At 42.5% G+C, this 143,675-nt stretch overlaps 4 protein-coding genes across 6 annotated transcripts; 2 read left to right on the top strand and 2 right to left on the bottom strand.

The window, feature by feature from the left end:
* Positions 1-4,295: 4,295 nt before the first annotated feature.
* SOX30 (SRY-box transcription factor 30) lies at positions 4,296-11,597 on the bottom strand. Its single transcript, XM_058815510.1, has 5 exons — positions 10,991-11,597; positions 9,598-9,837; positions 8,163-8,336; positions 6,552-7,029; positions 4,296-4,665 (listed from the first exon to the last, which is right to left on the bottom strand). The coding sequence occupies exons 1-5, from the start codon at positions 11,595-11,597 to the stop codon at positions 4,296-4,298; spliced, it is 1,869 nt and encodes a 622-aa protein (XP_058671493.1).
* Positions 11,598-11,989: 392 nt separating this feature from the next.
* On the top strand, positions 11,990-18,331 carry THG1L (tRNA-histidine guanylyltransferase 1 like). Of its 3 annotated transcripts, XM_058815357.1 has the most exons (6): positions 11,990-12,165; positions 12,977-13,153; positions 13,613-13,782; positions 14,475-14,563; positions 15,138-15,245; positions 15,817-18,331. In XM_058815357.1, the coding sequence occupies exons 1-6, from the start codon at positions 11,990-11,992 to the stop codon at positions 15,976-15,978; spliced, it is 882 nt and encodes a 293-aa protein (XP_058671340.1). In that variant the 3' UTR covers positions 15,979-18,331. The 3 variants fall into 3 exon arrangements, with proteins under 3 accessions (XP_058671340.1, XP_058671341.1, XP_058671342.1); XM_058815358.1 differs by lacking the exon at positions 11,990-12,165 and having other exon boundaries at positions 13,008-13,153; positions 13,617-13,782; XM_058815359.1 differs by lacking the exon at positions 11,990-12,165 and having other exon boundaries at positions 13,087-13,153; positions 13,708-13,782.
* Positions 18,332-19,123: 792 nt separating this feature from the next.
* LSM11 (LSM11, U7 small nuclear RNA associated) lies at positions 19,124-31,849 on the top strand. Its single transcript, XM_058815308.1, has 4 exons — positions 19,124-19,529; positions 23,456-23,595; positions 24,337-24,420; positions 25,920-31,849. The coding sequence occupies exons 1-4, from the start codon at positions 19,124-19,126 to the stop codon at positions 26,289-26,291; spliced, it is 1,002 nt and encodes a 333-aa protein (XP_058671291.1). The 3' UTR covers positions 26,292-31,849.
* An 11,758-nt stretch (positions 31,850-43,607) lies between these two features.
* On the bottom strand, positions 43,608-89,829 carry CLINT1 (clathrin interactor 1). The gene is made up of 12 exons (XM_058815060.1): positions 89,702-89,829; positions 64,857-64,961; positions 64,092-64,188; positions 62,543-62,651; positions 61,519-61,683; positions 58,850-59,024; positions 53,720-53,963; positions 53,143-53,224; positions 49,771-49,848; positions 46,875-47,170; positions 46,059-46,263; positions 43,608-45,324 (listed from the first exon to the last, which is right to left on the bottom strand). Exons 1-12 carry the CDS (start codon positions 89,740-89,742, stop codon positions 44,984-44,986), a joined length of 1,938 nt encoding a protein of 645 aa, XP_058671043.1. The 5' UTR covers positions 89,743-89,829; the 3' UTR covers positions 43,608-44,983.
* Between the last annotated feature and the right edge of the window lie 53,846 nt (positions 89,830-143,675).

The raw sequence follows: 143,675 nt of genomic DNA on the forward strand, positions 1-143,675 counted from the left end.
TGTGCCTCTATAAAAGGCACACAAAAGGATGTTCTCTGACTCTCTCCCTTAGGGTCGATGGGAGGGCCAGGCTTGAGGAAGGACTTGGGAACATCCAGAGCTCGTATTCCCGGTGCTGCCCTTCAGGGATACCCAGCCACTGCCATGAGGCTCCCGAAAGAGCATCCCTGTCTTCTCCTGCATCCTTCAGGACTGAGCCAAGGCTTGAAGCCCACACACCATCTCTTTGCTGAGCACCTGGGGGGCTGCACGGCTGCTGAATTGGCCCGTGGGGTGGGGGTCACAGCAGGACAGGAGAGCCCAGGTTGGTGGGGCCACGCTGAGGTTACCAGCTGCAAACACTGGGGACTCCGTGGTGCTGTAGGAGCTCCTTGCACACACACGGAGCCCACAGAGAGGAACGGCCTCGCCTGTGTCAGTGTGTGACTCCCAGCCCCACTCGAGACAGCCAGGGTTGGCTGACACGGATTTTTATGGGGTCAGGAAGAGCCATTACCTCTCAGCCACTCTCTTCAGACAGACATTGATCTGCATCTTCCATTCAACCCTTTCCATTCATCTCTATGCTTCAAGTGTCTGTGTGAGTGAACCACCAGGGAAATGAGAAATGGGGAGAAATTTGCATGTGGAGAGGTTTTAAGTGTAGGGTGTATAAGTAAATCAGGCTGGTAGGAAGTGAATACTCCCTTCAAAATCAAGGTTTGCCAGATAACAGTAGATTTTGTCTCTTGTCCAGAGCATTATTTATGCTATTGAAAACTCTATTATCTTTTACACTGAAGGTTTTTGCAGGCTCCTGCCAGGGCTGCCCAAAGGAAAGGTGACTGTTCCCTTTTGCAGATACAGTTTTGGTTTATATCTCACAGATGTCCCCTTTGTCCCCCAGCACTTCACAAACTGAATCTCTCTGATCTTGTGAAGGTCAATTTATTCCTGATATCACCCTGGCAGAGGAAAGTCAGGCACTGTAGGGACACCGAGAGGGAATAATCAGGGTGAGAGGCTCTAAGTCACATTTTAGCTGACCCATAGAGAGGTCATGAATTTTCATGCCACAACTAAATCCTCTTGTTTCGAAGGGCAAAAATACAGGGGTAAAATTTCAGCTCTTTTCTAATCATATGGAATATCCTGAAGGGAAATCTTCATGGATTTTTTCCCTGTGAATTCCCCTACTTATTTATAGCTGCATGTAATATAGAAGAAAACAATGGCACTATTGTGCATGTCTATATTATAAATAAGTAAAAATGCAAGCCAAATTTAGACACAAGTTTAGCTACCCTGCTTTCATCCCTGCATAAAATTTCTGCCTTCCCAAAGGGAAAAAACCCACTTTGATGAGGAGATTGTCACAAATCTTCTCAGTACAACAAATCTTCACAGGGACTGCTCCATATATTTCTCTAAAAGAAGATCAGCTCAAAAAAGCATAAAATGAAATAAAATGAGCCTTATGTTAAGATTATTATAATATTTAAGCCAACAACTATCTGCTTGTGATTGTTTCCAGCGTTCAAGTACCATAAAAATAAAATATGTGTAATATTTGCATTTGTTATATAGTGATATTTTTACCTTTGGATCTTGGTAATATGAGAATGGATATGTCACTTGAAAACCACCAGAAACTCCCCGTATAAAAATATAACCACAGGCTGTGCAGTGGTTATATATAGGTTTATACATATATATATATATATATATATATATATGTGTGTGTGTGTGTGTGTGTGTGTGTGTGTGTATGTATATGTATATGAAATAAATCATTTACATTACTGAGACATTGCTGCATGGAAAAATTCAGGGTATTTTAGCTTTATTAACAGTGCTCAGGTGCGGTAATGCTGTTTCTGGCACAGGGTGAGTCAGATCCTGCCTGTGCCCACCTCTTCAAAAGCTCTTCCCCAAAGTCAGTGGGACGTTTGCTGGATTTCACAGAACAAGATCAGACTTCTGGTTATCTAAGAATTACACAGGCTCAGACTCATTTCCTCCAGGATCCAAACTGTCTGATAAAGAGCATCAGCTGGGAATTTCAGATCTGCTTTGTTCTCTCATCTGTTACATCCCCGTGGCCAAGGCATGGAGCAGCAGCCCCCGTGCAGCACCCAGAGCAAGGGTGAGGTGTTTCAGCCTCCCCAGGGCAAAGCTGATGACAGAGCTTTTGCAGAGGGGGTTCTGCACTTGCTTGACAATTTTCAAGATGATTTAACGCTGTTGTTGTTAGCTGGAGTGCAAAAGATGAGGATTCTCCCTTTGTGTTCATAGGAATTACCTAGAAAGAAATGGACCCAGGGAGAGGAAAATGCCTGCTCAAGAACCAGACTTGAGCAGAGAATCACTGATGTGTACCACAGCTCAGTAATATTTCATGTTCTTAGGAAAGGCTGTGGAATAAAGTGCTCTGAGGAGATTCCTGCTGACACTGAAGGAAACTTTACCCAGAATCAAAGTCTTAGCAGGAGAAGGGAGAAGGGAAGGACTGTCCTGCCTAACCTCTGCATTAGACACTCTCACTGATGAGAGAAATGTTACAGCTTTGGCTGACTCGAGTGGAATGTGAAATCTCCCATTTTACAGAACATTCTTCTGCTTCAGATCATTTGAAATGATCAAAGGAAGCGGGGCTGTGAATCTGTGAAGGAAACTGGAGATTCAAGAACTAACTCCTTTATCCAGTGTCTTGACAGTTGAGAGCAGGTTCAGCTGACCCAGAATATTCTGTTCAGCTCTGCTTTTCCACCACCCATGTAGGACAGCAGGAATATTTGGAAGGGCCCTGGAGCAGCTGTCCTGCCAAAGAGGGAGAAGTGCTGTAAGATGATCAGGAGCTAGACAAGGGCTTGTCCTGATGTGCTGATAGCAAAAGGGTATCAAAGCACTCCCTGCGCTTCTTTTAAAGGGTGGGTCACTGCTACCACTTTCTGCTATGACTTTTGCTTCATTCTACAGGCAAGTGAATTTGAAGATGATTATATTTGCAGACACATCTCTTAACTCTATTTCCACATGTGAAACAATTATAATCCTCTCTGTGCTGCCTGCAACCTTCTCCAACACATCAGTAATTATACTGAAATAGTTAATTCCAATAAGTAAAGGGAAACAGGCATAACAGCACAAGGGTTTTTAATAACATCCACTCCATAAAACTGTGCAGTAACTTTGGAGAAGAAAGTTGTCTCTGTAAATGGATAGCAGTGATGCACTGGGAACCATCAAGTGTCTTTAGACTTTTACAGTGGCAGGAGGAAAACAAACTTTGTGCAGAAAATCATCATCTGTTTTTCAAGAGCACAAGGTGGTTTTTTGTTTAGATTAAGGTAAACAATAAGGAGGAAAATAATTATCAGAGAGTAGAACATGTCCCTCTTATGTCCCAGTTACCCTCTGCACTGCCATGAAGGCCTGCAGGAGGGCACACAGCCTCCAAGGCACTGGCCCTGCCAACACTGGCCACTTCCCACATTTCAGGAGGAGAAGTAGCAGCACAGATACTTGGCACTTCAGGAAACTACATTATGGGAAAATTTGTGGGTGAGCTGAAAATCACCTAGAAATGGGAACTAAAAACCTCTTCTGCCACATTTTCCAGGCTGCAGGGCTGCTAGACATGCTGAGGGATGATGCAGAGGAAGCAGGTTTGAGTGGGTTGTTTGTGTAACTTTCACTTCTGTTACAGACAGGAGAGCCTTCAAGAGAGCTCAGCTGAGGGCTGGCTGCAGTGACAGAGCTGCAGACACAGATCCCAAACAACCACAACAGGACATCAGCTCTAGCTGGGAGGGAAGAGGGGATCACCCTCACATGTAGTTTTCCATTAGTATATCCAGGATATGTTAAACCACTCTTCCCTTTCTCTGGGCTTGGTAGAATAAATCACAACAGTTGTGAACCATTCTAGATTCTGGTGCATTGAAATATGTCTGATATCCTACTCCACAGGGTATAAAAAGGTAGATGGGAGAAGAGGGAAGTTAGATCTAGAGAATAATCTCACAAACAGCTGTTTTATACCCTGAAATGTATTTGATGAGGAATTTGTGCATTTGGCCACATGCAGGCGAGATCAGCTTTCAGTGAGAATTTAGAAATGAACAGGCATTTTCTGCTATTTATAAGACTTTCCTCTTATACAAACAGCTCATCAGACTCTTCAAAATGATCTGTACAACTTACTAAAGCCACCTGGGTTTCCCATTGAACACACTGACTGAAAAGGTGGTGTTGAGGAAAACATTTATTTCCCATTGTATAGTATTTCTCTGTATTATAATAAGTTTTAAAAATTACAATACTTGAAAAAACTTGACTTCCTCTTCCTCATCACTATCAGTTACATTGACAATGTAAGTGCTGGAGGGAGTAGAGGGGGGGGATGGCAAAACCTCCTCCACCACTTCCACGTCCAGCTGTGGCAGGGGGCTCAGGACGCGCTCCTCGCTGCAGGTGCTCTGACAGGACACGACCTCAGGGCTCCCACAGACACGCTGGTTCTCACAGAGCCTCTCCTCTGAGTATGCCCTGAAACGATAGTCTTCATCCACAGTGGAAAATATCACCTCCTGCCTCTGGTTCCTCTCCTCATAAAAGCCAAAGCACTGAGGCACCGAGCTGGAGAAATTCCCGTAGCCAAACGGAGCTCTGAGTGGGAATGTGCTGCGAGGGAAGAGATGCAAGGTTGGCTTTCAGAAATGCAGGGCTGCACAATGACACTGATGTTCTGTGCTGCCCAGCTTATCCCATTTTTTAAAACACACAAATTTAAAACCATGCCTAATTTCAGCACTAGGGCCATAACAAGAGTACTTCAGTAGTTCAGCACACACAAGGTTACTGTGAGAACATAAACCCCACACTGTATTTATCAATCAAATAATACCACAGATAAACCAGCACACAGTGAGTTAACCAACATATTCAGATTAATTTTAAAAAGCATCAAAACTCATTTTGTGTAATTTCTGTATGCCAAAATTTGTGACAGACCTGGCGTAAAGCACTCTTATTTGTAATTTTCAAATTATAAATATTACACTGTTGCCAAACAGGACAGGGAGTCCTTGTGCCCAATATGTGGTTGTCAATGTTAATATTTAAAGAATGCACAGTATTAAATTTTTAAAAAGTAACCACATAACCATTGCAGGAAGTTATGATATCAAATGGAACTGTATTCCTCCAGTGGCAGATGCCTGAATTTTTATTCTGATGCAGAAAGACACAGGGATTGTAATTTACAGTGTTGTAGAGAAATTCACTACATTGTGAAGAAAACAAAAATATGTAAAGAAGTAATAGAGCTCCACAGTGCAGGCATTGTAAACACATTGATACAATACCTATTGAGGTTTCAAGGGGACTAATCATCATTCCAATCTAATATTTAAATTTTTAGTGCATACGTCTGCACTTTCAGTTCAGAAATCATGACTCTTGTATGCAAGAAATGAGTTTATAGGACAGAGAACTCATAAATAACTGTATTAGAAAGACCCTGGCATTAGCAAAGCTGCCATTCAGCTGGCATTAATGGACTTCAGAAGTCCATTAATGTGTGAAATCAGAACAATCTTTTATGCTACAAGAACTCTTCTCAGAGGCCTCACAAAACTGTCTCATTTCAGACACCAAGGGTTGAGCAAAAATAATTTTTAGCAATTTTGGGAATACGTGTTCTGTGTTTCCTTAAAGGACCTCAAAAATAGAAATGTCTTGTATTGCACTTGTCAGCTCATGAAGTCCTTCTGAGTTTGATGGGTCATCATTAGCCCTAATTAAAGACCAGGTGGTCTCACTGCCACAGGAACATATTGGTTGCTGCTACTAGTGGGAATAACAGTGCATAAACAGACAAAATTTAAGTCTAATAATCGTAATAATTTGTGAGGTTTGCTACTTCACAGTCATGAAAGCAAAATGATGCCCTGTAAAGAATAAGCATCAGCTGCCTGGTGTTTGAGCTGCCACCTGCACCAGGGCACTGGTGCTTTCTGTGCATGCTCAGCCCACAAACACCCACGGGACACCACATGTGTTAGCCTGGTAATTCTTTGATTAGGGGACCTCTGACTGACTGAAAAAGAAGAACTAGGAATTACTACTTACACAGGAATTCTGCAGACACTTCCCACCAGGCTGGGTTTCAGAAATATCAACAGTTATGGCAATCACAGTGTACCCAGGAGACACCTCCAGGACACACCCACTTCAATTCTATCTGACCACTTTCAAAATATTTTTACATTATCTCTACCTAATGCTCTTCTGCTGAAATCAACTGCACTTAGACCCATAAAGTGGAAAGAAGATACCTCTGTTTTCCATGGCCTTGGGAGTGCCAATTACAACTGCAATAATTCTGTGGAGCTTTCAGTAACTGGGCACGTATTACGAGCAGGCTGAGGCCAGGGGTTCCAGCACACAGCAGCTACAGGAAGGTAAGAGCTCCTTTCCCTCTCAATGCTCCACCTGCTGTCTGCAAGTCAAAAGATTCCCTGCATTTCAGCATTTTTTTCTTACTGGTACGGAAATGGTTTCATTACCTTGAGGGGAAACAGCGAGGTCCAGGTATAAAGGAAGGGTGGCAAAATGGAAACTGAGGAGTTCCTCCAAACAAACTGGCTGGTTGTCCAATGGGAGCAGACACGTAGGCAGGTGAGGGAATGAAAGGGGTAGCCTGGGGAAGAGCTATTCCTCTAGGGAAAACAGAAATCCCTGGCATCTCACTGTTGGAGACAGAAAACCTGCCACTAGTGCTGCTGATGTTACTCGGGTTTCTGTTGCTGAAGCTCTCAGCGAAAACGGGCGCAGGTCTCTTCAGGGAGAAATTGAGCCCAGGTGACACAAAAGCTTCTGTCTGAGCAGGCTCAGCAAAGGGCTGTGATGAAACTACAGGGCGCAGGGGCAGGGTTGGAACTGCAACAGCCACTGATGTGGTGCTTGCAGCCGTGGTCTGGAAAAGGGTCATGGGCACAGCGTGCTGGATGGAAGAGGCCGGCAGACGGATGGCGGGAGATTCACCTTCAGGAAACAAAACAGTGACTTGTCAGACTTGAACAGAGAGTTCTGATAAACAGCATCATAGCTGTTTAAAACCACAGCATTTCTGGGTACAGTCAAAATAATTCCCCCTCAAATTTCCCAGCAACTCATGTCATACATCTAATGTGACACCATTCTGAGAGATGGGTTTGGAGCCCACACACTAAAGCTGCATTGCACAGGAACCCACAGGAGAAAGGAAGTGGCTGATGTGGGTCCACTGCTCTTGGTGAGGCTCTATCTTGTCCTAGTAAGGCCCCATAATGGGCTGGAGTGTGCCTTCAGCTCAGAAGACCTCACAAGTCTACTGACATGAAATGAGCCAAATTTATAACAAATCTGTGTGCTCAGGAGCCTAAACCACTCTAATCTCCAATATGTTTCCTTATTTCATCAATGAATGTACACACTAGACAATTTTACTTTGAAATGTTTTGCAGAGCACAAACTTCAATGTACACTCTCAAATCACACCTCATCAACAGGGCTGCCTTCATAGGGAAAGATTTAGAAACACATTGCATAGGAATTTTCAAATCACTAACTCAGAACTTCATCAGAACACAGCTGAGTATTCTTTTGTTTTAATATCTCCGATTATTACCAGACAGCATAATCAGGCATTTCATTTTCTTGTCTCATTGCAAAGAAATCAGCTCTTTCCAGGATGCTTAAAGAGGAAAATGCCATTGCCTGGATCTGAGCTATGTGGTGTTGAAATCCATACCATGCACTGACAGAGCCAGAGCTCTTTCTCTAAAGAATATGCAAGTCAGCTCTTACACTGGTCTGGGGGCTCTAACACTATTTCACTGCCAGTGTGGACTTTTTGTAAAAAAGAAGGATCCTTCCAGGGTATCTGTGAGGTGGAGACCAAATGAGGGAAAGAAACAGCTGTAGTTTAATATCTTAAATAGAAAGAAGTGCTGGTAAATAATCACACCTTCTCTGGGCAACCTGAGCCAGGGCCTCACCACGCTCACAGCAAAGTTTCTTCCCAACATCTAATCTAAACCTACTCTCTTTCAGTTTGAAGCCACTCCCCCTTGCCCTGTCACTACTGGAACAGGTAAATTCTGAATTTTTAAAATAATTCACTACTGAAAACTCACAGACTGGACGTCCAATACTGTTCTTAACACTGGAGTTGACAAAAGAGTAAGTAGGTGATGAGAAGGGAAGGGTGCCAGCTGGATTTGTAGTGATGGTACTCTGGGAAGTGCCTGAAAATGCAGCAGAGCCAGGTGGTGGAGAACACTTCTTTTTGTTTGGCTGATAAACCCAACCTGTCAGAGAAGAAAAAAAAATGCAGACATCCAATATTTTGGAAGGTTTCATTATTTATCTAAAGCTATGCTATAATTCTAAAGGATCTGATAAGACAAGTCCAAAACCTGCTCCTTTAGGCAATGGCAATGCTCCACTTGTTTTGGTGAGCTAGAAATGGGGAATTTTACTGGAGATGGAAATGAAATAGAAATATTTGGGTATTGTTTAGAAGTTACCAAGTAGTAGCTGCTTGTGAGACAAAGAACTACCAAACACTGGGGAGAGATGTGGCCCAGCTGAGGAAACCACATTAAGGAGAACATGACAGTCCTGCACTGTGGGCATTCAAAGTGGAGGAAAACCATGGCTACCCAAAATGTGGGCTTTCCTCATGGTTCCCTTAACCCCTTAAGTCTCATATATATCTGCAGGTTACAAGACATAAGAGAAAATATGATCCACTGGGAACCCTGGATAGATTGTGGAAGAGCAGGTTTGCCTTTGCCTGACAACATTACCCAAACACTAACAGATATAAGACTATATCATGAATTTACACTGAGCTGTTTGATTTCTTACACAGGCCTACTCTTAATGGAACTTTAAAGAAACACCTTTTTTTTTAAGATGCAAGGAGAGAGGGAGAGTGATGCTCTTTTCTTTGTTTATGACAGATTAGGCAGCATCATGAACAAGCAGCATTATGACAACAGAGAAAGGATCACAACACCTGGTATCTCAACAGCTTTTATAAAGATTTTTTTACATTCTGTTTTACATTCTGTTATCTTCGGGATAAATGAAATTGCTAAGGGTACAAATTTTAACACCTGACAAAAGGCTGTGAAACATTTTCCACACCATTATGTGGGAACTTCAAGTCTACAGGTTGAAGAATCCCACAGAATACAATGCTGCTTGTGCTTCCTGTGACATTTCCCTTTCCTGCTTTTAAGAAATGGACACATGTGTCACCACAGGCCACCTGGGCAGCTGTTTCTGGAGCAAGGAAACTGATGCAGCAGGCCACACAAACTCATTCTCTTGCCATTAGACTATTAAAGCATTCAAAAAAGCTGCTCTGCTTAGCTGAAGTGTTCTAAGCACCAGCATTTTGGATGCTTTAAAAAATCCATCATTTCAAGCACACAGAAGGATTATGTACTTGAAATATCTGCATTTTTTTCTATCTCTGTTGATTGCCATAATGCAAGAGATCGATTTTCCAAAAAAGCCCTGCACTTCTAAAGCATTCAGGTAAATAACTAAGATGTTTACCAGGAAATTCCTCCCTGTGCCTCAGTTTTATTTTGTTAGCTTCCTCATAATAGGGCTGCTTCTGCTCCTCAGTGAGTTTGCTCCACTCCAGGCCGAGCTGGACGCTGATCTCGGCGTTGTTGGCCCCTGGGTTGGCTTTGGCCACAGCAGCCCTGTGGATCCGGGCCCACACCATGAAGGCGTTCATGGGACGCTTCACACGGCCACTCTTGGTCTTGCTGAAGGGAGTGTCTGGCATTCCTGTGCAACAAGGGAGGGAAACATCATCACCTTCCAGGGGATACAGCAGGGCACACTCACTATCACACCCACAGCATCACCAGGGCTTTGGACAGATGAAACTCAGTGCACATTTGGAGAGCAGTTCCTACAAAATCCTCCACTGCCCTTTGCTGAGTCACTGCACAAGGAATCAGTTACCTGGCTGTTGCTACATATAATAATAAAAAAAAAAAAAAAAAAAACAGGGCTTGTTAACACAGCAGTTTGGATTTCAGTTGGCTTGTTTTCTTATGAATTTATAAACTAATCGTTGTATAGCACAGACCACACCACCGCAAATTTATTATCACCACCAGAACTATGTAACCAAAGCCCTAAGGATGCAGGAACTAGGGCTAAGGATGGGGAGGCTGCTTAGTCCCACACCCGTGCAGTCCCTGCCTTCTCAATCACAGTTGTTGCTGTTTCGGGTTTCTGCTTGGGTTTTGGGTTTTTGTTTGGGTTTTTTTTTTCTCTAATTCTTTTCTTTTTTTTTTTTTTTTTTTTTTGATTTGGACACTCATTTTGTTGGAGGAACATGTGTTCCCAAATGATTGTTACATGATACCTGGCTTTGGCTCTTTGTAAACACAGGCAGCATTTAAATTGAGCTGGCAACATGATGAATCCACAGGCCCCTTAAAACTGATCCCTGAGCAAGCAATTTCCTCCTGGAAGAGGTTTCAAAATTAACTCTTTCACATCATTGATAAAGGGAAGTCTTTAAGAACTTACCTAAGTAATTAAATTTGAATGTCTAGATACTAAAAAAAGCTTCTAATATAGATGTTTCAAAATGCTCTTCATTTAACAGGTCCAGAGTTTTTCAGAGAGATATAGGACTACTTTACAGCTTTAAAAATCAAGCAGATTCCTGACCTTAAAACCGCAATCACAACTCAGTGTAATTCTGAACACTGTCCTAAGGGGTTTCACGTAGAAAGGGAGGAATGTGCCTTGATTGTAACAAACTACTACAGAACACTGTGTTACTGTGCTTTTGTGTCTTACACTGTGCAAGAGCTGTGCTAAACCCCAGCCTTTGCAAAGGGATGGTTTTCTAACACGACCTTTCCCCTTGTGTTCTCCTGCCTGATAAGCAGTCACCCTGCAAGCTCCCTGACCATAATACCTGAATCCGAGGGCAGGACTGTGAGGGGAACGTTTTTTGTTTCAATCTTTGGCCGCTGCAGTAGAGGCTGCAATTGGACTGGCACCTGTTTTACCGGCACTGGAGTCACATGCATCAGCTGCGAGGAAAGAGGGCCCTGGAGCTGAACGTGGGACCTGGCAGGTAAGGACTGAAACAAGACCGGGATATTCTGATCTTGAGCAGGGTTCCCAAGCTCGCACAGGGATCCGGCCGGGGCATCGCTCTTCTCCGCCTTCATTGGGCGGGTCTCGAAGGTCACGTTGGGTCGCTCGCTTTGGACGGCAGATCTTCTCCAGGACTTATTCCCCGTTTGCTCCAGGACCTTCTCCTCGTTCTGGCGGTCCCCGCTGCCCCTTTCCTGGTCCCTTTCTCTCCTGATGGCACCCCGGGCCTCTTTCTCAACCGCCGCCGGAGCCGGGATGCACCTGCTCTTCTTCGCCGCTCCTTCGCTGTGCCCGGGCCGGCTCGGGTGCTCCTGCACTTGGACGCGCAGCCCTCCGAGGGGGCCCATGACCTCCCTGTGCCTGGGGGGCGAGGCGGGGCTCGCCCGGGCGCGGAAGCGGCAGTGCCTGACCCTGCGCTCCATCGCTCCGCCGCCGCTCCTCGGCCGCCGCCACCGTTGCGCCAACGCTCCCCGCGGCCCCGCGCCGCCGGCGCGCACCGAACCCGCATCCCGCACCAACCGCGGGGCGCGCTCCGAGCCCCAGCCCCGCCGGCTCGGTCGCGCTGTCCCCCCGTCCCGCGCCCACCGGTGGGGCCGCCCCGACCGCCCATCCCGCGCTCGTTGCTCGGCGCGCTCGGAGCGGGGCGCACGGGTCCGCGGCTCCGCGCCCCGCAGCCGCCATGGGCGCCGTTGCCGGAGCCGCCCCGCGCCCCGCCCGCCGGCTCCGCCCGCCCTCCGCCGGCACCGCCGAGCGCCGCTCCGGGCCGCCCACAAGGGCCGGGCTGGGCGCCGCTCCTTCCGCTTCCGCGCCGGGCATGCTGCGCTGCTGCCGGGCGGCCGCGGCCATCGCTGCCGGCTGCGCTCCGGGCTTCCCGCGCGGCCTCGCCATGGCCAAGAGCAAGTTCGAGTACGTGCGGGACTTCGAGGCGGACGACACGGTCCTGCCCAACTGCTGGATCGTGGTGCGGCTGGACGGCCGCAACTTCCACAGGTGCGGGCAGGGCCGGGCGGGAACCCCGCGGGTGCGGGCTGAGAGCGCTGTGCCGGGAGCGGGGTCCTGCGTGGTGCCCACTGTGCTGGGCTGTGCCTGTCCGGCTGTGTGAGCCCTGCAGGTGCGGGGTTAGAGATGCTCGTGTCCCCCACTCGGCCTCTCCAGGGCACGGAATTCCTCGGGATTTTGTTTCACGGGTGGCCTCAGAGGCGGTGGTAGGGAATGGGCCGAGTAGGGAAATGTTCCAGTGCCTTGGGTGTGATGGGCAGGGACAGGAGCTGCTATCCAGGGATGTGTACTGGTGTTTGCCTTCCCTTGGCATAAATGGGCCACGGTTCCCTTGCCTGGTAGATAACTCAGGTTCTTGCTGGGATATTATCTCTGGTTTTGGTAAAGCTCTTGAATTTTGACAAGTTTATTGATAATTTTTTCCCTTATTGGACTGAATATTAAAGACACCCCGTGAGAAAAGGAGTTTACAAAAAGTAGTATTAGTTATCAATTTCTAAATAAGATACATAAGCATTTGTTATCAGTTTCCCATGTAAGATACATACTGAGCCTGTATTTTGAGTTAACTGCTTTAAAAGACTGGTTTGGGTCAGATACTGGTGGGAAAGAGAATGGCTTATCCAGAGTGGATACCGAGGATTTTTGTTCCTGCTTTTCAGATCTGGAGAGAATTCTTTTGTCAGTGTTGACAGGATAGTGGAAATCAATATTCTTATAAAGCAAATATGAGGAAAATGAATGGGTTAGCATTTTTAGTAACTTTTTAAGGGACTCTTATGCAACCATTTTTGCTTTGAAGGTTTTCTGAGCAGCATGAATTCAAAAAGCCAAATGATGACCGTGCTCTGCACCTGATGACCAAGTGTGCCCAGACAGTGATGCAAGAACTGGAGGATATTGCTATTGCTTATGGACAGAGTGATGAATATAGTTTTGTTTTCAAAAAGAAGAGCAGGTGGTTTAAAAGAAGAGCAAGGTAACAGCTGCTTTGATACTGAAGTGAACTTGTTTTTAACATCTAATTCTTCTTCAGGTTTGTCTTTACCTACAGAGGTTAGGAGGAGGGCTGGTGCTTACACTGCAGTTAGTTCAAATTTTTAATGTGGATTCTTTACATGTGATCTTTCAGGAAAATAAGTTCAGTAATACAGAGCTTGTAAAAAAAGTTGTATAAACAACTTATATAAACAATCAAAACATTATAAACAGCCATTCTTTTAAGAAAATTACAATAAAGAGAGTTACAATGTAAGAAAGTTACAGTTCTCAGTGCCTCTGTTGTTCAAAAGTCTCTGCCATTCCTCATCTGCTTGGCCATTATTTAAGAAATGCTGCCCTCCACTAGAGTTATCACTACTGATACCTCAGATGAGCACAGATATATAATCACACCCATGTATTTCTTTCTTTTTTTCTCTTGTTCTGTGTTTGCAAGTAAGTTCATGACTCATGTGGTCTCCCAGTTTTCCTCAAGTTACGTGTTCTATTGGAAGGATTACTTCAAGGACCAGCAGCTTCTGTACCCACCAGGATTTGATGGACGAATTGTGTTGTATCCCAGCAACCAGAATTTGAAGGACTACCTCAGCTGGAGACAAGCAGATTGTAAGTGTTCCTAGAAATGAGAGATTTGTGCAGTTGAGTTCATTTCTCTGAACAGAAAAGTCTTTTCTGCCAGTGTGTTTGTATATACAGTTGTCAGTGAAAGAACATCAGGTAGGGTGGTGGTTTTCCAATAATATTACACTTGTCCTGGGATTTGTATAGGTACTGGCTGAAATTTGGAGTGTTCAGGCTACAACTAAATTTATTGCATCCTGAGAGTGAATTCAGCAAGAAATATTAGAACTGCTAATAGAATTAATAAATTAATTTTGATGTTCAGAGTTGGCTTAGCCAAGGTAATCTGTAATGAAGAGATGTGAATATTCAAATTCACAACAGTAATCAAAAGTGCTGAATATTCCATGGTAGAACAGACCACTGGATTTGTGTCTAGACCTTTGTCAGTACCTAGTCTCTATTGTCAAATGAAAATTATTTACATTATACATAAACACCCTTCAGCCTCTGCTGTGCCTTTTTCATTTATGAAATCTGTCTTGTAGTCATTATATGCAGTACCTTAAAAATGTATTATAAACATTGTATCTTCTTTAGAAACTGATTGTATTAATTCCCCATTACTCTTAGCTGTTTCTTGGATACAGCTCTGGAAATAAAGCTGTTTTTTTCCTAAGTAATCACTCAGATTTGGTAAATAACTGTCCTCACACTCATTTCTCTGTTTTTTCTAGGCCATATCAATAACCTTTATAATACAGTGTTCTGGATGCTTGTGCAGCGAGGGGGTTTGACACCAGTGCAAGCACAGGAGAGGCTCCGGGTAAGAGTCTGCTCAAGTCATGGTTTTTTACAGCTAAAAATTAAATCATAAGATTTGCAAAGTGTCTTGTCTGCTCAGCAGCCCTGGCTTGTCTATTCTTACTGTAATAATTTTGTGGGTGTAATCAACAACTTCTTCAGTTGTGCAGATATTAATACCACTAGCAAATAATGTAATTTTGGTTAATTATTAGCAGGGTTTATGTTCTTAGTTGGCAATTTCAGAAATCTTAGAAATGTCGTAAAATGTTCAGCATCCAAACCCATGCGGAACAATGGCAGAATTCAGGTCCTGTTCATTGCCAGTCCCTTCTATTGTGTTTTGTCTCCTTGTGCAGACTTTAGCAAATTATTCCTGTTTTCTCCTGGAATCTGTTGACTGTCTTCTATTTGTCTTGAAAATGTGATAAAAACCCTCTTGGAATTAATTCTTCTGTTGATAGAAGTGATTAAACCTTGTGATTTAAAAGTGAAAAACCTTTACAAATATCTATCTGGCTTCCAATGTTCACCCCTCCTAGAGATACAATTTGTTTGTTTTCTCTAAGAGTGTTTTTCTTTTCCTTTCCTCTCAGGGAACTTTGGCTGGAGATAAGAATGAAATCTTATTTTCTGAATTCAACATCAACTACAACAATGAACCTTTGATGTATAGAAAAGGAACTGTCCTAATATGGCAGAAGGTAAAAAAACCCTATTGCCACTTGCTTTGGGCTGATATTTTAAATAGCTACACTGTGGCAGACAGACTGTGCTGCAAGAGCACCACATGTATCTCCAGTGTATGTCTAGGAATACATATATCTTAAAATTAACTATATTTGCCATGTAATTGTGTGTAAGATGACTCATTGTTTTGGAGATGTTTTTGAGAGCTGTTTGTGTGAGCATAATATAAAAACCAGTCTCTGCAGTCTGGCTTAGATACAAATGATGACCACTGAGATGAAACATGTATCAGCAGATCACAATGTTTGTATCATTGGGGCCAGGCCCTTCCCGGGATTAGGTCCCAAGTATATCCATGGCAAAGGAATTACAAACTTCTGTTCAATAAAGTGGCTCAAATCATAGTTGGCTTAGTGCTTCTCTGCTTTAAGGCAACCTGGAAATGCTCATTATTCTATGATTGTATCATTGATTTAGTGGGAGAAATTCTTGTCCTGTGTTTTTTTATTAAATTCTTTTTTATTAGAATTTTTGAATCCACTCTGGAGCCTTTTAGATCTGCTAATGTATCAACTATATTTTCAGATTAATGAAGTCATCACTAAGAAAATTAAAATGCCAAAGGAAGAAGAAGAAAAAGAAGTGGAAGTGACGCGGACTAAGACTAAAGTTGTTCCCCTGCACTGTGACATCATTGGGGACCAGTTCTGGGAGGAATATCCTGAGATTCTGGCTGAGGATAGTTGATATCTCTGATGAGCATAACTGGTAGCTCACATTCAGCTCTGCTTGGGTTGTTGGCAAGTGAGGAATACGAATGGTGGCTGGCAGAGTTTGACCTGGGACCCTTTTCAGCAGCTACAATGGGTTTGGCACTGGTGCTGCCTAAAAAGAAGACACTGGTGCTGTCTGACATACAAGGATTTACCTATAAGGAATGCTGAAATCATACTGTATTTTGAATGTTAAGAACTCATCATGAATTAAGACTTTTCCTGCCTTATATATGTGTATTTGTAAAAAAAGTATGTAGAAATTTCCTGTGTTTCTATAGCATTTAATCAATGAGGTATTTTATTGTACTGCTGAACTATAAAAAAGCCCGAATATTTGAACAGAAAATTATTGGTTTGATTTTTGTTTTCAGCTGAGATGGACCAGAATACTTCATTTGGGATTTAGTATTAAATTTCAAGGCTGGTGTGTTTAGTCAGATGAGTGACACGCAGTTCTCCTGCCTGATGTCTGATTCTTACTGAAATGCAATGGAGTAGCCCAGCAGTTTTCTGGGCTATGCTTGATTTTAAAAGTATTGACAAAATGTACAGGATTTTTATACTTCTAAAAAATATAAATAATAGTACCTTCCCTGCTGTTTTTATTATGTGGCCTTTCTCATTCCTGGGACTTGAACTAGTAAGTGGTGACAGTTCCAAGCAGTGAAGTTAATAATAAAGGTATTGCACAGGCTGAAATTCTGTTAGGACATGGATAGGTATCTTTCCTCATATTCCATGGTCTGGGAATTCACCTGTCTCCTATTGTGCACAACACAGCATATTTTAAAAAAATACAGCACAACATAGCAAAATATTCCAGGTGCCTGCAAAGAGGGAGTCAACAACAATTTATGCTGCTGCTTTCTGATCTCCCTGGGCATGAAAGAGCAGTGCTGCCAATCCATGTTTGTTAGAGGGAAGGCAGGAGTGCGTGTTGCCTCCTCCATGCACAGTTCTGTTCTGGTTTAACTGTCACTAAAACCCCTTTGTCAAAATTGACCTCTCAGAGCAGAAATATTTCTGCTAATGGATAGGGGTTTGTCCCAGTGTAACTGGACTTTGAGGGAAATAACCTATTTCAATGTAGAAATATAGTTATAATGATAGGTGTTTATATGGCTATTACTGCTTCTAACCAAGCTGGTTGCAAAAACATCCAGAACAGTAACTGGGCCAGTTGTTGCTAACAAAGACATGGTCAGCATAAAAAATAGAAAGAAAGGATCAAGTGTGTACTGTCACAGTACTGAGTTAGATTCCTGTGAATTCTCTTATCAGTCTACTCTGTTTCCCCTTCCTGTAGAATTTACACATTTAAGGCAATGTGGTTTTGGTGTTTTTTTTTTCAAAAAGAACCCTGACCAGGTGCCAGTAAAATTCAATTTTGTGAGTTCTTCCTGAGATTAGGCAATGATTCTGTGAGTTTATAATAGCACAGAACTTCCCCCCTACTTCTCTGTACTGATTAAGTACATGCAATGAGGGAATGTATTTTGTTTTTAGTTTGTAGGATGGACTGCATGGTTCCTGGGAAGAGGATGTGGCTTGATGGTAAAATAATGATTCAGAATGAATCATTGCGCCAGTTATTTGCTCCTAAGAGCTTCGTTGGTTTTTTATCTTCTAACATAAATGCAATTTACTTGACTTTGAAATTCCATGTTACTGCTTGATGCCTGACTTTGGACATTACGTACAAAGCAGCTGTTCCAGAACTGGTAACAGCTGGATTTATTCAGCCTGGTAACAAATGAAAGATTAAAAAATAATTTGGCAGCCATGATTTATGTTTGGAAAGCATAACATAGGTTTTTTTATTTTATATGTTATGGCTGCCTGATACATCCTGTAGTATCTTTATGTATGTAAATTGTGTGTGTATATAAAAAACAGGTCTGTGTTAAGTCATAGTGTTTTCTAATTAACTCATTCTTACAATAATACGTAACAAGTCAACATAGTTGTTCACATATGGATGCATATGTCTTTGGAACCAAGACCAGGATTATCTGTACAACCATGGCCTTTAATTTGTATTAAGATAAATACTGGAGAAAGAAACCCCCTGTTGTATCTTCATGTGTAAGATGTGCATTTATATAACTGTGCAGCTGTATGGGAAAATAACTATTTCCAAGGTTCAAGCAGCAGCCTGGTGTTGGTGGCACACACAACTCATGGGTATTTCTGTAGGTGCAGGAGTCCTGTACTGTGACCCAGTGAAGAAAGAGGTGTTTTTCTGAAGTTGGTGAACAGCCTGTGGCTGATGTATTGCCGTAACAAGAAGCATTAAAGGTACAGGAACTTGTTATGAAACATTAATGGAGATGGTGAATCATTATAGTAAAACCTATTAAAAAGCATTTCCTTGCTGTTCCTCAGTGAAATTACTCTGCCCTGTGTATCCTTTTATGCATTAAAGTGCAAATTACATTGCAATCGCCCGTTGCCCAGGTGGATTTCATGGGGGGTTTGGGCCAGCGGGGTTTGGTCCCCAGAGTGGGCTGCAGGGGGAGGGTTGCACCAGTGGGAGGTAACTGCAAATAATCACAGATTTGTCAGGGTTGGAGGTGACTTCTGGAGATCATCCAGCCCAACCACCCTGCCAGGGCAGGGACACCTGGACAGGTTATCCAGGAACGTGTTCATGTGGGTCTGGGATGCCTCCAGAGAGGGAAACTCCACGCCCAGGCAGCTGTTCCAGTGCTCTGCCACCCTCAACGTAAAGAAGTTCCTCCTCATTTTGAGGTGAAATTTATTGTGTTTTAGTTTGTGTGCACTTCTCCTCTTCCTGTCACCGCGAACAGTTTGGCACCATCCTTTTGATACCCCCCTTTGAGTCTTTTGGACTAAGCAGGCCCAGCTCCCGCAATGTCTCCTATAAAAGATAGATGCTCCAGACCCTTCACCATCATTGCAGCCTTTGCTGGACGCTCTCCGGTGCCGGATGCAGCAGGGAGGTGTCCGTGCTTCCCGCGGTCCCTCACGGCTCCCCCCGGCTCCCTCCCGGGTCCCTCCCGCCCATGGCGGTCGCTCCGCCCTCAGGCCCGGGGCGTTGAGCGGCAGCGCCCCCTGGCGGCGGCGCTGGGCGGCGCGGCCGGCCGCAGCCCGGCATGGAGGAGGACGAGGCGGGCGCGGCGAGCGCGGAGCCGCGGGGCCCCCGCCGCCGCTCGCCCAGCCCCGGCCGCCTGGATGTGAGCTCCAGCCGCTTCGACCCGCTGCTGGCGCTCTACTCGCCGCGCACGCCGCTGCCCTTCCCCGCCGCGCCCTGCTTCAACAACCTCGCCGAGTACGAGAGCTTCCAGCGCGGCCTGCGCCGCCCGCACGGCCGCCGCGGTGCCCCCGCCAGCCGCGGTGCCACCGCCGCCCGCGCGTCCCGCCGGGGCCCGCCCGCCCCCGACCCCGAGCGCATCCAGCGCCTCCGCAGCCTCATGGTGAACGCGGACCCCGAGCAGGAGGAAGGCGGAACGGCGAGGCGGCGGCGGCGGGCACCGCGCAATGTCCTCACCAGGATGCCCCGTAAGGGCGCGGGCAGCGCGGCCCCGGGCGGGGCGGTCGCAGGGAGCCGGGGCTGAGGGAGGGCGGAGGGTGTGAGGGCCGGGGGCTTGCTGGGCTGGGCTGGGCTGGGCTGGGCCGGCGCGGAGTTGCGGTGGAGTTTGGGGGTGAGGAGGGAGCGATGGCTGGCGGAAGCGGTTGGGTGACAGTGGGGTGTGGGTGGTGAATGATTTGGTTTGATGGGAAATGACCCTGGGGTGCAGAGGCACTGGCACAAGTTGCTCAGAGAAGCTGTGACTGCTCCATCCCTGGAAGTGTCCAAGGCCGGTTTGGATGGGGCTTGGAGCAGCCTGGGATAGTGGAAGGTGTCCCTGCAGGTGGCAGAGGGATTGGAACAAGATGGGCTTTTTGGTTTTTCTCAACCGAGACCATTCCGTGATCTCTGAAATGGTGTGCAGGAATGAGGAACAGCTTTTCACAGAGCTACTCACGCAGAGATGACACTGACTTTGTTGTGGTCATGTTCTGCTCTGTTAATTGGTGAATTACTTGCATCCTCTTGGTTTTCAGGAGAAAAAGGATGAGACACTGCTATATTCTCAAAAATACTATTTTAAACCATGTTTGGGCCAGTCCAGGGTGTAGTTAAACCATAACCACAGGCAAAGTCTGTAACACACTGCTGTTTCTTGGTTGCTAACCAAACATCCTGCAGGCAGAAATACTGGCATTTCTGATAACAGGGTGGCAGAGCAGTGGATTGAGGTGAGAGACAGCTGTGATGTAAATTTAAATTCATCAGCTGTGATGATGATACTTATTTCTTGTAAAAATGTTCTGTGAGCAGTCAGGGTAAACATCCCCTAAATATGAAGAGGTGCTACTTGTGCCCCCACACCAAGAATCAAATGGCATTGTTGTCAGGTGAGATGTAACTTTAGTGCACTTAATTAAAAATACTGGGGTTCATTTTGGAATCAGATTATCTTTGCACCATCACCTTAATTTTTTTTTTTTCTAAAAAGGCAAAGCCCAAAATGTTTGATTCTGAATGCCCAAGGCAAAACTTTTTTCTTGCTCAGACACTAAAACACAATGTGTTCATTGCTATAGGTGCTGCATGCTCTTAAGTATCACACTTAGTGTTCTGCACAAATGCAGAGCTTCTGTTAGCCAGGATTTCCAGAAAACTGACCTTAAATGTTGATTTCAGATCTTAATTAAAAATATCTCAGTTTGCACTGGTGATGAAAATTGAGGGAAAAAAAAACCACTGTGAAAATTAAGAACAATTAAGAACACATACTTAATATCCACACATCCATGTCTGGACTTCAAAGAAGTCTGGCACAACTGATACAGAAAGTGCTATTCAGCAGCCTGGAGTGTTTTATGAGTGATTTATAGCCAAAGTTGTGTGCTTTCCTTGTAACTGGGGGATGTCTGCACCACAGGTGTTTGGAACTTGGCCTGTGTGGATCACTTCAGGAGGAGTTATTTGTCATCACTTTGCATTTACCAAGGGGCAGAGAATTCATGTGCAGGGCAGGTGGAAAGGTGTTTGATGTGTTTTGAGTTATTTCAACTTTTCTCTTGTGGTTTTTCTAATCTTGCCTCTTAATAGAGTCTGCTTTAAGGACAAGGACTTGAACTTAACCAGAGTTTAAATCTTTATTTTCACCCATTTGGGATGCTTGCCCTCTGTTCATAGTAGTTTTGGACTCATTTTTCAGAGTCCTGCTATTAAGCATGTGCTTATTTTATCCAGGTAAGGGTTGGATTTTGAGAACCAGCTTGGTAACTTTTTTCCCTGTCTGTTGAAACATTGTTCATTTCTCTAACAACAGAGAAGGCACAGGCAGATTTAGCTGTGTGCAGATCCTGTTCATTACAGCTCAGAGTGCTTGCAGAGGAGGTGTGTTCCAAAAATAAATGCCTTGCTTTGCTAGTTTTGTTTTTGCTGAGAATGTCAGGTTGTTGAAGGATTTTTGGATGATGTGTTCTGCCCTTTTGCTCAGATGAAGCTGGAAGTTTGCCATGGAGGAGCCAGAACCTTACACAGAAGGAAAAGTGGGTAGAGTGTAGATTTGGTGGAGCTCTGTAGTGTTTTCCTGGGTGATGAGAGACAGAGGCATAGTTGAAAATAAGTTGAAAATAAGGGTTAGGTGTAGATAGAGTTCCTATTAAAATGGAATATTGGTACTTAAAATCTAAAAATAAGTCTGGATTTTAAATTGTTATGTAAGTTCTCAGGGTTGGTTAGAAAAAATACTGTTTTCTGATTGGAAGCATTAATTTGATACCATGATGGTGTCGTCTGTGGTTCCTGTGATGGATCTGTCAATCTACAACATGTTTGTTATCAGTTCAGCTGAAGGACACACGGAGGCCCATGGAAAGACCCCCTAAGCAAGGCTGGGAGGTGCTGAGACAGCTTATGCTCTGTGTGAAACCAATTTCCTGCAGTTATCCAGCTGGAGAGGGCTGGCAAGAACACAATGGATCTCAAAAAATAAATGTGATTAGGTTAATTCAGAGGAAACTGATTTAGATTTCCCTGCTGTGGCCATGAATTACCCTGCAGCCCAGTCCTGCAGATCAGCTGTTTTACACAGTCACTTTACACTCACAGGAAGCAATTTCTGGTGTGCAAATCAAACCTTGAGTGTACAGTCCCTAAAGCACAAGGTGAGAGGTCATCTCTGGCTCACATGTTTTATTAATGTGCAGAACCATGTGAGATTTTAGACCAAGTCTTCTTCCTGACTCTTAGTAGGAATTGTACAGCATGTGGGTACCAGGACATGGGTGGAAATTGTAAATAATATCTACCCTTCTAGATATGTTACACTTGCAAAGATTTCTGGTGTGAAGACAAGGCCTGTGTGAGCCAGGCAAGCTTATTTTACTGAATTCCTGAATTCCTGAAGTTTTACTGAATTCCTTCACTTTTGCTCTGGTTAAAGCATTATTGTCCTGGGCCCTAGCATGGTTTAATTGCTGGCTGCTCCTGAGAGCAATTTTATTTCCTTGCCAGAGACTTGTAGGACTTTGAAGGATGTTCATCTGGCTGCTGAAATCTTAACTGAAACAATGCATTTTCATCAGTTTCAACTGGTCCAGTTTAGTAAGCTGAAGGATTTTGGTCATTCATTGTTTCAGAAATCCCCCTGTAAAAAAAAGGAACAAATCTGCTACAGTTCTTTATTCACAGCTCATAACTAAACTGAGGTAGCCTTAACCAGGCATTTGTCTTTTCTGTGGAACTAACTCTGCCCCTGTGAGCTTTCTGTTCCCTCTCAACTGGTGGGGGATTTTATTTATTTTCAGTTTGGATTACTTGGAAGGTTTTTGAAATGTAGCAAAAAGATTTTCAGCTAAGGCTGATTTGGCTGTGGGCTATGTAAAGCAAAACCTTCATATTTTCTGGTCTTGGCTCTCCCCATTGTAAGAAGAGTTTTGGTGGTCTGGTAATGGCAACCACAGTGTGCTGCAGTGCTTGGGGCTTCTTCATTGCTATTGTTGTGAACACCAGTGCTGTGCCAAGCTCTGCCATACTTGTACATAGAGTGGATTTCTACATGGCTTTTAGATAGATATGAAGAGAGTTTACAAAAATACATAGTGACAGGAAAAGTGGGAGTAGCTTCAAACTGAAAAAAAGTAGGTTTAGATTAGATATTAGAGAGAAATTCCTGGCTGTGGGAGTGCTGAGGCCCTGGCACAGATTGTCCAGAGAAGCTGTGGCTGCCCCAAGCCTGGAAGTGTTCAGGGCCAGGCTGGATGGGGCTCTGAGCAACCTTGGTCTAGTGGCAGCTGTTTCTGCCTGTGGGAGGGAGTTGAAAGAAGATAATCTTTAATCAATCATTCCAACTCAGGCCATTCTACAGTTCTGTTCTGTGATTCTGTGTATTTTGGTGGAGACTGGTGATGTTCTCTTTCTGTCCTAGTGCATGAAGGCAGCCCCCTGGGGGAGCTCCATCGCTGTGTCCGGGATGGTGTCAGAATCAACGTCCACATCCGCACTTTCAAGGGCCTTCGTGGAGTCTGCACTGGCTTTTTGGTTGCATTTGACAAATTCTGGAATATGGTAATTATTGTTCCAGCCCTTCATTTGTAACTGTTATATTGGAAACTTGAAATTTGTAACAGCTTTAAGCAAATGACGTATGGGGAAGGTTAAGGTGGTTTTGTGGTTCACAAAATTTGCTCTGGTACCAAGTGCTGGGTTTCAGGCACAAGTGGTACTTGGTGTTGGACTGGTACATCTGGGAGGTGCCCAACCATCTTAGAGAGGTTTTAGGTGAGAGAGAAGCTTTGAAGGTTTCCCAAAATCTTCAGAGTTTTGTATAAGAATACAGGAGATGGAATATGAGGAGTATCAGAAGCTTCCAGAGCTTACTTTCTCTGCAAAATCCAGTCTTTCTATAGTGATGGGTGCTTCTGTGTTTTCTCTCACTGATATCACTGAGCTGCCAGTGACAAAAGCTTTTCCCTGTTTTCTACCTTGTGAAGATCTTAAAGTAGATGGAAAAGCAGCTATTAAATATTCGTGAGCCTGGAGGTGTGAAAAGTTTGGGATTGGGGAGGAGGGAAGGATTTTGCAGGCAAGAATCACAGAGATTTTGCAAATAATGCAGAATGAACTTTGCTGCTGCTTTATACTTAGTACAATTTAGATGATTAACAAACCAGCTCCAAAGCACAGCTTGTTCCTGGGATGGATTTTCTCTCAAAACATAATTTCATAATGCTTTGACACAAAGCTGGTCCAAAGCTGCTTCATGTTTTATTTTAATTTCAATCTTTCAGTTTCTTTTATCTTTTTTAGGCCCTGACAGATGTGGATGAGACATACAGGAAACCAGTAATGGGCAAAGCCTTCTATGCAGAACCTCAGCTCTCACTGACCCGAGTAGGTGACATCTGCTGTTTGCTTTCTTATTAGGATCTCCTTTTTCAAAGTCATAAAAAGGGAGGATTGATTTGGAGCCCATATTTTAATTTGAAATATTTTACCTCCTTTTATTACAGATGACTCTAAAATAATTTGAACTGAGCAAAAAATTCCCCAAAATGTTTTCTGATCTTTCTGAAAGTACTTTAGTAGTTCAGTGTTCCTAAAGCTCCACTTTAGAACCAGATCAGAATTGTTGCCACTGCTTAATGTAGCATGCTGAACCTCTAGAAGCTCACTCTGTGGGTTTTGATGTGGGATTTGTTCTGTGTGTTTTTTGCACCATGGACTGATCAGGTCCATGTTTGTCTTGCCAGGGAATGTGGCAGAGCACCCCTCTGGTACTGATGTTCCTCATGGCACAGTCTGTCTGCAGCCAGAGGAACAACACAGCTCTTTGGTCACTTGAGCTTCCAGTGTGGGTACTGTGAAGCCCAAGATCTCCAAAGCTCTCCCCTCTCTAGGATCCAGCTGCAAATAGAGTTGTTTACCACGTTGACAACTGAAGAGATGATAGATGAACTTTTGAACAATGAAGGGAAAAAAATATGACAGGGCAGTGCCCGTTAAATGGCAACAGCTCCAGGCCTTTTGAACATCAGAGAAGCATCACAAAAACATTTAAAATGTTTCATTGTGAGGAGTTTGCTTTCAAATTCCTGCCATTTAAATCTGTTTTCTGGTAGATCCCACCCTTCCTTCTTTTAAAGATTAGTTAAAAATAATCAAGTTGTCATTGTTCCTTTAGCTCCCTCTCACAGCCATTGGCTTTCCATCCTGTTGCTGGGAAGAGAGAGGCTAACCAAAAATCTCATTTGCCATTATTTCATAAAAGCTTGTCTGCTGCCAGAGCAAAAGCAATTTCTTTTCCAGTTTCAGCACCATGTGTTTTTAGATTAATGAGTTCATACAGTGCTTTGGGTCTGCTGCTGTAGCTTTTATTATTTTTCTGTTGTTTATGATCTGCTCACCTCCCAGAATACCCACACGTCATCTTTTAGTTTATTTTGGTGAACACAAAAGATTCCTCCATTTTTCAGTGTACAGATTCTGCTAATGGAGACCCCTTATCTTAGGGATTCATGATACAAGGATGGAAATCTCTCTAAAACTGTCTGAAACATTAAAAGAACATGGGGAAAAGTGAGCTATAGGAGCAACTTGGTATCTCTGTTTCTCCTGACCAAAGTTAAAGGCTACCACACAGCAGTGTTGCTCCCAAAATTAAATTCCTTGGTGCTCATATTTAGACAGTCATGACCATGCAAGAGACTCGTTCACCTTCTGTCACTGTTTGACTTTGGTAAGCAAACATGGCCTTTATTGCTGGTGGAGATTTGTCACTGTGTCTTGTGAGCTGCTTTGGGATTGTACATGAAAATACAATGTAGAAGTGTGGAACAAGTGGCCTGTCTTGTTTTACAAGTGTGGTCATAGATACAACTGTCCTTTTGCAGCTGTTTGACAGACTCAAGCTGCAGGAATCCTCGGGGAAGAAGGGAGCTGACTCAAAGACTGTCTCAAAGGAGCTGGCCCTGACAAATTACTCTCAGACGCTGACTTTGAAGGCTGGATCTGGACGAGGGAGAGCAGAAGAGGAGCGTGAGAGGCAGAAGCACTCGGGCAGAGCTGCAGAGAAGAGGACCCCAGGTGACAGAAGTGAAGCTGATGTGGGCAGCAGGACTGCCCAGCCAGAGGGGGCCCGGGGCAGGAGCCAGCCCCGCAGGAGGAGGCGGCCCAAGGTGGATTATCAGCAGGTGTTCACACGCCACATAAACCAGATCTTTATCCGAGGAGAGAATGTCTTGCTTGTCCATTTAGCACATTGACTTGGCTGAGCCTTTGGCAGAGTATTTATTTGATAGCATGACTTGCTGCTGCAGCTCCCATTGCTATTTAGAGTTGTCATTGAGTAGGATGGTACCGTGGCTGGTTTCCCATTGCCACGTCAAGGCAGGGGAAAGAATTGTAACCTGAGCATCCTGGGCTTGATGCCAAAGCAGCCTCCTTGGATCACTGTTGGGGGTCTTAGGAGAAGGTCAGCAACACAGTTGTTTCTGTGATATGAGGGAGTTAAGCACAGATCCCTCTGTTTCTTAAAAGGAAGCTAATGGAGAGGGTTGTAAGAGAATTTGGTGTACTCTGTTACAGGAACTACTTGTGGCACACATTTAAAGATAAGATCTGGACCTGCAATAAATCAGAAATGCTCTTTTGCACATTCTGAGTAATATCAAGATGAAATTGCTAATGAAACCAACAGTTTATCTGCTGCTGTTACATGGATGTCCTCTTTTTCAGATATAACTCTGACAGTCATTTTGAAATAGTTCATAAAATATTGGAGTCACATCCTGCTGATGGCTACTGGCCTCTTTGCCATAGTTAGCTCTGTAATGCTCTGTGTGATAGAAAAGCCCTTAATTGTAAAGTATTCTTTTAATGTGGGTGATGGCAGGACTGTAAGTTGTTTCCAGTATCAAAGCTTAGGCTCTCTGTAATGTTGTGCTTTGGCCCTGTGTCACCAGCAAGCAGATGATGTAGCTGACTCAGAGACCTCTCTGTTTGGAGTTTATTGTGGGTGAGGATGGAAAATTATCCTTTTATATTTCACCCACTTGCTACTTAGTGTAAGAGTGAAGCTGGCAAAGATTGGGTTTTTCTCAGGTGTGCTTGTGCTGAGCACACCTGTCCTGTATTTAAACACCTTTCAGGCTCCCCCCTCTCTTGAAACCAGAGCTGCTGTGTCTGCAGCAGTTCTCATGGAGCAGGAATCTTCATGGGTCTTTCCTGTCCATGTGAAGGATGCATCATCTAATTCCAGTTGAGCTTTGGAGATGTGCCTGAAAAGGTTTTGAAGTATAGAAGTCAAACTCATCAGTGTTTCATTTTAGCAAGGCTGTTGTATTATTGCAGGTGAGGCCAAGGTTCAGCAGGTATAAACTGCTTCCCAAAAAACCTACCTGCAGAAGTCTGAGGGTAAATGAAGCTGTTCCATTATGTAGCCTGTTCCTTTGTTGTCAAAGGAGATTTCATGCTGCTATTCTGTATTCATCCCAACTGCCTTGTGCTTTGCAGCAGCTCTGTGTGTTTAAGCTGAAGTTGGGAAATTGCTTTGTGGCAGGACTGACATTGCATATAGATACCCTGAGTTCTCAAATTGAGTGGCTGTACTGTGGGTGACATGGATTTCTGTTGCTGCAGATGCAGCATTCTGCTTGCTTGGTCGTTAGGGATATGTCTGGTGTTTGGGTGAAGCACAGAAATCATTTTGCAGGCATTCTGGACATACGAAGCAGCTGTTTGCCTCTGGGGGAGCTTGAAACTTAGTCAACATTTCATATGACATGGGGCTTGATGAGCTCAGCCACTGAGCTCAAAGCCAAGTTCAGCCTGGGACAGAATAAAAAGTACTGTTGAGGCAAAATAATTTCATCAAGGGAGAAAAAGAAAAGAAAAAAAAATTAAATACTCTCTGCAGCTTCTTCTGAAACATTGCTTTACTGCTGTAATGCCATCCCTCTGTGAACTGAGACTTAGGCACTGGAAAGATTCTTCTCATGGAGGTTCTTGTTTCCCTTTCCTTCTTTTCATGTTTGTGTTCATGTGCTCAGCAGTTTTTTCCCATTTTTTCCTCTTTTTTTTCCCCTTTCTCCTGTCAGTACTTTGTCTCCTCAGGACATTCTAAACTCTGGTTTACAAAGACTGTTCTTGTTGTCCTGCCTTTCTGCACCCTTTCCTGGTTGGCTTTCTGCGTAGTAACCAGAACCCTCACAAATTGCTAGAAACGTGTGAAGCTAGAAACAAGGTGCTTATCTCTGCTCCTGACTTCCCAGCAGCTTTTCCTGCAAGTGAATATTTACTTCCTTATGGTTGTGGGGATTTTCCTCTCTGTTTTCTGGCAGCTTTGTTCTTATTTCAGCTGCTTGGGATGACTCCTCTCTGCCTTTTCTATTACTACCAAAGGCCACTGGTTCTGACCTCTCCTCTTTCTTTTGTATTTGACCAAAGGGTGTCAGATCTTCCTCAAGCTGACATACAGTGACAGCTCATTGAATTCTTGCTTTTCTTCACCTCATATTTTTAAATCTTTGTCTGCCTAGTTTATGCCTTGTGCATTAACTAAGATACAGCTACCATGAATGTATTTGTGGCTGTGCTGCCTTTCCTGTTGATTGACACTTTGCCAAGTTCTCAGTTGCTGCTGGAAGTCTCAATGTTTCCTTTCATAATGAGTTTTTCCCTGAAACCTTTCAGATGTTTGTTGCTTCGCATCTATGAGTTTTTGTTTACATTTGATGAAAAGTGCTGGTGCTTAGACTTAAGTTTGTGCCTTGATTTTTATATCATCCCTGACCTGTTCTTCCAGAATCATCACCTTGGTGAGCAAACCTGCTTAAGGATTATAGTTTATCTACTTTTTTTGTACTACCTCATTCCTCATTGTTAAAATGTTCCTCCTCTCATCTGTGAAGCTGGTTGAACTGCTCCCTTCCAATTTAGATTTAATGAATTATTTGCTGGTTCTTCATTTGTATCCTACTTTCCTGTCCACCTTTCTCATTATTTCCAAGCTGCTTCCTCTTCTACAACTTCAGGTCTTCCAAAATGTCTTCCTTTTCCCACTTTTTCTGGCATTGTGTATTTTTAAAATGCATTATTAAAAATTTGTCTTATGGATTTTGTCTCTTTCAAGCATCGTGATTGTGATGAAGCAAGTGATCCTGTAGGTGTGTTGTCACTTGCTTGTTCAGTACTTCAGATAACATTGCTCTTTAAATAAAACTGAATGTCATGTTCTGAAATGGGATCTTCTACCTCACTGAAGTATTTAAACAGTATTCTTCTGTTTAAAAAAAGAAGAAGAAAATGAAAACAACCTTTGGAACCAAATGAGCTTGGGTTTTCAGTGGTTTTTTTAATTGTTTCTTTCTATGGTTTTTCTTTTCCAAACTCAACATAAAATCTTTTGCTCAAAAAGTTTTTTGCTCCCAGCCGTTCCTCTCGCTGCAGTGATGCTGTGAGCATGAACACACCAAAGTCTTTGTGCTAAGGAATGAAGAGTAGGAAACAGAGCAATGTGAGAGTGAAAAAGCTTTGGGCAGATATGAAAACCTCCCTAGAAAGGATCCACAGGTGCCCCCTGTCCTGTATTTCTGGGACTTTGCTCAGCCTGGTGCTCAGTAATGGTTCTTAAAGTGTGTTTGGGGTGAGGTACCCAGTTACTGCAGGGAGCGGTTTTCTGCAATAACTTCAAAGAAGCGTTGGGATAATTTGAGGAAGTTTTAAAATAATTTCTCATTTCTGGGATTATTTCTTAGGAAATGTTTTTGCACAGGTGTTTCATTTTTATCAAACACTCCTTAGGCTGTGGTTGTAGAAAAGGTACGGCCAAAGGGGGAAAAAAGCTCATAAAAAAGTGTAGGTTTGGTTCCTTCTCTCAACTGACTGGTCCAGCTTGTTAATTGCCTGGAAGGGTTTTTTCTGACCTAGAGTGAAGTACTTAGCATGTCCTCTGCAGGTGATTACTGAATTAATCAGTGAGTGCTGTTTTCCATCTGCTTCTTCTCCTTCAGTGTTTGGATTCATTGTTTCTTCTGCAGCATTCCCTCAGCAGGGCAGTGTCCAGCAGGAACAGGCCTGAGTGCCCACTGGTTTTTACCCTTCCCTAAGGAATCTTACCCCATCCAGTTTTGAATTCAAAGAGCCTTTGGCTGTTCTTCATTTTCATACTGTTCTCTTTAGATTTTTGGAATTATTTGCTCAGAAGAATTATTTATCTTGGATAATATTACTTTTTGGAGTAAAGTGATTTTTTTAAACTTTTAAGAAAATAAGTTTTTTACTTATTTTGCTCCACAAAGTACTAGGTTTTCCTAGTTTGTTGTTGCAGTCACCCACTTGCACCTGTGAATCACTGGGTGAAGAGGTGTGCAGGATAAAAAGAGGCAGAGTAAAAAGATGTATAATTTTTATTGAATTTGACATTCTGTCCAATATTCTGCCCACACTCAGCCTTTCTGTTTCTTACTGGCACTGACCTAAGTGAGACAGGTGTAAACTATTTGATCCAGAATCTTGAAGGTAAATGGAGCTGGGACAGCAGACTGAAAACACTGAGTTTATGAGGATGTTTATCTCCAGGTAAACTTTCTATCTTTGATTAAACAGATGAGAGTTATAAGCACCAACTTACACTGCAAGCTCTGCCTCTGGATAAAACTGGAAGGCAGAGTGCTGCAGCTTTTCAGAGGTGATGCAGTGATTCCCTCAGCCAGGACAGCTCTTGCCTGAGAAGCTGCTCAGGTATATGCCAGTGTCTGCCTCAGAGCCTCACTCCAAATACTGCCAATTAATATGAGGATGTTTTCTGTCCTGCCTGCACTGCCAAGTGTAAAATATGAATGCTGAGGTCTGCAGCATCTGCAGCCCAGAACTACTTCAGTTCATGCTTTCGCTTCTTGATGTTGGCTTAAGAAATTCAAGTTTGTGCTAATGGCAAGCCTAAGGCAGTCTGTTAGAACATTAGGAAAGGCTGCTGCTGACTAGAAATAATATTGGAAAAGTAAGTTTTTACAGAATTTGTGAAATTGTGATTGTAATTAGTATTGCACACCAGGAAAGGGTGAGAGAGTTGGGATTGTTCAGCCTGGAGAAGGGAAGCTTTGGGGTGACCTAATTGCAGCCTTTGAGTACCTGAAGGGAGCTTATGAGAAAGATGGAGAGAGACTCTTGACAAGGGCCTGGAGTGCCAGGACAAGGGGGAATGGCTTCACACTGACAGAGAGTAGTGTTAGGTGGGATAGTAGGCAAAGAGGAGGGGAGAGGAATGACTCAGGTGGTGGTAACTCCTTGACATGGGAAGGGGCTTTCTAACCTGTGCCCTGGGCACAATCCTGCCAGCACTGGGCAGTTGAGCTCTGTAGATGAAGGGGAGGATGCTGAGCCAGCTCTTGAGTGCAGCCTCCCTTATGCTGTGAGCCTTTCACAGCACCTGAACTGCCCCTGGAATCTGCCAGGCTCCAGCCCTAATGACTGACATGTTTGATCCTGCCTCTTAATATTTTGCAGAGGAAACTCAACAGAAGAAGGAACTAAGCAAATTTGCCCTTTTGAGGTGGAGATGGAGAAGGCTTGGTTTTCCTTGGCTTCCTGGGGTGCAGGAGAAAGGACTATTTTAATGGGGAAATAGCAGAGATGCTTGTCTCCTGGTGTTTACAAGTCCTTTCAGATGTCACTGTAAGTGCTCTTGCTCTTAGCTGGTGGAATGTAGGCCTGTCAGGGAAGGAAAATGCCTCCTGATGTTCCTGGATAACTATCTTAACTTCTGGCTTTCTGGTGTACACCTGGATGACTTTGTTGAAAAAAAAAAATAGTACACCTGAGACTTTCAGACCTGAGACTTTCAGTCAGTCTTGTATTCACTTAGAATGAAAAGTAGTTTGATCAGTTTGTGTGAAAACATATCCATCCTTTTTCCTCTCAAAAGATCAGTGCTCTCCCTCAGGAAAGAAATTAAAGCTGCTCCTATAGTGATTGCTTCTGATTTCCACTGCTTCAGAGCAAAGTGCAGCTGTGCCAAGGTGTCTTTATTATTCTGAGAGGACGAGATGAGAGAAATGTTTGGTTTCTCTAAAACTAAAATGGGCATTACAAGGGGAACAGATGGGTTGACCTCTTTCCAATGAGTCACCTGTAAAACTTCCTTAGGGAGCCACAAAGGAGCAGCATGAGCCACCAGACTGACGTGGAATTGGAAGTCAGGGGCTGACAAATTCCACTCTCTTCACTGCCTCTTGCTCACTGAATGGCCTTGGCAAGTCGCTTCCATCCCTCTCCCTGATGCTCCACAGCTGTAGCACATCCAAGAGCTCTCCTTGCCTGTCTTTCGAGGAGCTGGGGAAGTGGTAAATGCTATACAAGTGCCAAGTGTTGTTATCCAAACTCTCTCTGTCAGGTAATGCAGATACGTCAACCCTCTGCCCTCTCCAGGCTCATGACTGTTAGTTAACCTCACCTTGGCACACGAAAACCATGTGGGGAATCAGGTACAAAAACACTCTTCAGTCTTGAAATCACTGACGTCTTCAAGGTCACATTTGGTGACTTCAATATCTGTTTCACAGCTGCAGTTCCATGTTTGGGTCAGATGGTGATAAATGAGGGTGTAACTTGTTGGTAATTCCTTCTCTGTCTTCCTAAACATTTTGTTTCTTAGGAAGCTGATGCTGCTATGAACATATTGGATAATACTGAATTTGCAATATTCTGCTTTCCAGATGTAAATGTTTGTATTTAAAATTGCTAAGACTGCGATGCAATAAATATATCCATGTAAAAGTTTGCCTCAAAGCATGATTTTTTTTGTGCTCTTCCGATACAGTGATGTGTATTGTGTTAGTGAAGGAGCTGGGACTGCCTGGTTAGGAAAAATGCTGGGGGTGGAGACCCCCAGGTGTCAATACAGCACTGTTCCCTAGTCACATAACTGGGGACAAACCTGTCATTTGTGTGTTCAAAAGGGTATGAATCTACAGAGTAACAATACCATGATACTTGTTTTTTAGAGATGCAGGAGGGAAGTGAACTTCACGTTGATAAATGTAACCACCAGTGGCCTGATCACTCAAAGGTCTGTTACCTTAGTGTGTGTTCCACAGTGCTAGCAGATGTTTTCCAGAACCTGAGGAGGTCCAGAGCCAGCATCCCAGCGTCTGCTCCAGAGTGTGCATAGCCAGTGACTTCCAGGATCCTTTCTAATCCCATGGTAAGTGATGCTGATACATTTGGATCAGAAATGTTTTTTTAGGGAGAAATTCTTCTTTGTGAGGGTGGTAAGGCTCTGTCACAGGTTGTCCAGAGCAGCTGTGGCTGCTCCATCCCTGGGAGTGTCTAAAGGCCAGGCTGGATGGGGCTTGACCAACCTGGGATGTGGAAGGTGTCCTTGCCCTTGGCTAGAAGGAGTAATGCCCATTGCAACCTGGGAACTGTGGGATCAACAGGTGCTCCCTTTCTGTGCAGGGACCTGATCCCGGGAACCCCATCCCAGGCTGGAGGGGTGCTTGGGAGATTTTCAGGGCTCTAGAATTGTCCCTTCCATGGGCACTAAATGCTCCAGAAAGTTTGTCCAAACACTCCCCTGTGTGCTACAGCCCTTCAGGCTTCTCTTTATTCCGCTGGGACTCTCAGCCAGAGCCTCTCCCTATGTCCGGGCAGCGCAGCCACGGAAGCGCCAGGCGTGCTCTACCGAGCAGGAATCCGCTGGTGCTCCCGCCGGGAAAAACGGGAGAGTCGGGCTCACCGGAGGTACCCCCAGCCGTGCGGGGCTGCGGGAACGGGCCGGGCCCTTCCCGGTCACTCTCCCGATCCCGGCCTGGAGCCGCCGCGGCGCCGCCGGGCCCGCGCCCCGCCAGGGGGCAGCAGCGGGCAGGGAAACCCCGCGGCGGCCGTGAGGGGACTGAGGGGGCGGAGGGGAGAGCTCGGGGCAGCGGGGCCGCGCACACCGCCCGGGGAGCCGCTCCTGGAGGAACCGAGTGTGCCTGAATGTGTCTGTGTGTGTCTGTCTGTGTCCGAGTGTGTCTGTGTCCGTGTGTGCCTGAATGTGTGTCTGTCTGTGTCTGTGCTCCCCATGCTTCGCACGGCCCAGGTCAGGCCCCGGGCGCTGCCTCTCCCTGCCTTGTGAGCAGTATTTGCTCAGCATCATCTCTCCCTTTGCAACAGGCCGAAGTTTCCCCCTAAAAACAGCCCTGGAGTCACTGGGACAGAGTCCTCACACAGTCACAGAATCACTGAGGCTGGAAAAGACCTCCAGGATAATCGAGTCCAGTCTGTGGCTGATCCCCACCTTGTCAGCTAGACCAGAGCATGGAGTGCCACATCCATCATTCCTTGAACAGCTCCAGGGACAGTGGCACCTCCCTGGGCAGCCCTCACCTCCAGCTCAGGGCTGATGACATGCACTGCTCCAAGCTTAGTCCCTGTGCGTTGGCTTAGGTGCATCTCTGCAAGTTAACTTCTGGTCAAAGGGAACTCCATGGAGGGCAAAACATCACAGGGAACGTCTGAAGACGTTGCAGGGAGGCAGCACTTGGTGGAGAAAAGCAAAAACCACTGCCAGGCCAAGCAGGAGTGACAGCACAGCTCTGCCAGGGAACTCCTGTGTATAGGAGCAGAGCAGTCCTGTATCTGTCCAGCAGAGATGAGGCTGTGGCAGGAGGAAACACTGGCTGTGGGAGGAGTGCAGGAGCTGGTGCCGGGTCTGCTGGAACACATCGGGAAATAGCGTCTGCTGGCACTGCTGCCCAGGCTGTAAAGCAGCACTCTGAGGGTGTCCTTACCTTGTCATATATTTATGGGCAGAAATCACAAATAATTTATAAACAATGATGCAGTGAAGTAAATCCTATAAAATACTGTTGTTTCAGAATGTGGGTGCTTTGGTAGAGTTATGTGTAAATGCACCAGAGCAGGCTGGAAGAAGGAAACCAGCCCCTCACTGTCCTGCCCTCCAGGGGATGAGGCCCAAGCTTGGTACGTTTTTTCCATCAGAGCGTGGTCAATGGAACAATTGTACAACATGTTGATCAGGAAAAGGATGTGGGAGCTTAAGTGGAAAACCTGATGCTATCGTGGTAATGGCAGAGAGCAGCAGGAAGGATGGCAAACAGGATACTCACCACGCTGAGAGGAAAGAGCTCAAAGTGATGCTGGGGCTGCAGGGCTGGAGTCAGCCAGGGTCTGTTTTGTGAGCTGGGACAAGCTGGACCAGAAAGCAGAACGTTCCTGATCTTGCACTCCTCTGCTGGGAACAAGGGCTCCTTGCCGATTCTTTTGGGAAAAGTGAGCAACTGTTAGGCAATGTCCCAAAGCTGGTAAAAAAACATCAGGAGAAAAACTTACAGTTGCCTTGGAGGCTTGGAAATGAGAGCAGTGGGAAGCTGGACAGAGGGGTGGGGGATACTCTTGGCAGGACCTCCTTGCATCCAGAGCATAAATGTGAGAGCAGGGAAATGGCTTTTAGTTGTCTTCTTTTGGAAGAGTGTCTCCCAGGGAAGGGATCCCATATGGAATAAGGAGCAGTTAGTGTACGTGGGACAGTTACTGACTGTGTGTTTGGGTGAGGGGCACCAGCTGTGTTTGCTTCTGAAATTGCCTGTGCTTGTAGTGTTTTGAAAACCAGGTGTTTAAAAAGTTTATATCTCAGCTGGGCAGAGTATGCTGGTCCAAAGGCAGATGTGTCACCCCCGGTGGGCTCTGGTTCCCTTCCTATGTCGTGAGGGCTGGCAGGTGATGTTGCAGCATTGAAGTGATACTGGTGGTGGAGTCAAGGTGCACAGAAACAGTTTGTTGATGTAACTTTCCCTAAAATCAGCCCAGAGGTGTGAATTGGAATCAGCCCCAGGCCCCTCCTGTTTGCCTTTGGAGGTGGATGTTTCAAAGTGTGTTCCTTGGTGTGTTGCTGGTGCTGCAGTAACATTTGTGTGTGTGTGTGTGTGTGTGTGTGTGTAGCCTCATTTACAAATGCTTTGCATCTGGGTTTGCCCACCCTCCTCCTGTGCTGACAGTTTTACACTGATAAGATAGTGGCTATTAATTAGTTTATTTTAAAAGCAGCCACGTGCTTGTCAGTCCTTGTTAGGTCAAAATGCTCTGAAGTCACCCATTGCTCAGCTTGGTGTTTTAATTAAAAAGACCCTTAAAAGAGGGTGGTTCTGTCTCCCTCTATTGCAGTCATGGCAAGTGTTAGTGCAGCAGTGTGCATCACTGCCAAGAGCATCCTCCACCCTGGCCTCGCATCTATTAGCGAGAGTAAACTAATGAGCAAAGAGCTGCTGCTGGTCACAATATCCTGCAAAAGGGCTTCCCAAATCTGCTGTAGGCTGACACGGAGAGATTACAAAAGGCTGCAGCCCCTGACCTCAATAAAGGCTTCAAAGGAAACTCCTGAAAAGTTTTTGCTGCCCAGAAATGAAATCTTCCTGGTAGTGTAGCACTTTAATAGCCAAAACTACGCCAAGGCTTCTGCTGACTGGGTGAAACAGTGTCTTTGTTTCGCATGTGAATGCGGTTCTGTAAAGCCTTTTTTTGCTCCATTTATTAAAAAAAAAAAAAAAAAGACTTGAGGCTTACATGATGAAGGTACATCTTACTCAGGCAGCCACCTGCAGTGACCCAGTTGGGCAGGGTGTGAGGGCAGGAGGGGAGCAAGAGCCACACAGGTACCAGTCCCTGTGATGGGCTGGGATGCTGAAATCCCAGCTCCCAAAGAGAGAGAGGACAAGGGCATGCAGTGACAGGACAAGAGGGGAATGGCTCCGTGCTGAAAGAGTAAATTGAGGTTAGATATTAAAGAGAAATTCTTGGCTGTGAGGGTGTTGAAGCCTTGGCACAGCTTGCTCAGAGAAGTTGTGGCTGCCCCATCTCTGGAAGGGTTCAAGGCCAGGCTGGATGGGACTCTGACAAATCTGCTCTGGTGCAAAGTTGGTTGGTTGGCAGGAGGGTTGGTATTAGATGATATTTAAGGTCCCTTCCAACCCAAAGCATTCCATGATTCTGTGATTCCATGAAGACCCTGGGGAAATCAGCAACTGCTTAGGCACCCACATTTGCTGCGAGTCCGGCCCTGGAACAGGAGCAGAGAAACCATTCCGGGAAGCCCGGGTGGGAGGTGACAAGGACAGGAGTGCGATCCGATCCGCGGGACTGCTCCGGGGCGCAGGCTGCGGAGCTGGCACCGCCGGGGCTCCGGGGCACAGGCCGCAGAGCTGGCACCGCCGGGGCTCCGGCTGTTCCCCTCTCCGCAGCTCTCCGTGCCGGGCTGTGCTCCATCACTCACCGGGTCATTTCTTTGCCCGGCACCGTTTGCCTCTTGTCAGGCTGCGAGTGCTGAAGGCAGAGACAGAGCCGCGCTCTGCCTGCGCGCTGGACCGTGCTCTGCTGGCCGTCACTGCCGGGGCCGGGAGCCGCCGCCGCGGAGATGCTGAATGCTGGGGAGAGGGGAGAGCGGGGCAGCTCACCCGGCCAGTGCCGTTTGTGCCTAATTAAGTTAAAACCTGTCATCCTGTCTCTCCTCCTGCCTGCAGCCAGCCCGAGGCCTCGGCCAGGCGCCGTGGGCAGCTGACCCTCATCACTACGGCCGCCCCGTGGGGCAGGGCAGGGAGCTCCCATCATTTTTCCAACTCTTTTTCATTTGCGGATATTTGAGATTTCCCATGTACTGCGAGCCCCAGCACAGAGAATGGAAGGTGACGAGCACCTGGTGTGGTTCACCCACATCCCAAAGGCAATGTCCCTGGGACACGACTCAGGTATGACTGCTGGCAGTCAGCAGCTCCCTTTGTCTGACCAGAGCCACCTTCCTGGGAACGAAAGCGGCTCTGTGACTGTTGTGTGTATATGAGAGAAATGTGGCAAATGGCCCAGCACCAGGTAGAGGAATTTATGCACATCAGACTGGGCTGGAAAACCACTTGGAGGCCAGGTCAGGAAGCTCAAGGTGGAGAGACGCTTCCTCAATTCCTTTACACACCTCAGGGGGACTTGGGAGGATGTACTCTCCTGTCAGAAGGTGGAGGGACAAGGGGCAGAGGCAGGTAGGGAGAAAACAGAAAGAACCAAATTTCCCGGCTTTTAGAGGTTTAACCCTTAGTGCTCTCCAATCCTGGATTTTGTTTCCAAATCAAAGATGGGGAAAGATTTTGGTAACCTTATAGTATCACCAACAGTTTGTTAAAAGACTAATTGCCAAGTAGCTTATGCATGTGGGACCATTAGTAATTCTGTAGCTATGCAAATTAAAACAGTGATGTATGATTTATAGCTTTAATAATGTTCTGAAGGCTCTTAAATTTTAATCACTTGCAACATCCTTTTTAATATTCAATTACTTTATTAACTAATTAGGTCACTTGCTGAAAAAGCACATAAGGCTGGTACTATTTTAATACCAGCTGAACATCACAAAATACCTTTGAAATGGTGTAAATGGTTTATTTATTTTAAATAGATCATTAAAATGCTGTAATTAATAAATCAATTACAGAAAAAAAGACAATAAATTGATAGATGCCATATCACAATGGTAGTGGCTTCTCTGCTTACTTTGTAAATGTTCACAGAGATGCTGAACTTGGTGAACATGGCCACTGAGGCACCTTCCTGGATAATTCGTATTCAGCTGCAGGGATAAGGCTTGAGATATGCTTGCTTCATTATAGATGCTTTTTGTATGGATTTAGCTTTCTGATTGATAAAAGCTCCACAAATGACCTTGAAAAGTGAAAGCAGTTTTCAAGTGCTTTCAAAGTGACGGCCCTCCTTTGCCTCGTGCTCTTTTGTCTGCCTCAAAAAAGATAAACCCCTGGCAATCTGCGAGCGCTGGGCTGAAAGGGAGAGCTCCGGGGAGGGCAGTGGGCGGCTCCCCCGTGAAATAACCAGGGAACACCCTTGACCGACCTGCTCCCCTCACCGTGCACAGCCCTTCCTGCTGCCCAGGGGCTGTGGCACTGCCGGAGGGAGGTGAGGAGAGAAAATTCCAGCCCGGCTGTAGTGCAGAGGTTCACTCCTCTCCTTTACACCAAGCCTTGAAGTAAAACTTCAATGGTCAGAAGTTAAACTTGTCACCAGGGTGGCTGCAGCTCTGAAAGGGACTTTGAGTAATACACTGTCTTAAAACTAAGGGTAAGACAAACACTGTTCTAGGAATTAAGTCAATCTTATTAACAGATTTTGGTTTAAATTATATTGATGTGATGATGCAAAGTGCAAATTTTCTCTCTTGAGTAGCTGCTAGTAAGATCTGCAGTAATTACAGAGCACTCATCTTCCCATTTTAACTTCTCTTGCTTCCATTTTCTTGTAACAAAAACCTGTAAATCTGGGAGCAAAAAACTTTGTGGTAGAATTTCTGCTAAACTGAAGACTGCTCTTTATAACTGAGCTGCACAGAGAACTACTCCAAATCCCAATTTATAGAGTTTCCTGGGAACTGAAACATACACGGTGTAAGTCTGGCTCTAAAGCAGAGTCCAGGGGAGGTACCACACTGTTATTCCAGGTCCCCGAACCCAAAAATAAATGCTGCCCCTATCCCAGGGGTGCCTGCAGCCCAGCTCTGCTGCAGCTGACAGTGCCCTGTTCCAGTAGTGATGCTTGAGCTGCAATAATGGATTTTCTCTTAGGAAAATGCTACCTAGGTGCCATTTCTGAACTGCTGTGCGTGGCCACTGCCTGGGGTGACCATCCCAGAAAAGGAAGGACCCACTGCACTAACACAGGCTGTGCAGAAAGGATAGAGACCCCCAGAATAAATCCAATTCACATTTTATGGAAGCTGCCACAGGAAACAAAGGTGCAGAACAACTGTAAGGTACCAAATGCTGGTACAGCTCGGGACAACATATGAGCTTCCCACCTTGGAACAAGCACAGATACAACTCTAGAGGGGTCAGAGATACCTGTACAGTCACATGAGGTCACTGTCACTGTTTTGAGGGGATTTATTTCACCCTACAACAATTCTGTTGTACAACACAGCTCAGGGGCTGTTCTGAGCCTCCTTACAAAGCCCCAGGTCTCAGTCAAATCGGTGCATTTTTATCACATTCCTGTAACTTCTCCCCAGTCGTTTATTCACGTGAGCGATTCCTGTGTCGCTCCAATCATTTGTGTGGGAAACCCCACATCCTCCTGTGTCAGACCCAAACAGACACAACTGCAAACAAAAGGCCACCACCAGTGCCTCAAACCCAGCGGGTACCAGGAGAAATGAGGAGGCCAAAGGTGGCAGCAGCGCCCGCAGAGCTCGGCGGGCCCGGCCCTGTCCCTGCCCGTGCTGGAGCCGCTTTTCCGCCCTCTCCGCCGCGGAGCCGCCGTTAACCTCCCCGGCTGGATTCAATGTGACAGTGACACTTCACAGCACATTGCATCCAATCTCATTTGAAGCTGACAAAGATTGTTTCTGTTTTATATCTATTGGTTTATTAATGGCCTACAGCCTCTTAAGCAGATGCATATTCATTAGATAGCCAGCTGTTAGGAGGTTCCCAGATGTCGAAAGTAGCTCTGTCTTGGTATACATTCTTTTTTTTCCCTTCTCATGAAACAAAGTAATTGTAGCTCGATTAAAGAACCAGTTAATTACTGAGCCAGTACCTTATGGCATAATTAAAAAAAAAATCTGGAAATTTGTGAGGAGTAAAGACATTTTTAAAAACACACATGAGCTGAACCTTTACTGTGTTGTATAAATGCAGGATTTACCTAGAAAAAGAGACTGGATTACTCCATGTAAAGAACCCTCAGCTGCAGAATCCAGGGATACACTGAGTTTTGCAAAGGCACTTTAATTAATTTTCCCCATTCTGCAGATTTTTTCGTACCTCTTATCATTCCTTAGGTGAATAGTGGATGCAGAAGCACATAAGAAATGAAAATTAGACACATCTCACTTTTAAAAGGTCATTTTACACGGAGAAGAAAAATTCCATGGCATCCCAGCTAGATAAAACTGTGACCGGATCATTGAACAAGCTGTAGAGATTGACCTACAAATTCTAGGGACCATCCTTCTGAGTCTCACAACATTAACCCAGCTCACCGAGATGTCTTTGCAAATTCTTTGCTCCAAGCTCTAAAAGCAGCTCCCAGGAGCAGGGCTATCACCACCACCCACAGGAAGCCCTTTGCCCATGGAAATGTTTAAAACATTGAACTCAGTTCCAAGTCCATGGGATCTGGGCAAAAGAGGTTCCTGGGGATTGTGGTTTCTGGCTAACTGCACACAGCAACAGCCCCACTCTGTCCCAAGAAGGAGCTGCACTTCCATCATTGGGAGAGAAAGAAGAGGTTGAAATTCTGAAACAACTGAAAACCTGAAAAAAATCTAAATTTTAGTCAGTGACACCTTGGAATAAAACTTGTGAGGAAGGAAAAAAATTAAAATCAAAAGTGCCCTCAGCATGAAAAGCCTTAACCAGAAGGCAGCAATGGCAGTATAAAATGTCATCTGCTGTGAGTGTGTTTACAGGCGAGCACAGAGGAACATGGAGGCAATTTTGTAGAGTGACTCCTGGAGCAAAGGCCTCTGAGAATAAAAGTGTCTTTAGATATTTGTTATCCTGTTATAGCTGGTATCACCTTGAGTATACAATGCCTGCCTGCATTATGTAAACACTTCATTGATAAATCCCTCCCCCACCTCCCCTAAGCTGTGTCAGACTGTTCTTAGCTGACAGATAGAGCTGAAACAGATGCTGCTATAAATACCCTTGTTTAGCTGTTTTGAATATAATTTCTTTTGTAGAACATGGTGGATGCTCTAGTTATCATTGAACTTGCACCTGTGCTGGAATTTATAACTCCTTTTTACACATCAAGATGCATTTTTTAATGATTCTATTAAAAAACCAAACACAGAGTTGAATTCTGCTGCCCTTTTCTCCCCTTCTGAAGTAGAGACAAACTTTACTAAGGATTGCACTCATTCTAATTTAACTCTTTTAAAGTTTAGAAGCTACAGAATCCAGAGGTGCTAAAAGTTTAACTCTCAGGACCAAACACACAATTAATTTACAGAATAATGTAATTCCATATATTAAATTCTGTGTTTCTATATTCAGATATACAACACCCAGCCAGCCAAACTCTTCTGGAGAGATCACAGGTACAGCTGGACCTGGCTTCAAAAATGAAGAAAGCAGTTGTACTAACACAGCAGCAAGACTTTGAATTCTATAATGCAGCAGTTGATAACTGGCAGATCTGTCCCCATTCACGCAGTAGCTCATTGGCATTTTCACCAGGAAAGGTAATTTCTAGCTTAAAGATATTATTTGGTTCATACCTGAAATAGCAGAGATGGAAACATTTTATGGTATTTGTCTTACCATAAGAACAAGTTCAATATTGCCTTAAGCAAATACCCATTTTATATTCAGTCTTTAAATAAAGATGTAAACTACATTCTACCAAGCACTGCTACCTGTGATCCATGTGCTTGAGCTGGGGAGAAAACTTGCAGGCTCTCATCACTGCAGAAAAGATGCACAGGGATGCACCTGGCCCACATTCTGAAGAATCTTTCCAGAGTTTCTTTTCTGATGTTTGTTTTGGCTTGAAGGACTTTGTTCTCACCCACCTGCAGAGGACCTGGCTGGCTGACAAAGCTGCTCCTCACACTCCACACACTCCCTGTTTCATAGGGAGGGTATTGACCCATGGGATGAGCAGAGATCAGGTCACCCATACAGCTGTTCCCTGAGCCAGGGCACCCTTGACTGAGGTGGAACAGGCACGACCACAAAGACCCACCTAAAGGGACCACATTTTCTGCTGGAGTCACTCCAACCCCCGACAAATCTGCTTTGTTATCACCAATATCAATTAGAAGCAAAACCAAGGGTTCATCTGAAGAGATGTGAACAACCTGAACAGGAACATGGGTCCTTCAATTCAGAGCTATTTCACTGGCCAAACCCACCTCAGAAGGACAACATGAGAAACACTCATCCTATTCATGCCAAAGGAGGATTGAGAGGCACCGCACCCTCCAGCATGACAGGGAAACAACACTGACTCCAGGTTTAGCTTTCCCCAGCCCCATCTCCCAGTCCTTCCCACCTCAATTCTGCATACATTGAACCAGTCTGAGCCTTCCCATCTGTTCCAACGAGAGGGTTTGAAGATGATTATTCCAAATAAGTGTAAAGGTTTCAGAACAGGAACCAGAGCCATCTCTCCTACTCAGCCGTTGAAGGCTGCCTTGATTACTTTGATGTAACAACACTTGAAAGCTCCTATTCTTTGAAACTAATTTAAACACATTGAATTGTTGAAAGATTAAAAACCGCAGTCAGCTAATTACACTCACTCTCATCTCTTATTCAGCAAATGAATCACTTTTCATTACCACTTAGCTGAAGTACATGAATTTCTGCCTAATTAGAAATGTTGTAGATGGAGCATTAGCAAGGCTGGAGCGGGTCAGGATATCTTGCCTGCTTCATTTTTAATTCCTAACGGTAAAGCCAGATAGGAAAGGCTTCAGATAAGAAGTCATTAAACAATTTTAAATTATTTATAAAAATTACTTTGCCCAAATTATAATTATTTTTTTTCCCAAATGCTCTCATAAACGTCAAACGGAATGAAAGGAAAAGCAGCCCAACATTGATTTTAATGAACATTTTAATGTTATGTATAACAGAACATTATGAATACAATGGAAACAAAGTTTTATCAATTTAATAATAAAAAAGAAATCCAACATAAGAAAAGGGAGGCAATAAATTTCATACCTATAGTATAGTGCTTATTCTTAACAATATTCCCAGCTTGTGAATATAACAATGTATTTGTGTTCCAGATTCTAAAATCTTGATTCATGTGAACTTAAATGCAGAATTACAGAAGAAAAAACAAAACCCCCCAAAACCTTAATTCACTCTTTTGCTTTCAGTAAATCAGTAAAATCTTTGACTGCTACAGGTCTCCTTTATTAATATATATATTTTTTTACTCCTCTATTGGATTCCACAGCTGCTAATGCCATATTTACAGAAAAGAATCACCAAGTGTTGTATAAAAGTCAGGATCCAATGCCATTGGATTAAGTTAGGTTCAGATTTACATCACTGAAGTGTGATTCACCTGCTGCTGATGCCCTAAACCAGTGGCTCCTCAGGGACATTGGTGCTACAAAGGATGCCAAGTGCCACTGGAACAGAACTCCAGGAAAGTGCATTTTCTGGAGTTTTCTGAAAGGAAACCTTCCAGCTGTCTTGGATAAAGCTTCTCCCAGACTTGCATGGGATATCAGTTGTAACATTAGAAGCAGGTTAAGACCCCAAAAATCTGTTGATCACCAAATTGCTGAGAGAGAATTTTTACAATAAAAATTTGGGTAATACAGCAGTGTGGCTGGAACATTAGCAAAAGTATATATACATTCCCAGTCCCTTTGAATTAGCCATAGTATGTAAGCCATATGTATGCCATTTTTGGACAAAAATATATATTCTTATAAAAAACTGATCATAGTACTTGAGTGACTTCACAATTGTGGACTCAGTGGTAGTAAAAGGAATGATCCAATCATGACAAAGCGATCAGGGAGAGGGGGAAAAGAAAATCAAAGCTCTTCAAGAAAAAGAAAAGTATAAAATTAGATTCAAACATTTTTACCCAGTCCCCAATCCAGTCTTCCATCAAGTCTCAAAGTTAAAATCGGTTCTTCTACGTAGGAAAGGTTTTTTGATGGTCTTAATACAAATTATTTTGCAAAATCATCCAACACATTCCTTAGAAGAATCTCTGACCTCTCCAGAATTTGAACACTAGTTATTTCAACACTTAGAAAATAGCTTTTGGTTCTTTATGTAGACACTTTAACTGATAAAGAAAAAAAAAATTGATCAGTGTTTCCCATCCCTTCCCCAGCTATATTTGTGCAGCTAAAAATCCTTCATTCGGTCTGCCCATTTATTTTATTTTAATCTCATTTTATTTATTTATTTTACAATCTTTATTTGCTAAAATTGGCAAAATTTGCAAAGGCATCTTGCTTGGGTTGTACAGTCCCAGGAGTCAGAGAGGTCATAGCCATGTTGGGTACCCCCATTCCTATTGTGCCCATTCCTGTGGCGGGCACTCCCATGTTCATGCCCATCATTCCCTGGTTCATCAAGGGTGCAGGGGCCATGGAGGCCATGCCCATGGTGCCTGACATCACCCCGGGCACTGCCAGCCCCACGGGCCCTCCCAGCAGGGCACTGCTCTGTGCCCTCACAGGCATCATGCTGGGCTGGGGGCTGAGGTTCACAGCTGCAAAGTTCTGCGTTATCACATTCATCGGTTGTTGCATATCTGCAAAGATAAGAGCACAAAAATCACTGAGTGCAACCTCTCATATGGAAAGAGCTCTTGTGATTTAAGGAACTTGTGTGGTCACTGCTGTGAACGTGGATATGATGGCCAGGCCTGAAGATATTTGCTGATTTGAACACAAGGAGGAATCTCTATGGCCAGGCCTGCAGCTACTTCCTGATATGGACATCAGGAGGAATTTCTTCACTGAAATGGTGGTCAGGCATGGGAAGGGGCTGCCCAGGGATGTCTGGAGTCCCCATCCCTGGAGTTGTTCAAGGAAGGTCACTGGATGGGGCACTCAGGGCTCTGGGCCTGGGTGACAAGGTGGGGATGGGTCACAGGTTGGACTCAGCAAACCCTGAGGTCTTTTCCAACCTTAATGATTTTATGATTCTATTGCCCTTCTTACCATATTTTCTGCAGGAAGACTAAGAAAGCTTCTACAGAAGGTATGAGTATCATTGTATACCAATAAATATTCTAGAGAAGTTCTAAAGATTAGGAAGCCAAAAGTCAAGATACAGCCATGGTGCAAGCTCTACAGCAGAACCTGCACAGACACAGCCTCCTGACACACCAATCTCCATTTAAAGAACACTTGTGTCACAAGGTCACTGTGGTTTATGAAACAAGTATGACTAAAGGAAGGAAAAGAGAAGACTTGGATCTCAGGGACAGCCTATGGAACACAGACAGGGCTCAGTGTGCATAACAGTGCAATGATCACTTACTCTGTTGCTGCATCATGGTATTAAGCGATGGCTGTTGGGGTTTGGAAGGCTGCATCCCAGGTACTAAATTGTCCAAACTGATATTTACACTGGGATCTGACCAAGTTGAGGGTAGAGTTTTGCTTGCATTTTTCTGGACCATCTCTGTCCTTGCATTATAAAGTGAGTTAGGCTTCGGCATCATTGGGTTCACGCTTTGCAGAGGCTAAAAAAGAAAAGTTTGTTGGGATTCACTTGAAACAATTTATTGGTAAGAAATAACTGAACAAGAAGTATTTAGTTTTCCACAGAAGATAATAAAACCCACAAAGCCATGAACTTTATCTCTTCCAAAACAGGGCTGCCAGGTGCTGCTCCACAGTTAGATTAGAAGATTATTTGTAAGCAGAGGGCAAGTCCCACATCAATGTGGAGTGACAGTGACCAGCAGCAGCCAAGTTTTGAACTCAACCATGCTGATTCTTTCTTCCTAATACCAAGATGATCCCTTACAGTTTCCAAACCACTCTCCACTGCAGCAGGCACGTCTGTATTTTGGAGAACGGACCAGGCTGGAAATTTCTAACATTCTGTGGAGAATGCCCTTACACTACCAAACTCAACTGCTACAAAAAAGCAGCTACACTTCCTAGAGGAATGAGACCCATCTTCAAGAAGAGATTTTCTGTTTAGGATGCAATTGAAACATTTTTGACAAAATGCTGATCCCATCTTAGTGACCAGGTCTAATGCATTCCAGGAGAGGAATGCATTCATTTTCAAAGCTGTGATTAAGGAGAAGAAGGTCATTAGCAAACTGTAGCAATAGCAGCATACCTGTGACCTGGACATGGGTAAACTGACACCCACAGAATTGGAACTCATCATGGAGAAATTCATGCTTTGTGAGGAGGTCATGGTTGTCTGAGAGGGTCCCATCAAATCAAACAGATCCATAGAATTGGAAGCAGCTGAAGGCTGGCCCGGAGCTGGCTGTGAGCCACTGAAGAGCTCTAGAGCTGGCTGCTGTGCTGTGCTGCTGAAGAGCTCTCCAGATGAAGCACTGGCACAAGGAGAAGCTTGGTTGAAGGCACTCCAGTCACCAAAGTCTCCATTTCCACTTGTTGCTGTACCTGAAGAAAAGGCAACAGTGCGGGAGGAAGGAAGACAGAGAAGAAAGACAAGACTTAGAGAAAGGCACTGAGCAAATGCCATATTCCATGAACTGAAACAAATGAGAGCTGATCTGTGTCCGTCCACATTAACATCTGCAGGTAGAACCTCCATCTGGACATCACTCGCTCTCATGAATATTCCAACAATTTTAACAAGGTACGAAAGGAAACATGAAACACCCGTACACAGAAAGTAGAAGATGTTGGATAAGATGTCACCTGTGGATGCCAGGCAAGCAGGGACAGGTTTGTTTCAGTTGAAGTACAACTGGAAGATAACCTGGGGTAGACTGGGGACTACAGTCAGAACAACACTGAGAACCTGCATAATATAGATCAACCTTTTATCTTGGCATTCTGGTATTTGCAGAGAGAGCAGTTGTAAGGAACAAGCTACTGGATAAAGCAAATTCCATCATAATAAAGACAACTACATCCAAATTTGGTTGTATATAACTGTAGCTTTTTGTATAAAACTACACTGAGGGGAATAAAACTCAGAACTTTGAGAGGAGGTTGCCAGGAAAGCTTATTTGAGGTGATAAGGAATAAGCACTTCCCATCCATGGAGTGTTCATATAAAACACATTAGATTTTTAAAATTTGATTCCCGAACTAAATGCCTTGATTTGAAGCAGAAATTCAATCTTGGATCAATCATTTCTCTCAGCCGCAGCTTTGCTGAACTCTTGCAGTTCATCACTTAAAGACTGTTCCATTTCAATAGTTGGGGTTTTTGGAGACAAGTGTTAAATCAGAACACAGAACTCTGAGCTCTCTCTCTGTATTTCTCTGTGAAGGCAGAGCCAACAGCACAAGCTGTCTGTAGACACCTGCAAGGGCACCTCAGCATCACAGATGTTGTGACACAAACCAGTGAACTGAGAGTGTCAAACCTTGGAGTCAAACAGGAGGAGATGTTCCCTCCCTCAAAACATGTGTTTCCCCATTAACAGGGAAACTGTTGATTCACAGAACTGATGGGGGAAGAAAAGCTTAAAACAGCATTTAGAGAAGATGCTGAATATAAAGCAACACCATTTAAACAGCTCACAGGCTACACAGTGAATCACACTCTGAGCTTGGGCCACTGGCCAGCTCTGGTTTTTTGATTCTCCCACTGATTCACTTTTGGTACTTAGCTACATCACAAACAACAGCACTGCCATAGGAAATGAGCTTTGAGTGCTGGTGAACATTTAAATAATCTCTTGGATTTCTTTAGCTGACTGAACAGAGACTCCAAAACACAGAGCTGGGGCAGATGAATCCAGTGCCAATTTCTATTTCTTGCCCTATGCAATGGCTGCTTCCATAATCTATTCCACCCACTGATGGGTGACTGCAGCAGACTTTAACACTTTGTGTAAATATTTATCAACATACACCTTCAACCTTTAGTCATGTTTCTTTACCAACACACTACAATTTAAAGAAAAGTAGAAGAGTAAATTTATTCACAAAATCCAAGTATTGCCAACAACTTCAGTGCATGAAGTGGGCTAATATTCATTAGCTCAGGGCCTTACCAGAACATTTGCTTTGATCTTCCTCACAAAGAGGCACTATATTAGAATGTTTCAATTAGTATTACATATTAAAAATTAAAACCTACTTTAAATATTCCTGATAGATAAGTAAATGCTGAGTGTGCTCCTTCTGTGTTCAGACCTGTGCATTGAGCACCAATAATGGAAGAGGGGGTAAAAGGGAGGAGGTTTTGCCCCTTCAGTAGGACTTCAAAGATGATTAATCAACAAGGAAAAGATTTCTAGAGGGGCTTACACTGTTCAGGAATGATTAATAATTTCACAGGACTCCTTGTCCCTTGCATAATGGTGATTGGAATAGATTAATCATGTTAATGCAGATAAAGGATTATATCAATTTAGACTGTATTAACACAGGAGTTATTTGCATAGTGGGCAGCTTTGTGTTTGCAAAACATCTTGGGTTTGACTGTGAAAGCTCAAAAACCAGAGCAGTTCTTTCCTACCAAGTACACTGAAGGTCTGTTAACCAACCCAGGCCCAGCAGAGCCTTCCCAACACAGCAAAATAAAGGAGGAGATGGAAACATGCTGACTAAAAGCTGCCTCCAGGTAGATTTGCTGTTCTTTTCTCATTTTGTACCTGATCCTGCATCCTGGCTGAGAACCCCTCATCACAAACATCACTACTGCTCAAATTAACTTCACAAAGGACAGCCAGCCAGCTCTCCCCACTCCAGGGTTTTCTGCAACCCTGTAGATCCCACCAAAGGAAATTGGATCACTTTATGAGGTTTCCAAGCATATTTTATTGATTTCCAGTCTAATTTTAAGGGAAACCTTTTCAGATGGTGGCCATGTCTCCTGATAAGCTTGTCTGTCTGCAGGTAAAATGTCTGCACATGCACTGAGCCAGGCTGCATCTTCCTTCCTCCCAGAGCACTTGTGGTCCAGTTACACACACACACACTTTACCCTGGAAAGGGAAGGGACTTTCAATAATGCCACATGGCATCTCCTGCCCTCCTTCCACCCTTCAGCAGCACTGCAATCCCTACATCAATCCTACCTTGTGATGATGGGAAACTCGCTGAAGCAGCAGGTGAACTAAAATCAGCAAATCCTCCAAATAGGTCACTTGATCCACCTAGGAACAGAGAGAAACCAAAAGCTGTTACAGAACTGTGCAAAGATCCATTGCAACAACTGCATGTGGGATTTATGAAGAAAAGCTGTTCTGCACTTGACACAAGGCATTTATTGATTCTGCTCCCTAAGTCAGCTCTGTTTTCCTGTTCATCCTCACACTATGTTTGTACAAGCCTGAGCAACAATAAACTGGATTATTTCCAACTGCCTTGCAGATCTTGCAGTTGTTTTCCATGGGAAGAACTAAAACAGGCAAATTTTTGTCATCTCCAAAAATAAATTCAGAGATATTAAAAAGATTAACAGGTTTTTAACTGGGGACTGATGCTATCAGCTTGGCACTTTGTAAAATTAAAAATCTGGAAGCATAATATAAAAAGGCCAACCATTTCTATTGTATAAAAGTTAATTTATTATGCTTCCTTATGAAAAATTACATGTCACCTTATATTTAGTTTTTGTGTTATTTAAAGCATGAATGATTCTGCAATGATCTTGAATTAGGATTTCAGGGACAGAGCTTCCATGTGTGTTCATTTTTTTATAAGTTTGCTTCCTTTCTGCAGCAAGAACATTAAGTTTTCCAACTAGACATTTGTATACAGCATATAAATTATTGACTTCTGAATACAGCATAGTAACAAATTTTCACTAAAAAGATACGGCCAAGGTATAAAAGCAGAAGACTTAAGAACCATATTGTAAAGCTGATTTTTAAAATAAACTCAGAAAAGATATAAAAATCACTAGTTATGATTGCTACTGTTTTCAAGCAGGTATTCCACTGACCAGAGGAAGCCAAGAAGTTGACCTTATTTGTTTGTCCTTAAAGATTTCACCTCCAAGCAGTCCCACCCTCAGAAGAAGCTGCAGCAGTTCAATTATTTTGCTTTTAGTGTTCTGCGTACATTATATAGGTTACATCACAGCTGCTTAGCCTGCAGTGCTTAGGAGGCAGCCAGGTGGGACTGGAACATCTGTGCTGCACTCAAACACCACCAGGGACAGCTTCCAACATCTGGTGCCATTTCAGAATTGTCTTATCGCTGCAAGACATTCTGCCCCATCTGCTACTCTCAACTGGGTTAATTAAACCAGAACCATCTCCTTTTTAATAAATGGCCAGCAGTAATAAAAGGAACCATTCACTTCCTAATACATGTGTACTTGTATTTCTTTTTAATGCTATTTTACTGTAGACATTGCCAGGAAGGCGACTGCTCTTCCAAGGGGAAATGTCTTCTTGCTGAGTGTGTAGTGCAGGATATAAAACATGGGCAGAGAATGCAAGGATGGTCTCTGAATTTTCAGACACAGCACTACAGAAACTCTTTCAACACCTTTTCAAGAGGGAAACAACTCCACAAAAAGTTAAGGAATTTCTTCAACACAAATTCTGAAGTGATCTAATAAACATCTCCTGTGTGTCTATACACGTTTTATTCTGACACCCAAGAATGAAAAAGGAACAGTGAAATATCAAACTAAAAACCTGATCTGATCCTATTTATCCTGTCTACTGCAATGAACATTTTCAAGTGTTTTTTTCCCCACATATGTGCCTGCAGAGTTCAGAACAGGTTAATGGTTTCAGAGTTTATATGCTGAATAAGAAACACAGATGACACACTCCTGACCACTTGCTTGAAGGGAAAAATAAAAATCAATGCTCCCTGCTACACCCATTATCCTTGGGCTGCCTGACAGTGCCTAGGGATTAATTTAATTTTAAAAACAGAACTGAGTTCAAACCCAAAATAACCCCTTAACATCTTTGGTCAAGTTTAACTTTTCCTCCCCATCTCTTGCCTGTTTTCAAGTGAAACTGAATTTCAGAGAGAGGTGACAGAGATTAAGCTGGATATAGCAATTCTCTAAAGAAAGGTTAAAGAACCTCAGCTTAGTAACACCAAAAAGTCCTCCCAGCAGGTCTAACCAGGGATTTTACATCTCTTTTATGGCAAACAGGCACCCCCTCACATACAAACTGTGTTGCTCCAGTAAAGAGTAACCCTTTCACATCTCTGCACCTGAAAATACACAGATAAGCAAACCCTAAGTTCCCTGAATTGACATCACTTCCCTGCCAGTTCCTTCACAGGACACATCAAAGGCTGCATTTGACCCTTTCCCTCTGCCTTGCCTGACACTGGGAATGTTCCCACAGCCTGGGCTGCAAGGAGCAGTGGTCAGAACCAGTGACCTGCGTGTGAAGGACAGTGCTAATCCTCTCAACACGAGCAAGCCTCAAAGATTCCCACACGAGATCTGTCACTACAAATGAACCCTTTCCATCTGCCTGCTCAGGTCAGCAGAGGTTATTTAGCAGGACAGCTGGTAATGTGCCTCTTCTCAGCACCGTTTCTAAATGCTGCTTTGGAAAAAGGAGAAAAAAAGATTAAAAAAAGAGAAAAAAGGCTGACTACAACAATGAGCCAAACTGATGAAAGATTTAAATACACTGTAATACAGAAGCTGCCATAGTTCTGTTTGAAATATGGGCAGGTTCATTTTGAAGTGGAAACATCTATTCTCAATGGGATCTTATTTTTATAAAAGCAAAAACATTCACACTGTATATAAAACAAAAAGGGTTCGAAACCTTTCTGCCCTAAGAATTAGGTAGAAAAAAAATCAGTATTGACTTGGGATAGTGGTTCTGATCCAGGATCTTAACTTTCATGGAACTGTGGTAACTGTGATGTAAAAGATCCTTTGTACTCTTACCAATCTATTAGGAATGCACTGAAATTTAACACACTCCTAAAAAGAAACTGCATTTTGGGAGCATAAGGATAAGTCCATTGAAGACTAACAGATTTGCTATACATTTAGAGAGTGAAGGATGTGTTTTAAATGAGTAATTCAATTTTTAGGGAGCAATTTCCTTTTGGTTCTAGGGTTTGGATCAACCAAGTGCCAAGAGAAAATTAGACAAAAAAAGAAGTTTGCCATATACCTCAGATGAAAGCTTCCATGAAGATTATCCATTTCCACCTGCCCAGCCTCTGAACTGCACTATGAGAAATGCTTGAATATGAATGGATTGCACTTGCTTTTAGAGTTAATTATAAATAACTGCATTACATACAGTTTCTGACAGACTGATCTAGCAGTTAATCTTTGTGCTCCTAACATTTATTAGTCCCATGCAATAGCACACACAGTACCTTGCTACAAAGGGCTCTTTCTAGGCAGTGTTACATTTTTTCAAGTATTCATTTCTCAATTTATCTACTTTATTCCAGCAACAAACAAGCTTCTCCTCAGAACTGGAACAGACCCCACCTACCTGTGGAAGCTGGCTGGCTGGCTCCATCAAACAACAGGTCCACCAGGTCATTAGAGGACTTGCTGCCAGAGGGGACAGCAGCCTGGAGAAGAAAGGACACCAGATCTCAACTCATGATGTTGTTAATCAATCAAATGACATTAAAAAGCTTTCTGGGGTTTTGAAGGATTTTGTTTGCTTTTGCTTTGAAGATTTGGCTTTAAAGCCAACAACCATGTGGCTAAAATGTGAAATCAAACACTGAAAAACTAAAGCTCATAGTCTTTTATAACTGAAGAATTTGGTAAGTTTTCAGTAAGCACGCAGCTTCATGGAATCTTCAACACTTCATGCCAAAATTCTCTTTGCTGTCCTGAAGAGAGCAAAACATGCTAATGACTATATTTAAAAAATTCTCCACCTTAAAGCAATCACAATGAATTACAACTATACCGTTCCATAGACTATGATAAACAAAACATTTTTGATAAAACAGCTCCCTTGAAGGCTGCATTCCAAAACCTACCCTAAATCAGAAAATGGCTTAGAGGACAGAAGAAAACAGCTTCCAAAATGCTGTGCTGTCCTGCTGTCTCACCTTTGTCGTAGGCTGTGCAGGATGAGCAGCAGAGTTCTGCTCTGGACTTGCTTTGTCTCCTGTGTAATGAGCTGCTGCTCCCAAGTCAATGGTTTTGGAAGGATTTGCTGAGCGTTTCTGTCTGATGGTGGTAATTTCTGTAGCTTGTGCAATATGAATGTGTTTTGTTGTCACAGTCTCCTCTTCATCTTTAAATTCAGCTTTGGGAGATTTGCCTCTTCTAGATTTTTCCTCATCACTGTCACTAGAAAAACAAAAGTGATAGCACAGCATTCGTGATGGACTTCTTAATTCCTTCAGAGGACATTTGGCTTAAGCTACACGAGTTTTGGTTACTGCAGTTTCTTGTACAACAGTTCATGATAAAAATGCTGCTTTTTCCTACATTTGAGAGAGGAACTGTTCCATCCTTACACAACACATCACACCACACAGCATTGCACCTGTTGTACAGAAGCAGTGGAGAAAAGCAGATTATTTTGTTAAGCATGAACTGCAAGTCCATGATAGAGGATAATAGGAAATCAGTGTTTAAACCCAGTACACTGAATCACCTTCTGACAGGAACTCCCCCACACATTATGTAACACTTCAGCAACTGAAAGTTAACTTGGCAGGTGTGCTCAGTACTTACACCAAGAGACAGAAAGCAGTGAACCGTATTCTGTACTGTCTTTTGGATTTGCACAATTCCATTTGTATTTCAGCTCATTTCCTTTTCCAGGGAATCAGGCTTTCATATTATTAGAGATGTTTGTGGGAACAGACTGCTTACAGAATTATGCAATGCAATGTTACCATTAGCAGAGCACGCACAGTTGTTCTCAAAACGTAAAAGAACAAAAATATCACCCTTTTAGGCAAAAACTTTATAGATGTTGTTGCACACTATTTGATACATTTGTTATATTTTCTACTTTTGTATTTTAAGTCTTTCACAAAGAAAGCAATTGGCCTCCACCACCAGTCACGTTGCCTGTTACCATCAGGATTTGTACATAAGTGAGAATTGCTGTAGAGAAAGCTTAAATACATTGGAATGTATTTTGAAATTGTAATTCCCTTAGCAACAGAGTTGAAAGTGGAAGGGTTTTATATTTTAATAATGCATTAGAATACTAAAACTGAAAAATTTAAGAAAGGCTGTCCCTTTGTCAGAGGGAATGTGACAATAACTGCAATATACTCTGGGGGGGAGCCTTTGTTCTCTGCTAACAATGGTGGCTTTTTGGGAACATGCTGCATGTTCCATTTCCTCTGTGCATGTTACCTGCTCACCACTGGGGATGGCTCAACTCAGTAACATCACTCAACACAAACGCTCACTCCCTTTTGCAATTCTTTTATTGTTAAAAAGATAAATTTCACAGCTGCTGACCAACCAGCAGCTTCTGGCATTGGCTTGAGTCAGCCTTTCACAGATAGGGGAGCTCAAGTGGCATCATTTAACTTGATTTTTCCAAAGCACTCCAACCCTGCAGTGTGAGCCCAGCCCTGCTACCCCACCTGTGTGCCCACAGGGGACCAGAGCCACATCTCCAGTTGTGACATCAGGATTTTAACAGGAGCCCCCAGAGCAGAGGGATCTGCAAATTCTCATGGTGTACACAGGGCATCCACCCCAAGAGCCCTGGAGGAGGGTGGAGGATGCAGCTGGAAACATCCAAGACCAGACAACACAACTAAGGCTCAGTCTGTCCATGTGTTGTATTTAATACCTGCCAGAGTCCAACAATGTTCTGTGGGCTAAGGAAACAAGTGACAAGCAAAGTCTGATTGATAGAGAACTGCTACAGATCTATCTCACTAATGCAAGAATGAAAAAAGTCAGTCTTTGGTGATATACAGCAAAAAAAATGACTAAAGGCTCTGAGGAAAGAAATTAAGCACATATGCCAGAAAGGAGAACAAATATTACAAGATTCAATTTTCCATGACAACCTATACTTCTTCCAAACTCTCTCAGGAGATCCACTTTTTATTTTTCTTTAATGGTCACATTAACAAAAAAAAAAAAAAAAAAAAAAAAAAAAAAAAAAAAAAAAAAAAAAATTACAGATTAATGTTTGCTCTAAGTGTTTACTGTGCTTAGTAAAATTGCAGTGCTTCATCTGAGAATTGCACAGAGAATTTAAAATTACAGCAATGTACCAAATAATTAAAAAACTTCTGCAAAGAAAGTATAGAATTACAACTTTGAGAAATCAAAGTATGGACACACATTCTTTTCCTTTGCCTCAAGTTTTTGTAGTGAGAGTTTTTCTTTAACAGCCTCTAAGAAAACAAAAACCATTTACTGAGACTAAGTTTATCGAAATTACACTCCAATATAAAAGTCATTCTCTAGATACTTTTGGTATCATAAAATGACTAAAAGTAGACTTTTAGTCATTCTTTAGAGTTGCCTTTAAACATGGCTGTTGCCTCCTTTCAGAGGAGCACTGGAAGCTTTGCTTCCTTTCTACTCTGTTACCTACATCAACCTTTCTGAGTGCTGGTGAAACAAGGATTAACAGAGTTTTAAGAATTCTTAGGAAAAAAAAAAATGCAGTGTTTCAGAAGCATCTCTGTGTGTCTGCAGGTAATTCAGAAACAACAATTTCAGTGTGCAGTGCAGGACTCAGGACAGCAGCTGGTTTATTCACCTAAGAACTAACAAGCACTAAGAAAGAAAACCAGAGGCTTTCCCACCCCAAGGGGTATTGCTTGAGGTTTTTACTATTTGCACAGGGATATATTAATGGAAAAAAAATCATTTCCTCTATAACACTGTTAGAATTTTTCATCTAAATTAAAAAAAAGGCAGCAGACTTGGCTTCTCCAAATCTCACTGTGTAAAGCAGTTGCACTGAAATCTACTGTACACTTATTTTGTATCATTTAGCTGTCTGGTAAAGTTCTTATTTCCTTCAAGCACTTTTTTCCATCTAAGAAAAGTCAGAAATGCACAAGTTTGGCCAATTTCTTCTGGTGTGTGAAGACCATGGCTTCCAAGCTTTATTGGCCACAGGTAAGGTGTGTAAGACACATTTATTCTTTGTGCTTCAAGGCTTTTATTGGCTTTACATTACTCAAGCAATAATGGTTTATAAAGTTATTAAGACTGAAACAATAGAACATAGCAGCACGTTTGCCAGCTGAGTGAGTATCACCATTTAATCACTTTTCCAAGTGAAATGGCAACCTAATTGTTATTATATGGCAGCAGGCTACAAATTAGTCAGTACATTTTTGGCACTTTTTTCTACAAAAAAAGTTGCTGAAGTGTGAAAATACAGAGATTTCACGAGGCATTTACAAAAGAATGTTATTTTGAGCCTAAGTTATGATAATTAAAATTTTATGCCACCTTCAGTTTTAATATTTAAATATAGTATTTTGCTAATAGAGCATGCACTAAGGCATGTATTTACAGTATTCCAAAGGATATATACAGACATTCTATAACCATCTGTTCAATCTTCTTCTGATGGCTTCTGTGGAAACAAACCTCTTCACTCAAACCCTTAGAAAAAATCCTTTCCATGTATTTGATCCCCATGCCAGGAGAAGAGAAAAAGAAATTCCAGGCTGGGATTTGCAGCAATGTTAGAGGAGCAGAAATGCTGCAGCCTGAATTCCTTCTTACAGCAGAATAACCTGCAAACACCAAACTGCCTTTGCTCATGTATGTCCCAAAAATTCCTCCTTTTATTCTGTGTCCCAAGTTTATAATTTTTATAAATTTTGAGACAAACAAAACCTGACATAGACCACAAAAAATAGGAGAAAAATCAAACAGAAGAGACAAGGGTTACAAGAGCAAAGCAAAAATGTAAAATGTAATATTAGCCAGAGAAAAAGAGCAGTGTTATTTGGGGCAAAGATGTACAGTGGAGAATTCATCAAAATACACTGCTTTTGCTGAAGATTAGACTTCAGAAAGGATTGTCTAAACCACTGAAAAATATAAGACTTTATCCAGCATATGTAAGAGACAGTTTTTATTCAGAAATAAAAGTAGTAAGACAAAAAAAAATGTTTACTGTACATTCCCTACGTGAAACATGGCTGGTGAGGTCTGCAGACATCATGGGACAAGTTGCTTTTGAAAGATAAGTACAGAAATGCACACAGAAATGCACCATTGTTACATGTGAATTGTTTACTTCTGATCCTTTCTCTTTGTAGTCCATTGATATTAGGTTCTAAGAGGGAACCCTGATGTGTGCAGAGAATGCCAGTTTTATGTTTTATTAATGCCCCACCAAGAGGACCACAAGGGCTTTCCTCCAGAAATGCTGCCATTATTATTATTTTTTGTTTCCGTGCAAAATTGCTTTAGTTTTGCATCACACAGATGTGTGCATGTGGATTTTTATGTTCATATACATGTGTGCCTATCTAAAGATATTCTTGTAAAAAATATTAATCAAATCTCAGTGCAAATTTGATTTTTCAGTTGTTTCCCAAAAGGGAATTATTTCAATATACTTGAGCACTTTCTCTACAGCAATTTCAGATTCTGTTAAGTACAAACTTGATCTCCAGATAATTAAATTCAATGCACCTGTTGAAGTGTGACAGATGTTAAGTTCTTTCTGTAGCCAAAGCAGGGTAGACTTTCTCCCTTACTGAATAAATTTAATGACCAGATGTAAAACAAAGTATTTTCCTGAAAAGCCTCAACTGAAATTAACTTTTTTTTTTTTTAAGAAATCACCTGCAGGCTGTTCTTCCTGAGATCAGCTCAGGGAAGCAGCACTGTGTCAAAGGAATTTCAATTTTCTTCCTCGGCACTCCAGCATTCAGAGTGCTTGCAGCATTAAGTGGCAGCCTTCAGTACACTGGCACATGAGCACTGAATTGCTGAGACAAGGAAAAGCTTTGGATATTTCAGCCAAATTCCCTGCTTTGCCAGCAGCTGGGGCAGTAATGGAAGGCAGCCAAGAGCAGTTAACTACTGCCAGAGCCACACTGCTCCCCAAGGCCAGGGGAGCTGCAGAAGCCCAGGAAGCAGGTACTGAACCCAAATATGCTTCTCCCTACAGACAAAAAGAATGGCAGTGGATTGTAGCTTATATCCAGCAACGTCAAACTGCTTCCTAAGAGTAATCTCACAGATAAATTCAGGGTACAATAGCTCAGTACCTGCACCTTTCTGGAGAGTCCTCTCTATCTTTCCTTCGGAACTTGCTGATGGTGTCATCGATGGTGCTGCCAATCTTGTCACTGAGCTCCCCTAACTTGTCACTGAAAGGAAAAGTTGACTTTTTATCCCATTCTTCATCCCATTTGGACTTGGGCTCAGGATCATATCTTTCACCTGGTAAGACAAAGATAAGAACTATTAAAGGTACCCAAAAAAAGCCTGTGGCCTTTCTGGAATCCCTCTCAAGCCTCCCTGCCCCACACACCTGAGCTGTACAAGCTCACAGAGCAAACAAAGCTCCCCCAGCTGAATCAACTCTATTACAGCAAGGCACAGCATGGAATGCCCATCATGAAGTGGCAAGAATGAAGGCTCCAAGACTTTTGTTTATGGCAATGCCACAAGCTCAATGCCCAGCACATCAGGAGGCTGTTTGGCTCTGCTGGAGGAGCAGCAGAGGCAGGAGCAGCCCTGGCTGCAGAAGCAGCTGAGCAGGAAGGGCACATGGCACTTCTGGAACAGCCCTTACTGCAGGATATTCCACTCCTGGCTGAGCTGAGTGATCACTGGGGGTTTTATACACTGACATTAATACACAGAAACACAGTACCAAAATACTGAAAGAATGTGCATAATAACTTTTCATTTTCCACACTCAGCAATTAAAAAAAGTTTTAAAATTTTTTAAGAGAGATGAAAAAAGAAAAGGCAGTAAACTCACCTTTTCAGGGGCCACTGGATACCCTGAACATTTTTCCTGAGCATTATTACCAAGAAATCAAAACCTTTTTTTTCTAACTTAGTATTCCAGACCTTGATATTGGTATTTTAGATTACAAACAGCTGCCAGTTTTACTTGAAATTAGCATATTTGTTGTACAATCCCATCAAGGAAGTCTAGAACACTGAAGAGTCTTGTTTGTACACACACAGCCAACTTGAGTTTAATTCAAATTAAAAAACCATTTCAACAAAGACTTTGCTATCAGAAGCACTGCACATTTCATCTTGTATTGTGATCTTGTATCAGATCTTCCTCACAAAATACAGGTGTATAAAGGAAACCAAACGAGCTCAGTTTCTACACAACATCCATAGGCAAACATTTATATTCTGGGCTATCATGCACATACAACAAGCCATTTTTTGTGCATCTTTTAAAAATGCGAAACAATAGTAATTTTTTTTTTTTTTACTTAGGCAGAAAGGAAGCACAGTGAAATAATCCCTACTTCAAGTTGCAAACAAATGCTATTGCAGCTCTCATGATGTTCAAGGTGTTTTCAATTAAGCCATTTTAATAAAAAGAAAATTATGATTCCAGCATCATAAGGTGCAAAATTTGAATTATACCTATCTGATAACTTCATATCATACAGGGTGTATTTTCTTAGTAAAGACATAGGTGCAAGTCTCCAATGACATCTGTTTAGATCCATAAAACTTTTTCATTTAAGAACCTGCTACAAATCCATGAGATACTCAGTGAGATCTTTATCATTGGAAAAGGAGACACTGCTCAGAAATGTACTGCTGTTAAATTTTGCAGGAGAATAAAATGGCCTTATTTCAGTTTATGTCAGGCTCTCAAGCATTTTAATGCAGATTCCTTTAGAGGGATTTGCCTGTGCAATACAAATTTTTAAATTAAAATAGACACCAACTAGAAGCTCAGTATTTTCAGTAAAATAAACTAACAAAAAAAAAATCAAAATTAATTAAAAATTAATAAAAGCATTTTTGTTTAAATAACTTGAATCTTCTTGATTAGAAATCTCACCTGGGAAAGGGTTTGCTTTGTGCTGCAAGAAAGACTTTTAAAAAACCTTTACTCAACAAATGAAGGAATAATTCAAAACCCTTTACCACAAAAATTAAATACAAGACAGAAACTAGTCCTTTAAATTAAAAAACCTGAATGATACCTAAAGAGCACATAGAGAAATGATCCTACCCAGCCTAAAAGGATACATCACGACTGCACAGAGAAGTCAAAAGATCAGTGAGAGAACAAAGGGACATGTACAAAAAGTACAAATACGGTGACTCATAAGTATTTCCTAAAAAGAGAATCACCACAATTCCAAGCAAGTAGCAAAGGCTAAAGGAATGTAATAAAACAAGTATTATCCTCCCTTGGAAATTTTTAAACTACTTTGCATATGAGGAAAAGGGAGAATGGAGAAGCAACCTGTCAAAAACAGGAGGGATCAAATCTAAGTGGAAGGCTCACAGATAAGAAAAAAGTCAGAAAGCATCAGGCAAACAGGTGAAGTTTAAGCCCTGCACAGCTACTACTGAGCTCTTACAGCAAACCCTTCTCTCAAAGAAATCAACAAACCAGAGCCTTGTGCCATTGGGACTTTGGTACTCATCCCTTACTAAAAGCAGCCAAGGATTTACTCAGGTCAGAAAAAAACACAGACTGGCAGCTGGATCATGGATGGCATGCTGGGATACATCAGATGGAAGCCCCAACAAAAGCTCAGACCCCTGGTACACACTATGAGAGGAACTGGGAGCAAGGAGTACTTGGTGCCTGTAAAGTCAGCTCTGACAGACCCCAGGAAACTCACACAAAATGCACAGATGCATTTCAAGCCTCCAAACGTGCTTTTGGGAAAGCAAAAGTGGATTGCAATCCTTGCCAAGGCAGCCCAGTACTCACTGTATCTGAACCCTCCGACACTGTCCGAGGACACCCCAATGTATTTGTCTTTGTTCTTCTTTGCTTTCTTCCTCTCCTCCCGCAGCCGATCGTCGTCTTGAGCAAACTCAACCATTTCTTTCACCTTCTGGCGGATGTTTATCCCCTGGTCCTTGCCATTCTCATCTGTCAGGTAATGCAGGACACAGATGATGGATGGAAGATGGGAGGGAAAAGGAAAATAGTAAGAGGCAGCAATACTGAACACCAAATTGATAAAAAAATTTGAATTGTAAACGCAACGGTTTACGATTCAAAGATTTCGGGACTACTGCATGAGGTCCACTGCATCTCTTTAAAAGGGACTAATTAACAAAATTTAGATAAATGAGTTTGCACTGAATGGTGTACTTAAACATAGAAGAGATTAACAAAGGCTGAGACAGAACTTGTATTCTCCACTTGAACAATTTTAACCCCTTAAAACATCACTCTTCTTCCTCAGTCTTTTTAGCACAGTTTTTGCAAGTTTCATTGCAAGAACTCAGTCTAATGTCAGAACTGATTTTTTGAAAAATTGCTTTCAGTTGGGAAGTACTATAAGCTAAATGTGCTCCTTTCCAGCCTTTTTCACATTCAAAACACACACTGGCCTTGCTGCCTTTGCACTGTAAATATTATTTGGTGGGAGGAAAAAACCCCAGCTTCAAACAGATGTGTGTGTTTTGGAGCTCTAACCTTTTCTTCCCATATGATTAAAGCTATTCCTTTACGGACACCACAGGGGACCAGTCTCTAGTGCATATTTTAATATAAACCCCAACACTCATGTTGTGTTGGTTCTGTTGTTATTAGCCAGTCTTTTCTGCAAGTTCTTGTCTTCACTAATTAATACTCTAGGGCCCCACGTCTTGGATTCTGCACTCTTCACACAACTGGCAACAGTCACATTTTAATTAGACTGGGGAAGCTTCTAAGCTGGTTCAGGTGACTGACAACTCCAACTACTGTTTTAATTTGCTTATAAGATTTTTCTATTGCTCACCTACAAAGTGGTAATTTTCCAGGGATCGCAAATCATAAATGTGTTCTCTGGCACTTGTAACAACACGCTCTGATCCATTCCTTATGAGGTAAGCTAGGAGCAGCAAAGACTATAAAAATACAAAGCACCTTATGATTGCATGAACAAAAACTCTACCTTTCTTTTTTTGCAAAAACCCCAAACCTACCCCCCTCCCCAAATAAGTAAATACTAACCTTCCCTTTTTAAATACATGCTTATTATATGAGTCCCATGGAAACATTTTTTTCCTCACATCAATCTTTTGCTCTTTAGACGATCAAAATTGTATTTTTAAAACTTCAGCTTGTTACTACTAAATCACAGGTAGTTACCTTTATCAGCCACTGCTTGTTTTAAGATAAAGCAGTAGCAATTAAGAAGAAAAAGTTAACCTGAGAAATGAGGCATTTTCTTTTGCATCTTTTGTTCACAATTTTCCAATGGCTTTCACTGAAAGGTAACTCCTACAGGAATTTAAGAAGCCTTCTGCAGCATTCAATGGATATACAAAACTGCATTTCAGGACGACTTAAAACAAGTGACAAAACCAATGAAGTTTAAATAATAATTTAATTTCAGTTCTCTATGTTGAGGATTTATATCTAGAAAGAAATAAGGTTCTTTCTCTGAAGTAGTGCCCTTATCAGCTAAAACTATAATTTTATTTCACCCAATCTAAACCTGATAAGCAATTTCAAGAAGTCTTTATAACATTAAGTAGTTATGTGTGATAGCATTAAATATTAATTTCTATTGTACTTCAGGGAAAACAATTACTATGACTACAAAACATCAAGCACCTGTGAAAAACACAAACCGTGTTTTAGAATTAATTGCGTCTTGCTAAAATCCTGGCATCAAGAAAAACACAATATAACCTAGTCTAATACATCAATTCTAAAAAAGGAGGTTATATTTGCATAATTCAGTGAACACTGAACACCACTTTAAGTGCAGCACAACACAATCTCAAGCAAAAAGTTTCTGCATGAAAGACAAGAAAAATGCAAATGACTCTGATCTTTTCCAAAACACAATTAGGACAAAAAAACTGTCATGTAAGATCTGCAAGAAAATTTGGCCCACTCAAAGGTAAACTACAACTTTTAAAGCATTACAAATCGACAGAAAATTAAGATTAGTTTGCATTTTATTTCAGGTATTCTTGAATTCTGTCAAAAAATGTTTTCCTGATAGCACAGTAACTTAACATCTCCTTCTCATGGAGCTCATAGCAAGTCCTTTGGGAAAATTGAAATTGTGAGCACTAGTCTAACACCTGAATAGCAGCAAAATGGAATTGCTCTGTTGTGTTCATTAAGTAACATCTTAATGTGCTTCTAAACCCAGAAATTCTGTGGGGTTTTTTATACACAGCATTTGAAAAACACCTTTGACTTCACCAACAGAATTATAAAACATTTAGGGAAGAAATTCTATGTTGCTAGAGGAGAAAGTGCTGTAGGATTATCTGAACAAGAACTCCACCAGGACACTGCATGAGCACCAAGCCCTGATCCTTACACACCTTATAAACTCTCCTCCAGTTCTTTTTGTTGTCTTTCAGCATCCGAGTCCACAGCATGTTCATGAGCTCTGGAAACTGCTCGTACATAAACGTAGCCCTAAGGAAGGGAACAAAAGCAGCACAGAAATGTCGTTTGCCTGGGTTGGCCACAAGAGCCTGTTCACACTCGGGGCTGGCAGTAGATGGCAGGAGTGATCTAAGCCCAGCCACATCGGGTGACATTAAAGGGAAAAAGCTGTCCCTGTTTTAACTCCTACATCAGTCATTTATATCCCAGGACTACAAAAGAAAAGAGTAATTCTAAATATCTGTGGTAGTAAAAGAACCTTCACTAATTTGTAATGAAAATAATGCTGAATATGAATACCCTAATAACCACTGCAACTGATCAAACACAGAACTTCCAAACTTATTTTAACAGAAAGAAAATGCTCAAGAAAGAATTCAACATGTTTTGCTGTTTTTGTAGAAGCTACAAGAAAGTACTTTGAAAATAAATACTCCAAAAAAATCAGCTATATGGAAAGAATTCTGAAGATACATAAATGAAAAATTAAGAATTTAAAAAATACAGGGGCTTCATTTTTTGTTTGACAGTTTTTACTACATTCTATGATTATGCATTAAAAAACCTAAGACTTTATTTACAGCAACTTTTGGGCATTATCAGTCTGAATACCACAGAGTTGATTTAGCATCAAATTTCACATTCTTATATAAAATGTACCTTTCTTTTCTTCATCACTGAGTCAAATTATCACTTACTTGGCAATCTCTCCCATGAGTTGCCCTGAAGGTCCCCACGGATCATCATTGGTTGCTTCTCGAACCTTAGACTCTATTTCTGAATAATTCATAACCACATTGGTGCTGCAAAGGAAAAAAAATTCACACACATGAAGATTAGCATCAAAACTGAGAAACACATGAAAACTTAATAATGACACTAGTGCAGATCTCACTTAATGAGATACCTCTACAGAGTGGGAAAGAAAACAGCTTTAGTGCACAAGTTACCCTGAGGACACTATACACCACATTTAAGTTATCTTTAAGAAGGTTTTACTATTCTATTAGTCTTCAAGAATACAGATGAGAAACTGGGGATTACATTGCAGCTGGATTCAGTCCAGTAAAAATGGCTTTGGGTCAAATTAAAATGCAAACCAAACCACCAGAGTCAAAGCTGATGGCTTCTGCAGTTAGGTATGGTTTGCTTACAGGTTTGTAATGGCACAGAGTTATTTGCAAGAGGATTTATAACTCAATCAGAGGCACTTTTTTTGGAATGATGTTACAAGAGAAAAATCAAGAACATCAGTACCAAACAGGTGTTAGTCAAAAAGTAACAAATAAAAAAATCACATGGAAGACTAAAGTAAGGGAGATGAGATTCACTAGAAAGTCTGCTTCCTAGCTTGAATTTAATTAATTGAGGGAAAACAGCCAAAGAAGCTGCAGAGCACTCAGTTACAATTACAGCAATGCAAATACTGCAAGGAGCTCGGGCTGTCTGTTCGAGAGGTCACAGAAAAACCTTACTGTGATGTTAATATTAAAATAGTAAATATGTGATTTCCTCTTAATTAATCCTTAAAACAGGTAACATCTGAGCCCAGCAACCTCCTTTGTGTCCCTAAAAGCATCCAGATGTGTTTGATAACAATAATTTCCCTCATCTTCTAAGGTGAGTGAGCAGCCCAATAATCTCACCCATAGTGAGAACATTTGGAAACCTCTCTGCTTCTGGAGCACCAGGAGTCACCCCAGCAATGAGATCAGCAGTGACAGGAGAGCTGCTGGTCTCTGCTCTCCCTTCATACCTGGACTGTACTCAAACAACACATTTACACCTAGCATGTCACAAGTTTGAAAGTTTACTTAAAAGTACATCATAACTGATTCAGAAGCTAAGAAAAACCCCTGTGAGTTTCAACACAAACCAATCCACAGTGACAAATTAAGTAAACTATAGGAAACATCTAATGATTTATAATGCAATGTGGAGAAAGCATTTGTTGCTTAAGAACCCCTTCTCAACCTCAATGACCTAAAAGGAGAAAAAAAAAAAATCAAGATGCTCAATAGTCATCCCAACAGTTATCCCCCTGTCCATGTAGGAGTTTGCACAATGCAGCATTAAAGCAAATCCTGCTCAATTTTATTTGGCATAAGGACAGCAAAGATCTTGGAACTGGGAGATATAAACCGCAGAAACAAGAATGAAATCCCCTCATGTCTGAAAGGGGACACAGAAGGTAATTGTTAAAACAGAATAAAATTTCTGGACCTAATCTTGGATTCTCAGCATGAGAATTCCTGCTGTCAGATCCTGATGTATGATTTTATTCAACTTTGTGTCTAAAGAGAGCATAAGCTACATGACTGAATAAATAATCAGCAAGCTCCCAGAACCTATCTATATTACAACAAGCATGTAAGAACACAGCAGCAGTTTGGAACAACAGCAATTAAGGTTCTACAAATTCATTTATGCTGAATACACCTCAAACTTCTGTTTCTGATATTTTATTTTTTGTACATACAAAAGTAAACCAAGCCCATCTTTATTTCCCACATGTATGGAAAAAACACAACCCCAAAGCTCCAGGATTTGCAGCTTCCAGCACACTGGGTCCCTTGTCCAAAGCAAGGAAAGGCAGGGAAATGAATGGAAAGGTCTTGCTTGTTTTTATAACCCCTCCTTCAGCATTTGTTGAGAGACTTGATGGAGACTTGGGAGGGGGAAGCATAAAATGAAGTATTTCCTTAATTTCTTAGAGCAAAAAATTAAAGAATAGAAAATGCTTGAAGAGATGCAAACTTAGTGTACAAAAAACAAATGGCAGCATTGGCTATGCAAGAGCTCAGGGCACGTGGCTAAAGCAGCAGCAGGGCTGGAAGGGGGAAACGGAAGGAAAACAAGGGAAATTAAGTAATGCCAAGAGAAAAAAGATGCAGTTAAGCCTCTCTAAGTACAGAAACATACTCGACTTCTAAACCTCTCTGCAGAAAAGTTATTGTTCTCAGCAACTAGGAGAAAGCTCTTTTATAAATGCCAAGCTGAGATCTAATGGAATGAACCATTCCAAACCAAAGCATCTTAGAGCCACATTTAATTCAGGAACAAATGTAAACTTCAAGGAGAAAAAAACCCCCCTCACTGTTGTATAGTTTGGCATCATTCCAGATCACTTAAAAATAACCATTTCTAAAAAGGTGGAAATACAGTTTTATTCTTCCTTTCCCATGTTTTCTATGGCCCTCATTCCCTGCCCTACCCATGATTCCTGTGACCTTTGCAGCAAAAAAATAATTTATGTCCAGATGTGAAGGGAAAAAGTGACTAGCTTGATTGCCAAGACTTCCTGTGATTGATATAAATTTAATATCCGAGGACACTTTCTGACACCAGGGGGGGCTCTCTGATTAGTTTATCCTGGGCAGCTTCCAGGGAATCGTGCTGGATCGCATGGAGAGGCTGCTCTGCAAACAAACGGCCCTGAACGCCCGGGGCTGACAGAAAGGAACTTCTCAGGCAGGGCTGACAACCCCTTATCTGCCATTCTGCATCTCATCCACCCCAAATCCTCCACTGAGACCCTGCCCCACTGCAATCTCGTGACAAGAACATTTACAGAAACTTCTGACATGGACAAAGATACTAAACAGCAAAGTGTATTTTGAAAGTTGCATTCAAAATAAGGGTACAGCAATAAAGGGGTTGACATGGACATCACAAACTGTTACATTCTTCTGTGTCTTATATTTAAGTCTATTAAAACAGATTAATGACAACAGATTCTTTTTACTCTTTATTGTACCCTTCCCAAGTGATTTCAGTATAATTTTCTTTTTTAAGAAATAAAATTGTTTCCAAAAGCCAAGAGAGGGCACTGTCACATCTCTATGGAACAAGCAGTGAGCAAAATGCTTTTAATTTTCTTGCAACTTTAAATGTTTGCATCTTCAGTTTACAGCAACACTGAGCAGGTAGCTCAAGTCTGAGACTAAATTCCTCTTAAGTGAATAAATGGACATTGCTAATAAAGTCAGTGGGTAATAGCTGTAAATACCTGACTATTTCCAACTGGATCCCAGTGGATTACCCTACAGTGTGCTAAAAAACCCAAAAAATAAGCAAGAGGGGGAGAGGAGAGGGATGTGAAAGGGAAGAGCAGTACTGAACACATCAAGTGTATAATCTGAGGTAAGAATGATGTTTAGCTGGTATTAGGGAGAATAGGCAGCAAGAGGGGACAGGAAGTTCTGTACCTCCTGATATAAAACTCAGATCAGAGGATCTGTGAAGGTACAAAAGGTCCTGCAGTATCTGCCACTTCAACATTTACAGTTGCAATAGTCTGAGAGCATCTGAACTTTCAGGCATGAAGAGCATAAAAATCCCACGGGTCTGAGATTTTCCTCAGCACTTTTCACTGAAACAGGGAAATGAAAGGCAGCTTGTGGATGGCCTGCATGAAAACAAAACCTTACAGACTGCAGGAACCCTGCACAGCTGACACACAAACCAGGCAGACTAAGAGCAGCCCGGTCTTCCTCCTCCTTGTCAGCAGATACTGAATGTAACCCACAACGAGGACAGAAATGCACATGACCACTAGTATGTGATAAATGTATCTGCAGAAAACTTCTATTTGTGTTTCATTTCAACTGACTCCAACAGATATATCTGCCTACTCTGCTCAGGCTTCTGATTTTACACATGAATCAAGCTGTATTGCTCATGCCCATATTGATGGGCATGAGGTATATTCTGCGCTCAGTAACATATTAGTGCTTCATCACCATTAGTTTTTCTTTTTCCCCCTATAAAATAGCCACAAAATAATTACTGAAAAAGAGGGTTTTTTTTCTATTCCAGACTAAGAAATTATTTTTAAAATTACTTTTGTGCTGGAAAAGTAAAATCATTGTACTTCCACCCAAGATGCTAGTAAAAAATTAAATAAACACTATATCCTGAATAGAAATGTTTGTTTCAGAGTGAAGATTTTTCATTGCTCAGGACTACAAGATTCTCTACAGATTCATATGCTCTAACTGAAGTCAATTATCTGTTAGGAGATTACAATCACTTATACACAACTGTACTGCTTCCAGTAATAGCTTCCAATTGGTAACATTACAATTAGTTTTGTTGTGCCTGAACTAATTATCCACATCAATCATTGCTGCTTCCAAACTAAAAAAGAATTCCACCCTAATTCTCTCTACACCATACACCTTGAATCAGAAACTCTGGAAACATGGATGTGGGGACACAAGGCTCTGCATATAGTCAGCAACATAAATGGAAGAGTATTTCCTCAGCTAATTGCTCTACTCTAAGATTAACCCTCAAACAACATTTCATAGCAATGATTTAAATACACTGCCAGCAAACCTGCTAAAGGACAAGATGCAACAATTTTTGTTTATGAGATTGAACATTTTGATGAGAACTCAGGATGCAGCATAAAGCACTAGAAGGAGTAAATACTCCACTGCCCATGGCCTTCCTTAAAGAACATCACACAGAGATTTCCACTTCATGCTCCCTTCCCAGCATCTCTTTTATCTTCCACATTTTTCCATGGTCAGTGGTGTTCTGTTCCCTCACCACACTGACAATACATTCAAGTGCATGAAATCACAACTCATAAAGGAAGCTCACAGGTTATAGGCAGATTTTGGGAGCAATGTTCTTTGGATAACTATTCCTAAGAAATTAATTCATTAGGAAAGAAAGTGTTGTACATCAAATTTTCAGATCTTCAAATATCAAAAACACTCAGCATTTTGTATGAATGCTCAAATACCAGTAGTTTCTTAAACATGCAGAAACCTTTGAACAGCATGTGCACAGCTAACCTACACTCAAGAAAATAGGCACCATGAGAAAAGGAGGTATTTATAGACTAAAGGTAATGAAAGAATAATAAATATCTATCCATCCATTCAGAATGGAACTTACTTGAAAACATATTCAGGAATCAGAAAGCCTAACAGATCTTTGCCAATGTTCCTGCACAAATGCAAGAAAAGCCTTGAATGTGCCCTGGGGTGAGAGTCAGAGCCTCCATAGGGGCATGGGCAGGATTAGAGCTGCCATTGATGTGGGTGGCGTCACCCAGGGCACAGGCACGACTCTGGGCATCACATCCACTGAAGATTTGTGAAATGCCAGGTCTAATCTTATGACAACTAAAATAACCAGAAGCCACAGAGAGGGGACATTACAACAGTTCCTTTATAGTGATGATAAAGGTATTGGATTGGACAGGGCGAGCCTAATTAGAAACACTTCTCAAGCCTCTGGGAAGCTGCCCACTGTGCTGAGGGACTCGGCTGCAGGAACAAGAAACCTGGCTATGCACTTACATTTTTTCAGTGTATATTTCAAACCAATTACAATATCATGTATACGTGGGACTCCTATGTGCATAATATTCTGCCTTTAACTATTACACCAAGGACACCTGGATTATGCAACTTCTGTTTTCCTCTTTTTTAATTTTACAACTGGGAACACTAAAATACTAAAAGCTGACATGAGAAACTTTGTACATCTTACCACCATTAACAGTTTCCAATGAGACACCATTCTGCAAATATCTGCTTAAGGACTAAGCACAGAAGAATAAAAATTCAAGCTTTACTCATGTGTATGTACCATACATCCAGTATGAACATTAATGCTATTCAAACAAACAGCAATACTAAAGAATTTTTTTTAAAGAATTTAGTCTATTAGAGCAGGCAGGGTTTGGATAAACAGAGGACAAGAGAAGCTCTGTTAGTGTACAGCACTATGAAGTGTGGTGCCAAAGTCTTACAAGAAGCAACTATTTTAACCTTTTGTTATTTAACGTGCCAAAACAGACACAACATGATTTTATCTTCTGAATAACATGTTTAACATTATCCCTTCAATAGTGAGTCTCACATACTAATAATTTAATCTCATTCTTTTAGTAATTTTGTTAGCAGCTTCCTTAATTTTAGAAAGTCTTCCCTGTGTTTCCTGTGACTTTCACAGTGAATAAAGGCAAAGCACACTTTAAATTTGGTCCTGACAGAGCAGATGTTACTGACTCTGAACCAAATCTCATCACCTCAGTTGGTGACATTGCAAAGGAGACCATCACAGTAACATTCCACATAGACAAACCCCAGTAAGGAAACTATTCCACAGCTCTGGGTCTAAAACTGAGTGGGGACTGCATTATTCAACCAGAAAGGTTCATAAAAGGCATAAAATAGTTAAGAAAACATTAAGTTACAGCACAAGGAAGTTTGCTTGAACTGAATAGAGAAGAACACACGCACATGGTTCATTATTTACGTTTCCTATCTCCACCTAAACATCCCACCAGTTCTATGGAAAGGCACTCAGGTGACAAGTGCAGGTGAAGCTCTGAACAAAGGCAGCAGTAACTCACACCTGGAGGCTGGGCCAGCTCCCTGCCCCTGCAGTTTGGGAACAACCTTTGTCTCCCAGCAGCTGCTTTTCCCAACAGCTCCCTCGCACTGAGAAACCACAGTCACCCACTCAGACAAGAAAGGGACCACGAGTGACTGCTCACATGAGCCATGGCACATGTTTTAGGAGTATTATCCAAATGCAACAGCAGCAATTTGTGCTCAGATTTCCCAAAAACCATTAGAGGGGCTGACAGCTTAAGGCAAAATGACACTAACATAATATAGAGCTGCTTCTAGACATTTGAGATTATAGCTGTATTTGTTTTTTAAAAATATGAAGTGATTGAATGCACTATATAACGAGCCAAGTGAACATTCACCATCTGGAGAAGAGACAAGGCAGGCCCTGGCAATATTTTCACAATACAGTTATCTAGAAGACCCCCACCCACAGACACACACGTAATTAAGATGAAGCCCTCAGAGAGGAGTGAACACAACCTCATCTCACCATTTAACTCCTGTGAGTCATGCATCTCAACTATTTTTAGTACCTAGATTAAAAGGTTTCTGTAAAGGAGGGGTAGAAATAGAGGGAAAGCTTTCTGAGAACGCAAAGCAGCTGTTTTAATGTTAAATGATCTTTTTTAAAATTGTGTGCACAAGTTAGTTTCAACTACTACTGAGAACACACAGTAAATAAAAAAGCTACACAACTTGCCTGAGTACAGGATACACCTCCCCCACTCCCAGGTGTAGGAATCTTGGCATCTATTAAACTGTTAATTAGTTACCAGAAACACTTTTGCCAATTAAAAAAATCATTTAATACTTATCCATCTGGGCATGAAATACTTTCAAGAGAGCATTAGAATTGGTGAGCTAAAAAAGAACTGATCCTGACCTACACAGCACTGCCTCCCAAACCACCAGAGGCAAGGACATGGAGCAAGCAGCACCCCACAAGCAGGGGCAGCACCCATCAACTCCACTTGTTTCTGTGAGCATCCCTTCCTTCAGGCTCTGAGGGATTCCAGATGATCACTGGTCCAAACCTGTGATCCACAAACTGAAAGGATTTAATACAAAGGCAAAGACAAAAATGCATTTCAGGATCAGATTTAAAAATGCATTTTGGGATAAGATTTCACTACCCTATGACACTGTCACTTGTTATCTTATAGAGCTCACTGTGCAGACTGGCTCACAGACAGAGGACATCATTTATCCACCTGTTATCCCAAACAATACAATGATGTTCAGGAATCTATGCACCTAATGCTATTAATTATTCAGAGAAGCCATTCCAAATAAAGATGGGGCTGCTCTTCCCTTCAGTGAACTCATGTATTCCATCTCAGCCAGCCTCTCTCCCCTTGCAGGGTGAAGACAAACTAACTAAAAAACATGTAACAAACTTAATGCATATTCATTTTGCTCCTGTCAGTAATGTCACTTTTGTTATAAAACATGCAGCTTAGATTTAGAGCCTTACAGATAAAACATATGGATACCAAATAGGAAGCCAGCAGTCCACATTCAACAAAGAAACAGATGGGGACCCATCTGCTAAAATGTCTGGAGAAATAGCTCAGGTTACAGAGAGGTAACAGCACAGCATTAGTGCTGCTGACCGTTTGAAGTTTTCATTTTTCAGCCATTCCTCAGAACCATTACAAATATGACTCCAGCCAGTTCAGTCCATGAATGCCAGGTACTATTGCAGACCTTGTATGCAAGGAGCAGTCACACTCCTCCTGGCCAATGATACAATCTCCATTATATACCGTAGGATATGAAATACATTTTCAGCTTTTCAAGTTCAGTTTCATAATTTATGTGGCAGATGTGCAAGGCAAACTGCACAGAAAGAGATAAGCCAAGAAAAACATCCTGATGGCCATGAATGAATTACAACTTGTGGGAGGAAGGAACTATAAAGCTATTTCCTGTGCCTTACAACTTCTGATCACAAAAGACTACCAAGTAAACAAAATAGCCCCAAATCCACCACACACACTGTCAAAAAGAACAGTGACTTTAAAAATTAAATTGCAGCCTGTTAGAGAACTCAGACCTCTCACTCACAGAAACCAACACTGCACCTTACTAAAAATCTTCCCTTTCAAAGTTTCCCCCTCTCAGAAGTTCCCAACTGCAGAATGCTATACCCTAAAAGGTTTTGTAATCTCTTGCTACAGCTGAATTATTTTTTGCAGATGTTGGGAACATGAAGCATGGGAACATGGCAGTTTTAAAGTGTATTTGTGCAAGGAACAAACACTTCCTCCCCCACTTGATTTAAGACTGATTTCACCTCTCCTACTGCAGATTCCCTGCAGTATGTCAGTGTTAATACTTTCATACTCTTACATAAAACAATCCCTTGTGGTTCACCAACAGATACATGGCTGCTTTATGTATCTTATTATGTGGTAGTAAATAACTTCTCAAACTCATCAAGAACTTTGCCATGTTGATAATACTAATTGTGGGTTTGAATCACTATACAAAGTGTACTTTTCATTTAAAGTTCAGACCCATTTCTTTATTTCCCCATTTTTAATGGGAAATTTTCATTCCAAACGTCCACCCTCACATTCTTCAGTTACCATGCCCTAAACTTCACCCATTATAGACTATCTTCCCTTCAAATGCATATTTCTGCAGCTCCATTTTTGAAGGCTTAATAGTGTTGTCATTTTATTATACTTAATTCAAAAGCATTCTTTAAAAGGTAACTTACAAAAATAAATGCTACAGTCCAACAAGTAGAATGAATCAAAATATTTCCTTTTCATTTACATAGTAAGACCACCATAATAGTATTTCTACTTGTTTTCAGTATTAGTTTTTAGGTCACATTTTTAGTTGAAATTGGAGGACAATTACACACAAAGCATTCTTGTGACAAATCTGATTAAATTTAAGCATGAAAACCAATTTCACAAACAAGTGGGAAAAAAGCTGCCACTGAGGCCACACTTGACACTTTGGTGGGACAGTGACACACTGAACAGTAACTCTGGTTTTGATCCAGACACAAAAACGATGCTGCTACTGCCCTGTGCAGGTTTTCAGTCTCCTTGCCTCTTGTGAGCTTCCATCTGGCATAGCAGATTACAGTCACTGCTTTGCAGCTCCTATTCCCGTGGATTTAATCTCTTCCAAAGTTCAACAAGCTATGGTCACACAAGAGCAGCTGCATAGTCCAAAAAGAAGTGGGCACATGAAATTTGTGTAACCTTTTGTAACTGCAGAACTAAACAGACTTCCAGATGCACGCTGTGACTCAATTTGCTATTGCTCAATCCTCACACTTATTTTGCCACTCTGCTCCTTACACTTCAGCTTTTTTCTTCTGTAACAAACAAGCTGCAACAATTTAAACTTTTTTTTTTTAAGACTTAAGTACCTCTCGTTATAGAATTCAGACTGCACTTCAAGAGTCAGGAAATGCCATCATAAATTTTCCACCATGTGATTTACCTTTAATTTTTCCCTATTTGTGATCCAGTCAGGTAAGATGACTCCTACTGGAAACAAAGGTTTAATCAAATAGGACAGAGTGTAAGTGAAATCTAACAGAAAAACCACTTCTGTAGAAGGCTTTTTGTATGACTAAAATACCAGCACAAAAATGTCAATCCCAATAAACCCTGGTAGACCATTACAACATAAAACTAGAATTTAAATACATTATTTGGGGGAAGAGAGACTGAGGAACTTCTACACATAGTTTACATTCTCCAACCAACTGTGTTTCTTAGGGTTTTGTAGCATTCATGTAACATTGAGTGTAACTTTCCCTGAAGATAAAAAGCTGGTTTCAGATATAAAGCTGGTTCATAAGGCGTGGCCTAACTCCTCCCCAAAATTAGTATCAAGTGCTACTTCCTTCCTTGTAGGCACACAGAATTGAGAGACCACATTCAAGACCACAGCTCAAGTATTTTATGAAACCTTCAGCACATAAAGAGACTCACAAGTACTCCCAGTCACTGAGTTTTCAGGGTTAGGGCACAATATTTTGATGCTGGGAGAAAAATATTTACAAGAAGAATAAGGTCCTCTCCTTCTTTCAAAACAACAAACAAAAGGGACAGAAGTTTTCAGAAGACAAGGAAGTTGTAGCTATGCTCAGCATGAGGCACCAGTGAGCTTTGAAGCTGTACAACTCCAACTCACTTGTGTACCTCAGACTTCCTATTTCTGACCACAAAAAATTTTGAGAGTGACCTTGAATGGAGGCAAAAGCTAGGGAGGAGAAAGAAAGAAACCAAACCACCAACTTCACAGTAAAAATAATACACAGTATTATGTAGGCATGACACTCCACACCCTCCCAAATGTTCCTCCCAAATGTAGTGACTTCTTAAGGAAGTACCTCAAATTTTCAGAATTTCAGAAGATGTGGCATTAATGATTTAAGATGATCCCCAAAAGACATCAGTGCTTTGATAAGCAGCACTTTCCCTTTACACCTCCTGCAGCTCTGTGCTCTTTGTAACCATTCACTCACTACATTATTTAAAATGTGCTCACCAACAACTTCATACCAGTTTTCTGACACCACTTGTACACGTTCTAAGCCCACAGAAATGCACCAAGTGGCCAAGGAAACCTCCTGATGCCATACATGCTTAAAGTGTATTAGCTGAACAGTTACAGGTAAGAGATTTCACTTGGAAAAGAAGGAACATTGCATGGGAGTCAGTGCACCTGTGAACAGCACAGATCTATTCAGTGACATTAATCACAATGAACTCTAAATAATCCAGATTTTCCCTACTCAAAGAACAGCTTTAATTATTTGTCAGTTGACAGAGTCTTTGGTGAGGACAGAAGAATGAAGAGGCAGTTATATGGAGTTTAATATTGCCAAAAACCAACACCCAACATTAATGGGCCATGCTTAATGATCCTTGTAGTTTCAGCTATCCATTCATTGCAAGCTGAGTACCATTAAAACATTGCCCTAATTCTAGATTTATTACAAATTAAGCATTGCTCTAAACACATGCTTGCTGTTCCACCAGGGAGGACTGAAAAAAGTTTAAACAATGCAGGCACTGCAGCTTTCAACACACAAACTGATCATTCTCTGCTGCCGTATCACCACTTTGGCACTGTGACATCCCAGGCACCCCTGCACTTTGCAGTATCTATTTCTTTCTGTGATCATTTCTGAGACATAAACCTGAGTACAGGTAACTCCTCTAAGCCAACAGCAAGCACCTGTTACAAGCTCTTTGATCAGATTCAGGGGCAAAGTACAGAACATGAACAGGTCAGTCTGGAGTCCCACTCTAGAAGTGCTGCCCTTGTTACCCCCAGAGCTCCAACTCCTAGCAGCTCCTCTCCCTGGCCCTTCAGGCTGCAGGCAGCCAGGGTCAGACAACATCAACCCAACTGCACATAAATCACACTCACTGAACACACCAAACCTTCTACAACACAAGCTGCTCTCTATCCCCAGTACCCAGACTGCTGTGAAGGGCCTGCAGCTTCCTCCTGCCTTTAACTAGACAGCCATGACTCTGTACAGCTCCCCATTGCACCTGTGTGGTAGCAAAGTACTGCAACACGCTCCTAGGAAAGCCTGGGACACGTGTCTCATCAACACAAGCATGGTCCAAGTAGCAAGTGAAGCAACTAAACCAGAAAACCTTCAACTGCACTTTCAATATGGCCTTGTGCCCTGGAAAATGTCCTAAGGCTGAGGCAGAAGCTGAACTGCACTTCTGAGCAGGAGAAAGGAAGAGGAAACAACAGTTCATACCAAATAATCAAATTGCAGGTTCATAAGCAGTTGTTTCCTTCATTTATGCAAATGTCCTGCAGTGGAATTGCTAAGCAGGAGGTATTCAGGAGGAGTGAGATCACTACCTTTATCCTGGCTATTATAAAGTGAAGTGCATTTTCATTTACTAAGCTTACTTCTAAGCTTACTGGAATTAATTCTACAGTTGCTATTGTTTGCAAAAAGACCCAAAAGATGCCTCAACATCAGATTCCAGACCTTTTATTTCTGGAAAATAATCAAAATAAAACCAGAAAATGAATACTGATGTCACTACAGAGAAGGTGATCAGCTTCTCTTCTCAAAATTGGTTCCTTTCAGTCTGCTTGTTTGCTATTTGAAGTTGAAAACAAGAATTTTCCCATTATTCCATGAAGAGCAACAATAGCTGCTACACTCAATAGCTCAAATGCACCTGCAGAATTTCCTTTCATATCCAATACTGACATCCAAGCCAGAAGACCATTACATGTCAGACAACATAAGGAAGATGCTGTCTTTATGCAAGGTTACATGGAATATATCTGGATGCCAGAAACTTATTTCTTGACTCCACTGCACACAGACAGAGGAGAACACAATCAAGGTCCTTCAAACTTCTGTTTCAGTGTCTCCAAAACTATCCCCTCCCTCTTCCCAAGAAGGAAGCTACTCAAAACACCAAAACCTTTCCCTGCATCCCACCTTGCTAACAAGAAAGAACAAGAAATTCAACATCTTATAATTAAATTGCAATTAAGACTGCAGTCTCACAGCAGGTACTTTGTACACCTTTAGCATAAGCAAGGCTGTGCAAGGGGAAACCTTCTCAGTATTATAATCTGACAATTTCAAAAGATGTCCATTATATTAAGGAAAGACTAAAGGCAAGTATGCAGTGATAATTCTGCAGAATAAGCTGGGAGCATCCAAGATTTTACAGGTAGAGCCAAAATAAAGTTTTAAAAAAAACCAACCAAACAAAAAGCCCCAAATACTTTCCTACTTCAGATTCTTCATTTGTTAATAAACCTGAATTACTACATTTCTTCTCTGCTACAAGTTTATCCAAGAATAAAAAGTAATCACCATAATCCTAAATAGACTAAACTTGCTCAATACCAATTGTCTTTAGTAATTTTATTTTCCACGAAGGTAGGTTACAACCTTGCAGTCCTGTTGCTGTATTAAGCACCTGAACAAAGAAATTTTGGTTAATAGTTAATGGCAGCGTCCTTCCAGAGCTATTCAGAGCTGAGTATCTAAAAATGGGCACGAGCAGTAAGAACACAGCATTCAGAACAAGTATTGCAATAGCAATGTCATTTTAATGTTATTTCATTAAAATTTTTAGGTTGGTATCCCACATTAACTAAAAAGCTTGGCAAACAAAACCCCACAAGTTCAGCACTTTGACTGAGAGCAAGTCTTTTGTGAAATGAATCTGGTCAATTACAGACAAATTAACTTTCACATTTCCAAGCCATGTTTATTTGTGGAGGATAATGATGTTTCCTCTCCTTTCATAGGTATCCCTTTGTTAAACTGGTTCCTCCAGCAGATCAAGTAACTCATGTCCTAAAAAGGTAACAGGAGCTGCTCCATTTGCCTCAGAGACCCAGTTTCTGGTTCCTGACCACACAGAGATGGTAATTTCAAATGACACCGTGTATTTGCAACAAACAAATTTCACAATGGCTCAACATGGGCCATTATTTATTTATTTACCCACTAGTGGTAAGATCACTTGATTTTCTGAGCTAATGTCGGCAGCTACAAGAGTTACAGTTACTGTGTAATTAACAAAAAAACAACTCTGGCAGGCTGAAGGCTGAGACTGCACTTGCCAATTAGGAGTCTATTAGCACTACGTTTTCAAGCTGTCTCAAGAAATGCAATCAACTGTTCGGTAGCAAGGAGAGCTAGAACATTGTGATAGAAGTTAACTCATATAGGCAATAAATACCTCTGAACAGAGAGTTTCCCCCACACACTTCCCATGATCATATAGAGACACAGTTTAAATAATTCAGTAATTGTCAAAACAAGGAATAATTAAAAGTGACAGCAATTTTTAAGATATCAGCTCTATTAGTAGATGTAAGTTACCAAGACTAATTTATTTTTCAGAAGATGCATTCACCTACTGCAACTCCAATAAAACTATTTAAGGTTATCAAAAGCCTTCTTCTCTTCACATCCCAAATGATCTTAGAGAACCTTTCAACTGAGTAGTCTTGGAGAATGCAAAACAAAGCACACACCTCCAAAAATCACACAGGGAGGTATCTGTTTATTAAGTATAAAGTAATGTCTTGAGAGGAAACACTGAGCACAGTCTGCAACCTACATCAGGATGACTCTAAACAGCTTGACAGGATGGGGAGAGTAACCACCAAGAAACATATTTGTTGTTCTGACTCAGAATGGAGTAGAGAAAAAAAAACCCCTCCCTAACTCCCAATAGATCTCATCATATTACAACAGATTAAAAAAAAGTGCAGGCAGTCTCATTAAATAAGTTGAATATACACTAATATTTCTAATTGTATCCCAAATGAACCAGTTAATATCTATTAAGCATGCAGTAAATATTGAACTGATCAGGATAGGACACACCCTTTGGATGAGGGGAGGAAAAAGTTCAACAACTTTGAGGTGGTTTCCTTATAACTCATAAACAGACCCTGATAACATTGGTGTCATGGTAGTTTCATTCTTAGTGGCAAACCAAACACCTCTAGAAAGATTTAATCTATTTAAAGTAACAGTCTACACAGAATACCCACTTCTCCACTCTGATATAACCCAAATATATAACACCAGTCTTTCTATTGCAATAACCTGCAGAAACTGAATTGAAAGCTTCTCATATGAAGATCTGTTGGATCCTGAGATCAATTTGAGCCTGAATGATTCAAAGTAGCCCCACACAAGTCACTAAACTGTATTTCAGTTTACATCCTTTCTCAGAAGTTTGTGAACTTCCAACCAGAATATTGGTGCTAACCCTCCCCATGAAACAGTGATACAAATAGAAAGGTTGGCTTGGGGCCTTCAAGTTGTGATATATGACAGGAGAACAACCGTAAATAAATTTAAACTTGCAGCTAACAAACCACTAAGGGTAAAGTTTTAAACAACAAAAATGTCTGATCATGAAAAAAGGCTCCCACAGTTGACCTTCCTGTCCTTTCCCCATCACCACAAGCATTTGTGGTGCCATGAGCAGATGTTTGCAGAACATGTGGCCAAATCAGTTAGGAACCCTAAAACCATTATGGGGGCTCTTCTAGCTCTTATCAGCAAGAGAGCACAAGCAAATACTGAACCACACACCAGCAGCACAAGGAAGGCAAAGACAGGGAATGGCCAGGTATAAAAATGAGTTAGTTCTGTATTAGTAGAAAAATAATCTTAGAGCTCTTCAACCTGCTTGTGAAATCACAAGCTAAGGGTGTATTGCTCTCAACTTGTACTTTGCCCCCAGCCACTTATTCTTGCCCAAGCACCATTCCCTCCTTTATGCCAGGACAAATATTTGTGTGACGATGGAGTTAACTATACCAGGGAACCAATCCAGCGGAGAATTAAATTGGCAAAAACAACTGGTTAGTCAGAGATTCTCTCATCAAGCAGAAAGTCTGCAAGTGCCAGCAAAGGGAGAGAAGTGTGCAGGCTGTGGCAGACAGGAGGCTGTGAAACCTCCTTCACCATCAGCCTACACTTACACTGAGTGTGAAACTACAAACTCTGATTTCATGGCTTGGGTTATGTTTTCTTATTGGTGAAAGTGCTGACTTTGTTTGAGATTTCAGGGCAACTGCAAGGGGAGATTTAACCTTGTGTCCAATGTCCTCCACTTACACAAGAACTTTAAGGGTCCCTCTCATCTCCTTTCCCATCTCAACACTGCTTTCTCAAATATGCAACACAATTGCATGGCAAATAAGTTTAGGGAACTACTCTAACTCAAACACAGATAATCTAAAAAATCCTTTTGGGAGAGAAAGAGCTTCCAGTTGGGTCTGTTCCTCTTTCCAATTCCTCACACAGGAACCCAAACACCATTACACAGCACACAATGCAAGAATAAGTAATGAATACTCTTTCTAACTGGTACTGAAATAATACTCAAGAGTACTCAGAGCATAAGAGTACTTTTATACAGCTTCTGGAAAGAAGCAAGGTACCAACTTGTACCAATTTCACATGAACTTACCTTAGCATATCTTAAAAAAAAAAAAAAGTACATCCCAGCTAGAATCAGATCTTGTTTTGCAGAACAGGAGGACCATTTTGCTCTGGAGAGTTCTGCTCTTTCTAAAGAGGCCACCAAGCATCGTTCAAGTTTAGCTGTGTAACAGCTCTTCATTCCAAATGGAACAGGTAAATAAAGTTCCTGCTCCAAACCAAAACACGACAGCAGCTGTCAATCCTTGTGTCTAACTGGGTCCATATTTGACCTGTGTCAATAAGAACCAGATCACTACAAGGAGCTGGAAAAAGACCAACTGCAAATCTGACTATTCACTTGGTACACGTGCTACTAATTCTGCTTTTCATTCTCTTGCTCTTCATTAGTTCTGCCTTATAAATACAAAAAATTGAAGTAAGCATTTACACAAAGTCTGTGAAACAGCCAACTTTTAAAATGTTATGTCATTGTACAGCTTTGTATGAGTAAAAAAAACTATTAAAGGGAACAGCTCTTCTCAAGGAGTTTCAATTTCCTGCCCCTCTTCTCTAAATATCATCTCAGTTTAAGTTCAGAGCACACAGGGGTAATTTGGAAGCTGAAGTTCCTCATCAAGCACATGCCAGCAAAGTATTTGAAACATACTTGAAGCAACAGGCCAGCAGGCCAGTCACACTCTGTATGTTGGATATGAGCTCAAATTGGAATTCTTGCATTATGACTTGGGACAAGCTGTACTCACACTTCAGAATAATCAGTGAAAGATATTCCAAAAGTTTCAGAATGAAGCATACAACTCTCAATCATTACATTTTTGTGTTCTTCATCCTGTGAAGCAATGCTTCACTCATTCTCCAATGGCTCATCTTTGTTTTTAGAAATAAACATCATTTTCATATAAATACAGAAATTCGTTTAACACTTGAAATGAATGGAGACAAATATAAAAGAATCAGATCAGCATTTTAAGATTGTATTTTAGGACAACTGCAACACTTATAGTTGCACACTGAACTAGCAAAGCCTGAGGAGAGAAAGCAGTAGTGTATGCAATGCTTTGGAAGTAATTATACCTTGTATATGAAATAATTATGCAAATCAGCTAATATTCTGTAATACACTAACTGGCAACACAACCAAGAGAATTAGCACAGAACTGAGTTAAGCACCTTGATCCTTTTGCTCTCAGCTGCACACAGTGATGCAGGTAAGGCTCTTATCCTTGACCAGTTTCATGCAGGAGCCCAGTCCTGCTTGGCAATGACACACAAAACTCTGCTTTAGAGACATTTCAAGAACGCAGAAGTTGTCACACATACATCACTCAGACTCCTTGAAAATACATTAAGCCAACACCTGAGCTAGCCTTACACAACATAATACAGACTATTGTCAGCTACCACAGGGTGTAAAATGGCAATAACACATTTGAAGGAGCACTAACAAAAGCACCACTTGGAGTGTGCTGATGAAACTCTGTGCTTGGCCACAACTACCCTATGCCAACTCTTAATAAATCCATCAGCTTGTCATATTTGCCTGTTTGATGGATTACTGAATATTCACCAGCTGAATATTCAAACAAGAGAACACCGTACCTATGTATGTGAGATAACAGAGCATAATACTTTCAGAGATGCTTATCTCCCATACTCAATTACATGGCCCAAAGACTAGAACCCTTTTTCTTCCTTATTAACACCAGCAACTTTCTGCAAGTTTTTTAAGGGAAGGAGGAAGGCCTGCAGAGGTAACTTGCTGTTACAATACTTGGCAGACACAGCCATGCCTGGCTGCAGAGCCAAATGCTATGCTCAAATCCAGCCCTCCTTTGTATTGCCAAGACTTTCTTCTCTCTCTCAGCTCTCTGGTAACCAGGCAGAGGACAAACACTTCCAGGGCTGAAGATCATCATCATCATCTGCCTTGTAATAGTAATACAAAATGCTGTTCTTAAAGCAGTTATCAGCAGGGCACCTCTTCAGCAGCAATAGGAGAATAACTCATGCAGTGAGGGTTAACTAACTGTCCCTTACATAAAACTGAGGAAGTGTTCACTGCCCTGAAGATCTTGCTTATGCAAACCAAAATAAATCTTAAATATAGAGAAAACTAAATGATCCTGGGACTGAAGCAAAAGAGTTTACAAGAGATTCAGAGAGCAATGGACAAATGTTAGACAGTCATTTACCCTTCTGCTGGATATATTTTATGATGGATCATTTACAATAATACCTGCTATTACTGAATGAGCAAACAGCATTTCATTAAAGAGCTCAGGAGTCTGGGTGGACAAATGCACGAACCACAAGAAAATCGCCTGTAAATAAGAACAATTACAGGCACATTAAAAAGAGAAAGTAGTTAGGCTGGAGGACTGAAAACCCCCAGCTAAGGGTACATGGGGTCCTGCCTATTTTTGGCCAAACATGAGCATTCCAAAGGCAGAGAGCAATCAAAGTCAATGCAAGGTCTGTAATTGTAGGGTGAATGACTGGGGTGCACTTATCACATCAGCGTCCTACAGACATAGCATGAGGCAGCAGACAGCAACAGGAGACTGGAAGTCAACAAATGCAGATTTTTAACTGTTACCAGCACAATGTGAAGTGGTTTACTTGACAGAATTATCTTACCAGCTTCCCTCATCTGTGACGTGGGAGTGAAGTGCAGGGTCTCATTACATGCTTTAGGTTACAACAGCAAGAAATTGCAACAACAATAGAAACAGTAATTCGTGCTATTTTACCAATAATTTACCCTCCTCTTTACAGATGGTACAATTAGAAGCACTAAAGAAAACATGCTGTTTATCAACCAGAACTTGTCCCCTGCCTAGTTCTATTGGAGCTCATGACAACAGCTCCTTTAATCCTTCCTTTTCCCCAAACACTAAAAATCCTTTCTCTTTGCATAGCTGTAGCAAACAAATAAATAACAGAGGACCCAAGTGGCTACACCTAAAATACACTTTAAAGTGTTATAATGCTTCCTTATTACAATCAATTCTAAACAAGACTATTTGCTCTCCATTTAAAAAGAAATTAAACTATTATATACTGGGCAATTCATCAAGCTTGTGAAGCACATGGAAACAGCTCTGCAACACAAGGGAGTGCAAACACATTCCTGCTGGGCCACTAGAAAGGTGTGGCTAGAGCAGTAGTAGCAAAGCTGGGCTCAGGTGGACAAAACTGAGCTGGAAGGAGCACAGAACAAAACAGGAGTGTGGCAACTGTCATATCCCTATTACTAGCAAGAAATTCACAGGCCTTCTTTAACTTTTAAGTAAGTGACAACTACCTTACCTGAATTAAAGAACGTCTGGATAATACTGTCCTAACTACATTCAGATCTGTCACCTTCACCCCTCTTTTATGAGACTGTTTATTATCCTGTGATGTGTGGAAAGGTGCTTAAAAGGAGCTCCCTCACATTAAGGTCCTGCACGCAGAAAATCCCAAAAGCTAAGAATGGCAATGGAATGTTAAAGAAAGTGGCTCTAAGGTCTCACCATGCTGTTACATAGGCAGCAATCTGATCTCAATGGGTCCAAAGGTTTTCCAGCCTGCCTGCTGCATGTCCTACATGTCTGTGACAGAAACCAGGCAGCAAAAATGTTAACATGACATATAAAGAGAGAAGTTATTGCAATGAGGAGCCCAGCTGGCCTTGTTACCTATAAACACACAAACAGTGCTCTGCTTTAAGCTGAACCCCTTGTGCAGGCTAACAACATACAGGAACCTTTCAGAAAAATCAGAATCAGCAGTTTCTGCTTCAAGAAGAGGAAACTCAACAGAACTAAAAAGAGATGATGGGTTGACTTTTGAACTTGGCCACTAGGCAAGCTGATATCTCCAAGTTCCTGACAAGTTAAAATGTGTTTTAGCAGGAATTTTTAATATTCCTTGGTGTTCTTTTTAAGCCATAGGGTTTTCTTTGTAGAGCTCCCCTAGAAATCTCACAGGGAACACAAAGCACATCATGTTCTTGTCCAGTAAGACTTAAAAGTGAAGTTACCAAGTTGCATAACACTCTGTATTTCCACAGCCAGGACTCTTGAACACATTCTCAGTGACCACAACAGCTTTTGCCAGCTCTGTTATCACACAGTGAGGAGAAACTTGGTTAAGTCTCTTGGTGATTGGATTATCAAAGTACTGATACACCTATACCAATAAAAATATGACTTTCCTGGTGCAAGCTGCCCTACACAGTAGCAGGCAGGCTGCAGATCCTCGGTCTCCTGCAGCTCACAAGCAGTAAATGCAACACTTGGCCTCAAGTTTCATCACAAGTGCAGGATTGTTTCAAGCAGGCATGGGGTAACCTGAACTCTGCCATGGGTGCCACAATAGCTGGCACTGCTCTCACCAGAGCATCCAGAGACAAAGCTGCAGATCCCCTGAGGCTGCAGAGCAGGGGAGGGAGGCAGTCCAGACTCCTTCCCACCTGCCAAATGTTCCTGCACTCACACTCCCACCAGCAGCTCCAGTGTGTGACAGGTGTCTGTGTGTCTGTCACAGCAACTGGCCACCTCCTGCTGCAATGCTGAGGGACACAGGCACACTGCAGCCCTCAGCCGAGCCTGTGACAAAAGAGAATGGAACAAGAAATCTCTGCCACTGCCTCAGGAGTGACTCAGAACTGCCACCTGACTCACCAACTTTGCACCAAGCACCAACCCTGGCCCTGAGCCATCAGAAACCTCTGCCATTTAAACAGTGCTCACTGTCCTGGAGCCAACGAGCTGAGCACAGAGGGCTGCATTTATTTTCCAACTGTTTCGTTTACTTTTCAAATTCAGTTTTGAATTACTGGGGAAAAAGAGCCCATACAAGTGAACACAAAAGTGAAAAGCTGGCTTTTTAAGCTAATTTATTCACATAATAATAAGAAATAGAATTTACTACAGAAGAAATAAGAGTACATAGACCTGCACCTTCTAAACTATAAACTAACCAGGAATTTAACATAATTTCACACACTTTAAGAACTCTTGAACACACTGCAGTACCCATTATTGGGTGGAAGATTGGAGGGTGGAAGAATTTTGACAGCTATTTTGAAATTACAAGAATAAACCTCGTGACAAGCAGATTTTACTAGGTACATACAGGTTTTGTTATAACTGTTTATTGCAACCTCAGTTACAATGCCCAGCCAGAAACAAGGTATTACTGTTCAAACCTAATCAAGGTACTTAATATTTAAAGGAGGGAGCTGCACTGGCATTGAAAAGCAGTGAAGTTAACAAAGGGCAGAACAAGACACAGAAGAAAATTATTCCACCACATCCTAGAGCAGTAAATCCAATATTCTACCAGAGCCTTCCTCCTAAACTTCAAATACAATAGGACCACCACTCATTATCTAAATAACTGTCTCATGCACAACAGGATGCAGGTCCATACTTTGGAGTTACTAGAAAATGCTACCATAAAAATAAGAGGTGATTGTGAAGGGAATTACAAAGCAGAATTTACCTGATGAACTTAATTGCCCGATTCCAACCACACAAAAGAATATACAGAGACCAAATACTTCAAAAATACTAAACATAAACTTGAATTTCTGATATGTATTTTGCAGCTGCTAAGTTATTTTTTAGTTCTAAGACTGATGAATATTAACAGGTTACCATTTTTACCTGGCTTTTAGCATTTAAAGTAACCTACAGCTGTTTATCATCACTTACAGAACCTTCACACACCAAAGTATCTGAGAATTGTCTAAGAAAAGTCTTCATGTTGAAATAGCTGACCTAACCAAGCTCTCAGTCACTGAAGCACAAATAAGGATAACAAAATAAACCTCAGATGAGTAAACTGAAAATCTAAGATAAGTATCAGCTGAATATGAAACCAAGATGCAGAGTTCTAAACCACTATCAAAGCTATCAAAGAAAATTTCAAGCTATTTGCACATTTTCAAAATCCCCATATAACCATACTCCCTTTTTAAGGAAAGAAGGGCAGTTTCTTGCTGAAGTTCAGTTTGCTGCTGCCACAGCATCAGTTGTTATTTATGAGCTTCCTCTGCAGAGAATTTTGTAAGTCATGGCCTTAAGACAGAAGACATTATGACAAATCTGCACCACACACAATGGGACTATTGATCCTGATGTCTCTAAACACTATTTACTCTGCAGGCTCCACCTTCCCCCTGCCCCTCCTCCCCCTTTATTTTTAATAAACAATCTGCTTTATTTGGATGTTATTCCCATAAAACTGAGGCTTATTAAAAAAACCACATTTTTTATTATTGGAAATGTTGCACCTGTTCTGGAAACAGAATGTCTTTTCCAATTCAGATTTTGATATAGTGTTGGACTTATACCCTTAGAAGTAAACATTTTAAAACCAGTGTCAATATTATAATGCTACAGTGATCATTAATCCTACAGACAAAAAAAAAGTACACAAGTAAAACTTAGAAAAAACTTTATTTCTCTGCAAGGTCCTGGAACTCAAGTCAGGGTTGTGCTCCTAAATACCTCATCTGTCACATTATTAAAACTACTTTACCCAGGGCTGACATTGTATACAAGAAGCTGTAAAAAGTAAATAACTTCCTCAGGACAAGACTTAATCACAGTGGTTTTGAATGTCATCCAAATCTTGGCCTAGAAAAGTCTCAGTCTAGTACAAAGCACCTTGAGCAGAACAGTTGATTATCATGAATAAGCTGACACTTCTCTTCAGTTTGCCTTTATCTTTAAGCCTATACATCACACAGGCCCTTTAAAAAGCTGTTTGGAGAAACAAACATTTCTACAGAAGTTTACAACAGAATCTCAGTGTTGAAAGACTTTAGACTTGTAAGGACAGGTACAGCTGTTTGTCATTAATATCATCTGGTATAAACCAATCTACAGACCTTCAGCCAGCTATTCCTCTTAGCATTCCAGAATTCATAGAACACAGAATGGTTTGGATTGGAAAGTAACTTTAGGGAGCATCTAGGCCAACCCCCTGCCATGAGCAGGGACATCTTCAACCCTCAGAATTCCTGGGGTTGGAAGGGAGCTCTGGAGACCACCCAGTCCCACCCCCTGCTAAAGCAGGCACACCTGGAGCAGGTTGCACAGGATCGCATCCACACAGGTTTGGAAGATCTCCAGAGAAGGAGACTCCACAACCTCTCTGGACAGGCTGTTCTAGTGCTCTGTCACCCTGAAGGTAGCTTTTCCTTATGTTTACACAGAACTTCTGTGTTTCAGTTTGTGCCCACTGCCCCATCACTGAGCACCACTGGAAAGAGTGATGGAGAAGTGCTCCAAACTTTCTCCTAGAGACTTATTGTTTGACGAAGCAAAACAACCTTTGCTAAGTTCTCCACCATACCAAATTTTTCTCATGCCAAAAATGAAGGAGTGGCTGACACACGCAGCAGTAACATCATGCTCTCCATCTGCAACAACGATCACGCTAACCAAGTCCATAGACAAGTATTCAGCGGGAGGAGGCTCCATTCAAGGAAACAAATTCATAAATATCTGAGCTATTTAAATGTGTAAGGGGTGTGAACGGGCATCTCAGCCCAATACCACTCTGAACGCCCGGGGTTGGGAGTCAATGGCAATGGCAGCCCAACCTGACCTTAGGAAGGAGAGAAACACTTTAAAGAGCATGTGGTGACTTGGAAGGCTCTCTGAAACCTGCAGGTGATTCCTTACCTCCCTCCTGCTTTGAGAGAATTCCCTGTTCCCCCTCAGGGGCCTAAGGGCCACGCTGGGAGCCAATCCAGCAGAGCCAGACTCCAAGGGATCGTACACCGAACCGGGCACACACAGACGGAACCTTGGCACAGGAGGGGGCACACGAAGCTGAAACGCTGATCGCCAAGAGCTGGAAGGGCCCAGATGCGCCCGAAAGGGGCGGGAAAGTAGCCAGCCATAATGGAAAGGCCACAGACTACCTGAACAGCAACCCCTGGCCGCCTGCAACCCCGGAGGGACCACAAGGCCACGCCGAGAGGACGCTCAGGGGCGACCCCGGGCAGTCACCGGGGGATAGGGACGGGAGCAGGGAGAGACAGCGGGGCCGGGGTCAGCCGGGCACAGAGGGGGTGTGAGGCCGCCACCTCAGCAGGGGAGGGGCCGCGGCCATGTTGGGGGGGGCGGGGGGAACGCGGGCCCGGCTGAGGGGCCACGGCCGAGCCGCCCCCGGCCCCCCGCGCGCGCCCCGCCGTACTTACGCCTTGTCCACCAGCTCCCGCACTTTCCACATGTTCAACATGGAGCCGACCTCCCGGAGACCCGCCCGGTCTCGCTCCCTCCACCGCCGGCCCCAGGAGGCCCCGCTCGCCGCGCTCCGGCCGCCGCCGCCTCCGCCAAGCAGGGGACGCGGCGCCGCTCCCGGAAATGAAGGATCGGGCAGCCCCGTGGGGTGCTGGGAAATGAAGTCTTGGGGAGGGAGGGGCCGGGCGCGGAGCTTGCTGGGCGCCGCGAGGGCTGCCGGGAGTTGTAGTTCGCGGCTCTGTGCGCGGTGCCTGCCGGGAGCGGCGTGAGGGGCGTGAGGGGGGCCGGGGCCGGGTGAAACTGACGGGGCTGGGATGAAACTGACCGGGTTGGAAGTGACCGGGATGGGACGAGGCTCCACCGGCCGTGTCCTGAGGGCTGAACCGCCGCTCTCACATGGCCGGGACCCCGAGAGGTTGTGCCCGTCTGTGGGGCACGGACCGCCCGGCTCAAACCCGGTCTCAAAGCTCCCTCACGCCCTTCAGGCTGCAGCCTGCATCCGCAGCCCGGCGAGGCAGAGGATGGAAAAAGGCTGTGAAATTGTTGGTTAAAAGTCAAAACACTGCCCTAAAACCCATTTTGGTCCAGAATGTGGTTTTCTACTCGGCTTTCAGCGCGAGGAACTCGTTTCAGAGCAGCGTTCTGTCCTTATGGCCGTCCATCTGCTGATCGTGGTGTGCGGCCTGGGGTGAATTGCTGCTGGAATTTCCAGATCCCCCGGCCCCAGATTTTGGAAGGAAACTGCTGGAAAAGCAGAGGGGAGGGTGCAGCATGTGGGCTGCCCACCGAGGCACTGCACAGGCAGGAGCCTTGTCTGCACTTCTGGAGAAAGACCAAGCTGATAAAACCCAGGGAACAATCACCCACATAAAAACTAACTCAGGAGAATATTGCCTGTTTTAACGTAGTTGCCAACAGGCAAGATCATCTTCAAATACTGTCCATGCAGGCACTGAGCAGGAATCAGTTACAATGAAAACAGCAAAGTCATCAAAGTGAGTTTTCAATCAGGATTGTCAGTTTCATTACATGCATTTATTTTCTTACACATTGTATTTAATACGGTTTTTTAATGACCCAGTTCCATTCTTGATGTATGTTTTTTGTTTGTGTGTTTGTGTCATATATTTTGCCAAAAGACTATACATCTGCAAACTTTTATCCAAATACAACTGCAATATATTTTCTTTTAGTTATTTTGTAAGAGCTGGCAAAAACAAGGCATGAGAAAGACCAGTTGCAATGGCACTTGCTGCTCTAATAAGTCAGTTCTTTTAAAAGTTAGTTTTTCTAAAAACTTGTCAGGAAAGCTAAACAGCTCAACTCCTGCCCATTTTCTGACACCCACTGTATCTTTTCACACAGACACTCTCATGGCTTCTGTCTCCTGAACATGTCCATGAAATCTATTTGAATATAAAAACTTCCTGAACAGATCATCAAATCCAGCATCTTCTTCCTAACAGCAGTATTAGAGGTTCATTAAGGTGAAGGATGTGGATGGATCAGACCTCAGGTACATCTTTCAAATGTTCATTTTCCTGTGGCTTAGGGATTCAGTTCTGAAGTAAAGTTTTCATGCTAAAACTTTAGGAGCAGTGGATGGACTTTTATTTTATGGATTTTATTGATTGCTTTTTGAGCCTTTTTAGATGAATCTACGCTACACCTTGTGGCAATGAATTCAGTGTTCTGTCACATGACAAAATGGTTCCTTTTGTGTATTTTAAATTGTCTGCTTCACGGCCTTACCAGTTCAAGTAGTGTGACAATTGGTACATAACAATTCCCTAGCACTCTTTTCCTTGTCAGTTGCAAATTTAGAAATCTGTTAATTTCTTACTGCACTGTTTATTACTGCCTAAGACTTGCAACCTACTTAATTTCTGCAGAAGGCTATGACCAGCCTAGAGGTGTTTTATTGTGGGGGGATAGAATATAAAGATAGTGCAGAAGTTGGTCTCACACCTGAGGAGGTGCAGGTGCACTAATCACCAAAGATAGGAGCAGGCCTGCCCTTAACAGGCCACAGCTGTGTCCAGTTAGGATGAGTGCTACAGAAGAGTGGGTTAGCTGGGTGAGGGGAGAGTTGCAGTTTGTTGGTTGTGCTGTGAAGAAGGAGGAGTCAGTGCTGCGAGGAGCTGCCCATGAGGGATCACTGAGAAGGTATGCGAGCTTTGCAATAAGATGATAACAGTTTATGGCTTCTTTTTTTTCCTCAGCTCCCTTCATAAGAGTTCTTAGCAGTGTTTTCATTTTTGAATGCTACTGAACCCAGAGGTGATATTTTAACCTGCAGCACAATACCTGTGGTGGCTGTGGCTGGTGTGTAACTGAGCTCAGCACCACTTTTGCTGCCCCACAAATGAGAGTTGTGTGGCTGTTGAGAACTGGGAGGAGGCAGTTGCATGATTTCCTACTGTAACCTAGAAAAGCAAGCTGGGTGAACACTCTTGTTGTTCAATATCAGCCTTTTGGTTTTTTCTGTAAGTGCACTGATATTTGTCTTCAGGAGCCAATGATGTTTATAACCTCTGTTTAATGAAGAAACAGCAGAAAGTACAGTAATTGGAGCTTGCAGAATTGCACCTTTCCTGATTGGCTGGAAATGTTGTTGTTTTTAAGTGTGGCTTCAGTCCATATTGGATTAAGATCAGGTTTCTAAATGCAGTTCTGATGAACTGCAAATTCCCCAGATTCTGCTGTGGTGCAATGAAATTGATGTTCTTGTTAGAGCTGGTTTCCTTGAGCAGCTGCAGAGTTCTGAGTGCTGGGGCAGAGCTGCCAACTCATGGGGGGCTGCCAGAGGCAGATTCCAGGGTCCAGACTCAGCCACACCTCAAAGTGCACATATCCCCAAAATCAAATGTACCCACTCCTCACTACTTTCCCATCAGGGGTAACATTTGAATTGAAACATTAAGGGTCGTTAAGGGTCAAAAGCCATCAGGATTTGGCTGATTTGTTTGTTTTATAGAAATTGTTGTTTCCACGTGAAAAAAAAAATTTACAGCCCACTGTAATCTCACACTTCAGAAAAAAAAAAGAGAATTGTGAAGAGTATTTTAGGTGCAGGCATTGGAGAATAACAATATGCAGAAGAAAGGCAGGCTGAAGCAGGGATTTCAAAGATGAAGGTGAGCTTCTTCTGAGCATTGCTTGCTATGTCTGGATGCAGTAATGGGGCAAGAAGAGATGACTGGCATTTATTGTCAATTTTAAGGTGTAGTAAAAAGCAGGTCTTTATGTGACATTGAATGCAACATGAGTGACGGTAATTTTGCCATCCCCATTCTGTCAGCTGCTGATAAAGTGCATGAGCATATGTATAATTTCTGAATGATGTGAAGACACTTTCTGGTTCATAAGTAATTCCTTTAAAAAAAAAAATCTGATCGGTGAAGGGAGAGGGTAATGCAGTTTCAAAGCAATGTAATATTCAGCATAACAGGTAGTACTTGTAACATATATCATGTAGAGGAACTGTACTTTATTATAATTTGAGCCATCAATTACAGGAGAAGCAGTTAGAGAAATTGAACTAATTTGAGCACTGCAATAGAGTTTGCACCTGGCTATTCCAGAAGTTAATATGGGCCATTTGGTGCACAAAAAGTCTTGCACATTCCAAGTGCCTGGAGAGCAATATTGTTGTTAATATCAACCATATTAATGCACAGTAGAGACATGTCCAAGTCAGTGATTAATTTACAATTAAAATTCAAGGGGGGGAAAGAGGAATGTCAAGGAAAATCACTTTGTGGCAGCATAGGGAGGCTATGGCACAGACTGAGAAACTTTTCATTTAAAGCAGTATTTCCATGATTTCATAAAGCTCTACTTTTTACCCACTTACACAGCTGAAATCTGAATTCCATAAAGTAAGTTTGTTCTAAGAATTAGTCAGTAGGGCAGAAGCAACGCTGGGATATTACTTCCCGTTTGTAGGCTGGTTACCATCCAGGCTTTTCTAAAAAATTGCAGCTTCTCTGAGTCCAAATGTGTCTTTCTGTAACACATCCCAGCCACACAAACATCATATTCCAACCAGAGAGTCCCTAGGTGGGCTGTTTCAGAACCTGCATTCCTGCTCTGCCACAGAATGGTTTTGCCTCTGCTGAAATTCTCCAGTCCCTTCAATGGGTGTAGAGCTGCTTGTGAAGCTTCCACTACCTGAGCCCACACCACTCTCATTTAAGGAGAAAATCTTGAGGGGTGGGCAGTAACAGGGAATATTGGCAGGGAATGGTGGAAAATGTGGGGGGAGTGAAAAAAATACTGAGTGATGTTCCAGTGTTATCCCTCCTCACACTGCCCTGCTGAGAAGATCCACCCCTTTACAAACAGCCTTTGCATGGCCTGGACCTGTCTCACTGTAAAGGAATGTAGGTAGCAAACTTCAAAGTTTTTTAAGAAGTGAAGATGATTCTATTTTAAGCTTTAGAACCAAGACTACAACTGCCTGTGTTGTGCTTGTGGAAGACTGGGAGTGCCAGGCAGAGGTGATGATTTATCTCAGGAACTGGGAGGACAACCCTGCCCTTCAGACAGCTTCTTCTGCCAGCAGAGCGTGCAGGGAGGCTGAGCTGAATTTTAACTGAATCAGGCTGCATCCTACCCAGTGCTGCTTTTTTTTCTAGCCTGAAGAAATGAAGGTTGATTCCATAGTGTGGATTTTCACTCTGTCTCCTCACAGTCTTTTGAAATGCTTGAACCAGTTCATTTAGATGAGGCAGGGGTGGTTTGCTCTCTAAGTGAGTTACAAATTTATGCAGAATTATTACAAGTTGTCTCAAAATAAATGACTGAACAGGAGAGACTTTATTGTTGCTGCTCCTGAAAAGATGTGCTCAGTCTCTAATGAAAAGCATTTAAGGTCAGAGTTCTCTGGGTTCTCCATTGTCCAGTAGCAGTAAATTCTGGCTTTTCCTGTGCCTGGGGCATTCACAACATTGCTTTTTTTGTTGTGGATTCCCTGATGTCTGGAAAGGGGTGAATTCCCGCTGCCAAAATATTACCATTTAATTATCAAACCAATCAACTGTGAGACAATTGTCCCCAGGGAAGCAATCTTCATTAGTTCCAATTTTTACAGAGCTACTTGGGGTTTTTTTGGTTTCTCATTTTCTCCCACATTAGTAACTGGCTGTGTATGCATGTCTCCAAATTAGGATGGAAATGTGGGGTTTGGGGATTGCCAGTTAATGGATAATCTTAGATGTTCTGAGCTTTCCTTCAGGCTGATGATGTGATCTGATCTGACATTGTTCTTGGGGAGGCGTTGGAGATACAGGCTGTAAAATGTTACCACTGTTAGAAGTTTAAAATACAGGGAAACCCCGTGTGAATTATGTCCTGATGTCACCACAGCTGTCTCTGTCACACCCTTAGACACCTCCTTTAAGTGGATATGGTACTTTCCATGGAAACTTTAGGAGCTTGTATGTGAGAACTGATCCTCAGTAGAATTCTCTCATATGAGCCACACATGATCTTTATTCTTCTCCCAGAAACTCATGTCCAGGTTCCTCAGTCTTTTGTTCCAGCTTTGGTTCATTCTAAGACTCTGTAGCCTGGATTGTTGCTGATTGCTGTTATGCAGCTGTTCTAGTAAGTTATTTTCTCTACTGACAACAATTCACCTCTCTGGCATTAAAACTATACAGGAGGAGGAGAAAAGGACAGGTCACTGTCTGCTTTTTGTAACAGTCAGCTGCTGACAGATTTGTCTTGCTTAGCAGGCTGGGTTTCACGTTCCAAAATGCCTGTGACAGTGGCCAGAGTTAGAGAACTGGTAGCAGAACAGGGCTGAACCAGAAGCACATGCCAGACTAGTGAGGTCAGAATTCTTGGGGATGGTTGCAGCCGGTAAGTGTTCCCATTTATTACATTGTCAGTTTGATTGTAGTCCAAGTCACTCAGCTTTGTGCCAGATCCCCGAGCCAGAAAGGTCCTGTTTGCCTGATTTCCTAAGGATACAAATCTTCTGAGATCTCCCTGACTCTGTATTTGTCTTTCAGTCCCCTTGCAGTTTCTCTTGTGCCAGTTTCAATCCGATGAGATACAGGGGTGGCTGGCTTAAGGATCTGAAGTTGTGTTTTGTGAAAATGCACAGCTGTGTGGAGAGAGATACCACAGGAAAGCTCTGTAAGGATGTAGTAGGAGTGGAAAGGCCGTAGTAGGAGTTCAGTTGGATCCCCTTGGAGAGCATTCTTACCCATGTTCCTCAGGGAATTTGTTTTAGACACAGGAGAATCCAACCACAAGACACAAAAAGGAAGAGAGGTCTCCTTTACTGCTCTCTGAAAACCTCATTTCACTTTGCCTAACTGATTAACTGGTGCCATAAATGTCTTACATAACCCATCAGATGAAGCCCTACTATGGTTTCCTGTCAGCTGTGAACATGAGAGAACAGAGTTGTAGTCTTCCTTCTTCATGCATCTATTAGCCTCAAAACAGCCATAAGAAATGGCAATTCGAAGTCATCTTCCAGCTGTGGCCCAGGGCAGCTGCTCTTTGGTAAGGCAGAGAAACATGGTCAAAGAAATCCCTGCAGCTTTTTCCCTTAAAGGTCATGGTATGTATTTTCATGGATGCAAGCTAACAAAAAACCCAGTGAGAACTGAAAGCAGTGCTTGAATAGACAAAAATTAGTCTCATTTTCATTTTGGCTGGAAATGAAAACTGGCACAGTAACACTACACAGGATGGTCTTCAAAATCCCCTTTTCAGAATATTTAGCTGGACTTGGATCAAAACACAGTAGATGGAGACATTTTCACAGACTGGCAGACTGGGACTCTCCAGGCTGGAATTATCTGGCCAGTTTTAGTAAGAGGAACTGGCTTTCTATCTCAAAGACAATGCCTTAAAGTGCTGCTTTTTTTTTTTTTTCACTCCCTGCATTTTTTAATTAGATCGTCTTTCAAAGAAAAGAATGGAGAACAGTGCTGCTGATTTTTCTACCTTCAAATAATAATCAAGAAAGTGCTGTTTAATGAGTTTTTTTTTCTCTGTATTAGTTTACTTAGTAATTTATATGCATCAACACGAAAACAGTGCAAATGCAAGTCTTGTCATGAAGAGTTCCCACCTGAGTAACTTCTGTTAGGGGGAAGAAATGGTGTTTTAGAAATTTTGATTTCCATGTTTCCCTCTTTCCTTCTTCCCTATTTTCATTGCTTGCATGGAATGTGGTTGTTTTGGTTCATATTTTTTTACAAAAATAAGGCTTTAAAAGCTGCTGTTGGCTATTAGTGTTTTACAAAAAGCAAAGTGCAAATACCATCACCAGCATCAAAGCTACTGAGGTTTTAATGAAATAGAAGAAAGTTGAAAGAGCAAACTCAGTTTCAAAGGTGAAATTGATAAGGTTTATTGTTAAGTTGGGAGGAATGTCAGATGGAAGAATATGTCATAAATAAGTAGCGTGTAGTTCTTGTCTTAAAGAACCAGATCTGTTCCACTGGCATTCAAGTGGACATTTTTTGCAGCACTGAGTAACCTTATCCATAGTTATTTACTACAGCTTCTTTCTTAGGATTATTTGGCCACCATCAGGTGAAAGACAGTGAATTGAACATATGAATCACCTCTAGTTCCAAAGTTCTTCTGTGAGGTTCTTGGCAATTCATTCAGTATGGAATTTACTGTGTCTGGACCTTCAACTCTTAGATCCCATCAAAGCAAGAGAGAACCACCATCTACTCTTTCTCTGATGTTGAGGATCACTTTGGGAACAAACTGATGCTCATTCCCAGCTGCCTATCTCCTCCTCCTGGAATAATTGCCAGACAGATCTAAAATTGTGCCTTGCATGCAGTGCTAGCCAGTTAAACAAACATGTTGCACGAGACCAGAATGCAGTGGCTGGGTTAATTTTTTTCTTCTTTCTTGATTTCCAATATTTTCAATTCTTCTGGTTCCCATTGGTGTGACCCTTATTTACTGTCTCCCACTGTGTCATGAACTAAATGTTTACCTTTGGATGGAGGCTGAGGGCTGAGTTGAGAGAGGAGATGTTGGCAGCCCTTAAGCTTTGAGGTGCTTGTTCATTAGAGTTCATCAGTTTGGGGACTCCTTGCTGTTTTGAAAGAGAGGAACAGGGAAAAAGAGACCATAAATGCTGCTGAACTGAATAAAAGGTTCTGTAATTGGGGAAAGGAAAAAAAACCCAACCAACCTACCACAGAAACAAAGAGGTAAGAGCTCTAGAGAGGCAAGAGTTGTCAAAAAGCCTTCCCCATCAAACAGACTTCAGAGAACCACAGCAGACGGATTTTCAGTAGCAGTCAAATGTAAGAGTGTCGGAAGTTGACATGCTGTCCCTTGGAGAGCCGAGGTATTGACAAAAGACATGCAAACTTGAAAAATGTACATTTGTGGAAAAATCCATCCTGACAAGTGACTGCACTTAAGTCGCCAAATGGACTTCACCCCTGGGATGAAACTCAATTATTGTTGCACATCCAATGAATCCATCCATGGAGAAAGCACATGGCCAATAAAAGGGAACCGTTCAGTAATCAGATCTTTCAAAAACGATTTAGCTCTTTGCCACTGAGTCCCTGCTCTAAGTGACATGTGCTTCCCTGCAAACCTGCTTGGCTCCTCCACTGGCTGGTGAGGAGTGCTGAGCCACTGGGAGCTCTTCTGCAGCACAAACACATCCTGCACGAGCCACTCAAACATTTCTCTAACCCTTCTGAGTTGTCTGACATCAAGGCTTTTCAAATTGCAGCTTGTATTTAGTGCACATGAAGGATGCTTTTGGTTTGGAGATATTTTTACAATCCTGTGAGTGGAAGCTATTTATTGCCTAAAGGATTGTGTTAAATGGTTTAGCCCAGTCAAGGCTCCATTAAGTAAGGAGCTTGCAAGCTGCAGTCATTAAGACAGTCTTCCATTTTGAGTGAGGAAGTGTCTTGTGTGCATCTGCTGCTCAGCGTTCATCTTTCCATACCAATATTTAATAGGTACCATCTCTTCTTTTGAGATTACATTATACTTTGCACAATCTGTGTACTTTTTATCTGCCATATTCTTGATTTCAGCAGTCCACAGTTATCATGAGTAAATCCCTCTTAGCAAGAAGTCTAGTTTGGGTAATTTTTATTTTCTGATTCACAAATGAAAGCTAGCCCCACTATTGGCCTCGAAGCCAATTGTTTTAGGATGCACCTGCACACATATTGTTTCATAACCAAAACATCTTTGTGAAACTGAAACACTGCAACTGTTGTTTGGGGAAAACAGGCAACAGTGGCTGACAACAGATGTTTTTAAGAACGTGTATATTATGTGCAAGTGTTTCATAAGTTTACTGAGTTGCCATGGCCAGATTTGAAACCTTTGCCTCTTTTACCAGCCATCTAGTTCACTGCTGTGTCTGTCTGTTCTCACAGATCTGTCATGGTGATTTTTAGAAGATGTTGTTATGTAGAATAAATTGAATATCCAGTTTTTCATGACAATTCAGAATGCAGTTTCCCTTAGACTTGTGAAATTCCAGTACCAACACTGTGTGCCCACATGTATGTGACATGAACACAGACATCTGCCCTTCCACCCATCAATAAGAGGAAAAATGTCCTGGTGACAAGGCTATATAGTTTTTTGTCTTCAATTATTTTTTACTCCCATTGTTTCAACCATTTCATAATCTGTCTGCTTTTCTCTTTACAAGCTGGCAGTTTGGTCTTGGAACATCCTCTGGGCTGCCAAGCAACAAGCTTCTCCTTATTCAGATTTTCAGGGAAAAATGTAGCACATCTGTTTACACTGTCACCCTGACAGAAGTTTGAGCCCACTCTCCAGAGTTATCAGGCATTATTATGTCAAGCACCAATGTTGAAGGAGCATCAGCCATCAAGTCTTGCATCATCCCGGGCTCAGAGAAAACTGTTTAGCACAATTTTATTAATATGCTGTGAGTGGTTATGAACATGGTACTGGATTTAACTCTTGTTTCGGCCAAAGACTGTTTTAACATTTCTAGCAATGACATTAGCAGTTTTATCTCAACAAGCAAAAAATCCTCATTCTTCAAAGAATCTCCTTGGGGAACTGAAAAAAAAAACAAACCTGCCTTCATACCAAGTAACATATTTTCAGAAAAATATGCAATGTTTGCTTCATATTTATGGTAAATCTTCATCACACTCATGAAGTCTATCCAGCAGTGTTTTCTCTAACATTCTTTTCAGCATTTGTCTTTGCTGATACAGTGACTCAGCACAACATGAGCATGGTATGCAAGTCTACCATTAGGCAAATATTTCTCATTGTTTGCAGAATCCCTAGAATTCAGCAGAGGAATAGACTGGTATTTGAGCCAAGAAACATCTGAATGTCATGTAAAGTTCAGTTAATTATTTTCTAAATAGTCACCAGCACTGCTCTAGCTAAGAGTAGAGTTTGACTGGTATTGTTGTGATCACACTGGAGCCATTCAGAGGGGGGGGACGCTTGCTTTCATTTTGGTCTGCCTGGTTCCACATTGTGACAGAGCCATTCCACTAAAGGATGCATTCACAAGAACTTAGGAAAACCGTGGCTGTGGTCTTTTAAAAATTGAGCCATTGTGCTTCCAGGGCATCAGCTTAGTCTGATTAGCACTCTGCACATATTCCATGTCCCCCTCAGCCAGGAGCACACAACCTGATGTGGCCTCAGCAAAATTCAAGTGAACTTGAATTCAAGTAATTGTAATATGTATTTATGGCACCATAAAATTAAGAGGAAGCATTTTTGAGTGTTTAGGTTCAGCTCTGCAGGGCTTGAGATTTCTGGCTCTGCTCTGGGCTCTCTGACCTGTTCTGGCAGTGCTGAAGGGATTGGGAGCTGATGATGAAAGGGTTGCTCTAGCAGCAATGACTCAATACTAGTGAGCGACCTCTGAACACATCTCAGCATGAGTCCTCTGATGTCATGGGTTCCAAAGGTAGCAAAAAATCACCTGATTTGTAGTTCATACTCCAAATCTTGTCTTCTACAAAATAAGTTAGGAGATCTGACTTTGTTCTATTCCAAACCCTGAGAAAACAACCTTGTTCAGGTTTACAAAGGTATTTAAACATACAAAGATGCAGACAGACACCTAATAGGATTTATAAAAGTGCCTAAGGGAGTTTGGGACCTAATTCCCATTGGCTGTCAATGGGAATTAGATGTGTAATCTACTTAGGCAATTTGAAAATCCCACTGGCTGCATCTTTTCATGGCTAAGTACCATTACAAGCCTTAGCCTTAATGAATAGAATTATTATTATACTTGGTTTCATTTCCTTAAACTCTGATCTTGGTATGAAGGCTCAGTGAAAAACTGCTTGAATCCAAGTGCAGATGTGTGCTGTGGATATGAAGTGTCAGGAAGGAATAACTGAACTGCTGAAACCATCTTCATATCACCACTGTATCTGCAACAAGCCTAGAGAGCTCCCAAGGGGTCATGTATTGGTCAGCTTGGCTTAAATGTGTGTCATGTAAAAAATGCAAGTGACTGGTGAAAGAAAATTCTGCTCACTCACAGCAAAGGAATAAAGAAAACAAAATCAGAAGTGCCCAGAGGCTGTGACTAGCCAGTTGAAAGGGTTTCATTTTTCCTGCAAGGAGCAGCATTGGAATCTTCTTACCACTCCATGAGGTCCCATCTGGTGCTGGAGAGAATTTACAGCTTTGGGCAGTACAAGGACTCTTTGGTTACCCTCTTTTGCTCATACAACCCAGACACAGGCTGCAGTGCAGAGTTTAACCAAGCAGCACTCTATTCCTTTCCCCTTTTCTTGTCAGACTTGAAGTCAAACAATAACCAGAACTTCCCCATCCATACAGCTTTACAAAATCTGTGTAAAACTTGATTTCCCTGGATTTCTACATGGTGTACTTTTCAGTGAACCCAACTTGAACTTCTTGTAATTGTTTATCCACTTAACTTTACATGCTTTGAGTTGTGTTGTGCAAATCAGCCAGCATACAAAAGAGTCAGAACTGACATGTTGGCATAGGAAAATGTTGGGATGGGTTTCTACACTGTCTGAAGCTGCAAAAAGTTACTAATTATTTACAGGGCCTCAGTAAATGTGTATGAACAAAACAATGACCATAGAGGTGATACAAGCTCTTTGAGCTTGGTGAATTTGGAAATACTGTTTGGGTTCAATAAGAATAATTTGACACTGAAAACTTTAACAACCAAAACTCTTCTAAAAATGTTACATGTATTGCTGGTTGAGACCTTGCTGGGAGTCAGATGACACTGAGCTGGGGAGGAGTGTTGATGTGCTGGAGGGCAGGAAGGCTCTGCAGAGAGATCTGAACAGGCTGCATTGATGGGTCAAGGGTATCCCTGGGTAGGGGTTGGCCTCTTCTTCTAGAAAACTAGTGACAGGAAAAGGGGGAATCACCTCAAGCTGTACCAAGGGAGGTTCAGGTTGGACACTAAGAAGAATTTCTTCATGGGAAAGGTTGTCAAGCATTGGAAGAGACTGTCCAGAAAAGTAGTGGAACCATCATCCCTTGAAGTGTTGAAGGAATGCCTGGACTTGGGGCTCTGGTCTGGTTGACAAGGTGGGGATTGGTCACAGGTTGGACTCAATGATCTTGGAGGTCTTTTCCAACCTTAAGGATTCTGTGATTCTTAGCAGAATATCTTGATTCTCGATTTTCTCCTAGCAAGAGTTCTTACTCTTCTGGAACATCTGCACGTGCAGAGATCTGAGCGGTCAGTTTGCTCAGGATGGTCTCACTTGAGGTTCAGTTTGGTTTTTTGAACCAGACAGAAAGAGTCACACACTGAATGTGTCTGTAATGCCACTGACAGAGCTCAAGACAAGGAAAGAATGTTGTGTGAAAATGGGTCAGTGCCCAGGTGCAGCCAGCACTGGGATCTGGGAGTGAACTGGCACCAGGAACCTGCACTTGGCTGTAGCCAGCTGAATTCAGTTTTACTGCACACAGCAACAGCCTGCTGAAATCTTGCCACAGCTAGAATTCCTTCCCAGCACACCCATTGCTGAGCAACAATGTGTGTCCTTTTCCAGAGAATGGGATCAGCCCAGACTGGCTCTTGAGAAACACACCAGCTGCACTTGAGAGCGCTGGGATGAATGTTCAAGGAGCTGTGCAAGCCAGCAGAACACTGGGATTCCATAGCTCAGGGCACTGAGGCAGTGAAATCCCCATGTGAAGGAGACACCCTCTGCCCAAGGCACTGGCATTGAGGTGCAAGGGGGATACACCATTACAGGGAGGAGAAGGGATTTCTGTGTTGAGAAGCCAATTGATCAGGAATGAGGACAGTCAGCTTAATTTTTTTTTCCTTTCTCTTTTTTTCTTTTTTTTTTCTGGTAAGTCGATTTGATGCTAATGAACTGGAGGCACATTAGTACTAACTGCTTCCTGGCACAGACTACACAGACGTTGTGCAAGATTCCTTTCAGCTCAGCTTTGCTGACATGTTTGGTTCTGACCTCAAATATCTCAAGTTTTTCCAGTTCTGACCCTCTGCAAGTGAAAAGGCCTCTGTCAGTGAACTTGTGCCAAAATACCTGGGGAGCTGGGGCAGACTGGAAAGACTGGGTTGTTCTGCCTGTGATCTCAGGCAGGGGGTTGAGCTGCTCTGCAGCTCTGGGAGGCCAATCTGCACAAAAGGGAAGAGGCATCAGGTGGGATGTGGAGCGTTGGTTCCAGTGGGATTGAGTGAGCACACTGACAGCCAGCAGGCAAATGGCTCAGTTCCTTATTTCCAGTGGAAAATATTTCAATTACAGCTTTTTCTTTCATTAACATTTTTCTTAGATCCTTTTTCATTTTCTGTATAAAAGGAAATCATCCTTGGCATAATAATGGGTGAATATTGTCATGAAAAAGCCGGTTCTCACTAAATGCCCCCTGCTCCTCCAGTAGACATTTTCCAACAAAAGGCTCTGAAATTTCAGCCGTCCCTGTATGCGCTCCAGATGAGTTTTACTTGGAGTGGTTCATGTTCATTCCAGTCTCTGCATGTTCTGTTTTCAGTGTTAGTCTGATTCAGCATCCCTTGACAAGAACAGACATCATCCTGTGGCTCCATCAAGACTGAGGTGTAGGCACATTCACAGAGGAGATGCAGGTTCTAGTTCCATCTTATCTCTTCCCCTCCTGATAATGATCACAGCAATGATTTTCACTCTACCTGACTTTTGCCTGTCTTGACTGGCAAGCTAGAGAACCCATTCTCCTGCCTCACAAGAGGTTTATAAACCTCCCTCTGAATATATCTCTTAAATGGTACCCTTGGGGTATTTCCTAAATTATTTTATTATTTTAAAATCTACTTCCTCCTTTAATTGGTGAGAGAAAATTAGCTAACAGTTGGGGAAACCTGTGTGTATAGTTTTATTTCCCTGTGTTTTCTCAGTTCTGAATTTTTCTTCGTCTTTTTTTTGGAAAATATCCTTGAAAAAATGCATATTTGCTGACCCAGTCCCAGGGAAGGATCTGTGCTTTTGTGAGAATGTGGACATGCCTGTGAAGAGAGTAGGATGGCCATGAAACATCTCTTTTCCTTGGCTCTGCAGTTTGAACCAACAACTGAAACATTTGTTATTATATTTGGGGACAAATCTGGAGTTCCAGTGACACAGTAATTATTTCATAAACTTGCTTACCTTGTTAAGTTTTAAATTTAAGACCTTGTTAGGTCTTAAATCCACTGCTGGAGAGGTTGAGGGGGAGTTTGATAACACTGAGAGTTCTGCTTTGTCTTTGATCTCTGTGTGGCCTTCTGTAATTATCAATTTTACTCACTATTTCTTGATCATGTTTGCTGTCTTAAAGCACTGCAATGATTTTAATGCTTTTTACTCAGATTGATCTGAGAGAAAATTTAGTTCTGTTTGGAGAAGGGAGCACCAAGAAGCTTTACAAGGCCTGATATTCAGTAGTTTTTAACTGCTGGAGCTCTTCCCAGCAGCTGAAGGGCTGTGTAACATAGAGGGGACTTCACTGCAGTCAAGCTCCAGGGGCCTGGGATTCATCTGGAAGTCTATTTTTGATGAGCTGGATTTAGCTGGTCAAAGTTTACACAGCTGTGAACAAATGCAGCTGTGCTGGTAGGAGATGTTGCTGTTCCCAGGAGATCATCATCATCTGCCTTGGCAGGGGTTACTGCCCCAGCCCTTCTGCCAGTGTGGGTGATCCTGAATTCAGGCAGTACCATGTGGATGGATGGATGGATGGATGGATGGATGGATGGATGGATGGATGGATGGATGGATGGATGGATGGACAGACTAATCCAAATGATTCTGCAGGAAGCAAACTACAGCACACTCACATGAGCCTGGTCTATCAGCATGTTTAAAGAGGGAAAGATGCTGTAGTCTAGTAGGCAGGTCATTGTCACATAGCTGGTCTCACAGTGTCACAGCTACTGAGAGAAGAGGAAATCTCTCCCTGGCTTAAGTCACAGCAAACCTTTCTCACTCCTCTGGCTGTGCCACAGAACAGAACTGGTGGAAGTGTCTCTCAGTCTGTGCACACAAAATGTTTAGTGGTCATTACACCCAGCAGAGTACAATGGAAGCACAAACCCAAGAGATAGAAAAAATTTGTATTTTTTGAGAAAAGTGGCAGAGTCTGACCAAAGGTCAGAGAGTGACACGGAAATCAGCCAGAATGAGAACTGATTATTTTTAGTAGGCAGCTCTATTTTGAACTGTTGTTCTATCTAGCTTGTTGTAGCCTTGGAGTCATTCCTCCTAAACACACAGTGAAGGTTGCTCTTAAAGAATGAGGGTGGAAAGAGATTAATCAGTTCTCCCAGCAAACATAACATGGTACAGAAGAGAGGAAGGATTTGTCAGGCTTTAAAGTACCCCAAAATTGGCAGCAGTAACAAAAAAACTTTAAACTGATGGGCAAATATGGAAAGCAAACATATTTGCTCTGCTGAGCAGGGACAAATAGTATCTAGATAATCTAAGAGAAAGATTTCACTTTTGCCTAATCCTCATGGTATTTCCAGTCCAAAGATTTCTGGGAATCTGGTGGAGCCCAAACCACATGACATTTCTCGCCAGCTTTGCTGACCAAGGACTTTGGGATCAGTGCTGAACTTTGGATGATTAGTCAAAATGAAATGCTTTGGGCTTAGCTATTAACAGTGTCTGTCTGGAGCTCTGTGTTGTGAGTGGAGCACCAATCATCTCCATGAAATCCCAGGAAGTCTGACTAATGCCCTTGTCTGTAGCAGACTCAACCTAGACCATCAGACCTGGGACTGAGATGTTTATTTTGTGCTTTACCCATTTTTTGGGTCAATGGGGTTAGTTTACCAATCTAAATGGTACCCTGAAACAGTGCTGCTACAGAGATACCTGCTGTCATCTGCTCTTCACCCTGGGATTTACCAACTCCTGTCTTCTCTTTTCTTACTCCATACCTTTAACATTCCTCCTTCCTCCCTTCTTTCCTCATTCCGAGCCCTGCAGAGTGAAGGCTGTGGCTTCATTTTGTCTTCTTCCAGATTTGAAATTGCAGCTCCTGCCTCCAGTTTCAGGCCACCACTGAGGCTGGGCATTGTCTGGGCTGTTGCTGTCCAGAGCTGCTCCACTGTTCCTGTGTTAGGCTTTCCATCACCATGGGCTCTCTCACACAGCACAGAGCTCCTGCTCTGACCTGCAGGAGCTGGCTCATGCCTGGCAGGACTTGGGCTCTGTGGTGGGCAAAAGCAGCTGCAGCACTGGAACCTGACTGTCCTTGGAAGTGCTGTAGCCAAGAGCTGCATTTTAGGGAATGCCTGTGGCTCAGGTAATGTGCTGTAACCTTCCTCTGGACATCCTGGAGTGCACTGTGCTTGTCTGGGCACCTGCCACAGATCCACAGAAGGGATCTTGGTGGGAGTTGCCAGAGTGAGTTGAATTCAGGCTCTCAGCCTTCAGCAGGCTCCAGAGTACTTGGCACAGGGGCAAGGCTCTCACAACAGCTGTGCCCCTTTGCTAATGGCTTGACAAATATGAGCGTTTTTACATTTGTCACAAAATCCCCAGGCCTGTCGCTTTCAAGTTTCTCAAGGCTTTAATTCCATGCCAGTATATTGGGCTGGGGGGAGAGAGGGAGAAGCAATGCTCCACAGATGTCCAAGGCTGGAATATCCTGGGAAGCATTAATCCTCTGAAGACAAATATTCCGTGAAGAGAGAGCTTTTGAATATGTGCTGTGTTTCTACAAACAATTTAAGCTGGCATGAGCCAGCTCTGCAGCAACTTCTTTCGGAGGGTAGTCCACTATTCCCATTCCTCTGCCTCCTCCTTCCTGGCCCAGTACTGCTCCTTTCGCCATGCTGGCACCAGCACACGCATGATTGTGAAGTGAACCAGGCCAGGGAGCTCTGCCAGCTAAAAACTAACCAATTTCCTTTTCCCCAGGTTAGTTTTGACCTGGATGAGTTCCCTGATGTGGTTCATTGTGGGGCCACAAGAACACTTGTGCTGGCACAAGGTAGGGAGCAGCAGAGGGAGTGAGGAGGAATGTGGGCTGCGGGTGTGGGGAAGGAAGGGCCGTTTCCTTCAGCAGCAGTGCTGGTTTATGCTGGCTTAGAGACTTTGTGTATCTGTGGTGTTAATTGCTGAAAATGATGTGCTCCAAACTGTGTCACAGCTGAGAGATTTTCAGGGAAAAAAGCCTCTCTCTCTTTTAAAATAGGACCTGATTTCTTAGGTTCTTCTTAGTTAAAGTTTGGTGGGTCAGAGTCAAAACTGACATCATAATGTTATTATGCCAAATAATTGTCAGTCTACCTTGGCATGATAAAAAGGAAGATGGGGGCATAGGGCAGGGAAAAACTGCTTCTAAAATTATACAGCAGATTAGGAGCAGAGGCACAATGACCTGGCATGTCTCCTTGCAGCCTGGTTCCCACCAGTGGCTTCCCTGTCTCTATATGGCCAGGAGGAAACCAAGTCAGTTGGCTGCCATGGTACTCAGTTCCCATGTGCATTGATGGTGCACATTTATTATGTGTTTATTTAAATATCAAGGAGAATAAATCATCTGAGTGGCAGCTTGGTGAATGATTTGTCAGAAATTGTCTCATTTATCCTAATAAAATGTGAACTAATTCATTTATCCTAGTGAAGCTTTCTCTGGATTTACAGTGGTGTAGCTGAAAGCTACAAAGGATTGGCCCCATGACTCTGTAGCAGCATTAGTGAGTATTCTGCTTCCAAATATCACTTGTGTTCTACTGAGCTCATCTGAGGCATTCATTAAATTTTGGGGCACAAATCTGCCTTTCATTTATAGCTGTAAACAACAAGAAAATACCAAAATCTGATCCATTCATGGAATAATGGACATCAGCAGAAGTTCTCTGTATTTGCTCCCCTGCAGTTCCACTGGGTGAGGAACTCATTTCAGGCCCCCTGAGCAGTGCTGAGGACATCGTGTCTGCTCTGGCTTTACAAGGAGTCTTTTAACAGGGAGATGTGAGTTGTTCATTATGCTCCTCATGTATATAATTCACACTGAATCAGCCCATCAGTTGGATTTTGAAGGTGAGGTTCTTGTGCATAAGAAATTCTCCTTTTTAAGAAAAAGCCCCTTAATTTTAGTTCTTTTCTTCCCCTTTTCTTTGGTTCCTTACAATGTCATTGTTTTCAACTGAGAGGATAATTTAAAGTGAATCTTGACCATATTCCAATACCTTTTCCCACCTGAGGAGAGATGTACATGAATTGATTTGCATATTTATTGAATATATGCTCCTAGGATGGTCACACTGCGATGTCGTGTCTCATTTACAGCTTGTTCCTGCTGACTCTCCAGCTTGTTAAAGGAGAGACATTGTAAAAACAAAACAAGTGTTATATGGGGACTACAAACATAAAAGTGTCTGAAGTATGGAGGGAAAGGGATAGATTGGTAGCCTGAAAATAAATTAACCATTAAAGCTTTATAGGGAGGCCTGCTGAGCTTGTTGTTTAATTATTTCTAGTGATGAAGAATGTCAATAATTATAATTTTCAAGCCTCTATGACATTTACATTTGTAAAAGCTTCAGAGGTTTGTTTTAGTAAAACTTGCTGAGGCTGCTCTTAAGGAGCTCAGAGGAGGCTTGCAGTGCTACTTTTTACAAAAAGAATGGATTTTATCTATCTATACTCAGCCTATTGGATGCCCACAACCTATAGCAAACACATCCAGCCTGAACCAGTCAAAGCAATGGGATGGTCTTTGATGACAGAGCCTGGGATGAGTGGTACAAATAGCAATTCAAGGAGTGGGTTTGTTGGAGTGCCTTTGGCACCTCTCATTGCATAGGTAATCACTAATGAGAATTGAAGCGGCCCCAGATGTTGGCAGTGGTAGAATTTCTGTGATAAGACAAGGTTAAAGGATTAGTAAACTCTCCGTTTCTAGAGGTTTTCTCTAGTAAGTTTGAGTAATTTCACAACCCAACATTTTGATAGCCCTTTTAACCCAATGGAGATGATAAAAAAATTAAGATTATAAAAATAAGAGAGAAATTAGGGTCATTGTAAAATGCCATGTGGTAACTTATCTAAAGGATTTAATAATTCCAGATTAATTTCAGATGCAGTGTAATAATATTGTCCTTACACTAGTCTTTGGCACTCAGATGGATTAAATTTTAGCATAAGTTATTAGAAACTATAAATAAGATCTCAGACTGATTAAAATCCTTCAGAGAAATGTAAAATAATAATCTGGAGGAAAAAAAATCACATTTTAATTACAATATCAAATAAGATTAATTTGCAACAACAGTGATACTTACACTATTTGTTTTAGTGTCAGAGAAAATGTGTATATTTAAAGAAAAGATGGTAGCCAGGTGTTTTTTATGCATAGCTATTATTCCTTATTTATGCTGGTACAGATGAGAATAGAACCTGATCCTGAATTCTGAAAGGCTTTCTGCCTATTATACCACTGCACAAAAGTATTCTTGTGAAAAAATCTAGCAATTGAAAACTTTCACTTCAAGGAGTTTTAAAAGATTCTTTTTGTTTCTTTTACACCTCTGCAAATATTCTTCAATTTTTTAACCAGAATACTTATGAGGACATTATTCTTATTTTGGTTCCCCAACACCCAGAGAATATGTATTGTTGTGGAGACAGGAAGAGATACTTTTTGTTTTACCAAAAAATGCTTAAAAATATTTTTAAAGGGCATGAGATGTTTTGTGTTAAATATTGCCAATGCTGAAAGATGCTGAAGGTTTCATTTGAACAGCTTGGTGCAAGGTTCCCTCTTTCAACAAGTCTGTGTCTCAAACTCTGTTGTGTAATAAAACCAGATGCCAGCTGTTTTGAAAAATAAACTGCCTAAGTTGGATTCCTGTTAAGCAATCAGCTTTAATCCTCTGGAGAAAGGGTGAGCAGCTTTGTTCCTCTTTGTTGAAGGCTGGGTTAACCTCCTTCATTTCTTGGGCTGTAATAACTTGCTTTTATAGAGAAAGCCTTCCATGTGCTTAAAGCTCTGCTTGGACACAGGGCACTTCCCAGCTCCCAGGACAGCGGTTTGTGTGTTTGGATACCTCTTCAACCACCCAACTCTGGCCTTTATGAGATTCTCAATACCACAGAAGAGCAGCTGCACTTGGAGAGCAGTTCCACAGTTACCCTGAGCTGACCTAAATCAGCACAATCCCCAGTCCACTGGTCTTGCCCTCCTGCCTCTGTTTGAGAACAGGTCTTTTGGAAAAGTAAGGATCACAGCAGCCTAAGCTAGTCTGTGCTGGGATTGGCACAGCTTCTGGCTGTGCATTTCCTCCACGCTCACCGTTGGATCAGAGTTCACAAGTTAATGGTTGGATCAGAGTTCACAAGTTAATGACTTTTTTCTTTTTGTAATGTTAATTTTTCTGCCACCTTTTCGACCTGCACTGGGTCATGCAGGAGGGAGTCCAAAGAGTGCCTTTTCCTGTGCCAAGCACAAAATGAAATGTGCACAGGAGTTCAATATCTATTAGGATAGACCTTGACAAAGAAGCTATGAGACTGTCAGCAAGAGAAACACGTCTGATGCAGTCATTTGGGCTAGGACATTCCTGTTCTGGTTTTCCAGTATATTTGCAAACACACTCAGATTTGGTTTTTTGTTGTTTAAACATCTCTCTTTCTTGTCTGGGACAGGTCTGCTCCCTGCTCTGGCAGCTGACAATGCATTTCTTTCTGCAGAGTCTCCCCGCAGACTCCCCAGGGTTGCCAGTACACAGAGAAGAGGGTTGCTAGAGGCACTTTCACACCTACTAATGGAAGAGTCATCAAAACTTGTCTCTGAGGGAAATGATTTCTCCTTGAAAGTGAAAAGAGTTAAATCATGGTGGGTGCTTCCTGACGTGAAATTCAGTCCATGAGAGGAGACTGCTGGAGGGGAGGGAGTTGTCCCTTTTTAGGACTATACCCACCTTCTGAACACTCCATCTCTGCTTGCTTCTTGTCTTACAAGAATATGCAAAAGATGACAAGTATCTTTTGCAAGACCTGCAGCTACTTACTACAGGATTGGTAGAGAAAAACAGTACAGCCTCCCTGTTTCCCCTCCAAACCCAGGACTGTGAGATGATTGCAGCAAAAGAATTAAGGCCCTTGCTGGAAGAGAAAAACTCGCTCGTTTGCATGGGAGTTACAGGCAGAACTTGGGTGATGGGCTAATACCCGTCAACACATTTTTGATGTCACTGTGCTGTTCCCCTCTACTTGAGCTGACAGCTGATGGCAGGACTTGGCTGCATCTCCCCTGAATTGAGAGGAGTTTGGATGTCAGATGCAGGGAGATGGAGCAAGCTTGAGCAGCCAGCCGTGAGCAGAGTGAAGCAGTGAGGAATGACTCTCTGCTCGGGGGCGTGAGGTGCCATTGCGAGCCTGACCTTTTGAATACAAAGCATTTGTCAGAAATCCAGAGAAAAACGAGCCGAACCAGTCAGGGCGGCTCTGCCTTTCTTTTAAGGGAAGCTCATGTATTTAAGCAGACACACCTACCCCCAGGCATGACACAGGCATTGTGTGCAGGGATCTCTGATGATACTGGGGGCCCTCGTTAACTCCAGTTAGCAGGAGAAATTAACTTCACACCCTTGTGTGGGCTCTTGGCTCATTCCAGATGGGAGTCCAGTAACTCCCATTCTAGCCAGGGCAAGTTGCAAAAGGGTTAAAAGATGTTAAAGGCAGCATGACATGGGAGCAGGCAGCTCTACTAAAAGGTGTGTGAACCATAAATATCCTGTCCTGCACCTTGGAGTTTCAGTGCTCAGTGTCTGCCATGCAGCCAGCCTCTCTCAGAGGCTGTCTCCAATATCTCTGTGAGTCCCTGAGCCATCACTCCAATGCAGATCTCCAAAAATCTCATGCCCAGAGCTCTGGACTCCCATGACTGAACTCCCCATGATGTTCTCCCTGTGCAGCAGGGCCTTACAGCCGTGTAGGTTCTCAGCTTCACACCTTGGTCGTCAAGGCAGGAGGATGAGGATGTGAGTGGCAGCTCAGGGTCAGGAGAGAGCAGTGAGGTTTATGCACCCTGGAATCCCTGTCAGAGGCACTTCTGCGCACCACACCTGAGAGTTCTGTCCCTCCAGATCTGGAGAGCTGATACACACCATGCATCTTCCCATGTGTGAGAGGTCACAGACTGCTCTGGGTGGCAGAATGAGTAGGATGAACCCTCCTTACACTCCACCATTCCTAGTATGCTTTTCCCAGGAGCATTTCTTCCCCCCTTTATTAGATCTGCTTTAAGCTGCTGCAGAGCTGCACCCCCAGTAACCTCCCAGCGACTCTTGGAAACGTCCACAGGTTGCACACCATGGAATAACAAATCAGCACATTCCAGAGTCACTTTAAGTCTGCTCTCCTCCCTAAGCCATTCACGCACGCAAATATCCTCTGTGGATTAAGGAAGGCAGAAGTCCAGCTGGGAAGGACCCCCTCCTGTTCCGTTCTCCTTTCTGCAGCAGCAGTAAGAACAATTGGCCGTCCGAGCGAACCTCGAGTCCCGCAGCGCTGCCTGAGCCGTGCGGGGCAAAGATCCAGGGGGTGTGGAACCAGCGGAACGGAGAGCCGAGCCCTGGTGTCGCTGCGTGCTCGGCCCTGACATCTAGTGGAACAATTCCTCTAAAGCACCTCAAGCCGAGCAGGAAAGAGCAGGGTTTGCTTCCCTGCGAGGCTCGATGTAGCAACCATTCGTCTGTGTGATCGTTTCTTTTATTGCACGTAACACTGCCAAAGGATTTGTTGCGGGAGAAAGGAGGAGGTCGCTGCATGAGCAAGGAGAACGCACTTTGGGTAGTAATTTTTACCTTTTCCTCCAAATCCGAACTTCTTTTTGCTGTCAGGTGGAAGGTCTTTTCGCTGCAGCAGTGACAAACATCAGTTTCACAGTTACTTCTTGATTAACACCATTAAATGAAAACCAACTGTGACACAATCCCAAGAGATCGTAGGGTAAAACTGTCAGAGAGCTCATAATAAACCCTGTGAAAGATGCAAAATTGCTATGGGCTAAATTTTCCACCTGGCTTCTCAGAACACAGCTGTGCCACTTTTAAGTACCACTGTTTGCACACACGACCCTTGCTCTGTTTTCACAGGTGAGAAAGAAGCTCTCAGTGCATGGAAACATTTTGTCTATATAAACCAAATTTTTCAATTGCTCAGCTGGAAGTGATGCCCATAATTGTCTTTCATAAGGAAATGCATAAAAATCTCACTGCAGCCAAGAGGCCAAATGTTTTTTGCTCTTGGAAAGTTGTGGAATGTTTGTGATGCACTTTGTGTAGGAGCTGGAAGCATTACAGTGACAGTGACAAAAAAGATGGCCAGCTGCTGCTGAGGTACAACAGGCATCTTTATTTATAAGATTTAGAGACACTGCTTTTGTGGTGCTTGATCACCAGCACAGACAATTTGAGTTTCCCATGGCCAGATAGCCCTGCAAGGGGCCGGGTCTAAGGTTCATGCCTTCCCACATGCAAGTCAGATCTTTACAAAGGCCAAACCTCATTCTTTTGCATTCTTCAAACAGGGGCATAGAGAAAGGGGCAGAAATACCTTAAATGGCCCCAGGAATTTCCACCCCAAGGCTGAATTACTCCTCAGAGATGTACTTCAGGGTGCCTGGCCAAATGACTGACTAACCCTGGGGAAAGTTATTGCCCATCAGCTGACTCTGCTTGTGGGGCACACCTTACTTCATCTCTAATGCCAACAGAGTTGGTTACTGGGCTGTGCTGGTTAAACTTATTAAACTACTTTTGGTTGCATGTCTGGACCTTAAAAGTCTGATCTGAGACAGGTGAAGTTGAATCAGAGTCAAAGCCTTTGTACTCTTTCCATCTGCTACTTGGTTCTTCATCAAATTCAGGGCAGAGACAGTGTCAGAGAGCTCCTGCAGCACAGAGGCATCTCTGCTGTTAATGTGCTGGGCAGTGCCTCTGTCTCAGGGCCAGGGCTTCTCCTGGTGTGTTTATTTAGAATTTGCACAGTTTGATCACTGCACAAGTCTTAAACAAGGAATTAATTGAGATTTTAATAAATGGTCACTGCATGCTAATTGAGTACCCACTTGATTATTTAAAGATATTATGTGAAGTTTGTGTAATTGGTTACATTGGTACTAAATTAGCATATAAAATCTCCTGCAACTCTCATATGATTTAATGAGGCTGTTATCGTGCATGAATAAAATGGTGATTGATGAGTGAAAACCTCTTTTCTGAGCACAGAGATTGTTTAATAAAGTCAGAAATATTTCTGACATGTACTGAGCTACTCATGTTATGCAGGTCACTTTTTGACAACAGAGTGACCCATGTGTATAATGAGGACTTTGGGATTGAAATGGATTCCTAACTAACCCAGCATGTGACTGGATTTGGACCTGCAGTCTCACAGCAGCCCATGAAAAAAAGAGAGGTCACTACTCTGTCCTGGCTGAACTCCTCTCTTTTTAATTGTCAAGCACTGAAATGAACTGAGCTGTATTTCAGGGTTCAAAAGAATAGAAAATATAAAAGATAAGCAGTAATCTGGAAAAGGAAGATTTCAAGCTTCTTCTCACATTACTGTAATCCTGATGTCACTTCCATCTGACAGCTCAGAGCTGCCTCATGTGTGGTCTGTGTTGGGTGTGCTGAAACCCCAGCATCAGCTCAGGGACAGCCCAGCCAAACCCCCTTTCCTCTGGCTGTAGCTCCCATCTCCTACTTTTCTGGCAGCAGAAAGGTGCAGCATCTTAAGAGAATCTTTGATGGCCATTACAGGAATTGTGGTGTGATGCACTGATTTGGGGCCAGACTATGTGGATAAAATGGCACCAATAGATGCATTTGAGCAAAGCCACTCCAGCAGTGTGGGGGAGAGGGGACATTGCCCTGCAATGAACTGCTTTGCTGGAATGTTTTGGGGTTGACTGGCAATTGATGTAAGAAAGAGAAGCCACATTGGCAGGAGCTGAGGGATGTTTGCAGGGGGTGTGGAGTCACTCCTGCTCCCATTCCTGAGCTGATGGCAGGGTACTCAGCCACATAAGGTGAAAATATGGATGCTAGGATTTGATGTAACTGAGCCCTGCTCTGCCTGTGTGGAAAGCAGATGTTCTCAAGTTTCCAGGTGTTGAGAAATGCTGTGTCAAGCTCATGGAGAAGCTTGCCAGGTAGTTTAAAGATTGTTAGTTTCCTCATCTCCTGGGCACACTCCCAAGCCAGTGTTCGATGCCTGAAACAAGGTAGACAAACATCTGTCAAGACTCATGTAGGCAGAACTGCTCCTGCCTTGGGGCATCCAGTCTAGGTGATCTTTTGAGACCCTTTCCAGCCCTTATCTGAGACTAATTTCTTGAAGGAATAGGACCTGTACGGATGTTCTGCTTGTTTATCCTCCCTCTCTCCAACAGTTTTGGAGCCAATTGGCCAATTTTAATCATGTGAAGAATGAAGCAGAATAGATATCTAAGACTGGGTGGCTGTTCATGTCCATGATTCCTGGGAATCATACTACCTGTGCTCACAGTGGGAAGGAAGCAGAAGATGTGCCCAGGTTGGTATTTTGTGCTGCCACGTTTCCGTTCCGTGCTCTGGGCTCTGCAGCAGGATCAGTGTGCAGGATTCTGATGTCTGTGTGTGAACAATCTGCCCAGGCCTAAAGATACAGGGACAAACTTTGAAAACAAGGTTCATTGCATTCCCTCTAGAGGTCTGATTCCTTATCTCTTTCCCTCCTGCACACTGGCTTGATTTTGCATGCTTATCTGTTACATCCTCTTCCTGCCCAATAAAAAGCCATTTTTGGAGGCGGATGTGCACATGTGCCTGAATGCTGACCTCTACAAAGCTTTTTAAATATCCCAAGTTGCAAGCACACATTTGAATGACTGTTGTTTGAGTCAGTATTCTTATTTATTTGCATTTATGGCAGAAGCTACAACCTGGCAGACCTAATGATATCACTACTGGGGTGGCTTGTTTGCTTCTGACTGTGGGGGGTGTGTGGGGTGCAGCCAGATCATACTTCTTTCTGCCACAGAGCCAACAGGCAGATTCTTTTCTGAGACTTGTGCTCAAACATGTAAGGTCAAATCACAAGCTGTGCTTTTGATTATGCCAGAGTTCATTCCAAGGAGGAGTAAACTCAATTATGTGTTGATTCTTAATCAAAAACTCTCCCTCAGTTTGCCACCACAGCTCTCCAATTGGCATCAGAGAAGTGATCTCAAAGTGTCTCAGCCCAGAGAACCACCAGGAATATCAGGCACCTGTGTCTACAGAAAGGGTGATGGCCCAGAGCGCTGTGAGAGAGGACCACATTTCCCTGGGTACACATGCAGAGCCTGCTGACAGGGCAGTAACGTGTCCCTGAGGGCAGACAACACCCATTTCCCTCTCTGCTGGGCTGCTGTGTATGGTGGCAGCTGACAGGCAACCTGGAAACCACTGCCTGACAGGCAAAGCTGAGGCAGCAGCTAAAATGAGCACTAACAGCAAGGTGTGACTCACTGAAAACACACTCCAGGCTGGGGCTGGTTCTTGCTGAAAAGAGAAAACAAAGATGGTGAGAAATAAGGTAGAAACCACAAAGTGATGCAATATCTTGCTTAGGGTCACAAAACAGGATGGTGGCAGAAGTTGAACTGAGCTTTCTTGGTGCCAGGTTTAGTGCTAGTTCAGCTCAGGTGCCTGGCTTCCAGCATGTTGTGACTGCAGAGCCCACAGTCACTTGGGCCTGTTATTATTTGTATGTCTGCTGAAGCAGGTTTCTGGATTTCACCCATGCTGGTCTATCCTCCTGGGAAGTCAAATGGAAATGCTGCAGCCTCTAACGATCTCATTCCCCTGCCAGTGCACTGGAATCACAAGCGTTTGCCTTCGCTAAATATAGCAGAGAGGGACCTGTGGTTGATCAGTATTTCTCCCATTAGTGCTGTAGGTGGAACTGCACTTAATAGGAATTACACTAAATGGATATAGGAGACATGGGGATAATTGACCAAACTTGTCTTAAATGTGTTTGTGGAGAGAAAGAAGCCGCAAAATGACAGGCATTTTCCCCATTAGCCTCTCTAGAGAAGTTGCAGGCACTGTAGGCCAGATTCTCAGCTAGAGGGATTTGCCACTGCCTTTTTGTCTTCCCTGGAATCAGGCTGATTTACCCCAGATGCAAACAGTTTATTGGAGTCGCCTGGAATATTAAATGTCTTAGGCTCGTGGAAAAGTGAGGAAAAGACATAACTACTACAACCACAGGTTTATTGTCATGAGTTTGAGCTTTTAAAATAGGAATAACTGAGCCTGCTGAATAGTAGAATTAAGGCCAATATGCCCACTGGTGTAAATGAGCATGCAGCTGTATGGCCAGAAATAGGATTCCACACATTATGCCAGGAAGTAATTTAACACTGAATGTATTATTTCCTTAATATACAATGCATGCAAGCTGACAGGCTCATTTACCAGAAGGCATATTTTAGTACCAGTACACCTGAAACTGCAGAATAGATATGTCTTTTGTCTTTCCTCTTCACAAACACAAAGCTGTTTATTTAAATGAAAGGGGACTTAATGCACCATTTACAGATGTGCATTTTGTTCTGGTATTTGCATTCAACATTGATTCCCGTTTATTTTAAAGGAGGCAGTGGAAGGATTCGTAAATTATCCCCAGCCACTCTACCGTCTAAAAACCAGAAGCTGTGGGTTTTTTTCACGATCACCTCTGGGGATTGTGCTACATGGTAACCTCCATGTAATGGTTCTGGTCTCTGACCCCACCTCCAGTGATGTCTTCTGCCAACATCTCTTTATACCACTGCATTCATCTTCTGGTGACACATGGGTTTCTCAGGCCTCAGAAAGATCTTCCTTTGAGGGGATGTTATGCTGCAATGCACTGGCATGTTTCATGGCTCTAATTCAGGAAAAAAATCTTGAAGTCAAGTGTGCCACTAAGATTGAAGGAAGAAGCTTTATTTTAAAAAAATTTTCTAGCCAGCATAGTGACAGGCAAAAAAATAACATCCAGGGATGCTTTTTTTCCCCGGTGTCATGCCAGTCTAATGATTCTAGGACCTGAGTCATGATTTTGGAATGCTCCATTGACTCCACTGGAAATTAAGCACTTCAGGTTGAAGTGCTTGTATAAGTCTTGTCTCGAGTAAGATTAGATTTATTCTTGTGTTTAAGTGCTTTGCTGAACAAGGGCACAATTAAGTTAAATATGATTATTTTGTTTCCAGAGACAATCCCCTTTCACGAGTCTGCAGGAAACAGCTCCTGCAAATGCATTCATCCTTAGGAATGAACACAAATGCCTTTACCATGACTCAAATTAAAATAGAGCAGTTTATTTTAAAGAGAGGCGGATTTTCATCTTTTCTAATGAAAAAAAAGGGAAACCTGATTAAACTCTTTACACTTATAAGTGCCCTACTTTCAAATCAGACCTGACACTAAGTAGGTTAGTGGGAGGGGAGCTTTAACAAATTTCCTTTAACAGAACTTGATGTGATCCTCTGACCTGAATTTTCAGGCTTAATCTCCTTTAAAGAGCATGCTTGAACCTAAATCAACAGCAAAACTCACCAAAGAGCTAAGCTGTTAATTTAAAACAAAAACAACATCACCCCAGGAATAACAACCCCCCAAACAAACACAGAGCCCCAGCCTAGCACCGTGCACAGTCAGGCTGTGGTGATTTAACTTGTGCACGTGTGTGTATGAGTGTGCTTGTGGGCTCTCATGTGCTTCTTTTCCTTGCTTTTTTTTTTAAGGAAGAAAAGTGACTATTGAAAATGTTAAAGAAGCAAACCTGGGACTAAGCCCAATGCTACTGAAAGGGGCTTTTGATGATACATCCCCTGAAAAACTACAGTCCTCCCATAAGTCATCAGATATGGTATTGCAAAGGCATTTAAATGTGAGGTCCTGTCAAGTTATGCGAAAGCCCCATGATATATGGCCCAGAGGAGTTTATCTTGCTCTGGGAAAAAAAGACCTTGGAACTGACACTTTATATTCCTAAGCCAATAAAAACATCTTAAAATAACGCCCTCTCCCTTCCTCAAAGAGCAACTGACAGTGAGAGAGAGAGCAGGGGTGGGAGAGCAGTGATCAGCAGTGATTTGGTTTCTGGGTCTGAGAACTTTGTTGTGGGCAGTGCAACTCTGATGATTTATAATTAACTCCAACATGAAGAAGAAAATGCCAGGCTTTCATAACAGAGCTACAAAAATAACCACATTCTCAGTGTTTGCAAAATTGGAAACAAATGTCCCAAGGAAAACAAGAGCTCTTTACAGCCCTCTCCATGCTTTGGAGCAAGGAAAATGCTGGAATTCAATCAGGACCACAGATGATGAGCCAATATCATTTGTCATGGGAAATTCATCTGGGTAAAACAGGATTGCTCCATTACCCTTCCATCACTCTAACAAATAACTGGATTGAAATCTCTTAAATTAAAAGCAGTTGAGACCTTTTCTTCTGTTTGGCAGAGAAATATTGTCATCCTCTGTACCCCAAGGACCTGAACGTGAAAAGTGATAGACTGAAATATATACATTTCTCGCATTCAGCTGGTGACACAAGATTCCCAAGTTCTGGCTGATCACATGAGTGATCTTAGATAGTTGCAGTTGCTTAAAGACACCTGATGGTCTTGGGGTTTGGACCCAGCACTTTCTGGTTTATGGGATTTTAAGTAGGGCATGTTATTTCAATTTAGCAAGATATTACTTTTAAAGACAGGAGTAATCCCAGTACAGCCAGTAGGGCTACCAGGCAGAGATGTAAAGTATCTTGCTGACTCAGGACCTGAATTAGACAAGTAGCAGTGGCATAAAGGCCCCCAGAGGATCACAGTGAAAATCCTGAACTGGGTCATGAGAAAATAGTAAAGATGAAAAGTTTCTCTAAGGAGGATTCATAAGGGAAGCCCCGAACAGATCATTGCTGGCTTCCATTATGTTGGTAGTACTCTTGTGTTAATGGATCTTCTCTCTTAAAAATTAATCTCCAGGGTCCTGGGATTGTAGAAACCTCTCTATTTCTGCATCTTTATCTATCTCTATCTTTAAAAAACTTATAATTCTTAGTGTTGAAGGTTAAAGAAAAGCTGATATAATCATGACTTCTTTTTTCCCAAATGCCAGTGCCTGTCCATATGCACAGAGGAGCAGATACATTCAGAAAGGAACACACAGAAAAATGTTCTTTTTGAATTCCTTTGTGAGTCCTTATTTTGATCCTAAGGTGAGATGTGTCAGGGACATGCTCAGCACTCCACAGCTGAATCCTCTGGGGCCTCCCCCATTTTTATTGATATATTTCATGCTAAGTACGATACAGAAAGTAGTCATGCCAAGCAATGATGACAGCCCCTGACCAGGAGCATTTACAGTATAAAAAACACAAATCAATAAAAGTCACTGCTACTATACAACAGAGCAAATGCAGCACTAACCTGACAAAGGAAGACAAAAGCAAATGTGTAATGAAAACATCCTCTCAATGTGTTTTTTATACTCCAGTGACTCTATAGCCAGCATTTATAACTACAGCCACCTATATAGCTGTCACTCCATTCCTGATAAGATGTATCCCTGTTTAAGATGACAGTTTCTCTGGAGCTACTTGAAAGGAAAGCACTGTCATTCTCAGTCATTATTATTTTGGTCCAGACTTAATATTTTTCTCTTTTTTTTTTTCTTTTCCTCCTCTGCTCCAGCTGAACTCCTGTCAAATGCACCCATTGGAAACAATAAGATAAACCACCTCTGTCATTTACTTCCAATGCAGGAAGTGTTAACTGTGCTCTCTGTTCATTAGCACTCCCGGCTTCCCGAGCAGCCATCCGCAGAGCTGCTGCAGGATTCACCTCTGAAACCTAATTCTGATTCACGAGCTGGGATCTCTCTGGCACAGCCCTTGTGGAGCTCAAAATCGAGCTGGTTTTTATCTGGCCTTGTGTGTGCCGGGCCAGTATTTGGCCGTGTGCAGAAGATTTTGCAGAAGCCATGTAAGATCTTCTGCTGAAGAGGTTTTGCAGTGTGGGAGCTTGACAAGGTGGTTTTTTTGTGCTGTAATTTGGAGGTTGCTGTCAGACTTCTGCAAAACCTGACTAGTATTCTGTTTTGCTGGCTAGTACAAATCTTGTTTTGCTGAATATAATCAAGCATCTCTCAAATTAACAGTTATCAGAGGCACTAGGTACTTTTTGATTTCATAAAAGAAGAATTTCTCTTTTAGGTCTGTCTTGCTCTGAAAAATATTTCTGTGTGGCAAGTGCACTAGAATTAGTCCATTGGAAAATATCCATTTAACAAAACTCAAATATTTTCACAAGTGTAACAGCTTCATCAATATTTATATGGGAAGATATTTCAAAATTCACTTACATAAGACTGAAATGCTTCATTTGATAAGAAAGGACCTTTAATTCCAAAAGGGTCAAAATGTTTCATTTCAATTTCAATATGATTTCTTATAATATATGAATTAAATTAAAAGGAAATACAGTGTGAACACATTTTGACCTTTCTGACAGAAAACATGGTTATGCAGCATAAATGAGGACTGTCTCAACAGAAAGTTTGAAGCTTTTAGTTTTCTTCAAAATTCAGAATGAAACACACTTCAAAAATATTGATTTTCCATTTCACATTTTTATGTTTAGAACAGTTTAAATTTTCTCCAAGAACTACAAGTGTTTATTATACTGGCACCTACATGGTCAAGATGTTACTACTTCAGTTTTTCCTAGAGATTAGGACCACAATTATTTTTAAAATAATAATAGTAGTAATGCATTTACTGGCATGTAGCCATATCTGGGAATTCTTAAGAAAGCTCTGTTTTAATAACTGGATTATATCTTTGATTGGTGATAGTGAAAATAAACACTGGCTAAGAGTCAGGTAAGGAAAATATTCTAATAATTTAATGGATAGACAACCTGCTGTACAAAATAGTCACTTCAGTGTCTGTGCCAGTATCACAAGTCCCGAGCAGGTGAAATTGGAGTGGATACTTGGCCGTGCAGCAGCTGACTGTGGACTCTCCTGGCCAGCCAGCCTTTCTTTCTGCACATCCCCAGAATGCAGACATCAGCACTTGGAAAATTCTTGTATCTTCCCCAAATTTTTCTCGAGTAAATTGTTGTGCAACACACTGGCAGCTTCCAGTGCTTCTGTAACTACACATCGATGGGAGAGTTTTTGTCTGGGAGGAATTTGCTAGGTTGAAGGAAAAATAAAGGAGGCTGTATTCCCTCTTCCTTTAGGATCCCACAGTGCATGGCATTTTTCTGGCAGTGGGATGGAGGACTTTCCATATAGCTGCAAAGTCCTTTCATACACATGACTTCCAGTCCTGCTCCCCCAGGTGTCACTGATTTACCTCTGTGTTCTCTGAACTGGTTAAAGCAGCACCTTCCAGCTGCTCCTTTCTCTGCCGAACTACCAGTCCTAAAATCCCTCTTCCTGATGAAGAAATGCTCCTGCTGGCACTTGTGGGATTTAACCAGCTCTAAGCCCTGGACAATTCTGTGTATTAGCCAATGCTAATGTGAAGTGTGCTACAAACTAATGTAACCTCCTGTATGTATCTTCTGATTTTTTACCTGTTTTTCCTAGATAAGAATTGTCCCATTTTTCATTCCCCTATGCAAAATTAATTCTTCTATTTTAGATCTTAGAGATGCTTGTATTGAAGCAACAAGGGAGGAGCTTGGCTGTAAAAGACTATCCCAAAAATGCCAAGTAAAACTGGTCTTTGTTTTGTGCCATTTCCGGACTCTGCAACATTTTAATAAGAAATCCTGAAACCATATGACAGTAATATGGAGCATCTTTTTATGATAAACATAAGTAATGAGCCTTGTCAAAAAGACTTGGGAATGAGTAACACATAGTGATCTCCATTCAAAGAAAAAGAAAGAACAACTGTTGGGGAAAAAAAAACAGTGACATTTTCCCAAATCTCTGCATATCGGTGGCCATAAAGCAATAAAATTCCAGGACACTGTGAGCTTAGGCACACAGAGAAGTAAATGAGAAAAAATGTTTGGGAAGACAATGCAACATTGTCTCATAATTTACAAACCCCTAATGATTTCCAAAGCTGGTATGCGAGATTTACCCTCCTTTTTTGGCATTCAAATTGACGCAGGGGCTTTTTCCTGCCAACTGGAACATTCTTTAGGTGTTTTTTTTCCTTTGCATGAAGTTCGTTGTGATCCCATGCTTGCTATTATTCATAAATTAATTTCTGGCATCACAATAAATTCTAGGAAAACCAATAAACCACAAACGTACAGCTAATTCTTTGTCATTTTTCTTTCTTTCTCTCTTTTTTTTCTGTGGGAAAGAAAAAAAAAAAAGAAGCAGTAAATGTTTGCTGAGGTGCTGGATCCACAGCAGGAATTTATGTTTCCAATTGTTCTTCCTAACTTGTCAAAGAAGTTTTATTGCAGTTGACAATCTTTATTGGGTTTGTTGGGCAGGGCCAGCTTCAGAACGTATCTGAGTGAGCCTGTGTAATACATGGAAACACATTTCCAGTGCCTGCTGAACCTGGGGCAGATCCCAAAACTCTGACTTGGTTTCTGCTCAGTCTTTATTATGAGATGAACAGAGTGGGTTTTTGTGTGGAAAAACTCACCTCTGAAAAAAGTCATGGGGTCCTTTACTATTTCATGAGGTAAACATTCACAGCTGCATTTAAGTGGAATTTCAGGTCAGCAGGAATTTTCATTCCAGAAGTAGAAGGGGCTGCTCACCAAGGTGTGCCTTTGTGCTTGTACATGGCCCACGTGTGCACCAAGTGCTTTGGGGCAGGGAGTATTGCTTCTCACAGCAGCTGTACCAAGCAGGCTAACATGGGCCAGGCAACAGAAAAAAACATCATTAACAACCAGGGGAGAGCCTGTCACTTGCAGCTCATTCTCCAAGACAAAGGAAAATGTGTGTCTAGTCCATTAGGCAACTGAGATGTGAAAATAGCTCCATTTTTCTTGGTGTGATAATACAGATTTAGAGCCTCATTTCCATTAAAATTACTGGGTTGAAATGTCCACACCAGATCCTTATTATGATTAATCTATATACAGGCAGGTATGTACATATAGTAGATCTAACTCATCTCTCTGTCTCTTTTGGCCGAGCTGGGTTCAGATTCAATTTCCTTTGGGAAATAACAGGCAGAGATTGTAAAGTCCTTCCCTGCTTGAAGACTTTGTTCCAGAACTTAATGGATTTAGGTGCCAACTTCCCACTGAAGTATTAGGAGTATCTAAGTGCACTGAGGAGCTGGGGATCCCAGCTGCAGCTCCAGGAAAGCTTCAAGAACTTCAGCTGCCTAAAGAGCGCTACATCACTGGAGATCATAGGAGTTTTCTTGGCCATCTGGAAGCGGAGCTCCAGGACCTGCAAGTTTTTCTCTTTGAGGCTTTCATGCTACAGCTGGGGAAAGCTTGCATGAGCTGCCATGTCCTGCCCTTGAAAGCATGGAGGTTCCTTCAGGCTTGAGGGGCACTGTTGGCAAAAAGAACAGATTTACAAACAGAAGGGATGAATGAACTCTCAGTATCCTTCTAAAAGACGAAAAGCCCTGCCCGAAGTTTTCTTATGTGAGCTGACCAGCTTCAGTTCAAGTACTACAGCAATTAGGAAAATCTTGGTTTTTGTCAACAGGGGATGATTAACTGAAAGTTGTTTGTTTTTTCTTGTAACCACTCTTCTTTCTCAGTGAGTCCTGTCAAGACTCAACCAGGCCTGCAACAGCACTTGGAATTCTCATCATGCCAGGTGGTAATGCTAAGAGGCAAAACTCCTACAAAGTATTTTTCTTGGAGTTCCTCACCTTTCTCACTAGAGTCAAGTGTACACAGGCAGGATGTTTGCACAGGTCTGTAGATCCCTTCCAGCTGCTGGTAAAGAATAGTAAATAATAAGCAGCCCATGCACATGTATGATACCCACAGCTCTGTGAGGTGACATGGGAAAGATGCTGCTGGAGGAACTGCTACACAAGTCCTTCCGGCCCTGTGTGGTTTGTGGGCATGCTTAGGCTCTGCTCTGATCTGATTAGCTCTGTGATAGCTGCCATCTTCAGTCCCAGATCTTTGGATTCAGAGATGTGCCAGAGCTGGCTCATTTCAGCCATAACCCATCAACTGAGCTCCAGTACTATCCCTGTGTGCCCTCCTGGTTTGCTCCAGAAGCAAAGGAGCCCAGTTTAGTGTCAATGCTTTTCCCTAAGATCAGGTGGGGTCAAATTACACCGCGTGTGATGCTGTCTGGAGTTTGTGTGTGCTGGACTCATAGTTCAGCAGAACACAGTAATTTGTGATATGAGTATATATCAGAGCCTCTTGTCTCCTTTGGTTTTTGGGGGATGACTGTGAAAGCTTTTGGAAGGAGATGCCACCTACAAATGGCTGTGGGGTAGCGTGGAAGAAATGGATGTGAGTGTGATACCAGGAAAAAACCACAGTTGGGGATGAGGAGACTGGGGCAGTCACATTTGTCCTCACCAGGACCACATGGATATACATGCCCAGCTCTGGAAGAGAATCCTTCCTCTCCACATCTTCCTCTAGTCCATTTCTTGTGCTCCTCAGCCTAAAGAGAACAAAATGTGATGGAATCCAGCTCACTGCAGGACTGTGAGCAGTAGACAGTCAGCTGTGGGTTGGCAAGAAATGATTAATTTTTACAGAACACTGCACTGCTCTTTTATAAAACATATTAGTGTTGTTATAAATCAATGAACATGGTTTATAATAGCAATGATGCCCTTGAAATCTGTTAATACTGCAGTCAGTGGTGGTTTGCCAGAGCATTTAGTGCCCTTGGTTTCACCTTGGGCTATTAACTAACAAATCGGTTATTAGCCAGTGGTAATGACCAATTTTCTAGGGATGATTGCTTAAATATTGCCCACCTTGAAAAGAGAATTATTGCTCAACTGAAAACGGAACCCTTATTTTCAACTCGGCAGAGCTAATGATCTTCTCTGATTTCTTTGTCTTCCTCCACCTACGCGAAGGTGGTCCGAGACCGTATTACCAGAGAATGGCTTCAGCTTCTGCTTTCTGTGACTTGAGTCCAGGAAAAGTTCCATATTTAATATTTATTCCCTAAGCATGGGTGGATGAAGACAGATGGTAATGAAACCAGCGTTGCTGAAAGTGACCACAATGATAATAGATTCTTTATGATGTCCAGAAATTCTGGACTCTCAGTCTCGGCTTAAATGTAGCATGGCGCCAAGCCCGTCACCTTAAGCTTAGCATTCCTGTCATCTCCCTGACCTGTCTTTAGACCTGATGAGTGCAGGCTGCACTAAAGGCATCAATCTGTCTTTCTCCCCCTATAAATGTTTTAAATATCCAAAGCTGGTCACAAGTGACACATCCTGCAAGAAAACCTGTGTGAGGTGGGGGCTGGGAGGCAAAATATCTAGGGTAAAAAAAAAAGGAGAATCTTTACTCTTTGAATGTATACATTTGTTAACATGCTATACATTGGAAGTATATGCCTGTGGTTTGTGCTTTCTGCTTCTTAGTCATCTTCCCAAAGCAGCATGTTTTAGATATTTTTGGAATTGTGAACCCAACCATTTTTTCCAGAAGTGCAAAAAACTACATATGAATTTAGTATATGGAGAGTGGAATTTTGGTTGTTAACTTTTGAGGATCCCTTAGGACTTACGTAGGTGAGTGAATTGAAAGGGTTTTGACTAGAAGCTGAATTTCCCTCTCTTCTCAGGCTAATTCTGCTTCTAAATAAAACCTCAGAAAATGCATTTCAGAAATGAAAACACCTAAGTGTGGTTTTAACCAGCAATAGTTTGGACCTTGTATGGATGGGGTGGGCTTGGAACAAGGAGTCAGAGGAAGAATTTGGGCAGCATGTTTGGGTCCTTCAATTCCAAGGCTCTCTGGCAGCTCACACCAATTGTCCTGTAGGATGCAGGTCCTGCACTGCGATTCCTGCCCAGCTCAGGGCCAGGCCCACCCATGGGAAAGGTAAAACAGGAGTCCATGAGTTCCACAGGCGTGGAGGGCACACCTGGGCACACTCTTGCACACCTGGGCACACCCTTGCACACCCAGGCACACCTGGGCAGACTCACACACTCTTGCACACCCAGGCACACTCGGGCACACCTGGGCACACCTGGGCACACTCTGGCCCACCCGGGCACACCTCTCTCCCTCTCCATCAGGAATGTGTAAATGAGAGTTTAAACCTGTGCTATGGCACCAGCTGGACTCAGTGTCTCCCTGCCCAGAAGTCTCTCCTTCTTAAAAAAAAAAAACTGACCCAGAAAACCAGCAACAGTGTTCTGTGCACAAGCAACTTATTTTTTATACAATCCTCTGCTTTTATTTTGCTTCATTTATCTTACACCTGAAGTCTGTGCAGTTTGTGCTGTTACAATGGAACTTGTATATGGAACTGAGCTCGGGAAAATTAATGGCAAAAATCCCTGAGTCCTAAAAGTTGAGATGCACATGGCGAATATTTGAGGAGGGGTGGAGATGAATTCTTAGCTAAAACTGGAAAAGCTTGTATAACTGTGGAGGAATTTGATGTTGAATATTATGTTGCTTCATTTTTTTACAGCTGGACTTGATGATCTTTTCCAACCTAAATGATTCTATGATACTATTATATAAAATAACAACATTTTAATTGCTACAAAAATAGTGGAGCGTGGGTGTAAGAAACTGTGTCTTACAGGGCAGCAATGGAAAATCAGGCCCACCTGGCAGGGATTGAATCTTCTAAGATGCTGCTGGATAAATAAATAAATAGACTTTCTTTTTGTTACTTTCCAAACAAGAGCAACATGCAGTGCTCTTCATCTGTCTGAGAGAGCAGGAACAGTCTGCTGGGGACATTGGGGAGCATCTTTCTTGCCTCCACTCTACACTGCCAGTGTCAGGTGGCTGGTGCTGGGTCTTGTTGAGATTCCCAGTCCAACAGGATAAATAATGGATGTTGCACCAGCTGGCTGGTTGGCCTGTAAAATTCTGTTTCTAAACACAGGATAAAAGGAGAGAAAGAAAAAATACTTGCTCTCCTGTCCATATCCCCAATATTGCTTTAATCTAAAGTATATAATATACCTTTTACTTAGCAATGTTTTTAGAAGACTTTTCTGAGTGGATTAGCTCAAAGCATAGTCATTGTGTATGATAATGCTCTGTATTTATATTTGTATTAGTTAAATTAGCTATACTACATCTTTGCACCAGCTAAAACACTTGCATCCTGGTAACCATTAAGAGAACTCAAAAATCCAGAATTAACCAGCCAGCAGGGTTTTCTGGGGTGAGTCCAGGCAGGCTATGAAGGGGAAAAAAGGGGCTGGATGATCCCTCTTCAAAAGTTGAGTGCTGTCACTCTGCCCTCACTGAGAGCTCAGAACCATTCCCACGGAGAGCAGCTTTATGCCAACACCAGCAGCATTGGAACCACCTCTCCTTTAACAAAAATATCTTAAGGACAGACACTCAGGGAGAGACCCCCGAAGTGATTTCCTTGACCAGCTGGAAATACTTGAAAAATCCCTACATTTCAGAAAGTGGGTACTGGACTCTGCTTGAATACTCACTGCATGGTTTGAGCCCTCAGAATTAAAGTCCTCATGATCACTGGGCAATTTGAAAAGCCTGGTGATTGTTGTGCTGTCAAACTTTTGAAACAGGTAAAGCTCAACAATAATTAGGTCTTTGCTTTCGAGACAGAACATGAAGTCTCAGGAGAGGCACTAAAATTTGGCATGATGAAGTGCAGAACAAATTAAATCATTATGCAGTTGAAATTCCCTTCTTTCAGTAACCCACAATACAGAGAAATGCACCTTAATTTGCAAAATTTATTGCCATCAGCAATTGCATCCAGCAATATTGACATAGTCTCAAGAAGCAGTGATTTTATTTCTGCTTTCAACTGACTTCTTGCAAGTCTTTATGACACTTTCTATGTGCCCCAGACCCCAAAGAATAAATTAGCTCAGTAGGTCAGTAGAGAAAAGGTTAACAGTGTTCCTCTGGGGAGAAAGTCTGCTCACAGCTGAGAAGAGGGATAGGGCAGCTGTAGAGTCTTATCTGCCTTATGCAGGTGAGACTCTTTGTGAAAGAAACAGCTTAAAAAAGAAATGAAGAGAAGGGGTCAGGGGCTTTGTCAGAACTCTTTTACAGTGGCAAGGGTTTTGTTTCTCCTTCTGATTTTACTTGCCTTTCCTCAAGGTATCTCTAAGATGCTTTTAACAGGTAAGATAATTTCCTTTTAGAAGCACTAGGGGTTGTGATTTGGGTGCTTTGTACCTGTGTTCTTCTGAGACTTCTACAGAGCACAGAGAGGGAATTTCCCTTAATTCTTTTTAATCGGGGGTTGGCTGCATTTGTCTAGGGATTCTAGGTAGGTAGAAGCTCTTATCCAAAGGCAGGTTGACTTCTGAGGGGCCACGGGCTGCAGTAACTTCTGCATGAGATCAGCAGGCTTGGAGCTTTCTGGAAGTGTCCGGATTGCTGTACAGGGCGCAAACACCACACATGCAGTGAGGCTGTCCAAGAAATCCTGGACAGATGGTATTCTCTGATGTGGTATATTCTCCCTTACTGGAAACTTTTCTATTGCAATTGGATGGATTTCTGAAAGATAGTTGAATTCATCTGCAGCTATTGGACTCAGTGTGGAATTTAATTTAGAGAAGCCCTATGGCCTGTGTTGCTCAGGAGATTAGATTGGGTGATCAGTAGTACCTTCTGGCCTAAAATCACAACTGCCTAAATCTCTAATATATCTAGTTAAAAGCTGGGTTTGGCTTTTACAATGGCCAGGTTGCCCTCAGCAGCATGAGCTTTTCTAAGCCTCACACTAGAAAGGACTGCCAAAACCTTCTGCTACAAGGAGCACAGGCATGTACGCAGTGTGCTATACGTCTGCTCTGTATATTTGTGGTGAGCAAAATATAAATCTTTCCAGTAAAACAACTCACAAGAAGTCTGTCTGCCAAGTTACTTTCCTCCTTGCCTGGGAATTTAAGGGAACTTTTTTTTTCTCATATAAGTGAGAAAACAATGGAATATATTCTCTAGTTCTGACCCCTGTTCTCCAAGGCACACGCTCCCACCACCCTGGGTTTTGCACAGCTTCACAAGGGAAATCAGGAGCAAAAGGTTCAACTCTAGGGGCTTATCTGAGCAGGAAGTTAGTACAGAATAAGTTTGGGGCTGTGTTTTAGGCACTGTAACTGTTCTGTGTTAAATCCCACAGCGGATGTTCCTCTGTACTAAAGTGCCTTTGTGCAGTTTGGCTTGATCCACTTTCCAAGGGGATTAATTTAAAATACAGAAATGGCACCTGTGGCTTAGGAGTTTGTGAAATGGCTACTGTGTTTAAGATGTTAATCCTCATTTATTTATTGCTCCTTTGCTATATGGTCAGGTCTTTACTAGAGCAACATTGAGACTTTTCAGAGCAGCTGCAGAGAACCATGTTGCAATTTTTCCTCTTTCAGAAGGCCAGAAAAATGTTGATACATAATTCTCTTTTAGTAGATAGTGAGATACTGCATTTTCCCAGGCTTCTAAAAACCCTGCCTTGTGGGCAGCATCTACTGCAAACCTGTTGTCAAAGCAATACCTTGAAAGCATGAAGGATGAGGAGCAAACCAAGCCTGAAACTGTCTGGATGGGAACATCCACCTGAATGACACTTGAAGGAAATATTCATAGGTCTGAAGACACAAATCTGTAATCATTCTGGTTTTAAACCCAGTAAATGTTAATTATAGCCATGTCAGGGGTGTGGTCTGTCTTGAATAAGTTCTGGCTTAAGCAGTGCAGGTGCAAAATTGGGAAGGATCCCTACAATGTCATGTTGTGGAATAACTTCGCTATTACAGCATGGAGGTTGTAGGTGTAAATGACTTATTGGATGGAATTTTCTCCATCAAAGTGGTAAAGTTATTCCTTCTGGTATTTTACTTATTGATTTATCTCCACTTGTTGTGAAACTCCTCCTGGCAATGCACATCCCAGTAGTGATAACTGAGGTGTATGCACTGAAAGTTGACCAGCATTAAATAAAGGCTGTATGGAAATGGAGTTCTAGACCCCTTAGATGCTTCTGTGACTGTTGAGCACGTCTGTGACTGTCTGCAAGATAGTTCTGCTGGTGTGAACACCAGTAATGAAGGCTCAGTCATCCCTGCCTGCATCAGGCTTTCCCCTCGCTGAGATTCTGGTGCTTTCTGCCGTAGAGTGTGAAGCTTTGATGCATGTCCAATGCCAGGGCTGAGACACAGGACATCAGAACTGAAGGAGCAGATCCAGAATGACACCAACACCAGAATGACGTGAACATCTGGAAACTCCATTAGGAGTGTGGATTCCCAGATGGTGTTGAGAAGGGGGGCTGGAAATTGGGCTGCAGACGCCAGACGGTCTCACCTTGCCTTGGCTGCTTGGAGGGAAAGGAGATGGAGGGGTCAGTAGCAGCAGAAAAACAATGAGGAAGGAAGATCTACTGGAGCTTGTCTCCATTTTCTCGTCTCTTTCCACTGCCTTCCGCTGCCTCGGCCAAGCTGCCTGATGAATTTTCCTACTCTCAGCTCTTGGCTTTTTTCTTTGAAGTCGCACTGTGATCTGGTCCCAGGTGGCTTCTCCTGTGCCCCTGTGCTTCCCCTCTGTCAAGCACATCATTAAAACCCATTCCTTCCAAAAGGTAATTTATACACTCATAAGACTCCACATTAAATATCTGGGGATTTTCAAAGGGAAACAGTAGAAATCATTTCCAAACATGCTAACTTTGCTATCATCTCTAGTTCTACCCTTCTCCCTCCCCTTCCCCCATGTTTCTGTTGGTTTTACTCAGATTCAAGGATACAAGCCCCAAGGTGACACTTACTTCTTAAGAGCCTGGAAGACTGAAAAAGATTCTATCCAAGTAAATATGATACATTGCTCATTTACAACAGCAAATGAACTGATGAAACTGCCAGGTAGGGTTTTGTCTCAACAACCTGACCTGAGAACACTTTTTGATCTCCCCCTTCAGCACTGAAGGCTATTTTTTTCTCTTAGTACCCATGCTGGTAGAATCTGCAAAAGGCAGCACCTGCTATCTTTTGGGTTAATGGGGAACCTACTGTTTCTGTAAAGACCTTCCTGAAAAGCCAGGAAGAGGTAAACAGTGAACCTGGCTTCCTCTGGTATTACTTTCTTCTCCACCTGCTTGTAGAGATTCTAACATGCTACTTGTATTATGTAGGTCATGAATAATAAAGTATTTTGGCTGGAGCTGAACAAAGGCAACAGGTAGGAGGGTCAGATTTGCTATTTCCTTTGCAGACACTTGCAGGTTTTTACAGCACAGATGACCAACAAAAACACCAATATTCTTGTAGGGCCTGTGGGGTGCCAAAGATTTCTTTGTTTCTTTGCTATATGGCTGAACTTCAGGGTAAAAAGTTCAGTGATGCCAAATGAAAAAACTTTCCCACTGACACATGATGGTGGTGGTTCTTATTTCTATGATAAAGCTTGGTGCTGATCTGCACCTTTCCCCATTGCTTGAGCTGACTGTAAGCCTTCTCCCCACAGCCTAGGAAACCTCTGCTGGTTCACTTAATGCTTTTCTCTCCAGTGTCCTTTTGTGGTGGTCTCAGCAAAACCTTGAAAGGTGAAGGTGAAACACATCAAATAAAATACTCTTGCAGCAGTGCTGGTTCAGCCAGGGGGAGAGCAGTAATGAAAATAGCATGGAAACACCTGATTATGTTTTAAGCTCTGTTTGGCAGGTCAAAAGACCTTAGAGAGAACACAAAGAGATATCAAATACTGTAGTAATCTTGAACTACATAATAATAGAGCATTCATTAGTCATTAAAAATAAATAATAATTTTAATAATAGCATGAAATGGTAAAGAGTTCCAAAGTGGAAAGATATGCAGCAGTTGCTTTACTTCCCTTATAAACAGAAGACAAAACAACAAATACAGTGTGTAACCAAGCAATAATGTTCTCTTTTATAGTCTCTGGCAAGAAGTTAATAATGGTTCTGTGCTGTTAAGGGCTCAGGACAATTTTAAAGGAATTTGATGTTTTGGTCATCCAGGGAACCATTTTTAAAGTGAGGCTGGTCTTACTCATGTGATGAAGCTCTGAAATCATAGAAGTTGACCTGCAACAAAAGCAAACAAACAAAAAAGGCTTTTTGATTCTATCATAAACATTTGGCTGTAAATCACTATCAGCCTCAGAACCCACTTAAAAAAATATGATGTTATTTGACATTTTCTTAGCAGTCAAGCAGAAAGCTCCAGCTCCTGGATCATACAGATTTAATGTAGGAGTACAGTAAGGTACCCAGTACCTTTCATGATTATATCAACAGCACTTTCTGTTGGCTGACACATCAGGCTTGTTTAAAACCATTAGACCAAAGCAGACATGCTTTCCTTCACCTTTTATTTTCTTTTCTCGTAATTTCTGAATTGATCAATTATGGGAGATTTTGAGAGAGTATTAATAAAAACCAAACAGAAGGCAGACAGTTTAAGAGCCAACTGTTAAATCATCATTATTAGCAACAAAATGGTGTTTTATGACTTTGGAATAAACAGATTTACTAATCTGAAAACTGTCTCACTCCTTACTCTTTTCTTCACAACTGCAATTTATAAGAAGCTGTCCAGCTGCATTTCAGGGATACAGGAGAAAGCAGCTTCTTTGTGTAAATTAGAAATAGATTTCAATTTTCTTGCCACTGTTGTAACTAAACAGCCTGTTAACCTCTTTAAATAGGAGAACATACTCTGTACTCCTGTTCTAGAATACATCAAAAATAATGTGATTATGTCTGTTTTGATACAACCCTATCTTACTGCTACCTATATGCTTTTACATGAATGATACATGGAATTAGTTCCACATTTCTTCTCCTACAATTAGCATATTAATGTGCCAGACAGATAATGCTAAAAGCCTGGATGCTTGAGCACACACAGTGCCTTCTTCATGGAGCTGCAACACTCAGCCCCTGTGAGTCCTCAGGAATGCATCTGTACAAGCTCTGCCTCCTGCTTGTCCTGAGAGCAGCCCTGACCTATGGACCACAGCTGAGATACTTCAGGCGCTTATTTACTTTGTTGGCCTCAGAAATTCCACTAAAAGAGAAAGGCTCAGTGTCAGGCTGCCCACAATGGGGCCTTTGCTTTTCCTAGGGGTGTGTGTGGATGTGCTCGCCCGTCACGGCCGCGCGCACTCCTCGATATCTTGGGCAGTGCAGGGGATTTCTAAATGCCCAGAGCTCACATTCATGTCTTTGCTGGGTGCCTATATTCACCTCTGCATACAGGCCATGCATTTCTGTGTTTGTGTATGCAACATGGAAGCTCAGACAGTCTCCCATGACTTTATATGTCAGGGATTCAGCATGGCTGGTGAAAGTCCCTAATCTTGAGTCTATCTTGGTGAAACACTAATGAACTTGTAAAAACAGGAAACAGTGGAAAACAAATGAATTTCAGCTGGTGTTTGAAGAGCTGTCAGATCCCCTCGCTGAAATGTTTCAGAGGAACATCTTTCTGATAAAACCTCTGAGAAAAGTGGAGGAGTTTCAGAAGAGTGATTGGAAAAACAGGATGCCGACTGGCAGGCTTTGCTAATGCATTGCATCTGTAAAGACTCCAGCAACTGAGCACAGCATTAGCTATGTGAGAGCCACGGAACTAGGGAAAGTTATTACATCTGAGCGTGATGGGAAGAAGGGGGAAGGGAGAGAGCAGCTGCTCCCTTTATGCATCTTGCAGTCTGCAGTTTTTTTGAGCCTTTGACATTTTTCGTTCCATCTACTTTGCTGTCAGCACGCAGCCTTAATTCTAACACTGATGAACAATGCTGCTTTGCTGTCCAATATCATCCTTCCTCTGAGGAGGATTTCATTTCATGAATGTTAGGGAAGCTTTGCCATGCTGTGAGACATAGTGAGGGCTTGCTGGCTTCACATAGGATGCTGCACCCCTTTGCATAGGTGTCTGCATGTCTTTGGCAAATGTTATCCTCATTTACAGTGGCTTATGTAATGGGATTACAGGATCCTTGAGTTTCTACTAATTTCACCTTTTCTCCATTCCAGAGTTTCTGGTCACTGTTAAACTGACCTTCTGGTGCTGCCAGCTAGTTTTGGGGGGGTTCTTCTTCGACTTCTGTCGAGGACAGGAATGTTTCTTTTTGTTTTAACTCCTGCTTGACTCACGCTCTTGAAAATCAGGGTGTGGGAGTATGACTGGAGCAGAGCCCATTCAGATAAAAGAGCTCAAGGATATTCTTTCTTCCTCCAGTTTGTACATAGTTGTGCTTTAGAAAGTTAGGAATTGGGTCCTTATAGCCAGGAGAGTGTTGAAAATGTAGAGTGAATTGATTTGACAAAGTGCATGAAGCAAGTTGTAGCAGAACTATTGATGATACAGAATCAGTCCTGATTCTGTGGCTTTACCCACATCCTTCCAGTTCTGCTTTTGCTGGAGTTGTCCCTCAGAGCTGAACTGCCATCCAAGGAACACATCTGAGAGCAGGAGCCTGTTTGTAAAGTCTCACTGATGAGTCTCTAATACAACAGGCCAGCCTTACAACATACAGCTGTGTACTTTCCCTCCTGCAGTGAGTTATTTCTTGTTTCTTTGTATTTAATCAATCTGCAATTCAATGAAAAACTTAAGTATGAGCCCTTCTTACTCAGCACAGCACTGAAACTTCTGTCTTCAAAAAAACTCTTAAAAAATTCTTCTGAGAATGCCTCTGAGGATGTGTCTTGTTTGGAGCTGGTGCACTCAGAGCATCGTGGTGGAGCTGACAGCTGCCTTTGGGTGTCTTTCTGGGGCTGTCACAGCCCTTTTGGGGGGAGTGACTCCAAAGGTTGTAGGCTTTGTTTATGCCTAAGTGGTTTCTAACATCCGAGTCATGGCAGCACAACTGCAATTCCAAACATCCTGATCTCTGCAAGAGGATCTAACAGTGGTCCCAGGAAAGCCAAGGACGGAGCAGCAACTGAAACAATGTAAACAGGAATACATTTAAAACAACAAGATGCAGAAAAATATCTAACAAAGCTGGTCTTCATTAAACCCTTTCTCAGCTGTCTCTCTCAGCCGTTCCCACTGCTGCTTTGGTGCATCCCAGTTCTGTCTGCTCCTCCAGCCCTTCCCTGGAAGGCAGATGCTTTTGTGGGTGATGCATCAAGCTGGGAGTTGGGAGACTTGATTTTGCTACTGGGTTGGGCAAAAGCAGTGTCACGTTTGCCTTTTCAGTGCCTGTCCCGTGATTCTTATCACCCTGACCTCCCAAAAGCCGGAGTTCATGCTTAGTTTCATGTACATGAATCACAGCAGCTGTTGTTGATGGGCTTCCATGTGTGTGGAAGGCTTTGGGAGGATTGTGGGGGCAGGCTGAGAGCAGATCTTGCAGGCAGATGCTCTCTTTGAGGAGACTATTCAGGGCATAGCTCAAAAAGTCTCTGCTCTCCTTTCTGAATATCAGGCAGTGTTTACAGAGATGTAAAAATATTTTTTCAATCACATAAAAATATCTGCTCCTTAATTCCTGTATGCTCTGCTCCTTCCATAACTAATTAATCATCATGATAACCTATGAAAAAGGTAATTATCTCAGTTGTCACTGTCCCATTTCACAGGCAAGGAAAACCCTGGGGACACCTTGCTGTACTGTGGTGGTGTTCTGTTGATCCCAGGGAGCCCGGGTGCCTCTTAAGGATAAGCCAGGGTTTACAAATCCTACCTTGGTTCTGGAAGGAAATAGATGATGAAATTTACCATGTGCTGTAACTTACAGAGAAGAAGAATGATTTTCACATTTCTAACTTAATGCTTACTTGTCTTTTTGTTGCTTTGCTTTGATCTGCTTCATCTTTTTGAGGCAACTGGTTTCCTAGAGTAAGGGCTGCTATCTGTTAGCTGATTACATCCTGAGTTTGAACACCCACCCTAACCCTGGCAGGCCCTTCACCTTCTGCATTATCTACTATTTTTAATGGATAAATACTTTGGTGTTGTGTTTTGTTTTCTTGTTTTTTTTATTTATTTGTGTGGTCATTGGGTTGTTTAAAATAGATATCATAATGATGAGTTGCAATTTTTTTCATTCAGATTGATGATATTTTGATGGCAAAGAGTTTGCTTCTATGACATACATTTTGTTAATTTGCCGAAATTAAGGCACCATTTTAGGCCATATTGTAGGAAGGTGACAGAAATGTTCAGTCACAGCTGTAGCTAATGTGTGCTTCTAACAGGAGTCAGTGCAAAGATGGAAATTTGGAACAATGGAAAATCTTATGTTTCTTGGTCTGAGATTCTAGACATCTGAGTTGAGAAAGAATTTTAATTTTGGAACCCGGCTATTCGGTATCTGTCACACACATCCAGCTTTACATTATCATATTAATCAGTGTTGTCAAATGCCAGCTTTGACTGAAAATCAGATATTGGATGAGAAAGACTCTGACCTTGGGTGGCTGTGGGGTTGTGTCCCTTGGTTTTGGCTTCAGCCCCATTGTAACTGCTAGACCCCAGTGAACTCAGACTCCCACAAATGTGCAACATTGACTCTGCAAATCTGTTTCTCTGTGAAATCCTCTATTGTTCTGTGCTTGAGGCCTTGAGAATTCTCTCCATCAGAAAAAATAATTTGCCAGATGTCTTAATAAGCCCTGTGCATTTATGATTCTATATAAGGAGGATTTTTTAAAGCAGCGGATGTTTATTTTTGGCAGCTTCTGTCATTTAATGACTTTCCTGCTCCAGCTACCCTCCAAAAAACTGATAAGGGTATCCTCTTCCCATCTTTCAAATTTAGAGATGAGCATAAGGACTGGGTCCAGTCTGTATGTTTGGCCTAAGTCCAAACAGGTCTGAGCATGGCAGATCTGGGCAAAGTTCCAGTCCAGGTTACAGAATCTTTGGGTCTGCTATTTTGTTTTTCATCACTCAAATGAAATGGATTTAAAGGTTTAGCCTATACTTCTATTATTTAAGAAAGCATCTATGTGTGTATGTAACGGGAAAGAGAAATAGAACATTGACTTGAAAACCCTCCAGTTCTAATAAGGGAAACAGCTTTCTCATAGGTTCCCACATCATCAGTCAGCTCATCACATGCATGCTGCTGCAAGACATTTTTTTTGTGATGAATTGAATAATCACATCTGTTTCTCAAGCTTGAGAAAAGTTTAAAAAGTCATTAACATTCTCTGTTTCCATCATTGGCAGAATCTTTTTTTTTTTTTTTTTTTTTTTAACCAGAATCTTGGCAGTGTAGACACGTGTGCATGTGAAAAACTTGTCTGTGTGTGTTTGTGTGTGTGCCTGCAGCTGAAGTGAGTGTGTGACTGTGAGCACTTCCACACAGACAGACAGACAGCACCCACTTGTGCACAGGCACACAGCCACCACCTGCCGGCATGGACACAGAGATGAAACACAGGATCACAGAATATCCTGACTTGGAAGGGACACACAACAATCATCCAGTCCAGCTCCTGTCCCTGCACAGACACCCCAACAATGCAACACCATGTGTATGACAGCAATGTCCCAATGCCCCTGGAGCTCTGGCAGCCTCAGGGCTGTGCCCATTCCCCGGGGAGCCTGAGCAGTGCCAGCACCCTCTGGGGAAGAACTTTCCCTGATCTCCAACCTAAATCTCCCTGGCACAGCTTCAGCCCTTCCCTGGTTGCTGCCACTGTCACACAGAGCAGAGCTCAGAGCTGTCCCTCCACTGCCCGTCCTAAGGAACCTGCAGCCCCTGGTGAGGCCCTCCCTCAGTCTCCTCCAGACTGAGCAGACCAAGTGCTCTCAGCCACTCCAACACAGCTTCTTCTTCTCCAGGCCCTTCACCATCTCCACGGCCTACTTTGGGCTCTCTGACAGCTCGGTATCACTCTTGCATTGCAGTGCCCAGAACTGCCCCAGCACTCCAGGTGAGCCCAGAGCACAGCGGGACAATCCCCCTGGCCCGGCTGGCGATGCTGCCCCCCAGGACAGGGATGTCCCTGCTGGCTGCCAGGGCACTGCTGACTCAAACTCCACTTCCCATGCACCAGGACCCCCAGGTCCTTCCCGCGGCGCTGCTCTCCAGCCTCACCCCCCGCTCTGTCCGCACACCCAGGTGCAGAACCCAGCCCTTGTTCAACTTCATCCAGCTGTGATCCCCCAGCCCTCCGAATCGTCTGGGTCGCTCTGCAGGGTCCCGAAGGATGGGGCTGTGTGTGTAGCAGTGCTCACACACCCGCTCTTCTCCCCAGCTCCCGGCTTTTCCCATCAGGAGCGCGCAGCAAGCTCCAGGCACATGCAGGCAGGAGACACGAGAGGGCAGCGTCCCCTCTGCTGCCGCCGCTGCCGGGGCTCGCTCCCATTGTTATGTTTATGCAAACAGCCTTTGACATAATAGCTTTGAAACAGTTGAAAATTGGATTGTGCCTTTAGGCCAAACATTCAGACCACCACCTTGGCTATATTCATCTGCCACAGTAAATTGGGTTCAGCCTTGGCTCCACACACTGTATTTCAGGGAAGGATTACAGCCTAGCAATAACTTTTGTACAGGAAAGACAAATGCAAACTCCTGGCAGAAATATTGGAGCTGTTTAGTTGTGCAACCCCCTATCTGGAGGAATACAGATTGCGCTGAGAATTTCTTTGGACATCCGAGGAGCAAATAAAACAAATTCTCAGGCTGGAATCTCCATTCCTTTCTTTTTCAGCTTCCTAATGCAATCTAATTATGGTTTAACCTCCTGAAATAAATACCTAATAAAAGATGAACCTATTAGAAGAGTAAATTTACTGCCCACTAGTTAGCAGAAATTCTTGCCGTGCTCCCTTTAAGTGATAATGTTATTGGTATAGAACATTGTTTGACTGGTTAATGGTCCTTCCACTGCAAGACAGATTATATGGAAAATAAAAGTCACAGCACAGCCAATCACAGTGTCAAAGCCCATGGTTAAAAATACTTTTAACATAAAAAGATGTGTTGAAAAGAATGGAGAGGGTAACAGCCCCTCCAACAGGGGTTCAGCAAGAATTTAAGCTGTGCTCTAAAAGGGAGACTGTGTTCCCTGCATTTACCAGTGCCACAATTAATTTTCTACAGGCTGTGTTACAATTTTGTTGCATATTTAAGAAAATGAAGGTTTATTTGGTCCTGATCCCAGAGGCTATGTGCTAGTTTCAACCTTTTCCAATTCATCCTAGCAAATGTGATATGTCCATGAAATTTGGGGGTATATTTTTCCTTCTATCTCCAAGAAGTGTGGACATCCAGGTGGAAAGGAGGAGATGGTGTCAAAAGTTTTGCACCCTGGCAGGAGGAATCTGAAGGTGAAGTTGGGGTGGGGACAAGGTGAAGGCTTGGGAGAGAAGAAAGGCAGCAATTCCTCTGGCACTCTTCCCCTCTGCATCTCTAGTTTCCATCGTGGTGCTGGCCCATCAGTGGATTAATGAGCCTATTGACTTTGCCAGGGGTGGAGAATATAAATAAAAGCAATTTCCTGGCCTAGCTCCCACTGAAACCTAATCCAGTGGGAAGAGAAAGGCTCTCCTCTTAAGATGAAGGCTTTTTTAGATTGGGTGGTAGCTGAGCTGCTGATAACTTTATTGTGAAAGCAAGATGATTTTTCAAACTGTATATTGAGCTTTCTAAATTCATGCAGGCTTGCACACCAGCTACTTCTGGTGTGCAAATGGGGTGACACGTGTTGTTAGCAGGAATGAATGACAAAACCACATTTCTTGTGTGGGTATCTAAATGTTTTCCAGGATAGCATTTGCCCAGATCTCTTTATGCTGTACCTGTGGAGGTTTTCCACTTGGATGATCTTAACTCTCCTTTATTTATTACATATATCAAGATCTCATCCCCTGCTTTTAAGGCTACAGAATACAGCAAGAATTTTACCTGCCTGTCACTGCTTCTGAATGAAGCAGTCCCTTTATGTTAGCATTGGAAGCAGTAGTTACACTTAAACAAGAAGTAGAGCAAGCATGGAAAACTCTGCATGGAAAACTCTGCTGTGTGCATCCCCTATCAGCTGTGATGGACCAAATTCTGAAGCAAAAACTCCCATGTTCACATTTTAAACAGGGACTCTGCCCTGAGATAGAGAGCCTCTGGTACCTTGGTACCTATCCACAGTCAAGAGACACCAGCTTAGTTGAAATGGGACAGCAGGAGCACTGCACATGCTCTGTTGTAAGAACAAAATTGTCAGAATTAGCCCACTTCATTTATTTTTTTAGTTATTTTTCTAGTCACACTTTGCTCTCTTATGCAACAGTTTTGCCAGTGGGTAAAATATTTGGTGCTGGCCTCATCCAGAAAACAGAAGTCACTAGCTGAAAACAGATAGGAAGTCACACATAACAAGAGAATCATATATTTCCATAGTACTATGAGGAAGTTTTGCTGCTTGGAAAAATGCTTGTTTCACAAAACCACAATTAATCTCTTTTTTTTTCTGTCTCCAGCTGTTTCTCCCAGAAAGAAAAAAAAAATCTCACTAAGTGTCTTCAGTATGGTCCCCCCCATTTATCAGGCCTCTCACACTGAATAGAGCAGTATTTTTATGGACAAAACTGAGTGAGCTGGCTGGATTTTGCTGTAGCAGACTCTGATGTGGTAAGGGCTCTTTGTCATATATCACAGTCAGAGGTCATTTATTATCCTGCTTTCCTGTGGGAAGAGACTGGGGCAAAAGATCCAAATTCTACCTTTCCTTTTCCTCAAGTATGTGTTTTATAATCATCACTTATTAGCAGGATTATGGTAGCATCTAGGTAATCTTTCCAGGATCGGGGCATTATTATGATGAACAATGACAGAAGTCTATTCATTAGAGTCCAGAGAAATTGTTTTGCTTGGCTGTAAAAGCACTTGGGCCAAGGAGGTCAGACAGCTTTATTCAAAGTCCTCTGCCCGTGTTACCAACTCTCGTGATATTATCAAAGTCTCCCACCATCCTGGGCTTTTCAGTGAGCAGCACCTCCTGCTGTCATGTGAGTCCACAAGAAGCTCAGCCTTCATTAAACCAGAGACATGATTCAAGCCCTGTTGATTTCAAGTGAAAAATCTGAAAAATATGGGAAGCAGAAGGCAAATAATTATCCACTTGAGATATATAGAGATAATACATATATATATTAATTCTGAAATTTTTTTTGGAAGGTCAGCTTTGTAGATTCTTGGAGCTCACTGGAGACAGGGCAGGAGGGGACCTTAGTCCTTAGGAAGTCCTTAGTCCTGTGTTTTTCCATTCCTGAGCCTGTGCTCTCTAATGCTGGTGCAGAGCAGGAAAGCGGGTGTGAAACACCTTTTTGTGTGACTCAGGCCTCTGCCAAGGCAGGAAGAATTCCTCATAATCTGAAGGAGGCAGAAAAAGTGTGGGCTAAATACTCCTAAAATAATTACTTCATAAGGTGAGGCTCTGTTTCAGTCTATCCTGCCCATCTCAAAAGAATGGCTATTCCCTTTGCATTTAGAGGGTGAAAAGTTGGGAGCCAAGGATAAGCAGAGGGAAAGGGCTAATGATAAAAATACATCTTTCCTCTTTCTCAAGATTGTCTTCCCCACAGCCAAACACACACAAATACCACTGACTGTATCTCATTTATCCTTGGTTTTTCCTTTCCCTGTCTAGCCCCTTTGTCTCCTGTCTCTATGCCCTGTCAGATTATTTACCCATTCAGGCTCCCAGGCTCTTGCCCAACACTAGCAGCACTTAAAATTCTGGTTTTCAGGAAAGCAGCAGAGCTGCTTTCCTTTACTTAGAGCAGACTGAAGAAGGATCTGAATTAGGATTAACCCAAAGAAAGCAATTCCCTTTACTGGAGTTTTTCTGATAGCCCCAATTTCTGTTTTGTTCCCCTTTGCGTACAAAGGGGTGAGTTCAAATAGGGTCTTTTCTGCCAATGGAATCCTGAAAATCCTGAAAATAGAGGAAACCCTGAATACTCTTTTTAGTTTTTTCCCCTTCGAGCCACAAATGCTGTGAGCCCTGTGGCCCTAACTGATGGGCAGAACTTGCTGAAACGCAGATTGCCCCACTCACAGGAAACCAAAATTGTTGAAACAAATGCTGGAACAAAACTCAGGAATGAGAAGGCTTTCCATGGATTGGAAATGCCAGTTCTCTGTTTGTTTAGTTCTCAGAAGACTTTGAAGCATTTGGGTTGATGTTTTTTGTTTTAGAAACAAAACAGCTGCCTGGTCTCCTGAGCCTGTGCCAGGAATCCACAGTCCCAGGAACACTTTTGTGCTGTCTCCACATTATTTTCCAACAGAAAAGTAATTCACAGGAGAGTTTCCATCCAGTTTCACTGGGAACCTCAACTC

This window comes from Ammospiza caudacuta, chromosome 16 (genome assembly GCF_027887145.1).
Source record: "Ammospiza caudacuta isolate bAmmCau1 chromosome 16, bAmmCau1.pri, whole genome shotgun sequence".
Taxonomy (NCBI): domain Eukaryota; kingdom Metazoa; phylum Chordata; class Aves; order Passeriformes; family Passerellidae; genus Ammospiza; species Ammospiza caudacuta.

What these genes read in the sequence shown, in the direction of transcription:
- CLINT1 (XM_058815060.1), bottom strand. Translation starts at nt 89,742, where the DNA reads ATGTTGAACATGTGGAAAGTGCGGGAGCTGGTGGACAAGGC. An exon ending in ACTGGAGGAGAGTTTATAAG is followed by an intron (nt 62,652 to 64,091) that starts GTGTGTAAGGAT and finishes GTATTTTTATAG; the next exon opens with TCTTTGCTGCTCCTAGCTTA. An exon ending in CTGCACAGCCTACGACAAAG is followed by an intron (nt 53,225 to 53,719) that starts GTGAGACAGCAG and finishes TTTCTTCTCCAG; the next exon opens with GCTGCTGTCCCCTCTGGCAG.
- LSM11 (XM_058815308.1), top strand. Translation starts at nt 19,124, where the DNA reads ATGGAGGAGGACGAGGCGGGCGCGGCGAGCGCGGAGCCGCGGGGCCCC. An exon ending in TGTCCTCACCAGGATGCCCC is followed by an intron (nt 19,530 to 23,455) that starts GTAAGGGCGCGG and finishes TTTCTGTCCTAG; the next exon opens with TGCATGAAGGCAGCCCCCTG. An exon ending in TTGACAAATTCTGGAATATG is followed by an intron (nt 23,596 to 24,336) that starts GTAATTATTGTT and finishes TATCTTTTTTAG; the next exon opens with GCCCTGACAGATGTGGATGA.
- SOX30 (XM_058815510.1), bottom strand. Translation starts at nt 11,597, where the DNA reads ATGGAGCGCAGGGTCAGGCACTGCCGCTTCCGCGCCCGGGCGAGCCCC. An exon ending in AGTCCTGCCCTCGGATTCAG is followed by an intron (nt 9,838 to 10,990) that starts GTATTATGGTCA and finishes CTTGTTGCACAG; the next exon opens with GAATGCCAGACACTCCCTTC. An exon ending in CAGTATTGGACGTCCAGTCT is followed by an intron (nt 7,030 to 8,162) that starts GTGAGTTTTCAG and finishes TGTTTCCTGAAG; the next exon opens with GTGAATCTCCCGCCATCCGT.
- THG1L (XM_058815357.1), top strand. Translation starts at nt 11,990, where the DNA reads ATGCTGCGCTGCTGCCGGGCGGCCGCGGCCATCGCTGCCGGCTGCGCT. An exon ending in CAGCTGGAGACAAGCAGATT is followed by an intron (nt 13,783 to 14,474) that starts GTAAGTGTTCCT and finishes TGTTTTTTCTAG; the next exon opens with GCCATATCAATAACCTTTAT. An exon ending in CTGTCCTAATATGGCAGAAG is followed by an intron (nt 15,246 to 15,816) that starts GTAAAAAAACCC and finishes CTATATTTTCAG; the next exon opens with ATTAATGAAGTCATCACTAA.